A 135,768-nucleotide genomic window follows, 5' to 3' on the forward strand; every position below is an offset into this window, starting at 1 on the left:
TATCCCTCCGTGATCTGTCCCACCCCCCCTTACTACTTTATTCATTTCAAAAGTTACAGATCATGAGGTATCACTGCAGCTTGCAAATCGTTCAGCATTTTCTTTTCTTTTAATGTAAAAACCAGAAGTGAAAATGTAATTCACGTGCAGGAAAACCTGCAAATGTCTTTGCGGCCGACCCCCGTTTTTTTTTTTTTTTTTTTGCACACAGGAACACACACATTCCTGCGGGGCTACTAAACAGCACTTCCTGAGGACTCAGCATTTGCCCTCGGGTTGCTGGGACCACCCCATCCCCCAGGTGTCCCAGTATCTGGCAGATGCTCTGCTGGCCACCTATGGACTTTAAGAATCTCCTCCCTTCTTCCAGCAGTTTAGCTTCCTTCAGATTCCTTCCCCAGGATGGACTTACTGGGTCAAAAGGCTGGGGCTTAAGGCTTTACCAGACGTGGCTTTCATTTTCACTTCAACCTACCCTCTTCTGACCCCTCCTGTACATACACACAGAGTTGTTTTCTCGTCTGTACAACACTCTTTTCTATTTTTAAGATGGCAGAAGGGGAGGAACTGCAGAAACCCTTAAATCGTGATGTGGGGGGAAGGGGGAGGCTCTGACGTTAGTCTCTCCCTTCAGCCATTTGTTTTATAAACTGCCTGCTCTATTTTTATAACCAACTTGTCCTAGAGCAACCTGTCTAAAGGCTGTGGTTTAAAACAACAAAAAAACAAAAAAAAACAGAGGAAGACTAAAGGAAAACCAAAAAGTAATAAACACTTCTGGCAAGATACCATGCCTGATGTCAAAACGAAGAGCCTGGGAGAAATGTCTGTAACATGAATGATAGTCTTCAGATCCATAATAAACTACAAATAAACAACAGTCCAAGAGGAAAATAGTCCAAAGGTTTGGAGAGGCATGGAAGAAAGTGCCAGTGATCATTTGAAAAGATGCTCAACCTCACTGGTAACCACACAATAAACTTTAAAAATTCATGAGCCCATCCAGTAGTAGAGCTCTGAGCAAGCACGGGGGCTCCTAGGCTGTTGGAGGGCAAACACCAGCCCAGCCCAGGCAGAGAGCAACTGGGCCGAATCCAAACGACCCTTTAGATCCTTTCCCTGTGGCCGAGATCCACTTCCAGGTTCCTGTCCTATGAACTCATGTGAAATGGCGCAGGTACACAGGTACCCCCTTCCAGCTTCACCAGCAGTAATATCGGCCTGGGTGAGTGGAATTCCATGCAGCTGTGGACAGCAATAAAGATGCAGCCTACACAGATGCAGAAAATTCCCCAACATGCGTATAGGGTAAACTATAGAACCACATAATATGATCCTATCCAAAATGCAGAAAAATGAAAACACTTTTATTTTCTGATGCCCATGTATGTAATTTAATAGATTCACACAGGGTACATGATGGAGCCACTCACAGCAAACTGCAGAGACAGCTAGCCACCTCTGCAGAGAAGAGGTTTGGAATGGAGGGCGATCTTCACCTTCTCTGGTACATTTATGAACCACGGGGATGACTTACAGTGAGACCATAACCCTTCACTACTCGTAGAATAAAGATTTGAAAAAGCCCTTTACGGTGGGGGCAGTGAGAGGATTAACCCCTACTGACGTGCATCAGTTTCCTCACTTTTGCAAGGGGAACAGATCATTCCTGCCCTCCTGAACTGGTGGCTGGGCAAGGAGGGACAGGCAGGTAGCGAATGTCAGCGGCCGCTCCGGCCCGTGTGACGGGGGTGCTGTCAAGGTCTGCCTCCCCACCACTGGATGGCCACCCCCCTCCCTCGTCAGAAACCCAAGTGCACGCAGCCCACACCGCAGGCCTGTCTCCTCTGCCCTTGCCTCTGCTGGCCGGGCCCCGCCCTGGCCTCCCACCACACTTCGGTGGAGACGAAGGTCCCAGCACCCACATCCCTGTGCGCTGCGGGGGGCGGGCGGGGAGAGCAGCTGCCCCCGGGAGGGAGACGAGTCACGAGTCACACACAGTGAGGCCCGAGGTGTTGGCCAGAAGGCGCTTTATTGGGGGGTGGGGGCTCCGGCATCTCTCGGCAGCTACAACCTGGGGACAGAGGGGAGGCTGAGGGAGGACCAGGGGAGGGGGCCCGACATCCTGTCCACGGGCCCCCTTCTTCCAGTATGGGCCCTCCCACGTCCCCTGGGGCGCCCTCCCTGCCTGACCCTGGGGCCCGGTGGCTCTGGCGGGCTGAGCCTCTCCTGGGCTTGGCCAAGGCAGCATCACTCCACCCCCGGCCACGGCCACTGGGTCTGGGACGGGCCCCGGGACCTGCTGGAGACCCCTGGGGAGAGGGGGAGCCACTCACTGGATCTCTCGGAATGCCCGCTTCTCCACCAGTTTCACTTTGTACTTGCGCTTGAACCTGGAGGAGGAAGGAGACAGCAGTCGGCGACCAGCAGCCCACCCTACACCCAGAGGCCCGCCCCGCCGCGGCCCCGGGCCCTTACTTGGCTCGCTCCCGGGGCTCGATCATGTTCCTCCTCTGGAAGCTCTTGAACCGGTCACGGAGGATGCTGCCCTCGGGCTGCAGGACACGGAGAGGCCTCAGCAGGCAGGCGCTTGGTAGAAACCCTCGGGACCTGACCTCTCCATAGGCGCCAGCGGGGGGTCAGCCTTGCAGTCCCCCCATGAGCCAAGGCGCCCAGTCTGGCCTTGTGTACACCAGGGACTCAGCCTAGTCTTGAGCTCATGGGGTGATAGTACTGACCCGTGGACCAGCCCTGAGGAGGCGGCTGGAGAAGTGGGGACGGGCGGGGCCGGCAGCGGGGCTTGGGGGGTCAAAGGGAGAAGGGTGCAGGAAGGCAGAACCACACAGGGCCCGTGGCCATGCAAGGAGCTGGGCTTCCCCCTCCCGGGGGCACCAAGGAGCCACCACAGCTTCTGAGAGAGGGAAGAACAGGCTCTGCTCTGAGCTTTAGGGTGATCCCTCGGGGACCAAAGACACTGAGGGTGGGGCTGGGGGACCAGGAACAGCCCGGGAGGAAAGACCTGAGGGTCCCAGGCTCCAACCATCACATCACCTGGCCCGTCACCCTGGGGGACCCCGTGCCCTCAGCCCCCAGGCATTAGCCCAACCGGCCCCGCCTGGGGGTAGCCGTGATGTCGCCCACAGTCCCTGGCGGACACGGGGAGCAAGGATGGGTGTCATCACTGGGCACGGGCGTCTCCCCTTCAGCACCCTGGCCAGACAAGTACCTTCAGGGTCCGGAGCGAGTCAGAGAGCTCCGAGCTGAGCTGCACGTCGATGTCGGGGTCCTGATACCTGGAGGACACGGGGAGGGGTGTCCAGGGGGTCAGCCCAGCCTGGCACACAGGGCCTGGGGCCGCTCCCAGGAACAGCAGGCCCAGCAGTGAGGGTTCGAGAACCTGGGGCTTTGGGGAAAAGAGGGTCTCCCGGGAGGAGCACAGGCTGACCAAAGGTAGGAAGGCGCCTGCCGTGGGGTGGGGACCCCTCCTGGCCTCCCGGGGAGCCCCCGCCCGGGCCTCACCTGAGCCGCCCCAGTCGCCGGGGCTTGTCTGCCTCCGCCAGCCGCTTTGCCTGCCGCCGCTCCCGCCGCCGGGCCAGCTCCGCCAGGCGCCGCGCCACCTGTGCCTTGATCCCGCGCAGCCTGAAGAGCTCCTGGTGCCGGAGGCGGGCGGCCCGCACCGCGGCCTGCTGCGTCCTCTGCAGGGACAGCGGGGTCAGGGGCCCGGCCAGACGCCGCCCCGCCCTGGCCACCTGCTGCCAGGTCACAAGCGTGTCTCCACAGTGACTGTTTCTTGAGCCCACCTTCCTGATCCTGACCCATTTGGCTCTACGGTTCACACACCCTTCCCCAGCCTTCACCCCGAACATCAGCCCCACGGCGGCAGGAGCTTGATCTGGAATGTGCCCTGCTGTGGCCTCTGAGAGGAGATCGGGAACTAGTCCTCTGCTGACAAAGTGGCTTCAGGAATCCCAAACAGCCCTGAAAAACAGGCTGTGAGCCCAGGAGAAGCAGGCTGGACCCCGCAGCGCTCACCAGCATTCGGGCGGCCTTCTCCCGCCGCCGCTGCTGCTCCGTCTTCTTCTCCAGGGCGGCTGGGCGGCCGAGTGCGGGCGAGGCCTCCGCTCCTGCGGCCGGGTCTCCCGCCTCGAGGCCCTCGTCCTGGCCCTCGCCCGGCTCGCCCTCCCCATCCGACTCCTCCAGCAGCCCCTGGCACATCTCCCGGAAGGCAGACTCCTGGGGAGAGGAGGCGGGTCAGGCGCTGGGCAGAGGGCGGGTCAGGTGCTGGGCAGGGGGCGGGCAGGCAGGCAGGCCTGCGCTCACCTGGGTGGCGGCCTGCTCTGAGGCCGGCAAGGCCAGCTGCCGCTCCAGCTTCTCAGCCACCTTCTCCCGCTGCAGCTCCACCTCGTGGGCCGCCCAGAGCAGGTTCTGGGAGGGGGCGGGGACGCGGGTGAGGACCCAGACCTGGGAGGCCCTCCCACCTCCCACCTGCACCCCCACCCTGGTGCCCAAACCCCTACACTGGCTCCGGCCCTCCCCCTCACCCTGGCCTCCCTGCAGCAGCCAAAGGGCTTCTAATTCTTAACCTCACGCCTGCTCTGCCTGTTCTCTTCAAGGACGGTCTGCTTTTTATAAACTGCAAGGTTGCACACCCACGAAGCCCCCAGTACACGGAAATTCCTAAGACAGGACGGAGCAGGGCTGTCCAAGACCAGGGAAGACAGGGAACTGGGGGGGTGATGGCTGACCAACATGAGACTTCTTTCCAGAGTGACAAAAATGGTATAAAACGACTGTGCGACAGCTGCACAACTCTGGATATACCTTACCCCACTGAACTGTGCCCTGTAAGTGGGCAAATCACAAGGGCCTGGGAATCAGATCTCAACTACTTTTTTTGAAAAGAGAAAGACTATCTGATCTCTCTGTGAGTAACAGCCTCAGGGAGCAGCCTCATCCTCTCCGACTTCAGCATAGGTTTGCTCCGAGACCACTCCCCAGGTGAGGGTTGCGGACCCCACCCAACTGGCTAGGAATCCATCTCCCAGTAAACGACCCTGGACGGCATTCACGGAGCACCGGTGTCTGCTAGAGGCCTGCGTTTCTCTTGGGTAATCTGTGCTCCCCGAGGGCGGGGGTTTGTCCTCTTTGCTCGTGACATCTGTGCCCAAGAGACACCTATGAAACTAACAGCGACTCTCACCACCGGTTCCTCCAGTTGCTAAACTACCTCTGCCAATCCACAAGGCTCATACGGTCACATGATCTGTTGCCAACAGTTGAAGGCCTCTTGTGTTTATGTCTGAAAGGTACCACAGTCTCCCTCACCTCTGGGCCTTTGCACATGCTTTTCCCTCTCTCCGGAACACCCCATCCTCTCTTACCACAGCAAGCTGCCCCCAGTCTCAGTGTTGATGCCCCCTCCTTCAGGAAGCCCTCTCTGATTCCCAAGGCTGGATCTGATGCTCCCTCCATGCCCCCCCACCCCAGCCCTGCCCACTGTGGGACATCATGGTCCACGAACAGATCTGTCTGCCCGACAGGATTGTGAGCCCTGGGAGGACATGCTGACACACTAGCCAAGCGCCGACCAAGGAGAGGCCTGGCGGGGCGGCCGGCGTACCTGGTGGTCTTCGAAGGTTGGGTTGTACGAGGCTCCTGCAGGCGTCACCTCCACGGCAGGCGCTTGGGAGGGCTTGGTGTGCAGATGCTGCGGCCGCTGGAGGAAGACAAGACCAAGGCTGAGTGAGACCCGGGAGTCCCACGACTCAAGCTCCTGCAGGCACCAGTGTTGGAACCCTGGGCCCGGGAAGTGGCAAAGGCCTCAGCACAGCCCACGGTCTTCAAGCTGGGAGGGGCCTGTGGCATCTGAATGATGCAGAGAGGGACCGGCACCCGGGATACGGCGTCCCTAAGACAAGCAGGGGCTCTGCTCGCCTTTCCTGAGAAGAGTCCCTGTCGTCCAAGTGGTGGGGGACACTTGCAAAATCATAGGGCACAGTCATCAGGCTGCCACTAAAATCGGCAGCTGTGTTGAGTAGACGGTACGAGGTTCCCTGTCAGCAGAGGGCACAGCTGAGGAAGGGCCGACAGACCCTCAGAGCAGGACCCCTGGGAGCCTGTGGCAAAGCCATGGCTCCCGGCTCACTTGAAACCCGCCCGTGGGAACAGCACTCTTAACAGTCCCTGGGTGACCCGAGCACCAGCTCAGCTCTGAGGAGCACCTCTCCAGCCACACCCGCCACGTCCCTGCTCAGTCACCAAGCGGCCCCTCCCTACCCCCCACTGCCCACCAGGCTGGGTGCTTCTGCCTGAGGACTTCTCCTGGGTCACCCCCCATTCCTCTCCATGCCGGGGTGCCTGCCCCACCACAACCCCACCTCCACAGAGCACCCCACGACACCACCGCTCTCCTGTGCAGAAGCACTTGAGATAAAGCTCACAGCCTGAACTGGGCTCCCCGCTGCCTTCTCCTCCCCGCCAGCTAGCCCCACGGGCCTGCCCTCACCTGGAGGCTCCGTCCTTCCATCTCCAAAGGCTCCCTCACTACCCAAGGGCTCCAACCCATTTGCAGCATCTTCTTTCCCTGTGACGGTTTCCCTTGTCTCCCTAAAAAATGTCCCACCCCCGCTTCCTTCCTCGGAGGCAGGGGAATCACAGCCTGGCTCCAGCCTGTGCGTTCCCAGTCCCAGGATGCCTGGGCTCTAACATGGCATCCCAACGGCCCCATCCTCTGGGCCCTAGCTCCAAGGACGCCCTGCTGATGAACTCTCACCTTCACGCCTTTCTTCTTGGTCTGCTCCAGGAAAAACTCATCCTGGCCCTCCAAGGGCTGGTCCAGAGGGTCTGTGGAGGCAGCGAGAGGCGGCTGCTAGAACAACACCGTGGCCCCGAGGGGCTCCCTCCTACCCTTCCTCCCTTCAGAATGATGGTACTGAAGTACTGAGGCAAAGATGTTCCGATTCTCAGACCCCAAAGGGCTTCGAATACCAGGGAAGAGAGCACGTGGATGGGGTCTAGAAAGCAGAAAAGACCCAAGCCTGAGGGACAGGCATCGGCCTGTTCCGGAAAGCAGAGCAGGAACGAGAAAAGGGAGCCACTTCGAGACGCCTGACTGCGCCAAAGAGCCTCAGTGATGCCCACAGGGCGCTCCCCGAGATCACCGTACAACCCGAACGACTGGGCCTGGCGGCAGGGACACTCACTGCTTTTGGCCCAGAGGTCGTAGAAGGGCCGCTGGACGGTGTCCTGGGGCCCAGGCTTGGCTCTGGCCGCTGGGGGGTTGAGGAGCCGGGCCTGCGCCCTGCGCACCTCCCCGGGCAGCTTGCCCTGCTTTGCCAGCCTCTCCCATAGCTGCTCCTTCCGCTTGAGCTTCCTGGCGTTGGGAACCTGGTGGGCAAGGACGCTGGGTGGGGGAGAAGCGGCACGAAGCAGTGGGTGAGTCGGTCCCTCCCTCCTTGAGGCGCCTCCTCAGGCTCCTCCTATTCCTCACTCGGTCCAGCAGCTTCCGAGCCCACACCTCCCCACACCTGTCTCCCTGCTGAGCTCCAAACCGGGGGGCCCTCGCCCAGGATGTCTCCAGGGACCTCACACGGCGCTTCAAATCCAACCTCGGCCTCCCCCCGTCCCCCAACCCCATCACCCATCCAGCCCCCTCCCACCCCTTCAGGGTCAGTCACTAAGCCCTGCTTGACTCTGCTCCTGACTGGGGCCCCCGCCCAGCCCTGCCCTCGGCCCCAAAGCCCTTGGGCAGGTCTAGGCTCATCTTTGCCTGCCCCAGCCCAGCCCCAGCCCAGCCCCAGCCTCACTGCCTCCAGTCTGTCCTCCAAAGCCCCTAATCCGACCCTATCTTCCCCACCAGCACCCTTCACCTGTTACCCTCCTTCCCTAGAATTCCTTCGGGGCCAGGAAGTGAGTAGGGGCGCCACAGAAGGGCACGAGGCCAGACCTGGGGGAGTGGGGGAGGGGAGGGAGGTCTGGAGGGTCAGGGGACACTCACTCTTTGGGAGCAGGGACCTTGGAGGTGTTCTCTAGGATGAGGTCGCTCCGGAGGGGCTTCTTGAGAAGCAGTGACCTCTTCTGGCCTTTGGTCCGCTTCTTGTTCAGCTCTGAGGGTGGCAGAAAGCAGAGAGTCAACACTTCAGGCCTCCTCACTACCCAAGAGGGACTTCCTGCCCTTCTCCCCCCACCACCACCACTGGAACCATCAGACCTGCAGGCCCCAGGCTCCCACCTGAGGAAAGAGGCCCCCAAGGGCAAGGCCCAAGGAACCCGAGCTGTGACCACCCACCACACCCATTTCCTGGGCCAGCTGGAGGCAGCCCTGTGCTGGGGACCCAGACCCACAGCCCTGCAGACAAGGGGCTTCCTGAGGCAGCAGAGAAGCGGCCACAGAACCTTCAACACTAAAAAGAAAGCAAGTGACGAGGTGACATGAGGCCCAGGGAGCTGGACTTAGGATGGACCCAAGACCACTGATTCTCAGCACAGGGCAATTTCCTGCCTTTACTTCTAAAGCATAGTAAGAACTCCAGGACAAAACATACTGGGACAAAATCTGCATCCTTCTGTTTGCTACGAAACCTCATGAAAGTGACTTTGCTCCTGTGCGGCCAAAACAAGAACATTTAACACGTACCCTAGAGGTTGAGTGAAGACAGGATTACAGCTGAGCACTGAACAACATGGGTGTGAACTCATACCTGGACTTGCTTTAATACTAAGTACTACAAGAATACTCTACTAGCAATTGTTTGAACCCATAGATGTTTAATCAAGGATGGAGAGTTGATCACAAATTATACGCAATCTTCAACCACGCGGGAAGGTCAGTGCCCCGAACCCCTGTTCAAGGGTCCATTGTATTTCAAGATCCCACAGTAGTAATCACCCGTGATAGCATGCAATCACTATCATTGCTTAAAAAACAAACAACGACAGAATCTATAACTACTTCCTTGCCTGTTCACCAAGGCAACTCCCTGCCTGACCCTTCAGTTCACAGAACAAATCTCACTTCTGTAAAAGCCAACCTCTTTAACAACCCTTTCTTACCTGCTCAAAGACTCCACTCATCCACCAAAGAGGGCCCTTCATTTTCCTTAGACCAGATCCCCTGACTGATCTCATACATGCTCATAAAGGGTACCCTCCTGTAACAGCAGCCTGATGTTTTGCTTATTAAAGCTATTGGCTTTCCAATTAAAACGCGTTTCTTAGCTTTTCTATCTTCTCCTTAAAGAAGGCCGCTTACTCTTTATCTTTCTAAGTATTGAGAGTAAACCCTATCACTCACTGAAGCAAACCCTAACTTGCTTATCCTCCGTTTGTTTTAGCAGGTCCCATCCCTGTACTTTGACAAGTTAAAGCAAGCAGGCCAAGACAAGTTTCTTACCAACTCATTCGAGTTCCTTTCGTTCTCATTAAAGCACATCTTACTGACTAAAACAGGGCTGATTCCTCCAAGAAAATGAGTTATTTAGGTTAGTCCTCAGCTTGCTTTCTGCTCATTTCAGGTCCTCTTGTTTATAGCAGAGACTCTTTTCTCATGGTGTTTGCCATCCAAGCCACACCGTTTTTTGGAGGCCGAGGTGGCCTAGGTAACGACTAATCACCATACACCGCCACTGAAACCCTTCCTCACCTTTATCCTTGAAGCCAGTGTCCACGAAGAAAAGTTTCTCATCGGGGGCCTCTGATATCAAGCCACTGGGAGATGGAAATGCAGAATGTCAGCCATAGATGGGAGGGGGCTGTGGAAGGAGCAGGTTTAACCTCTCAGGGCCAGGTTTTCTTATGATGGTCATTCAACCACGCACTAACCGCCTGGAGTCCCCTCCAGGCCAGGGCCCCTCCGTCCAATTTGCAGAATTTAATACGTAAAACGCACTAAACTACGGTGGGTCATTGGACGCACTGACATCAGTAAAACTATTCGCGGTTTACCTGGGAGTCTCGCATCTGGTAACTTGATCAAGTCTCCCAGCCTCTCGCCCAGAGTCCCCGGCCCACCTGCTGGGTTTCTTCGGCTGTGCCCCAACAGGCGCTCACAGCCCGCCGTAACTACCCCCAGGCAGCACGGCCTCCCACCCCGCCTCACAGAACCTGGTCCTGCTGCCGGAAGTCCGGCCCTACGCACCCGCTCGTGCGCTCCTGCAGCCGCACGTCCTCCAAGAACTGATCGACTTCCAATCCCAGAGGCTCTTGAGCGAGCCGCCGCCAGCCTCGCTTCTTATTTCTTGGGCCTCGCCGCCGCCTCCTTAGCGCTGGATCCACCGACGTGGGCCGCAGCCCCAAGAAACCGGTATCAGCCTCGCTTTTCGAGCACTGCCCGCCACCACCACCACTACTTCCTGCCGCCATCTTGTTAAGGAAAGAACCAGGCCGCCGGCACCCGGAAATCCGGTTTAGGGCATGCGCGCGCCGAAAGCCTGCCCCTTCTCGTGACGTACTTCCGCTGAGCGCCATCTTGGTAGAGTGGCTGGAGCCACAAAGGGGCGTGAAGGCTGCCATCTTGGTAAAGGATAAATGGCTCCTCCCTCTTCTGCAGATTCAGGCTGGCCCGGGTCGTAGGTTCCGGGTTCCAGCCCTAGGCTAAATACCTTTCCCGACAGCCTAGAACTACTTTTTCAATCTGAGTATTTTCAATTTGCTGAATTTTTTTAAAAGCCTAGTTTTTTTAAAAAAGTAAAGTTAGATGGGACTTCCCTGGCTGTCCAGTGGTAAGACTCTGCGCTTCCACTGCGGGACGTAGCGGGGAACTTAAGATACCCCACATACCCTGCTGTGCAGCTAAAAAAATAAAAAAGAACCGTCAGGGAAGATTCAGCACAAGGCACATTCCAATCTCAGAACGTTTGACCTGTCAATGTTCCAATCCTAGAATCTTGGAAATTGAAGAGCTTTCAGAAGTCGAGGTTGGGAGCCCAGAACGTTATGCATGCCGTACGCCAAATGTTAGCAACATAAAATATTAGAACCCTAGAAGCGCAAGCTCAGAATACTGGTTCATCTGCCTCATAGGTTATTCTGGAGATTAAACAAGGTAATATATACAAAGCCCTTAAGGTGGAGCTAAACGTTAGCTATTGTTACTGTCTTGCCCCTTAAGATTTCATCTTATAATTAACAAATCTAGTCTGTTTACAAATAAGGAAGGAAGCTCAGAGGTCCTGGGGCCCTGGCAAGCATCCATAGGGATCCAGAGCCTCATAAACGCACAGAGAGGGAAAACGCCACCCGGGGATTCACACTGCAGAACTTGGCATGGGAGAGGTGACAGGCCCCCGGGTTGTGGCCCTGGAGACTCGCTTACTCATCATCACCTGGGACCGGGCCGGGGGTGGGGGGTTGGGAGTGAGAGAAGGGGGTGTGTGGTCACCGACTCGCCAGCCTAGCTCTCGAGCGTCCACCAGGGGGCGCCAGGAGCCGAGCCACTGGGCGCGCGTGGGCGGGGAAGGCGCGAGGACAGCGTGTCCCCGGGCGCCGTGGGTGTGGTCTGGGTTTGAGTCCGCGGAACCAGGAGCTGGGTCCGCTGCGTTGCGGAGGCCCGAGCCCCCCGGGTGTGAGCCAGCGGGTGAGCACACTTGGTGGTCCTGATGGGCAGCATCACCGCCTCTCCTCCGGGAGCCCGCTGCTGTTACGTGTCAAGAACTGTGTACCCAGGTTGTGTGGGTGGACGTTGGAGGACAGGGAGGAGGGCAGGGGCGCACACACACGCGCACACACACACACAAAACCCTACGCCCCAGGGCTTGGTTCCCAGGCTCCCGCGGCAGGAGGTAGGAGGGAGGGATGTCCCAGAGGGAGGGCCCAGAGTAATTTTTCTACGGAAAATATGTCGGTCTGGCCCCCAGCCCAGGCCTGAGTCATCAGGCTCCCGATGCATTGAGTCATGGCCTCCACCTCCGCCCCTGAGAGCTTGGGCCACCCCCCACCCCCTCCAACGCCTGCCCTGCACCGTGAGGTCCTGCCCAGGGCCCTCCTTCCCCGGGGAGTTTGGGCGGAGAGCGATCCCTGCCCTCATCCCATCCCAAGACAGCCAGACTCGCACTGGGAAAGAAGCCTTGGCTTTATTTGCACTGTGGGAACGCTGTTCCGTTCACAGTCCCCTCCGGGGCATGGGGTGAGGGGTGATGGGCGTGGAAATCCCAGCGAGCTCCCTGGAGGGGGCGTCATCCCCATCTATTTCGCTCTTCCCCCCATCTTTTCCGTGGGGTCCCCCACCAGGGTCAAGCACTAATGTGTGGTGAAGGCAGGGAAAGGTGTGTGTAGTGGGGGGTGAGAGTTCCTTTTAGGGGAGGGGAGGGAGGGCTGTAGCACCAAGAACCCCTCCCCCCCACGACGTCCCTGAAAAGGGGACTAAAATGACGTCCTGGGGCCTTCCTATCTGGCAGGGGCTCCACTTAAATATGGACGGTGGACGGAGAGGCCGCGCCCCCCGCCGTCTAAAATGCAGACCATCGGTTGTGGGGAGCCTGGGGTGCGGGAGGAGGGGGAAGTAGGCCAGGCTTTCAGTCCAAAGCAGGTGAGCCGTGGAAGACAGAAGGGCCTCAGAATGTGTGCGGGTCTGGGAGGAGCAGGCGTGGAGGGGGCTTTTTGTCCACCGAGGATCCTTAGTCAAGAAAGGGGTGTGGCCGGAACTGGGGGGAGGGGCTAAGAAGGGTCCCGCGGAGGAAGTAGGAGGTTGCATCTCCCTGCTCTGAGCCCCCGGTGGTCCCTAGGCCCGAGGACCCGATGGGGTGGAGGGGCCTTTCCCTGATGGGCAAGAGGACGTGGGGCGGTGGGGCCCCTGTGTTAGTCATTTCAACCAAGCGGCGGCTCACTTATGGGGATAGGCGAGGGGTCTTGCTCAGAACCAGGGATCAGACTGGCTGGGGCTGGGTGTGTGTCTGAGTGTGAGTGACCCTTGGGTGTGCTCTCTCCTGAGAATGTCAGCTCCATGAGAGCAGCAGATAAATGTGTCTGTTTTACTCCCCAGTGTCTAGAAGGAGCCCTGAACATAGAAGGTGCTCAATAAATACGTGAATGAATGAGGCACGGATGGGTGCTTCTGTGTGTTAGTGTTGGAATGATGTGCTAAGTGAGGGTAGAGGTGTGAAGGGTGGGCAGAGAAGCCTTGCCCCTCCCCTGGTCCCCACTGTCTGACGGTGGGGGGTGGGGGCAGAGGGACCCCCATCCTTACAGCTGGGAGAGTGGGCAGGCAGTGTGCTTGTGGGCCGGGGGTGGAGATGTGTGTGCAGCCATCCGGAGCTGGGGAGCCACAGCAAGAGGCAAGAGGGAGGGAGAACGGGCAGGCGAGGGTGGGGCGGGGGGCTGGCTCACTCGGCTGAGCCCTTGTGGCGCCGCTTGGAAGGTGGCACCAGGCGGCGGGGCAGGTTGGTGGGCAGCCCGTGGCCCTCGAGCTTGGCCTCGATGAGGTGGCTGGCCAGGGCGAACTCCTCGTCGTCCAGCATGCCGTCGCGGTCAACATCGCTCAGCTTCCAGATGCGGCCCAGCACGGAGTTGGGGAGCTTGGTACCCACCATCCAGGTCTTGGCCTTGGTGCCGCTCAGCTTGCCGTCGGCCGGCGCCAGGTTGTAGAAGATCTCATCATACTTGGACTTGTCCTTGGTCACCACCCACTCGGCGTCGTCATCCGAGCCCTCCTCGCCGTCCTCCAGGGCCTCGTCGGGCCCCCGCTCCACGAAGGGACCCATGTGGGTGCCCTCGAAAGCGCCCCCCTGCACACCCACATCCGTGCTCTCCAGCTCCTCCTGCCGGAGCAGGGGCATGAGCTTGGCGATGTCGTGGGTCAGCATCTCATCCAGGGCCTCCAGCAGCTTCGGCTTCAACGAGTGGAACTTGGTGAAGTCGTGAGCCATCAGCAGCTCCTGGTTGCGGGGGTGGGTGGGGGGGAACACATAGAAGTTAGGAAGGACCATCCCCAGGCCCTCCAGCCCCGTGCTGGCTCCAGGACACTTGGGCAGCTCTTGATGGAGACGGGCAGAAGTATCTGATTATGGGGGAACACCCCAATTCATCCGGGTACCCACCACTCAGAAGAGACTTGGCAGCAAGATCCCACCACCCCGTGACTCACTGGACGGGAGGGAGAACGGGGGCCTCTGACTCAGAGCAGCAGCCGTCCACCAGCCAGTGGAGGAGGATTTCAACATGGTGACATGAGCCCTGGCTTTACCAGAGCACAACCCTCAGCCCTGCCCACCCTCTATGGCACCCCAGCCACCCAGCCAGCACCCCCCACCATCATGCAAGTTAAGAAAATGCAATTCCTGCCACCCTGCTGGCTCTGTTATCCCACCACACAGAAAGGGCTAAGCAGCTTGCTTCCTATTTGGTGGTTAGGTTTGGGATGGACAAGTCATCAGGAGATCCTGGGACCGCCCCCACCATGCCACCACCCCCCGAATCCTGGCCCCAGGCAAGAAGTCATCTGGTGCAAGAGCTGAGCCGCTGCTGGGCGGAGTCTGTGGTCACCCTGCTTCTCACATGCACTGTTGCTAAGTCAGTGGCACCAGGAGAGTCGCTGCAAAGACTGATCCACATTCTGGCGCCACGTTAATTTCCAGAGCCAAGGCAGAGAGGCCTGCTGATTGTGACCATAAAGAGACGGGGGTGTGGGGGCTGGTGGGGCTCAGTGGTAAAGAATCTGTCTGCCAATGCCGGAGTCACGGGTTTGATCCCTGATCTGAGATGATCCCGCATGCCTTGGAGCACCTAAGCCCGAGTACCACACTATTGAGCCTGTGCTCTAGAGCCCGAGAGCTGCAACTGCTGAGCCCAAATGCAGCAAATACTGAAGCCCGTGAGCCCTAAAGCCTGTGCTCTGTAACAAGAGAAGCCACCGCAGTGAGAAGCCCACGCACCACAACCCGAGTACCCTCTGCTCGCCACAATTAGAGAAAAGCCTGAGCAGCAACGAAGACCCAGCCTAGCCAGAAAAAAAGTCATAACAACAAAAAAGTGACAGGGGTGTCATGGTTGTGAGTGAGGAGGACTCCAAGGCCAGACTGCCCAGGTTCCAGCCCAGCTGTCACTTGGGAGCTGTGCGTCCTCAGGAAAGTGACTTAACTTCTCTGGTTTCCCTGTCAGTTTTCAGATTTGTAAAACAGGTTGAGAACTAGCACTCCCCTCATTGGGAGGTGGCAAAGGCTAAATGAATTCATCTGGATCAAGTACTCAGTAAACATCAGTGTAATCTTCACGGCTGCTCTTTATCGAGTCCAGTGGCTCTCAGCCAGGGATGGTGGTATCCCCCAGGGGACAGTGGGCAGTATCTGGAGATGTTTTGGATTGTCATAATTCAGGAGTGCTACTGACATCTAGTGAGTAGAGGCCAGGGATGCTGCTAAGCACAGGGGGCTGCAATGCACAAGAGAGCCCCCTACAATGCAGAATTATCTAGTCCCAAATGTCAGTAGCTCAGAGGTTGAGAAATCTTGATCCAGCCCAACCTCGGTGCTAGATACTGTCCTAAGGAAGTCACTAACACCAGCCAATTCAGCATCCAGGGTAGATACAATCAGGTTGATGCCCATTTTCCAGTTGAAGAAACTGAGGCTCAAGAAAGGTGAGTGACTTGCACAGGTTCATGGAGCTAGTCAGTGGCCAAGAGGAATTTCACTGTACTGTAATTCCTCAGTCTTGGGGTAAGGTCACGGGCCTAAAGGTCACGGGCTTTGAGTATCACCCCAACACAGCCTCAAAGCAGTGCCTGGGCCAAGGGGCTAGTCCTCACCTCCATGCCTGAGCTTGGATCTCTGTCCCCATGTCCACTGGTTGCTCCTGCCCCGGCCCACCTCCAGTGGCTCTTCATTTACCCCAGGCTGCCGCACCCAGACCCAGTGCTTTCCGTGTCACTGGTTAATCCTAGGCCTGAACATGGGAGGAGCCTTCAGTGATTCCCCCAATATCCATCTTCCCTTCTCAGTATAGAATCCCCAAATGTTACCTGGGCACCTAGAGGGAAAACTACATTTCCCAGCTTCCCTTGCAGCACGGTGGCCATGTGACTACGTTCTGGCCAACCAGAGTCAGCACAAGTTGCGCTTGCAACTCCAGAATTAGCCTGTTCAATATAGTAGCCACATATGGTTATTTAAATTAGTTAAAACCTAAAATTTCAGGTTTAATGTGGCTAGTGCCTACTACATTGGACAGCACAGCATAGACTATTTCCATCATCATAGAAAGTAGTATTGGACAGCACTGTTCTAAAAAGTGTTCTTAGAGAGATTGTACCATTAACTCCCCCCTCCCCCACTTCTTGCTGGCTGGAATGCAGACTCAATGGCTGGAGTTTCCACAGCCATTTTGTACCATGAGGAGTTCTTGGGCCTGGAGGCCAGGCATGGAAGAGAATGGGCCAGGCATGGACAGAAGAGAACTGGGTCCCTGACTCTGTAAAGCACCAAATGAGCCCTGGACCATCTTCCAGGATATTTTATGAAGGAGAGAAATAAACATCTATCTTAATTAAGCCACTATTACTTTGGTTTTGTCTTCATTCCCTTATCCTAACTCACACAACCATACTCTCATGGAACCATTTGTGGGAGGTGCTTTCAGGAACCTGCCATCTTCTCCCTCTAGTTTTCAAGGCCCCATCCTGAGCCTACAGACGCTGACCTTCCCATCACCCCTTTCCCCTCCCTCCTGGGCGGCCTCCCACCTGCATCTTCTGGCAGTCCGGGAAGTCGCCAGGAGATATGTGATGCTCCAACTGAATCTTGGCGAAGATGACGGGCAGCTTGAGGATCAGCTGCTTCTTCTTGTTCTCCTTCCCAAACACGGAGGGCATCTCCTTCTTCAGGTAGCTGATGATGTAGGCGTGAACCTGTAGGGAGGAGAGTTCTCGCCTGAGCCTGCCTCTGTCACCTGGGGGGACTCCTTAAAAACATGGGTTGGCTGGAGTTTCCAATTCACCAGGTCCGGCATGGGGCCTGAGGGTGCGAATTTCTAACAGTTACAGGTGAGCTGCTGCTGCCGTGGGTACAGGGGCTCTCCCCTCTTCTCTAGGTCATCTCAGCCCCTCCCATGGCTTAAACATCCCTTCACGTCCACTGCCAAGTCTACATACCAGCCTTGGCCTCTCCCTGGAGCTCAACTCAGAGCCGACTGCCTTGTCAACATTCCTGGACAGCTCCATCTCGGGATGCCCGCGGTGGAATTCAGGCCCCACCCCCAGAGCCGTATCACCCTCAGCTGTGCCCATCTCTGGAGGCAAATTGCACCCGCCCTCCACCTCTGCCTGCCCAGTGGAGCCCAGAGATCTGGAAATTACTCCTGATTTGATCCTTCCTCCTCATTGGTCACATCCATTTCATCAGTCAGTCCTTTGAACTCCTAAACCTCTCTTCTACTTTTCCATTTCTCTCCACCTCACCATCTCTTGCCTGGTGGGGGACACACCTGTCACCCCACTGGACTCCTGGCTCACCCTCTGGCCCCTTCAATCCTTTCCCCATGAAGCAGCAGCTGGAGTTTTTTGTTTTTTTAGGAACAAGTGCCAGACCATGAGACACTGCTCCCAAGTCTCAATTTGTTTCTTATCCAAGTGCAAAATTCCTCCCACAGCCGCCAAGGCCTTATGGCAGCAATTCTCCAAGTGTGGTCCAGGGAGTCCCCAGGGGGTCCCCAAGACTCTTTCAGGGGTTTGCACACTCAAAACTACTTTCACAAGAATGCTGAGGTGCTATGTGTCTTTTTACCTTCATTTCCTCCTGAGTGAAGCATGGAATTTTTAAAGGCTAAAAGATACTGCAACTAACTGAATGTAGAAACAGATGTTCGAATCCAGATGTCGCCTTTGAAGCCAGACATTAAAGAGATTTGCAAACATGTAAAACAGGGCCACTGTCCTCTCTAAGTTGTTCTGGGGGGGGGATTTGGAAAACAGTTAATTTTCATAAAACATCTGTTGTGTGTTTGAGTGCTTAGTCGCTCAGTCATGTCTGACTCTGTGACCCCATGGGCTGTAGCCCACCAGGCTCCTCTGTCCACAGGATTCTCCAGGCAAGAATACTAGAGTGGGTTGCCATTTCCTTTTACAGGGGATCTTCCTGACCAAGAGATCAAACCCAGGTCTCCTGCATTGCAGGCAGACTCTTTACCATCTGAGCCACCAAGGAAGCCCAAAACATCTGTTACTTAGGTTAACAGGCAGTAGGTTTTTCTTGCTATTTTAAATGATTTGATAAGACTCTCAATATCTGTTAATATACATTGGCATGATCAATAATGTATTGATAACATTTATAATAAATTGTTATCTACTAATACGTATGTAAGTATTGTTTAGGAATTCGCCAGTGGTCCAGTGGTTAGGACTCCACACTTTCACTGCCAAGGACTCAGGTTCAATCCCTGGTCGGGGAAGTAAGATCCTACAAGCCTCATGGTGAGGCCAATATAAGTATTGTTGGTTAATTAATATTATGCGAGAAAGTGAAACGTTCTCTCAGTTTTAACTTTTTCTTTTTTGGGCTGCGCCACGAGGCTCGTGGGATCTTAGTTCCCTGACCAGGGACTGAACTCAGGCCATGGCAGTGAAAGCGCCAAGTCTTAAGCTCTGGACCACCAGGGAATTCCCTCAGTTTCCTAGTATGGTTAATACAGAAGGATCTAGTCTGTGTATATACAAACTCTTTGAGGTCTTCAATAATGTTTAAGAGTGTAACGAGGTCCCGAGATGGAAAGTTTGAGAAGCACTACTCTGCATGCCTTGCCCCCTGCCCCTATCTGCTCCAGCTTCCTCAACAGCCTTCCTTTTGTTTTTTTAAATCAGCCTGCAAAACTCTTTCCTACATCAAGGCCTTTGCACATGCTACCCTCTGCCTGGAATTCTGCCCTGGTCTCCCAACAACTGAGTCCTTCAGTTTCCTTCTTCTTTTTTTGGCCACACCAGGCTACATGTGGATCTTAGTTCTTAGTTCCCCTACCAGGGATCGAGCTTGTGCCCCCTGCACTGGAAGGCAGAGGCTTAACAGCCGGGCCACCGGGGAAATCCCACCCTTCAGCTTCCTTCTGATGTCACCTCCTCACAGAGACCATCCCGTGGGAAGCAGGTGCCCCACGCACCACCATCCAATTTCTTTCTATCTTTACTCTCATTGTTTCATTCACAGCACTTCTAGCAATTCATCATTATTTACTTATTCTGTCTCCTTCCATCAGAATGTGTGCTCCAGGAGGGCTGGGACCTTGTCTGTTTCCTCTTCCCCAGCGCTGGCACAGTGTGCAGAGAAAAGACTCAAGAAATATTTGTGAAGTAAACCAGTGCACTTGAGACCCTTTGAGCCACAATCTCGTATGTTATCAAAAAGTAAACGAGGAGAGAAAACCAGCATTCATGTCCTGTTTTTAAATGTGCTGTGCTTAGTCGCTCAGTTGTGTCTGACTCTTTGTGACCCCATGGACTGCAGCCCACCAGGCTCCTCTGTCCACGGGGATTCTCCAGGCAAGAATACTGGAGTGGGTTGCCATGCCCTCCTCCACGGGGATCTTCCCAACCCAGGGATGGAACCCAGGTCTCCCGCATTGCAGGCAGATTATTTGCCATCTGAGCCACCAGGAAAGCCCTATTTTTAAGTAGGAAGCTCAATAATTAAATGGATATGCTTAAGTAAAAATAGAATGTATCTGGAAAAAGAAGAAACTATTCTTGGGGTTGTCTGCAGGAAAGAGAACCTGAGGGCTGTTGGGGTCAGGGGTGGGAGGGGGCACCTTTGACAGTACATGAGTGCTTTCCCATGAGATGGTCTTAAATGTTCAATTAAAAACACTTGTTAAAAATTCCCTTTAGTGAGTCATTGGTTTAGAATGCTAAACATTCTGGTGGCACCTTGGCTGGCTTTGAATCCTCATATCCTTCCATCTCCACCATCCCGTCTCCTCCAGCCACCCTGGGCTCCATATTCAAGCATGTCCCGGTTTCAGGGCCTTTGCACTTGCTGTTCCCTCTGCCTGGGTACAGTTTCCCCCAGATCTCCCCTCTGTTCACCCCTTCCCCTCCTTTAGTTCTCTGCTCGGGAATCACCTCCTCCAGGAGACCCTCCTTGATGACCCCGGTCCCTTAAATAGCCCATCAGTCTCTCCTCTGCTTCATGTTTCTTCATAATCCTTATCAGTGTATTCAGTGTATAGAATTCAGTGTATTAGAGCTGAATTTATTTAATACTCACTCCCCCATTAAAAAGCAATTCTACAAGAAAAGAAACTATCTGCTTTTGTTTCCTACAGCATCCCCAGGGTTTAGAACAGTACAGGAGCACACTGTCAGGGCTCAGTCACTATTTGTGGAATGAAAGCTACTGAGCTGCCTCAGAGAGCTCTGTAGGAAGGCTCAGGGCATCCTGGCCTCTTTAGAATCAGAACCTCCCAAGACCCTGGCTTGAAGCGTCACACAGCACATGGAAATCGCCCCTTCTAACAGCAGCTGTCGTTTCAAACAAAGGGCAGAGCCAGAGGGCTCACCCACATCCTAGATCGTTGCAGATAGGGAAACTGAGGCATAGAGGAGTTGTTACCAAGAGTGAGGAGAGGACTTGTACTGTTGGGGGAAAGCATGTGGGGAGGTGAAAGGTGTGGACTGTTGTTCGATAGCTGGACCAGGTGTGGCAGAATCACACGTGAGGGATGAGCGGGTGACACAGGGCTGGGAAAGGGCACCGAGGCTTGCTCACAGTAGACCCCATATCTTGAGTGGCCCTGGGGAGCCACAGAGGAGCTGCAGGAGCAAGGGGTAGGCGTGGTCTGCAGGTCTCAGGGGGCCAATCAGGACAGGGGTGTGGCCAGGCAGGTGGGTGGGGCCTGTGAGAGCGGGCCAATAGGGAGAGGGGGCGGGGCCTAAGGGCAGCTCTTCTGGAATCCAGAAGACGGGAGGAGGGAGGGCGCTAATGGCTTTTCCAGAGAGGAAGCGGGGGAAGGTGCCAGGAAGAGATAAGGTGGGTGGGCGGGCTGAGCCGGGGCGCGGGTCCGGGGCTCCGGGGTTTGTCTGGGTTTCCGGAGACGCCTCCTGCGTGGTGGGGGCACCAGGTGTCCGGCCCCACCCCGCCTCTCGGTCCCACGGACCTTGGGGGTTCTAGCTCCTGCTGCCGTCTGCTTCCCCGAGGGCCTGCGGGACCGGGTCCGTGGGGGAAGTGGGTGACCCGGGGAGACCGAGGGAAGGAGAGGATGAAGAGAGAGGAGAGAAAGAGAAAAGAGAATGATGAGGGAAAAAAGAATAAGAGCAAAAAACAGAAAGAGGTAAGAATGAGGAGATCTAGAGAGACAGACAGACAGAAGGTCAGACAGACAGTCCAGGGCCTGGGCAGAGGAGAGAAAGGTGTTTTCTGGAGGCTTTAGGAGCTGACCACACTGGGCCTCTCCCTCCTAAGGAGGATTCCTAGGGTGGGGGCTGGGGGCTCTGACTCACCCCCTCTGCTGCTCCTTAAACCAACACCTCAGGCTCCTCCACCCCCCATAACCTTGCAGGCCTCCTTGCCTGCTCGGCTTCCTGCCCCACCTCCAGCCTGGCTGGCAGCCTCCCCTGTGAATATTCCATTCGGCTTCCAAAAAACGCTCTTAAATCAGTGCTCCCCTCTCCTTCCCAGAGGCTATGTCCTGATCCAGGCTTCTCCTTGTTCCTTGGTCCCCCAGCCTCCTCCCTAGTCTGGGAGCCCAGTCTTACTGCCCTTGAATCCACCCTCCAGAAGGCAGCGAGGGTCTGACCCTGTCCCTCCCCTCCCCTGAGTCCTTCCATGGCTTCCCAGTGCCCTTGGGACAAAGTTCAGGTTCCAGACCACAGTCCCGGGTGATCTGACTCTCACGGCCCCCCACCCCCACCCCCACCCCCAGATGCAGTTACTCCCACCATCTATACTGGTTCAACACTGGCATTTCCCCTCTTCCTTGAACTGGCCATGTTCTCATTGCCAGTCCATGCACTTGCTGGCCCCATTTTCTAGAATCCTTTCCCCTCCTCATCCTCATAATCCTCCAGTTTGCAGCTCAGATGCCCTCTCCTCCAAGAAGTTCTCCAGGATTTCCCCTGGGCTCCCGCGTTCTCAGCCCTGACCATGCTGGATGGTCACTCTGGGGATGAAACGGTCTTCTCCCCTGGCCTGCTGTGGTCAAAGCTCCCTTCCCAGTACCACCCGGCAGAGGGCCAGGCACAACAGGAGAACTTTCTCAGATTAGAGAACTAACTCATCAGAGAGCTGATGCCAGATCTGGGACCAGCAGCCAAGTAGAGGAAGATCAGAGGAAAGGCAAGAGCGGCCGCTGCCTCCCCATCCCCCATCACTGCTCACCCGCACCAGCCGGGCCCTCTTCACCAGGTCATTGAGCTTGCGCAGCGCCGCGTGGCGCGGCAGGCCCTGGATGTCACGGAAAAGGTCTTGTTCCTCCAGCTCGAAGAGGCGCCGGTTGTCGGGTACCAGCAGGGGCTGGGACCAGAAGGAGCCGATATAGACGCGCAGCACCTCAGGTGTGCCCACCACCTTGCCCAGCGCCCACATGAGCGCCCCGTAGACACGCATCAGCTGCTGCGTCTCCACCATGTCAGCCTTGTTAAGCACCACGCGGATCTTGTCCTCGTGGCCTCGCAGGGCGCCAATGGCCTCCGAGAACTCGTCCGAGATCTCCAGCTTGTGAGCATCGAAGAGCAGTATGATGAGGTCCACGCGCTCGGCAAACCAGCGCAGCACAGCCGGGAAGTCGTAGCCTGCGGGGAGGGGTGGTACAGGGGCGTGTGCCTGCGTTCTCGCTATAGTCGTGTCCGATTCTGCGACCCCATGGATTGTAGCCCAACAGGCTCCTCTGTCCATGGGATTCTCCATGCAAGAATACTGGAGTGGGTTGCCATGCTCGCCTCCAGGGAATCTTCCCCACCCAGGGATCGAACTGGCCTCTCTTGTGTCTCCTGCATTGCAGGCAGATTCTTTACCGCTGAGTCACAGGGGCTCCAGTCCCCCAAAGCAGAGGTCAGCCCCCAGCCTCCAGCCACTGGGACACATTCATTGCTTTGGGCTCAAACTGGACTGTATGGATGTTCAGGTTGTTAACCACTGAAAATTTTGTCTGTGGGAAATAGCTCTGCCCCGCCCCCCCAGCCTCCAGAATTTCCCCCATCACTCTGGCCCCAGTCCTTCTAGCCATCTGACTACAGAAGACAATCACCCCCTCCCCTTTCCATTCATTCTTTGGGCAAATATTAGCAGCTTGCATCGGTCCCCTTATTTAAAGACTGAAATGTTTCCTAATAGACTCCCTATGCTTCTATGGACCTCTGAGTCCCCCAAATGCCACCATCAACCCCAACTCCTCCCCAGGATGTGTCTGATCACCCTACCATCCAGCAACTGAAGATTTTACATGGGCCCTTGTTAAGAGTCTTGCCATAGCAAATGTTAAATATTCTAAATTTATTAAGAATAAATTACTGAGAGTCTCCTGTGTGCTGGGCCCTGTCCTGGACACTGGAGATCCCACAGGGAACCCACAAAGTCCTTGCCTTCGTAGGGCACCTATCCCACCAACAGCTGGCTCCCGGGCCCATTCATTCATTCCTTTCACCATTCATTTCTTCATTCACTCATTCATTCACGCTGTCCGCTTTTTCACTTATTCTCTCATTCATTCAGCAGTAAGCAATGCCTGGGAGAGCAGAGAGGAGCCGTTGAGACCCCCTGACTTGGCAGTCGGGAAGGCCTGGGGTTGAATCCCAACTCGGCTTCCATCAGCTAGGTGACCTTAAGCAAGCAAGTAACCTCTCTGAAGCTCTGTTTCCTCTTTGGTAAAATGAAAATCATCATAGAACCTACCTTCTAGGACTGTGTGAAGACGGAAAGAATACACATGAACTAAGCTATATGAAGAGCTTAAACAGCGCCTGTCTCTGAACAATACACTTAAAAGGAATGAGCTTTAGGCATGTAAGTTATACAATAAATCTTTTTAAAAACAAAACAGAAAAAACAAGGACTTCCCTGGTGGTCCAGTGGTTAAGAATCTACCTTGCAAAGCAGAGGACACAGGTTCAATCCATGGTGGAGGAAGTAAGATCCCACATGCTGTGGAGCAACTAAGCCCACGCACCGCAGCTACTGAGCCTGCACACTCTGGAGCCCACGTGCTACAACTAAGACCCGATGCAACCAAATGAATAAATAAACATTAAAAACAAACAAAAAACCCCCACGGAGCTAGGTGCATGGTGAGCAATCCACAAATGTTCCTCATGATGCCTGCGAGACACCATGGCGGAGTCATCCAGGGGCCGCCCTCAGAGCCCACGGGGTGGCTCAGACAGCCCCAGTTCTGTCCTTACTGGGCTCACCATCCAGAGTGGTCAGGCTGGGATGGGAAAACCCAGGGAGCCGCAGGAGCCCAGAGGAGGGTGCCTGACCGCCCAGGCTGGGTGGTCAGGGAGGGCTTCCTGGAGGAGGAAACACTGAGTGGTGATCTGAGGGGTGAGGAGTTAACTGGCGGGACAGAGAGCCGTCGCTGGCTGATTTACCAGAAGTCACCTCATGCCCTCCCCGATTCAACTCATTGAATCTTCAGAACGACTCCAGGAGACAAGCACTCTTATGACCCCCATTTTCCAAAAGGGGAGACTGAGGAGCAGAGTGGTTAAGGGATCCACTGGTTAATTTACTCCAGACACACAGCACAGAACTGCAGCCCGGGGGCCTCCATGCTCTGCTGGGGAGCCAGTACCGGCCCATCCTGCCCAAGCGGAAGCAGGTTCCTATGGCCACAGGGACTGGACGGGATGGGATGGGGTGGGGGACACTGTTTTGGGGGAAGGAAGGGCCAGGTCAACAGAGGGACCAAAGCTAGGGCCCCTCCTCCGTCCCTAATGTCTACACACACACACACACACACACACACACACGTCCAGATTTGGAAAGTGTGTCTCATGCAGGGAGGGAGAGAGGGAGGGAGGCTGAGTCAGCATGGGAATGGGAGACGTGGCAGGGAGACACCCCAGGTGCACAAGGACAGCCTCACATTCGAAAAGCGGTCATCACAGGACCTTCCATAGCACTGCCTGTGGGCCACAAACTGCTCTAAGTGCCTCACACATTTTTACTCTTTTTTTGGCCTTGCCATGTGGCATGCAGGCTACAGGATCTTAGCCCCCCAGTGGGGTTGAACCTGCACCCCTGCAATGGAAGCAGGGAGTCCTAACCACTGGACCACTGGAGAAATCAACGCAGTATGGCCTGAGACTATCATGTTCCCATTTTACAGGTGAGAAAACTAAGGCACGGAGAGGTTAAGTGGCTCGGCCAACGTCTCCAGTTTAGGAGCAGAGGCCAGATCTGAACCCCGCCAGAAGGCTCCACTCTGCTACAATCCCACACGTGTACATTCAGACATTCTACAGAGGCCACATGCTTCATCAACGCACACACAAGTGCACATACACAGTTGTGCACCCTAGAGCAAGCATACACCTGGACACCATCCGAGTCACACACCAGAAGATGCAGACCCTCACACACACCCTCGCTAGCAATCTGGAACCTACATGGATATCCAAGGTCACACAACTGTGAAGATGTTGTGAGACCCACACAACGTAACAGATAGACAGCAGCAGGCACACAACGACCCTGTGCACACCTGCACAGCCACCAAACGAGAGATGCAATCATGTATAGTTACACAAAAGATACATTCATGCACACACACACACACACACACACACACCCTCACTTGTACACACAAGGGCACAATTGTATACAGAGATGCAGTTATACCCAATCTAACAAAATCATCTCAGTCCTACAGGGCCACATACAGGTACAACCATGAGCACAGCGCTGACACCTCAAAGTCACACCCACAGTTACACAGCTGCAGTCCACCAGGCTCCGCTGTCCATGGGATTCTCCAGGCAAGACTACTGGAGTGGGTTGCCGTTTCCTCCTCCAGGGGATCTTCCCGACCCAGGGATGGAACCTGCATCTCCTGCATTGGCAGGCGGGTTCTTTACCACTGAGCCGCCTGGGAATCCCACACACCTTCCCAGACACACACTAAATGATCCACACAGTCACATAAAAGTTTCCCTGTACAACACACCAAACACACGTTTCACAATACAACTACCTACAGAGACACGGTCAGTCACAGTCACACACAATCCCACAAGCCCCTCCTTGGGGCCCTTGGAACTGCCCAAAGTCACACCTAGCCACCCACACGGGCACAGATGCTCATACACACACACACACACACACACACACACACACACACACACACGCACCTTCAAGACAGACAGACACACTCTCCTTTTCCTCTACTCTCGCTGCCACAGAAAGAGACCCCCGTTCTCTCCCCGACTTCCTTCGAGCCTCCTTCTGGCACCCCCACCATGGCTTGGAGTGGCCCTCCTCCCACTCTCCCGAGGGACCCCTGCCCCCTCATCGGGCTGGCAGCTCACCTCCCCCACTCCCGCATGTCCTCTGCAGCTGTCTGCTGCCTCTCTCCCGGGGGGACAGGCGCCTGCTGGGCAGCGGCCAGGGACACGGGTAACCCTCCGCGCCCTCGCCGAGCGAGGCCCAGCCTCCCTGCCTCCTCGCCGTCACCTCCCGGTCCCCTCTGCCCCACACTGCAGCCTCCTTTGCCCCAGTTTCTGGCCTCCGAGGCCTGGCGGGGCCGGGGTGGAAGGGGATAGAAATGCTGGGGGGAGGTGGGGGGTGCGGTGTGGAGACTGAGCCAGGCAGGGCAGGGGTGGGGGCCGGGCTCACCCGGAGGCCCGCTGGAATTCACCCCCTCCCCCCGCCGCTCTCCCTGCACAGCTGTTTATAAATTCCTGGCCTCCCTTGGCCCCTGCCCAGACTCCCCGGCCCGGGCCCTCTTCAGCCCCATCCGTGGCCCAGAGGTGGAGCCAGGAGCTGACAGGGGCCCAGGGCCTCCCGGCCAGGCTCTGCCTTCTCGCTGGGTCTCCTGTCTCTCTGGATCATCTCTCTGGATCCCGGCCTCGCCCTCTGAATCTCTGTCCACCTCTGAGTCTCCCTCTCTCTCTCTCTCTCTCTCTCTCTCTCTCTCTCTCTCTCTCTCTCTTGGTCTCTCCCCCTCCATCCTTTGGACCCGCCCAGACATGCAGCAGCAGCGGGTTCACACGTGTTCACCCACACGCCTCCCCCACTCTTCAGCGCGCGCCAGCTCGGAGGAGTCACAGCCTTCCATCAGCTCCCTTCGGCTCCCCAGCCAGCTCGGGTTCAGCTCACACAGGCCCCGGTCCTAGCAGCGACCCTGGGCCCTCCTCCCTCAGACCCAGGAGGCCAGCCTCACTCACCACGGCTCACTCTCTGCTTGGCCCCCGACAGGATGCCCGGAGTGTCGATGATGCTGATGCTCTCCAGGACCTGATTGGGGAGCTGGGCACACATGAACCTGCGGCAGAGGGAAGGTCAGGGGTCAATGCAGGGACCGACAGGAGGAGGGGACACATGAGAAGCGAACCCAGGACTTGCACGGAGGAGAATCAGGTTTGGAGAGGAAAAGAATCTTGAAAGAGAAAAGGAAGATCAGGACAAAGAATAAGGACTCTTAAAAAAAAAATCAGAGCTGATGTTAATTGAGCACTTACTTTCTGCAGGGTGCTGTTCTAAGCACTTTGTATGTTTTCATTCATTTAGTCCCCACAACAGCCCTATGGAGGAAGGACTATGGTTATCCCCATTTTCCAGATGAGGATAAGAAATAGAGAGGTTAAGTTGCTTGCCCAAAGTCATCCAGCTAGACAGGAGTCGAACTCAGGCATCACTGGCTTAACTGCTCCCCAAGAGAAGGCAAGAAGAGGAAGGCTCTAGTAGAGGGAAGGGAATTAGAACGGAAAAGGAGAGAGACACAGGCAGGGATGAGACAAAGATGGGGTCCAGTGAGAGGAAGATACCCTCCAGGCTGTTGGCTGCACACCTGTTGAGGAAGGTGTTCCCAAAGGGGTTGAGTTTACGGAAGGGCTTGTCCGGGTCAACAACGAGGGCATTGCCAGGCACAGTGCCCTCGGTGTCACCATGCATAACAGCCACGAAGCAGTCGGTGGTGGGCTCGGGCCCCACCCGGGACCCGGGCACCTCCTGCTCCAGCAGGTACTGAATGAAGCTGGTCTTGCCCGTGCTGTACTGGCCGGCTACCAGCACCATGGGCTTGCCGTCGAAGTCAGCATCCTCCAGGGCCGGAGAGTGGAAGGTTCCGAAGCGGTAGTGCTCCTCCAAAGGCAGCAGCTTTTCGCGGTACAGCTCCTTGAGGGCCGAGGTCACCGTGCGGATGGCCTCTGGCGGCTGGCCCCGAGCCCCGCCCCGCTTCAGCCAGCTGAACATGTCTGCACACTGCCCACTGAGCTCGCTGACGGAGATGCACAGCGCGAGAGCTACCTGTGGGAGGAGAGGATGTTGATGGGGGACTGCCTGGAGGAGGAGGTGGAGAAGAAAGGGAGCCAGAAGGTAGAATCAATGGAGAAGGGTGCTGGGATGGGTAAGAGGTGGGGAAGAGCTTCTGAGAGCACTGAGGGTGGATGGCAGGAGTTGACGGCTGAAGGAGGAAGAAGGTGATTATTCCAGTTAGAGGAAGAGAAAGAGTAACAGTGGCATGCTGGAAGAAGCGAGATTGGTGGTGGAAGCCCAAGAGATAAACAAGGGAAAGGATGCAGAAGCTGATCCGAAGAAAAGGACTCCTTCGTCTTTTTCTTTCTCCGTCCCCACCCCTTCCATTATTTTGCAGTTTTCACTGAAATCACACCATGGGTCAAGAGGTATGGATCCAAAAATAGACCAGAGACCAGTCCCCACACACTCAGAGCCTCCAGTGTGCAGGGCACCAGGGCACCAAGCAGTCAGCGATGCCTGGGAAAAGCTGGGTGGTGGATGTGTAGGCACGAGAGGGGGACAGGGTGAACCAATCACAGGATTAGGAAAGCTCTGGCTGGGCTGATCTTTTTTTTTTTCATGTTTATTATTTATTTGGCTGTACCAGGTCTTAGTTGTGTCCTGTGGAATCTTTTCCATACGTACTCTCCAGGCCAGACTACTGGAGTGGGTAGCTGTTCCCTTCTCCAGGAGATCTTCCCACCCCAGGGATTGAACCCAGGCCTCCTACAGTGTAGGCAGATTCTTTACCAGCTGAGCCACAGGGGAAGCCCCCTGGGCTGACTTTTGAGCTGCTCCCTGAAGAGTGACAAGGGCATTTAGGCAGAGAGGATGGTGGGTTTCAGGACCTGGAACTATAAAATGGATGGACAGAGTGGCTGAACATGTGAGCACAAGGATGAGAAATGAGTCTCAATACTGCCTGGATCCCCCCAGATCATGATGTTCTCATTCACAAGAATAATAATGTTTGTGATCACTGCATGCCAGAAACTGCTCTAACTCATTTAATCTTCACAACAGCCTTGTAAGGTAAGCCTATTATCATCCCCACTATTCTGATGAGGAAATAGAAGTTCAGGAAGATAGTATAACTTCCCTGAGATCACTTTGCTAGTAAGTGCTCAAGCTGGGACTCCAGATAACCTGACCTCAGAGCCAACACTCCTATCATAGATCTGAGGAGTTAGGGAGAGAACGAATTACCAACCCAGCAGCAACCAGCACCCCCAGCACCTAGACTGGCCTCTACATCCCCTTACTAGCCTTTCATTCACTGTAGGATCTGTAATGATGTCTCCCCTCCCCCTTTCATTCTTGATTATCCTTCATTTGTGTCTTTGCTTGCTTTTTTTTTTCCCCCTTGATCAGTCTAAGTGGATGCTTATAATTTTACTGATCTTTGCACAGAACTGACTTTTGGTCAGATTGGAGTCTCTAAATACCATTTTCCACTAAAAGAGAAACAGAGGCTTCTGGGAGAAATGGCTAATTCCAGGGCTGAGGCAGGGAAAGAACAAGTCTCGGTCAGATAGTGGGGAAGCGCTCAAACTGGGATGGGGCGTGTGACAGGGACGGAGTCCCGGCTCTACAGGACTCCCGCTGGCCAAAGATGGGACAATTTGCGCACCCAAAATAACTGCACATCGAATATGTTAAAATCCATAAAGTCGTAACCGTGCTTTAAAAAACAAGTGTGCGTGTGTGGGAGGGGGAAAATTCAGGGAGGGTGTGCCAGAAAGGTGAAGGAGAGGCTGGAGCCAAGACCTGGGTTGTTGGCAGAGGGAGGGGGCCCTGGGCGGTGTCCTACACAGGGAGGGACCTGGCGGGCATCTTAGGGAGGACGCTTTGGGGTGGTGGGACAGGCAGTGGGGTTGGTGAGGTAGGAGAGGAGCTTTTGGGGTGGGAGGAGGAACAGAATAGAGAATCCGGTGGAGGGAGACCCCAAGGACGACACGCGAAGGGAGGAAGAGAGTGGGGAACACTGTTACAGATTGAAAGGGCTGGTGGGGGGTCGGGGACAGTGAGGGAGATAGAGAGGTTTCCGGAGGGGCTGGGGAGAACTGAGAGACCCCTACGCACTGCCTGGGGTGGGGACTGAGGGTCTTTGGCGTGCACGAGAATGATCCAGAGCCAGGGCAGGCTCGAGGGCTCCGCGGGCGGAGGCTGGGAGGCGACAGCCTCGGTTGGGGGTCACTCACCGATGGGGGCGCGCAGACTGCAGGACCGGGCAGGGAGAGCTGGGCGGGGGTCCCGCGGGGATCGGAGGCGCCCGCGGAGCGGCCTGTGCTCGCGGTGCCGTCCGGAGCTGTCTGAGCCGGGTGGGGCCCAGAACGGGGAGGAGGGACGGGAGGGGCAGAGAAAGGGGGGGGCGGGACGAGGCGCCCCCCCATCCCCAAACCGGGCGCCCGGCCTCTGGCGCCCCCTGGTGGGGACAGGCAGGGTGCCTTTGCGAAATGGGTGCGCGCGCGGGTTTCCCGTCCTGCATTCAAACTCCACCCGTCTCCCTTCCTGACATGGGAACAGCAATAATAAAACAGTAACACCACCAACAATAATAATTTTAATTAAGAGTAATCATAATAATTTTTTTCAACGGAAACGAGTGCATGAAAACTCCTCTGTTCACAGCCCTCCATGGTTCGTCTTTCACTCAAAGCAGAAGCCGAAGCCCTCACTGTGGCCCACAAGACCCTGAACGATCTGCAGGCTGCCTGTGTCCTCTCCTCCCTCTCTCTCCCCCTCGATCACTCAGCTCCAGCCACACTGGCCTCTCCACTGTTCCTCAGACAACCCTCTAACTTCAGGGCCCTTTGCACTTGCTGTTCCTCCACCTGGGAAGTCCCACCAGGCCACCCCCATCCTCACTCCCTCCCTCCCTTCCTTCCCATCTCCAACCAAATGTCACCTCCTCCGAGAAGCCCTCCCCGATCTCCCTGCTTAATGCAGTACCCACCATCCATCCATTCTCCCTGCTTTATTATTCTCCGCAGCCTTTATCACCACACTTTACATTTCTCTGCTTCAGGGAGGGCCTCCCTCACAAGAACATGAGTCCTGTGAGAGCAAGGATTTCAGACCATCATCAAGAAGAATCTTTGATGTTCTCACACTGTGTTTAGAATTTCCAGTGATTGCTTACTTATCACTGATTAGACCCACTGAGAGCTAGCTTTCTCATCCTGTGCTGGTACTGCTGCTGCTGCTGCTGCTGCTAAGTCGCTTCAGTCGTGTCCTACTCTGTGCAACCCCACAGACGGCAGCCTACCAGGCTCCGCCGTCCCTGGGATTCTCGAGGCAAGAACACTGGGGCTGCCATTTCCTTCTCCATGTGCTGGTACACCAGACCCTATTACCATGTCACAGCCTTGTCGACTTTAAAAAATACTGATAACTGTATTTCAGTATAACTGGTTCCCTTGTGATCCTGAGGGTTTCATTTTGTGCATTAAAGATAATATTCTAGGAAGGGGTCAGTGGAGTGAAAAAGCTCCACGTTGATGTATTCTGCTCCATTAAATACCCTTTGAGCCCTTCATAACCCGGGTGGCAGTTGCATCTTGCTGCCTGCTGACCTTCGAATCAGGGAGTCTCTGACATCTCTCCCCAGTGTTATCCAATTTCCTTGATGCCCTTGCAGCCTCTGGAGTCCCCACTGCAAAGCACAAGCTTGGATGTTCTTTTCTCCGCACCTCGCCCCCATCTGTCAAAACTGAAAGGAGAAACTGACATATTCTACAACATGAATGAAGACGTTAGGCTGAGTAAAATAAGCCACTCACTAAAGAACAAATATTGTGATTCCACTTATACAAGATGCTTAGGGTAGTCTGATTCACAGAGACAGAAAGTGGAATGGTGGTCATGGGGGAGCTGGGTGGAGGTGGAAAGGGGACAGGAGTCATGCTTCGATTCTGCAAGATGAAATGAGTTCCTGACTTCCCCGCTGGTGGAAGACCACCAACTTGGTGGTCCAATGGCTAAGACTCTGAGATCCCATTGCAGGTGGCCCAGGTTTGAGCCCTGGTCAGGGAACTATGAACCACACGCTGCAACTAAAAAACAAAATCCTGCATGTTGCAACTAAGACCCAGCACAGCCAAATTAAAAACAAAAAAATCGATGAAATGCGTTCTGAAGATTGATGGTTGCACAATGTAAATGTCTTAATGTCGATGTGATTACAAAGGTAAATTTTACGTTATGGGTATTTTTTTCACAATTAGAAAAAAAAATGGAGAAAGCAGCCAGCAAGCTTGGTAGTTCTGTGATTCACTTCGGACAATGATCAGTCTTGGGTTCCAGTCATGCTCCATCTCCAGGTGATTTGGGCCCAGGGGTAGTCATTTCTGGCCTTTTTCTGGATGGTTCAGCTGTAGAAAGGGGCTTCCCAGGTGGCACAGTGGTAAAGAATCCACCTGCCAATACAGGAGATGCAAGGGACTCAGTTTCAATCCCTGGGTCAAGAAGATCCCCTGGAGGAGGAAAAGGCAACCCATTTCCCAGGTATTCCTGCCTGGGAAATCCCAAGGACAAAGGAGCCTGGCAGGTTATAGTCCATGGGGTCGCAAAGGGTTGGACACGACTGAGCGACTGAACAGAGACACACTCTCCAGATGCCCACTCTGCTGCATCTAGCATCTAACAGCGAGTATCCCAAAGGCTAACTGTAGAAGCTGAGGTCAGTTTTGGTCTCATATCCTGGGGCTTGGGGAGGGGGCTGTGTCTGGGTTCTGCACAGCAGACTTGCCAAGGCCTTGTTGCTGTATGCACCCCTCCCCCCAGGCTGGGTGTGCACAGGGGAAGATTGCAAGCTCCCAGCCAGACCGCCTGGCTTGCAGCCCAGTCTGCTACTTACTACATCCCTCGGGGCCTCAGTTTCCTCATCTGCAAGATGGGGTTATTAATTTCCACACGGGAGCTTCTGTGAACATCAAATAAGATATTCCAAGCAATGCCCAAGGTAAATGTTCTGGAAATGTTAGTCATCATGTTCCTCTGCTTGGGCGGCATTCAGCTACCCTTTCAACGTTAGCCAGTGGAAATGACTGGCAAACTTCTTTCCACGGCCACGACGTGAGGTCTTCCAGGAGCGTGCGGGGATCCAAGGATGTTGTGAACCGCTGTTCTCCTTTAGTGTTTTATTACGTACGCGGGGGAAGTAGGTCTAGAGCTGGGGAGGGGGGCGGTCTCTCTCCTGGAGATCCCATATATATGCTCCTCCCCTCCCAAACACCCCCAGGAGCCTGCCGAGGAACGGGGTGGATCACCCTAGTCCAGCCACAGTCACACCCACCTGACTGTGGGCGTTGCCTCCTAGCCCTGTAGTTTGCGCACATGGCCGCCAGAAGTCGCCTGGGAAAACGAAGTCAGCTCACAGCCCTCTGCTCAGAACCTGCCCGTAGCTCCTGCCTCATTCTTAAGAGTCAAAGCGAAGTTGACAGCATGGAGCTATAGGATCCTACAGGATCGGCCCCCTTTGTTCCCACTGACCTCACCTCTTGCCTGCACCCCGTTCTCCCCCAGGTTCCAGTCACAGACCCAAATGGCGGTTTGACATTCCATCCACAGTCCTGCCTCAGGGCCTTTGCGCTGGCTGTTCTTGCTGCCTTGGGTGCTCTCTTCCTGTGGTCCCCTCCCTACTTTCATGCAGTTCTCTGTTCAGATGTCACCTCCTCAAAGAAGTCTTCCCTTCCCACTTGATCCTGAGGGCCTTCATATGCGGTTGGGCAGGTTGTTCGCGGCACAAAGCACTGGCTTGATTGAAGGGGGCTGGAATCCCGGTCATGTGCTGCTCTCCAAATTCCCAGAGAAAGGGGGTGCTGTTTTCTAGTTCACACAAAGGGGTTCTAGGAATGAGCAGCTGCTGTGTCCAATTGAGCTGCGTCTCCCCAAGAGATATGCCAGTGTCCTAACCCCGAGTGAATTACCTGTGAATTTGTGATCTTCTTTGGAAATGGGGTCTTTGTAGATGTAAACAAGTTAAAACCAGCACATACTGGAGTCGAGTAGGTTCAAACCCCAATATGGCTGGTGTCCTCATAAGAGAAGACACAGATATAGAGGGGAAATGACTCAGGAGGAGAGAATGGAGGGATGCAGCTGCAAGCCAAAGACCTGGGATGACCAGAGCTTGGAAAAGGTAAGGAAGGACCCTCCTCTAGCCTCTAGGGGGACTGTGGCCCTGCCTACATTTTGATTTGGAACTTCTAGCCTCTGGAACTGAGAGAGTAAATTTCTTTTAAGCCACCCACCCAGTTGGGTGTATTTTCTTTTTTCATATAAAGTGATTTTATTAATTTATTGGCTGCACCACGTGGCATGTGGGATCTTAGTTCCGCCATCAGGGATGGAACCCACGCCCCCTGCATTGGCAGCGTGGAGTTTTAACCACTGGACCATGAGGGAAGTCCCCGGAGGTACTTTTTTTCCTATCCACGGGAAGCTAACATACCCTACTTGATTTCCCGCATATCTCTGACACTGTATACATTTAGTCAGTCCTCACTATTAGCAGGTACCCTGCTTGTGAATTCATCTACTTGTTGGAACTTTCGTCTGTTGCCAGAAACCGGCGGTACTTCCACGGACACGTGCAGAATGGCGAAAACGTTGAGTCGCCCAACAGGCACGTTTCCAACTGAGTGCTGAAAGGAAGTATCCTTTTGAGGATGTATTCACATTTTGGTGCTTTTGTAGATTTCACTGTTTTAAATGGCCCCAGGGTTCTTGAGTTCTTAAGCCCCACAAGGCTGGGATGTGCCTTACAGAGAAAACACGTGTTACAGCAGCTTCATTCAGGCACGAGTTAATGCTGCTGGCTGTGTGATCAGTGTTAATGAACCAACACTATATATTAAGTGAAGGGTCTTTAAACAGAAAACACACATAAAACAAAGTGAAGTGTTGAGGGTTTGACAAAAATGTGATCAGAGGCTGGCCGGAAGCTAGCCCTGTATTTTTCCCAGGAGGGATGGTTACATATTGACGAATTCCGTGCCCCGGGAGACCACAGAACCCCACCAGGAATGATACGAAAAACACCTGGCTGATTGAGTTTTTCACTGTCTGCCCCCTCCACTAAGAAGTTGGGCCTCCCTGAACAGGCAATTCCGTCGTATTCAGCTGCACCCTTGTGCCTAGAATAGCGCCTGGCCCCCAGAAGGGGCTCACAAATGAATGTGTAGTAAGTCTCCACAATCCCCCTCTCCACCCACCTGTCGCCCCAACCCGCAGACTCCAAACAAGTCCCCGAAAATCCCAAAGCAATGCGGGCAGGGGGGGCGTCAGTACAGTTTTAAAAAAAGGATCGTTTTTTAATTTACAAGAGTTCTAAATGTACAGAATTCTTTTAAAAAAATCGTTATACACAATAAATACAGTACAAAAAAATTTATCTTACAGTACTAGTTTTGTCTCCAAGATTTCAAAATCTGGCGCGGGTGGCTGGCGGCAGGAAGAACAGAGGGGAAGACTGGCTGGGGGACGGGGTAGAAGGAAGATCCCGGTTTTGTTTGGGAGGTGCTCGGATTTCAGTCGAGGGACTGGAGGTTTCGAAATCTTTCTCACCCGAGCACATACAGAGGGACACAGGACACGGAGCGGGACACACACACACACACACACATACACACACACACACACACACACACGGGTGCGACACGGGTGCCCGCGGGCACGCGCGGCCAGGTGGGGATTCCGGGAGGCAGGCTCACACCGCCCTTTCCCTGCGTTTCCTGTCTCGGCCTGTGGGGGGCGTTGGAGAGACGCGGACCCTGCCTGCCAGCGATGGGCGCAGGGACAGATTGAAGCCACGCGGGCAAACCGGGTACCTGGATGCGCTCGGGCGGTGGGGGCCGCCAGGGAGCCCTCCTCCCTGGCCAATTCGCATGTGTCCCCCCGCCCCGGCGGAGGGGCGGAGCGTGGCAGGAAACGGGAAGAAATAGGAAATGACACACCAGGATTACCCCCTCCTTTGGCAGGGGGGACCTTGTACATTACAGCCCCCCTCCCCGAAATCCACGACCCCCACCCAACCACCCAGCTGAAGCAGGAGGTGGGGGGGACGAGGCTTTTGTGACTCAAATAACTTAGGCAAGAAAAACTCAAGGGGTCCCCGGCTCGTGTCCCCCAGGAGGCTGAGGTCAGACGCCCGGCTGCCCCCCTCCCCCCTCCCCACTGCGTCCCTGCGGAGCGAGGGGACAGGGAAAGGAAGTCCAGCCCGGTGTTATCTGTTCAACGTCCTGGTGCCGAGGCCACCGTTGTGACTGGAGGGTGGGTAGGCCTCCGGCCTGTGCAGGGGCGTCGGGGAGGTGGGCGTGACAGCCGCCGGGGCAGCATGGGGGTACGGGGGTGCGGGCGTCCTGCCGGGGGCCTGTTGGAGGTTCAAGATGCTGTCAATGGCGCTCTGCAGGTGTTCCGTGAGCGTGTCGTCCTGTGGGCTGTCGCTGGAGAAGCTGGCCTGGTCCACGTCGGGCGACTCGGACTTGCGCCGCTTGGCTGGGGGCAGCGGGGGCGCCTCCCAGCCGGGCTCCCGGCTGCCGCTGCCCTGCCCGGTGCCCGCCGCAGGCTCGGCCGGGCCGGCCTTCAGCACCCGCTGGTACAGCTCGTCCTCCACTGCCGCCAGCTCGCGGATGAGCCCGCTGGTGGCCTCGTCCACTTTGGTGGGCAGCGGGGCTGGGCTGCCGCCCCGGGCTCTGCCCACGGCCGCCGCCGCCGCCGCCCCCTCGGTCGCCCCGACACCCGGGGCCTCCACGTTCTCGCGGTAGGTCTTGCGGAGGGGCAGGCGGGGGCAGTGCGGGGCCGGCGGCGGTGGCTTGCGGTCAGCGGCAGCCGGCGGCGGCGGCGGCGGGTGGTCCACTGTACCGTTCATCTGGCCGGGGGCCGGGGGCGGCGGCGGGGGCCGGGGCGGGGGCTCAGCCGCCTTGAGGGAGGCAGGGGGCGGCGGCGGCGTTTGGTGCACCGGGTCCAAGGCCGTGTTGTGGACAACCTTGCTGAGCCCGGCTTCCTGTTTGATCTTGAGCTTGAGCCCGATGCGGCTCCGGGCCTCGTAGGTCTTGATGGGTGGCCGGTTGCGGGAGGGCATGGGGCCGTCCTCGTCGGCATCCAGGGAGGAGGCGGCGGAGGACGAGGAGGACGAAGACAGGGAGGATGAGGAGGCCCGGGCCCAGGTCACGGAGGGCGAGCCGCCTGCGCCGCCGTGCCGGATCACCAGCTTGGTGGGCAGGTGCAGAGGGGGCTGGGCTGGGGCCCCGGACACCGAGGACGGGGACGGGCCGTGGCCGGGCAGCCGGTGTCCCTCGGAAGAAGCGGCGACGGGGAGGCCGAGAGAGCGTGAGGAAGACACGTACTCATCTGCAGAAGGGGGCCAAGAAAACCCTGGGGGTTAGCCAAGGCAGGAGGCCCCTGCAGAGCTGAGAGAAGCCGGTGTCCACTGAGTGTTGACTATCTGCCGGGCCTGGGGGTAAACCCTTCACTCACGAGGATACTGCTAGGCAAGACCCTTTCCCCAAGTCCAAGGTCCCCCTAATGTACCAGCAGCCCTCAGCACCAGACAGAGAATACCACCTTAACTTCTGCAACCCACCAACTTCTGCTGGCTTCACCCCAGTCCTGGCTCTGCTCTTCCGCTTTCCTGTGCCCCTGGGGGTGGCAGAACGTTCCCTCCCTCCAGGGCCAGGATTGAGGGGGTGAAATGGACACACGATGATGAGACAAGCAGGAAGCGGAGGTCCACTCTCAGGGCTTTCAGACTGGGCAGGAAGGCGGGACTCGGGCGCCGCCCAGTGGCGGAGTGAAGGAAAGCGCCGCACCGGGGGAGGTGGCTGGGACCCGGCTCCCTCCGCTCTCACCTGGCTTCTCCTTGGCCAGCTGCTTGTCCAAGGCCAGCGTGGTCTTTTCCTCTTGAATGAACATTCGGTCGATCATTACCATCTCCGCGGAGGGGCTCACCCTCTGGGGTCAGGGACGGGGAGAGGCGATTAGATGAGCCAGTGAAGAAGTGAGGTAGGGGAGGGGACGCGATCGCTGGGGATGGACGGGAACAGATTCCCAACTGTCCTTCCTGTGATCTGATCCACCCTCCCTCCCTCCTCCTTGCGGCAGGGAAGCGGGGGTAGCGGGGAAAGGGCAGGGTCCCCCGGGGAGAAACGTGATGGGCCACCCTACCCGGGACTCCTCCAGCAGCAGGAGGCGGTATTTATTGAGCATGGCCTGGGTACGTTTTAGCAGCTGTGTAGAGACCGTCTCAAACTCCTCGTCCACTGCGGAGGAAGAGGTCCAGAGACTCAGATGTTGGGGAAGGACCCGCAGTCAAGGGCGCCTGCACCCTCTTTGGTCCTCACCACCCGCCTCCACACCCAGGGGAGGCCTCACCTTTGTGGTAGTCGTTGGGGGAGGGGAGGGCACCCTGGTAGACATGGTAGGGCAGGAGGCGGTGCAGGGCATCCTCGAAGGATGGGAAGGCCGTCTTGTAGTCAGGGTGCAGGACGGAGCCCTGATGTTTGTGCAAATGCTCCAGGAAGCTGAGGGGTTGGGCGGAGGACCACACACACAGACAGAGCTGGTGGTGAGGCCAGGAGACAGCAGAACCCAACCCTGAGCCCCCAGGCCACAAGGCAGACAACAATGAGGGAAGGAACACTACAGAAGTATGTGTGAACGTGTGCCTGGTCTGCCTCACTGCATCTCTGAGGACAAGAAGTGCTATCATTATGCCCATTTTACAGATGAGGAAACTGAGGCCTGCAAAGGTGAAGTCACTGATCCAAAGCAGCTAGAGGCAGCGCTGGGAGTTAAGATGCCAGAGCTTGGGACTCAGCTTCCATGCAATACCATCTCCTGCCACTTGGGGTCAGCATGTCCCCGCTCTACCTGGAACCCAGCAGCAGGCTTGGGGAGGCAGGCAGAGAGGTTGGGCCCTTGGGTGGTTGGTTGATAAGATCTGTTTTCTCACTGGGCAGTAGACTATCACCTACTATGTACTGCTGTCTCTCCCACCAGACATGCTTGCTTGTCTGTACCCAGTGCTTAAGGCCAGCAGCCCTCACACAGTGGAGGCGGGACCTGGTCTGTCCAGTGTTTCCAGAGTTCAGCATAGGACTGGGCATCCGATGAGGATCTGACCAACACTCTCAGTGGACGGAGGGCAGGGGAGAGGGACAGAACGCAAGCATCCAACACTTACCTGCCCATCCACCCAAACAGCCATCCATCCAGCCACGCACCTGCCCGAGCAGCATCCATCTATCCATTCACCCTGGCCCCCATGCATCCCTCCGTCCACCTGAACGCGCAACCCCTACCCCCGGACAAGAGGCACTGCCTGCCAGCCTGGTCTGAGGTGCTCAGGGCACAGCGGTGACCAAGCCACACCAAATATCCACCCCCACTTGAAGCCAGCAGCCTAGCTGCCCCATGAATGCTCCTAACACAGCTGCGCATGGAATCCTCGTCCATTCACCCGATAATCACTACTATTCCCACCCCCCTCCCTAGAGGGGGAGGCAGAGGGGTCAATGGCACCACAGCGGGGATGGCGCTGGGAGGGGAGGCACACAAGGAACTCACCAGGCTTCTTTGCTGGGCTGAAGCGCGGGTGGTTTCTTCAATCCACCCAACTTGCTCTCATACTGCGGGGGAGAGAGAAGCCAGTGAGGGGTTTCGTGACGGAGGAGCCTTCCCTTGGCACCTGAGCCTCTCTACCCCCAGCCTGGGACAAACATGGGAGGGGCTGAGGTCACCTGAGATGGGGTCCCGGTCCTAGCTGCAGGATTCCCCACCCAGCACACTCAACCTGCGGGGAAGACTGGGGCTGGATCCGGGGCAGGGGCACGGCGAGGAGAGGGTGACAGGCAGCCTCAAGCCCTGGGCGTCCTCCGCCTGGGTCGCCTCCTCCAGCCCCTTCTCGGGCCTGGGTCTCTCAGCTTCCACCTGGTACCTCCCTCCCTGCCCATCAAAAGGCCCCCAAATCCCCCCTCATTGTCCAGCACCTGATGTGCATGGCCTCTTTCCTCCCGCCCCTGCCTAAATCTCTACCTTGACTTCCCTTGTCCTGCCTGGTCTTCCCTTTCAGGCTCTCCTGTCTCTGCCTCAGTCTCCTCCACCCTCCCTGTCTTCTACGCCCCTCTGGCCTGAGTACCACCATCCTAGCTCTCCTCCTCACCACGCCCCCCATCGCCACCTTCTCTTTTTTCTCTGGCTGCACTGCAAGGCATGTGGGATCTTAGTTCCCCGACTAGGGATTGAACCCAGGCCCCCTGCACTGAAGTGCGGAGTCTTAACGGCCAAGGCAGTCCCTCCGCCATCTCTGACTCAGTGTTTCGCTGGCCACCCTGCCCTGTCCTTCCTTTTAGGGTCTCCCCCCGCCTGTCCTGAGCTGACACAGTCCCTCCTCCTACAGCCTCCATCTCTCACCTGCTTGCGCCCCCAGTGACCGCCTGGGGTCTGTCTCAGGCCATCTCTCCTATCCTCATTCTGTCATTTTGGTGTTTGGGGGTGGATCTCCGTCCAACTGTCTTAGTCTCCCACGTGCCCTGGCCTGGACTGTCCTGGTGTCTCACCCCCCACCTGGCTGTGTCTCTGCCCATCTCTACCTGCCTGCCGGCCGGCCGGCCTCCCCTACCCCTCCAGCCCCATCCCAGTTCCCCAGCGACCTCGCCTGGGCCCTAGCCCTCCACTCCGGGTGCCCCTTACCTGCAGCCCAGAGGACTTCCCTGGCCCAGAAGGGGCGGCCTTGGCCACAGTCAGGGTCGGGAGGTTGCTGGCAAAGGCTTTGCTCTCGGCAGGAAGCAGAGGAGGCAGGCCTGGGGGTGGGGGTGCGGGCAGACAGGGCTCAGGGGTCATGGGCACAAAGGCCCCCCCAGAGACCCTGCACCCCATACTGCTCTGGTTCTTGGGCCTCGGTGGCCGTGGTGGCCCCAGAGTGAGTGCCCCTGGAGGAGGTCTGGGGAGGACAGCCCGTCCCCCTCCATCGTCCCTGTCCCTGGAGATCTGAGCGACCCTTGGGCTCCGGTGCCCACAGTTCTGGCCCACCCGTCCTCCTTGTCACCCCACCCACCTGCTTGGGGCCCCCCATGGCTCTGTTGCGGGCTCCCTCTCCCTTACCTGCGGTGGCCATGGGCGCTGGGGCGGGGGGATGGCTGGGGGTGGGGGGGGTCCCCGATGGAGCCTGCCCGCTGACCAGCACGGAGGCAGTGGGGCTGGCGAGGGGTCCCAGGCTGGCGTTGGACTGTGGGGCGGCGGGGGGCCCCACGGCCTTGCTCTGGAGAATGATCCCAGACGGCACCTGAGGAGGGGGACAGGTGGTTTTGGGGGCAGCCAGGAACCGGGACTGGGGGTGAAGAGAAAGCCAGAAAGCGGGAGGGAATCGGATGGATCAGAGGGCGGGGAAGGGCGGGGGTGCGGCTTGGGCGGTGGGCCGGCCCCTGCCTCCAATTACCTGGTGAAATCTCTCGAGAAGAGCCTTCGGCTGGGGCAGCGCCGGGAAGGGGGTGGTCACCATCTGGAAGGTCCGAGGAGGCGGTGGGGGGGGCGCTGCGGGCTCGGGGACCAGGTGGAGGGTCGGAGGGGGCGTGGGGGACTTGTGGGGCCCCTGGCTGGGCGGGTACTGCAGCTGGAAGTCGGGCGGCGTGGGGGCTGGCAGCCGGGAGGACGTCTCGGAGGAGGAGGAGGAGGCGGCCCCGACAGTGGAGGTGGAGGCCGGAGGGAGGTGGGAGGCAGGGGCCAGTGGCCCCTCCAGGGGCTGGGACGGGGGTCTCAGGGGGGGCTGGGGCGGGCCTGGGGCGGTGGGGGCCGGGGTGCCTGCAGGGGGTGCGCCGCCCAGCTGGTTCTGGATGACAAAGATGCCAGGCAGGGTGGGGGGGGCCTGGGGCGGAGGGCAAGGGTGCAGGGCGGGCTCTGAGGGGGGGTGGGACAAGCTCTGGGGCTGGGAGGGGGGGCGGGAGTGCGGGCGGGACGGGGGGCGGGACGGGGGCCGGGCCGGGTGAGGGGATGGCAGGTGGGGGCTGTCCCCCAGGGGGGCCTGGTGAGGTAGTGACGGGGAGGAGGAGGGGCCGGGGCCCTTCAGCGGAGCCGCTGCGGGGATCTGGGCAGGGGAGGGAGGGAGAGGGGAGGGGGCGGGGGTCAGAACCAACCTTGGCTCCCCTGGCCCCAAGACGCTGGGGGCCCCGGCCGCTCCTGTCCCCCTACTTGGCCACCTCTTGTCCTGATCCCCGCCATCCTTCTCACCGCTCCACCTCCGTCCCCCACTTTGCACCTGCCCCCCACCCCCTACATGCCCACCTACCTCATTCCCTCAACCTATCCCTTCTCGACCCACCCACCGTCTGTCCCCCCACCCCATACCTCTCCCTTCTGATCTCACCCCTCCCCCCATGTCCCCCCCCTCGACCCCACCCCCGGAGAAAGGCGAGCTCTGCAGGCTTTGGGGGCAGCAGCGGAGGAAGCAGCGGGGGCCGGAGCACCACACCAGCTGCCCAGCAGCGGCAGCTAGGCAGGTGGGGCCAGGGAGCAGAGCACAGCAGCAAGGGGTGGGGAGGGCGCCGGGCGGGGGCCCCACGGTCCAGCTGACTCAGGAAAACAGACACCAGCAGGGAGACCGTGGCTGCTGCAAACCAGGGGTGGAGGTGGGGGTGGGGGTGGGGGCTGATGGTTGAGGAGGGCACGGTGGGGACAGGGGAGCCGGGGATGGGTCAAGGTCAGGGTCAGGTCCCCCTGGATGCCAGCACATGAGTTACGAGTCCCCTTCTAAGTGTCCATGACCTGTGCCTGTGGGGTCATGGCTGCATGCCTACCTGGGGGTCGTGGGAGCCTGCAGGTATGGGTGTTAGTGTGTGTGTGCATATGTGAGTGTGTGTGTGTATCAGGCTTGCATATGCAATCTAAGCACTAGTCTGTAACACGTACACCGTAATCTCACCTAAAACACACCTCAGTCAGGGCGCCTTGGTCCTGTGCACCCTTCTCCCCCTAAAGGGCGCCTCTCTAAGAACCTCAAACCTCAACAGCTGCTATTGAACCACGGGCACCAGATGGGCACCCGACACTGAGCTGGCACCTCCCTGGTCTCGGTCACAGAATCCGCACCCTACCCCCGACCCCGACAGAGCCCACTGACCAGCGCAAGCGGCTGGGAACCTGTACCCACTCGTGGGCTCTCTCCATGGTCCTGAGAGCTGTGATCATATCCAAGCCACTTCACGGATAAGACATTGAGGCCAGGGAACCAAAATGACCGGTCCAAAGGATACAAATGAACTTACAAAACAGAAAGAGACTCACAGACTTAAAACCTAACCTACTGTTTCCTGGGGGCGGGGTGGGGGAGGCGATAGAGAGTTTGGGAAGGTCATGTACACACTGCTATATTCAAAACAGATAATCAACAAGGACCTACTGTCAAGTACAGGGAACTCTGCTCGATGCTCTGTGGCAGCCTGGATGGGAGGGGAGTTTGGGGGAGAATGGATGCACGTACATGTATGGCTGCTCACCTGAAACTATCACAAAACTGTTAATCGGCTATACTCCAATACAAAAGGAAAAGTTTCAAGTTTGGAAATAAATAAATAGATACTGAATGAAACAAACAAAACAGAAGAGCCTCGAGTGGACCTGGTAATCGCGCCTGCAGGAATTCGTGATGAGGAACATTCAGGCTCTTGCTCACAGGACCGGGAAAGAAAGCTGGTGGGAGCCGCAGGCGAGGAGCTGACTGAGTGAGGACCACGGAGCTGTCCCGCTTGGCACTCCCCCCTCCTAAGCACAGGCTTCCGAGGGCACGGTGAAGCGGCAACACAGGCCAGATGCTGAGTGAGAGAAGGACAGCGATCCACGACACGACTGCTGGACGGCTGACTGCACCGCATTATGGACGGTGGATGTGAGAACAGTATTGTCGCAACGCTAGATGCACTGGATTTGATGACTGCAGTGGTTGAGTGAGAGGACGCTCTTATTCTCAAGGACAGAAATAATCAGATTAAGTATGAACGGGGTGCAGAAGCATGATGTCTGCAGTTGACTTTCAAATGATTCCGGAAAAGAAAAAGGGATGCATGTTGAGAGACCCATGGCTAAAGCAAATGCGGCCAAATATTTACAGTGGTTAAATCTGGGTGCCCCCAGCGATCCCCGCCTCCCTGTTTTCAGGCTCCTCCACCAGTGCACCATCTTTGTTGTTGTTATTCTGGCTGCGCAGTGCGGCATGCGGAATCTTAGTTCCCTGACCAGGGATCCAACCCTCACCCCCTGCAGCAGAAACACAGAGCCTTAACCACTGGGCCACCAGGGAAGTCCCAGGAGTGCAGCATCTTGGAAGCAGACTGTCCAGCCTGGTCAAGCCTTCAGATGACTCAGCCCTGGCTGATACCTTGACTATAATCTCCCTAAAGATCACAAACCAGAACCTCCCAGTTAATCTGCTTCCAGATTCCTGATCCTTAGAAATCATGTGATGTAAATTAATGTTTGTGGTTTCAAGCTGCTCAGTTTTGGAAGAAAGATAATCTGTTACACAGCAACAGATAACCAAAACATCTGGTTAGAGTAAAGAAATCGCATGGGTATTATTCCCACATTCTAGTCTTACAACTTTGCTATATGTTTGAAAGGAACTAAAAATGAAAAGCTTAAAAACAACCAAAAAATTGAAAAATAATGGAAACAATTCTCATCCTGAATCAAAATACAGGGACAAATACTCATACACTCCCCCCAAACCAAGTCAAGAAGCAAATGACATACTGGGGGAAATAGTGAGAGTCCCTTGGACTGCAAGGAGATCAAATTGGTCAATCCTAAAGGAAATCAACCCTGAATATTCATTGGACGGACTGATGCTGAAGCTGAAGTTCCAATAATTAGGCCACCTGATGTGAAGAACCTATTCATTAGAAAAGACCCTGACGCTGGGAAAGACTGAAGGCAGGAGAAGGGGATGACAGAGGATGAGATGGTGGATGGCATTACCGACTTGATGGACATGGGTTTGAGCAAGCTCTGGGAGAGTGAAGGACAGGGAAGTCTGGTGTGCTGCAGTCCATGGGGTCGCAAAGAGTCAGACATGAGTTAGTGATTGAACAACAAGATAGCCTAGACAAAGCTCATCTCTCTCATATAAAAAGAGCCTCTGGAAATCACTAAGAATAACAAGCAGTGAGAAAAATGGAGGCAAAGGATATGGTCACAGTGTAGAAAAAGAAACACAAAAGGCTTAAGTATGTCAAGAGATGCTCAACCTCCCTTGTGATAAGAGAGATGCACTATGGAGCCAAGTTCAGGCGCACATTACAAATAACTCATATGTCTCATAAAGGCACTCGTACGTTGCCCATAGGGGTCTAAACTGGCACCATTTGCTACGGCCTCAGAGGAATGCAATTCAGCAGCCACTGTGCAAATTCTAAGTGCACATGTGCTTTGATCCAGCAAACAGGCTTCTGGGAAGTGACCAGAGAGATACACGTACACGAGATGACGGATGTTTACTGCAGCTCTGTGTGAAGGACCAAAGCCTAGACGGGGTCTAAGGGCATCAGGACAGCATGTCTGAGGATGAAAGCTCGTCCAGCCACATCTGCACAGAGGAATACTTCTCCACTTTAACAAAGGACCAAGGAAACGCCCCACGGGATGCCCAAGTACATGGATAACATGCTGCCTGCTGGGTAGAGAGAAATGTTAACCTATGCTTGCACAAGGTTGTATATGCACAGAGCTGGAAGAAAATACAAAAAATAAGTGCTGAGGCTATGAGGAGGGGTTGGGAATGCAGGCATGGGGTGGGATACTTCCCCCCATACTTTATAAAAATGCTTTTTGGAACTTCCCTGGCTGTCCAGTGGTTAAGACTCTGGGCTTCCAATGCAGGGGCGCAGGTTCAATTCTTGGTCAGGGAACTAAGATTCCACACCACAGACAAAAAGAAAAAAGATTAAAAAAAAAAAAAAAAGCTTTTTCATGATTGAACCATGTGAATATACTACCTAATGTCAAAAGGGACAAATGTTTGAAATGGATGGGAAGAAGAAAAGCAAGGCTAAAAGGAGACTTCATACCAAAAATGTTGCCAGCAGCTCTGCACGCTGGTATTTCGGGTGATTTGTTTTTCTTCTTGGTTTCTTTCTGTATTTTTTAAATCCTCTAGAGAAGCATGAAATTATTTTTATAATTACATTTTTTTTAAAGCTCTCACATGAGTGGACTGTTTACTGAGAGATTCCAACTTCCCGTGGGGAGATGGGAAGACGTTTAAATCAAGCAGAATTTGAGAGAAGCACAGGAGTTGGGGGCCATGCATTTTCCCACATGGCAGGCAGTGAGCGGGTCGCTGATCTGGGGTTGAAGAAGCTGATGGAGGCCTTTACTGGCACGAACCTCATGAAGGAGCAGCTGGATTGGTCCATAACATGCTTGGGCAGTGCGTACTGTCAACCATCCATACCCACAGGGGCTCACCCCATCAGATACCAAAATCCAAGGATGCTCAAGTCCTTCATACCAATGGTGCAGTGTTTGCATATAACCTACACACAACTTTTTGTATATTTTAAATCACCTCTAGATTACCTACCATACCTAATAAATGGCGCTAGTGGTAAAGAACACACCTGCCCATGCCGGAAACGTAAGAGACACGTATTCAATCCCTGGGTTGGGAAGATCCCCTGGAGGAGGGCATGGCAACCCACTCCAGTATTCTTGCCTGGAGAATCCATGGACAGAGGAGCCTGGTGGGCTACAGTCCATGGGGTCGCAAAGAGTCGGACACAACGGACTCGACTTACCACGCACGCACGCATGCGCAATGTCAATGCTATGGAAGTAGTTGTCTGCATACAGCACATTCAAATGGTGCTTTTTGGAACTTTCTGGAATATTTTTCCCCGAATATTTTCCATCCACTCGTGGTTGAATCCAACGGAGCAGAATCTGCAGATTCGGAGGGCTGACTGGATACCCTCCGATCCAGCAATTCTATTTCTAGACATTCACCCTACGGGCATTCTCATGCACGTGCAAAGCCTGGTATGAGAATATGTACGGGAGTGTTTGTTAGTGATTCTGTGGGACTGGACACCTTAAGTGTTCACCAATAGGGGACTGAATAAGTGAAGCCTTGCACATCTACGTAATAAAATAAAGATCTCAAAAGGTTTGGCAGACTAAGGCCCAGAAGCCAAATGTGGCCTGCCGCCCGCTCGGCCAACCATTTTGGACGGCCTGCAAGCTAAGAATAGTTTTTACGCTTTGAAATGGTTGAAAAGAAGTCAGAAGAAGAAGAATATTCTTTGACTCGGGACACTGATTGGAGATTCAAATTTCAGTGTGCATAAGTAAGGCTTTATGGGAGCCCACCTACACTCACTCATTTATCTAGAGCCATTTCTAGGCTATAGTGACAGTCCTGCAAAGCCTAAGGCTTTTACTACCGGCCCTTCATGGAAAATTCATCAGGCTTCTCTCTCACGCTCCACGACTTTTGACATGTCCGGCCCTGCTGAAGCACTTTATATACACTAATTCATTTATTCCTCCCAACAGCCATTGTCCTCATACTCATTTGACAGGTCAGGAAGTGAGGCCCGGCGAGGTTAAGGGGCCTGGGGGAGGTACCATCTTGGTACTGCTGGTCACCCGAGGAGCGAGACCAGACAGGCACCTGCAGGGTGTGTGACACTAAAGTGGCAGATGACGCATGTGCCTTGCCCCGGCTCTCAACCACAGCGCTTGGAAGAAGGGCTCCTACCAGCCCCGAGTTCCAGCTGAGGGTGGAAGGCTCAGAGAGGGGGACTGCCCTTGCCCCAGGGACCCAGGCTCACGTCTGACCACCCTCGAAACAGTACTTTCAACCTGAGTCTCTCACAGTGGCCCCTGGCCCCTGCCTTTCCTCCCTGTGTAGAGATGACAAGAGGAAATCTTGGCTCCATGTCCCTCTGGCCTGACCCGTGCTCGACGCCACAAACACAACAGCTACAATCATTTGTTGTTGGCGAGTCGCTAAGCCACGTCCAACTCTTTTGTGATCGCCATGGACTGAAGCCTGCCAGGTTCCTCTCTGTCCACGGGATTTCCCAGACAAGAATACTGGAGTTGGTTGCCATTTCCTTCTTCAGAGGCTCTTCCTGACCTAGGGATCGAACTTGCTTCTCCTGCACTGGTAGGCAGGTTCTTTACCACTGAGCCACCTAGGAAGTCACCAAGTAATAATAACAATGGCAAATATTTTTGGACTGCTTACTCTGTGCAAAGCACGTAGCAACTCAGTTACTTGTCCTAGTAGACATATAAAAAAAACTACTATCCCCATTTTCCAGATGAGGAAACTGAGGTTCAGCAGTTACAGGGACTTGCCCGGGGTTAGCACAAGGCCTGGCACATACTTAGTGCTCTCTTTTCCCTAAACAACAGTTGATGGAATGAAGAAGCTGGTTGCTTCCAGTCACATGGTGAGCAGCAGAGCCTGAGAGTGAAATCATGGCTACTGAAGGCCAAAGTCCAGCTGATTTCTGCCTGCTGGACCTCGCTCATCTTATTTCCTCCTCTTTCTGCCTATTCTAATCTACCTACCCATGGATCCTTTTTGAATGAGTGTAACATCTATCCCTCCAGAATAAAAGGGGCCCATCCTAACCTCTCATATGTGACAGTCTATTTCTCTAATATGTAAAGAGTTTCTACAAACCAACAAGAAAATGACCAGCAACCCAAAATTGAAAATGGCCAAGGGTATGAACAGATAATTCCACAGAAAACACAAATAACTCTAAAACTCTTAAATCTATAAAAACCTGCCCAGCCTCATTTACAATAAAAGAAATACAAATTAAAACAGAACAAGATACTGTTTTTTACCTACCCAAGTGGCCAAGTTCAATATCACTGAAGGTGGAAGCAAACAACCACAGATCATATACTGATCAACCACAGATAATCTATTAAACCAGTTTATACTCTACAGGGAGCAATTTGGCGATATCTGTCACAATTATAAATGCATATGCTCTCAGACCTAGCAATGTCCTTTTAGAATTTATCCTACAAAGAGACATATGTACAGAGTTGTATTTTGCAGCCTTGCTCATCCGACAGCTAAAGACCACAAGTGACCTAAATTCCCAACAACAATATCTGGTCAAATAAATAGCACTCCCACACAACGGAATACTATGCAATTGTGTAAAAGAATGAAGTACAGTCTCCAAGATGAACTTCTAAATGATAAAAGGTGCAGAATGCATGTAGAGTATTGCTTTCATTTTCATAAAAATGGAAGGAAAAGAACCCCATTATCATTTCGTTTGTCTCTTCATGGGAAAGGAGTGGAAGAAACCCCCGGGGAGGGAAAGCCAGGCTTGGATCTCGACCTCTTGGTGTCTTCCTCGAAATGTGAGCTACTTACCCAGACAGAAAAATTATCATTCTAGGACCTGACTATGTGTCCCTGACTAGAGTGTGGTCTCAAGCATCCACGGCCGTCAGGAGACCCTCGGGAAACATCTGGGGAGCCAAAGGGAGCACCGCTTCCCAAGCTAGCGAGACAGAGAGGCAGGCAGGGCAGCCAGAGAGCGTGTGGAGGGAGTTGGGAGGGGGGCAAGGGGCAGGGCTGGTCTGCGCTGGGACAGAGGCTGCTGGGGTTCGTCTACCTGGGGGGCCGGCGCCGGGGAGGCCTGGCTGTCGGGGGCCTGAGGGCCAAGGCCAGCTCCTTTGGCGACGGGGGTGGTCGGGGCTGGGTCTTGGGCGGGAGGCGGGGCGCTGACTATGACCGAGGCAGGCACGGAGAGGTGGGGGCCCTCTGTGGAGAGGGGCCGCTGGCTCCTCTCCTGCAACGGGCAGCCCACAGCGGGTCAGAGGCCACCCCCATGGACACGAGGCCTCCATACCCCAACTCCCCACCCGACCAATGCTCCGGAGAAGGGGGTGGTGGGAACCAGTTGGGGGGCACCCAGAGGCTAGATGCCGAGGTCAGGGGGTTGGGAGCCCCAGGTTCCGGGGCGTGACCTGGGGCAGCTCAGTCCCCTCAGTCATCTTCCGGCTCCACCCCAGCGTCCATCTCTCCCGCCCCATCTGACTGTCCATCCATGTCTCGCTGGCTCCCTCTCTCGGACCCTTCTCCAACCCTCCAGCAGGAGGGCAGCCCGTCTCTGTGTCCCTCCCCTCGTCTGTCTGTCCTGGTGTCAGTCAGCTGGGCCCTGTACCCCCGGGGCCGCCTCCTCCTCAGTGACCTGGGACAGGGGTGGCAGCTCTGGGCACCCTTCCTGACCCCTGGGCCCCTCCCTACTTGCTGCTTCAATCACATCCGGTTCCAGATCCGGGCCCCTGCCTCCACACAGCCCCCCTTCCCCTGCCCCGGCGACCCTGGTTACCTGGGGCAGAAACATCTGCAGGGAGTCCTGAGTGAGGACGGCCGTGGGGGCGGCAGAGGGCGGCTGCCCCAGGACAATCTTCTCCGGGCTGGATGCCAGGCCTGGGCTGGGCTGGGGGGTGGTGGCCTGAGCTGGGGCGGTGGCCTGTGGGGTGGGGGCTTGTGGTGGTGGTGGCTGCTGCTGCGGCTGCTGCTGGAGGCCCAGAGGCAGTGGGGTGCTGACCGCGGGGGGTGCCTGGGGCGCTGTCTGCACCGTGAGGACAGGCGCAGCCTCCCCACCGGCGGCGGGGGTGGCGGGCTGCACCAGACTGTCAGGGGTGTTGAGCATGGCCACGGCGCTGGGGGGCAGGGTGACCCCCTGGAGGACGGTGGTGGCAGCGGGCCCGGCTGCGGCTGGCTGGCTCTGGGTGGGCAGACTGCCGGCGGCCAGCGACACGGGCATCTGGAAGAGCGCCGGCTGGCCCACCTGGATGGGGGCAGCCGAGAGGATGTGGGCGGCGCTGTGGGCCCCCGAGTGGGGGGCCAGCACGGGGCCCAGGCTCAGCGGGCCCGCCAGGTTCTGGTTGGTGAGGATGGGGTTGGCGATGAGCTGTCCGCCCGCGTGGGGGGCCGCGGCCGCCAGGATCTGCCCGCCCACGTTGGCCGGCAGGGCCGAGAGAGGCTGGGGGAGCTGGACCGCCGACGTGCCGGGCAGCAGGAACTGGTTCTGGCCCGGGAGCATGTGCTGGGCAGGGATGACGATGCTGCTGCCTTGGTTCAGGAGGTGCACACTCATGGGCTTGCTCAGGGTCCCGGGGGGCTGTGGGGGGGCCGCCCCTGTGGTGGTGGCCGGAGGCGGCTTGAAGACATTGGCCTGCAAGGCCGGCGCCGGGAAGCCCGACAGCACCACGTTCTGGCCGGCCTTGCCCGCTGCCATGAAAGTCAGGTTCTGGGGGGCCTTGGGCTGCTGCGGGAGGCCCCCAGCCTCGCCCTGGATGGTGAGTGTGGCGCCCGCGGGGGCGAACGGCTTGGGGGTCAGCTGGTAGAGCTTGGGAGGCAGCACGCCGGCAGGCTTGGGCTGGATGGGCGTGGGCGTGCGGTGCAGAATGACGTTGGGCGCTTGAACCAGCGGCGACGTGCCCAGGCCGGGGGCCACCGCCAGTGGCTGTCCCGAGGGAGCCCCGCTGGCCGCCGCCGGGGCAGCTCCTGCCCCTCCGAACACCGAGTTCCCGTTGAGCGTGGTGGCCACTGCGGCGGGGAGGTTCTTTTGGAGGACCAGGCCGGCCCCCTGGGGTGAGACACCGGCCGATGCCAGGGTCACTGGCTCCGAAGGGCCAGCTGCTGAGGCCAGGTAGCCGCTGACAGGCACCTGCTTGGCCAGGAGCTGGGAGGTGGGTGGGTTGAGTGCCATGACAGGCTGGCCCACCACCTGGATGGGGGCCAGGCCGAGCGTGGCCGCTGTGGCACCCCCAGGGCTGCCGTTGGGCAGGCCCTGGAGGCCTGGGATGGGCTGCAGGGTCACATTGCCCAGGCCCACAGGCTGCAGGAAGGGCTGGACGCTCAAGGCTTTGCTGACCACATCCTGGGGCGGCACCAGGGCCTGATGGGTCAGCACGGTGGGCGGGGCCTGCAGCCCCAGCAGGTCGGCGCCCCCAGAGAAGAGCGCCTGGGGTCCCGTGGCCACGGCAGCAGCCCCTCCGGCCCCCGCTGGGCCGGCCCCGCCGTCCGCGGGCTGCAGGGTGGGCAGCTGGAAGGGGCCCAGGTCCAGCTCGGCCTCAGCCTCGAGTGTCTGCTCGGTGATGTTGGCCTCTTGGAGGCTCTGCTGGAGGATGTCGCAGGGCTGGTCGGCGCTCCCCGCACCCCCGCCGCCGCCCCCGGCCGCGGGCGAGTCCAGGATGTCATCTTCCAGGAAGTCGAGGTCCACGCTGGGGGCCGGCTGGCTGGGCTCTGGGTTCAAGTGGTTGCCAGAGGCTTCTTGCACGTGGAGCTGGAGGCCAGGGAAGGTAGGGGAGGAGAGAGCCCAGGTTAGCAAGGGGCTGGGCCCATGGCACGGCTGAAGCAAAGGGCACCTGGTGTCAAGGTGGCAGGGAGGCAGGGAGAGAAAGAACCTTCTACAAGAAGTGGCTGGACCCAGGTTCAAATCCCAGCTTCGCTAGGGCTGAGTAGTAGCTTGGGACTAGCTTAATCCGGCACCCTGGGACTAGCTTAATCTGGCTTGTTTTTTTCCCCATCTGTGCACATCAGCAGAATGTAACAAAAACCATTTTCTAAACAGCCATACAGGCCCATGATGCTTATCTGCAATTCCAAAACTCCAAAGGCTCTGAAAACCGCGAATGTTTTGAGAACTTTAGGCTGTAAAGCCCTGACCGGAATGCAACTGATGCTCAGAAGGAAAGGCATTATTCGGCCACATAACAGGACTCGCCTTCAGTGTGACCACGGAAAAGTGAGTGTGTTACAATACTCGCTGCACACATGTAGTCAGCATTGAGTTTCCAGCATCTGAAAATCCCTGAATCCCACAACAAGCCTGGCCCTGAAGGTTTTGGATCAAAGATCACGGTTCTGTTACAGGCAGGAGCAGCAGCAGCCTTACTCGGTGCCAAATGCACTGAGTCTGAGGTTTCTTAAGTGCTTTCTAGATGGTCATCCAGGTCACGAATGTACAATCAATACACGTATGCATTTTTGAGCAAATATTCCACAAGTAATGAGTACTCTAGCAGCATGGAATACCCACTGATAATAGGTCAAAACTTGTTTAAAAGATTCTGAGTTCATTCCACGTGGATGGCTCAGAGCAGCACCCGAAAAACATCATCTGTCACTGCTGCTGGCGTTACTATTACTGTCTAGGTCGTTGCTGTTAGTAACAGCCCAGGGAGGTGGGCACTGCTCCCTCCTCGCCCTCTAGACTGGGAGGGGGTCACCCTTCTGCCAAGCAGGGGGCAGTGCCTGGCCGGACAGGCTCCAGCTTAGCCCCCAAACCAAAGACCAGGGGGTTCTGAGCTCCTAACTGCTAAATGGCTATAACCAAACCTGCCTCCTAGGACGGTTGTGACATTTACTGACATCACGCATGGGAGGTGCTGAGAACTTGACCAGGGACCTTACAGGTTAAATTAAGAGAGGGTGGCATGGATAAGAGTAATGCATATTCTAACAGATCTATAAGTGTAATAACATGAACATACTATTATTTGCTGGGGTCTGGATTTAGGCAAGTATATTACGCCAGATCAATTGTTTGGAATATGTTATTACGATGGTTGTGAGGATTAAATGAAAATTACCGTAAAGGGTCTAGCCTATGGTAAGTGTTCTGTAAATGATAGTTACAATGACAAAGGAGGGGGAGGGAGGAGGAAAAAGGAGGGGGTGGGGTGGGGAGAGAAGAGGGGAGGGGAGAGGCCACAGAAGGGGAAGAGGAGGGAAGGGCCTGGCACGCAGTAGGTGTTCAATAATGTAGATACCCACTGTGTGCCCCGCTTTGGGCTTTGCTCATCATCCCTGCTCTCATTTTCCAGGCAGAGACGGAGGTCTGTACCAGGGGGTCCTCTTCCCCAGGTCACGTTCCAGCCACGGCTGAGCCGGGACAGGACCCCAAGCCCCCATTTCTCAGGAGCACACCCCCCCATAAACTCCAGAGCCAGCCTCAGCCTCCATGCCAGCGCTGTAGCAACTGACCCCCAAGGCCAGGGACCCAGGAACCGCACCTCCTTCTCTGAGGCACAGCCTGGGGGTAGGGGGGGCATCCGGCAGCCTCGGCCTCACCTCCACCCCACTCTGCTCTCAGTGCCTGTGCCCCACCCCCCCACCTCCGGGGCAAAGTGCCTCAGGGAATGAGTGTGACCCCCTCCAACCCTCCCCCAACGGCTGCTACCACAGGCCACCCGGGTGATGACAGTCGCCCACCGCCCTCCCCGAGCCCCTGCGCTCACTTACCCCAGGACCTTCATAGAAGGCACTTTGGGCCTCCCCGGGATTATCCAGGAGGTCATCACTGTCGAGCTGCAACAAGACCCGCCCCCACCCAAGGTCAAAGGTCAGCTGGGCAGTGGGCCGGCCCACGTGCTAGAACAAAAACCAATTTAGGGTTACATGGACACAAAGACAAAGACGAGGTGGGGATGCAGGGGGTGGGGGAGGTTCGAGGGGTACGGGAAACTCCACCGCCAGAAAAGAGGCCCCAAAGAAAGGGGCTTGGCTGCAAGTTTAAATCCTAAGGAGCCCCCAGCACCACGTCCGAGGCTCCCCGACACGCCTGCCTGGAACTCTCTAGAATCCTGCCTCTGCATCTTCACCCAAGCAGTGCCCCTGGCCCTTTGCCCTCTGCCTCTTTGGTAACACACTCTGCAGGGCCTGTCACATGTGCCACCTCCTCCCGACAAGTGTCTGCCTGTCCCTTCCTGTGAAAGCAGTCCTTCCTCTGCACAGCCCTGCCCCCGAGTGCCCCACTCCCCGGGCGCCGGATGTACGAGCTGTTCCCATGTCTGGGAGGGTAGGGACCAGTCTCATTCCAGGAGTTATCCTCAATGCCAAGAACAGGCCTTAAGCGCGCACTGTCTGTCCGCAGACAAGCCCCCTAGTTTCTAGCTGATCCCTTTGCAGGACCCTAGACTGGCATTGGGTTGGCCAAAAAGTTCATTTGGGTGTTCTCATAACATCTTACAGAAAAACCCAAACCAACTTTTTTTCACCAATTCAATACATCCAACAACTGCCCTCGGACTTCTGGGATCTGCCCCAAACTCCCAGCCTCAGGGAACGGTGCAACCCATCCAGCTGCTGAGGTCAAGTCAGTCTGGACACTTCTTCCCTCACCATCTAGCCAACCCTCAAGCCGAGTGATGCTGCCTCCCGGACAGACCCCAAAGTCAGCACCTGGCACCGCCTCCACCGCCTGCCTTGGGGCCCAGGCCGCCGTCCTCCCATTACACTCGCCTCTGCTCCGCAAATTATTCGCTACATCCCCTTGAGGAGAGGAGCTCTTTTCCCTCCCTGAGAGTGTGGGTGGGCCTGGTGACTCGCTTCCAGTGAATCCAGTGTGACTTCGGAGACTAGGTCATAAGAGGCACTCAGCTTCCTCCTGGCTCTCTCCCCCGGGTCACTCACTCTGGGCGAACCAGCTGCCACCTCATGAGGATGCTCAAGCCATCCCCCGGAGAGGCCCACGTGGCGAGCAGCTGAGGCCTCCAGCCAACAGCCACGGGAGTGAGTCATTGTGGAAGCAGGCCCCCCAAGCCCCAGGCAAGCCCTCAGATGACAATGGCTCCAACCAACATCCTGAATGCTACTCAGGGGAGACCCCAAGCCAGACACCCAGCTAGACTGCTCCCCCATTCCCAATCCCCAGAAACTGAGAGCTCTAACAAATGTCATTAGAAGCCACAACGTGTTGGGATAACTTGTTATGCAGCTCTAGGTAACTGATACAACCCCTCATGGCTCAACAGATGTCCACTCTTCCCTGCTTTGTTCCATTCTCTGGAGTCCAAACAGAATATGCCATGTGGCTGCTTAATAACCTGTCAGAGCTGCCTGTCACATTCAGAATAAAGTCCAAACTCCTCAGTCAAGCTCCTCTAGGCTCTGCCTGACCTGGTGATTTTTGTCCACTCCAGTCTCAGCACCTACTAGTTTCACCCTCATCCTGGCCCCACTGGCCTTCTTTCTGTTCCTGGAACGTGTCAGACTTTCCCACCCTCACACTGCTCTTCCCCTGGTCAGAGCACAGTGGGTACCTCCCTTTGATCCTTCAGGTTCACCTTCAATGTCACCTCTCTGCCCACTGCAGCTAAAGGAGCCCCTGCCCTCACCCCCCACTTCCCATTCATTTTCTTGGGAACCTCTTTTGTGGTGCAAAAGTGATGTTACTATTTTGTATGCTGCCTGGCATGGTGCTTTCCACCACCACCTTTATTAGTTACTGGTTGCTTATTTACCAAGGAAATGTATATGGTGTGAGGAAACGGATTTGCTGTCTCTTTCCCTCTTCGCCACGACCCTGGGGCCTGGTTCCTGGAAGGCAGATGCCTACTCAATGTGAGTGTGTGGGGGGTGACTCACAGCCCCCTACTGCCCTGGGGGATGCCTCGCCCTGCCCAGCACTCACCTTCTCGGATCCATGTAAGAAGTCATTGAGGGCCTGAGGGTCACTGAAAGAGAGAAGGGGAGAGACGCTTGAGGAGATGAGGGACAGGGGAGGCGAGGGAGAGCGAGGCGGGGACGGGGGGACGGGAAGCCCACTACTCACCAAATCACGTCTAGTAAGCATCTCCCATCCTCATCATCCATCGCCACTGGACGGGGCGGGGCAGGAAGAGGGCGACAGGTTAGACGGTGGCAGCGGGCCAGGACCCTCCCCGCAAGGACCGTTCCCCAGGGGCCCAGACCGCTGGGGTCTGTGGGCATGGGGGCGGGGGGGTGCGGCAGGAGCCCTCCCCACCAGCAGCTCTGACCAGAGGGACACTGCTGCCTTTTCCTCCTCCCTCTCTCCCCCCAGCATCCGGTGATGGCGACGATGACGTCAGTCCTGACTAAGTGAGCCCGAGCCCTGATCACGTGCGGGCCCCGTGCTAAGTGCTTCACACGCGCAAACACGATTAATCCCCAGGGAATCCCTCGAGGTGGGTCTTGCCGCCCCCCAGCTTCGCAGAGGAGTTAATGCAAGAGCAGAGGCTGTGCTTCTCGGCTAGCAGGGCCAGAGGTCTGGCCCCCGAGCCTGTGCTCTGCCTCCTGAGGGCAGGGCTGGCCCAGGGCGGGCGTGGAGGGGCTTGTCCTACTGACCAGGTCGGGGAGGGTGGGGGAGCGCAGCATGAAGGGGCCCAGGTTCTGGGTCCCTGTGGAAGACACAGGCAGCGCGGTTCTCACGGAGGGAAAGAGGGAGAAGGATCAGGAGGGTGGGTGCTCAGTGTCACAGCAGCCGCCGGAGCCAGGCTGAGCCTGTCAGAGTGATGAGGATGAGGACGGCTAACATTTGGCCCGTGCTTATCACGTGCCCGCCAGGCACTGTCCCAAGCGTTTCACTAATGTTAGCTTGTTCAGTGCCCATGGGGAAGGATGCTGTCTTTTACAGCGAGAAAACTGAAGTTCTCTGTGTTTGCCCATCTGCACCTCCCCGGCCCTCACCTAACCTCTCATCGCTCCAAACATCCCACCAGGCTTCCAAGCACTTATCTCACCAAACTTCCACCTCATGGTCCATCTCTCGTGTCTTCCAAACCCACCAACTGATCCATCCTTCCATCTGCCCACACATCCTTCCCTCCCAACAATGCAGACAGGACATGAGAAATCACACACAACCCCAGCACACAGCCATGGACTTCTTACCCTCTTTTTTTGGGGGGGAGGGAGAGCAGAGGTGGTCCTGAACGCACTGAGGAGGTGGTGACTGTCACGGATCTACCCTTCCCTCCACCTCAAAATGCACAAAATCTGACTTGTGCCCTCAGCTGGGTCACGATCCCTCACTCTGACAGCATACTCTGAAATTCCCAATCGCCACCCCAACCCCCAGTACCCTCAACAGCTCTGGACATAGCCTCGGGAGAAACCCTGCATCGCTAGTTCAGGATCTTCTATAAACTGTGCCTTGGAGGGTCTGATGAAAGCAAAAAGACTCTCTGGCCAGAAACACGGCCGTGTGGGCCAGAAATGTTACACGTACTTCCGCATGGGACATGCACACACGTACATGCTTCATGGTCCCTGGGTTACAAGGCCAGTCTACAACAGAAACACCCATCTTCAGGGCCTCACACGCCAATCACCCTCCCCTCTAGAGCTGGCCCTGGGCATCGACCCCAGAGAGGCCCTTCCAAGACTGGCTGCACCGAGCAGTGGTGATAACACACTCTCTCTGGCTTCATATCCCTGCCCCCACCCACGCTTCCTTCTTGCCATGTCACCAGCTTCGCAGCCAACGAGCCCCTGCCCTTCCTAACTAGCCCACAGTGCGCAAGGCCCGGCCAGGGAGCAACCGGGCAAGATCTGCAGAGCACGTGGAGAAGAGGGGGATGTGGGAGGGAGATCCTGCCTGTGGATGGCAAGGAGGCAGGGGGATGGCCTGAATGACCCCAGGGCCCCAGGTTGGAAAGGGTGGGGCTGAGGGTTGTGGGTAAGTCAAGAAGGACCATCCCTTCCAGGCAGGTGGATGGAGGAGGTGGGGGACCACAGCCCCTCCAGGAATGAGCTGACACTTGGCTGGTTACCTGTGCTACAAACGAATCATGAAGGGAAGGAGGGGGTGTCCACTCCAGGTCTACGCGGAGCCCCCAGCTGGGGACTTGGGGGGTGTCCTTTCGGGGGCCAGCTGTGGAGAGAGAGGGAGAGAGAGGCTGTGAGTAGGACCGTCAGTGAAAAAGAGAAGATGTAACCAGAGAGAGGAGAGGTCAAACCCACGTGTACAACCACAGGAAACAACGCTGTATATGATCACAGACATAGTAAGTGCAGACAACACCACCCTGTATCTACCTGCATCGTGTATGTACACGTACACACATCATGCAATAGCATACAACACCATACAGTATAATCCACCGGCACTTCTGAGCCATCGGCCCTCAGGAAATACAGGGTTAGCTTCCTGCCAGCCTCTGGCCTCATTCTCAACAACCCAGCAACACACCGCCTTGGTTTATGTGTTTCTGTTTAAAGACACCTTGTTGAATATAAATCGGTGATTCGCTCACACTGAGCTTGTGGCCGACGGCGCTATAACTCAGGTATAACTGTCCATCTCCCATATGTGCTTTCTCCATAGAGCTCACCGCAGCCTTCCTGCGCTTACGAGCACTGGGTGGCCTTTCACCTCTGTGCGGGAGGGGCTGTGTTTAACAGCAAAACCACTCACAAAAGGCACAGAAGTGCAAAGCAACAGGGCCCTTCGGAGGATGCTTGTTGCTGAACTGAGAAGGCAGAGGGTGACGGTGTTCCACCTCCGCTGGGGGGATGTGCTCTGGGAGACTCAAACACTTCACAACTCTGCACGTGACCGGGAAAGCCCCATACTGATTTGGGGGTTATTGATGTCAGTGGGTGGACTCGCAAATACGGAATCCACGAGAAATGAGAGTTGACCTGACGTGATGAGGGTGACGATAGCCACTGATTTTAAGTACTCTGCGTGTTTCGCCTGCGTCACCACCCTTCAGTCCCTATGAGGCAGGTGCTCTGCTTAGCCCCGTTCGGCAGACGAGGACGGCGAGGCTCCGAACGGTGAGCCATATGCCCCCCCAGATGCCTCCAGTGGTCAGCGCCAGGCTGGGATACGAGCCAAGGCAGGCCGACTGCAGAGTCCCCGCCCTTAACCACAGCCCCACAGTCGGCCCTCCCATCGTGCTGTTTCTCTCCAAAATGTGAAGCAAACATGGCCACAGCGTCAAGATAAGACAGAGCTGGGTGACAAGCCTTTGTTAGCATTTTGTGAATGCCTGGGATAGTTCAGATCCAAAAACGCGATAAGGGCGAGTGGACGGAAGAGAGAGGTGGGACGGGAGCTGCTGCTCCTTTTTGTGGAGAGTCCCAGACCCCCGGAAAGGTCTAGAAAGCCTCTGTCACAGGACCCTGGAACATGGAGTCCTGGCCCATCTAGGCTCCAGGGGCACTGCCCTGGCCTGGAAGTGATCCCAAGCGCCCACGGTGGCTTCGTGAGAGCCGCCAACTCCACGTGGGTACCCCCCACCCCTCCTCCCTGCCCTGAGCTTCGGGTGTGGCCCAAGTTCTGTAAACCTCGGACCAGAAGGAGAGCCAGGAGGCGGGTGTTTCCTGAATGGAGCTCTCCAAGTGGGATCTGCGGGTGAACGTCCAGCAGGAGGCACCAGGCTGTGAGACTCTGTCATCCCTGTGTTTTCATTCTGATGGTGACAGCCGTGCAATAGGTGAGGGGGGTTTTCCGGGGAGAGGACAGATCCTGCACTGCGATGGGGTGTCAGTTATATGGGGGTTTAAAAATTCACAACTCAGGGCTTCCCTGGTGGCTCAGTGGTAAAGAACCTGCTGGCCGATGGAGGAGACACGGGTTCGATCCCCGATCCAGGAAAACCCAGCATATCCCTGTGCTATGACTACTGGGCCTGGGCTCTAGAGACCGCGAGCTGCCACTACTGGAGCCTTCTCTAGAGCCCGTGCTCCGCAACAAGAGAAGCTACCGCGATGAGAAGCCCACACATCGAAACTAAAGAGTAGCCCCCTGGCAGCAACGAAGACCCAGCGAAGGAAGGAAAAGAAAGAAGGAATGGATTCTAGGTGTGTAACGATGGCATCATATTCTTTTTTTTTTTTCCTTTAGAGTCCTTACCTTTCAGAAATACATCCTAAAATATGTAGAGGTGACATGATAAAACGACTGTGATTTAACTGCAGAATAACCCAGTTGTGTGAGTTCAGAGGCATATTGTCCTATGAGGTTCAAAACAGTACCCACTTAGCCATGTGTGACTACGTACATTTGAGTTCAAGCTGATGATATGAAATCACGGCAAAGGACTGGAGCAGGTATTTGTCCCAAGACGACATACAAACGGCCATAAGCACACGAAAAGATGATCAACACCACCAATCATTAGGGCAGTGCTATCGAAACCACAGATGCTGCCTCACTCCTATTAAAAGGTGACTAGCAAAAATTCAAAAATGAACAAGTGTTGCTGAGGACCTGGAACCTGGAGAAACTGGAACCCTTATGCCCTGTTGGTGGGAATGTAAAATGATGCAGCTGCTGTGGAAAACACTTTGGTGGTTCCTCAAAAAATTAAAAATAGAATTAGCATATGACCCAGCAAGCCCACTTCTGGATATATGTATACACAAAAGAATTGAAAGTGGGGTCTGGAAGGGCATATTTATGCAGCCCTGTTCATGATTCTCAAGAGCCAAGAGGTACGACAACCCAGGTATCCGTCAACAGATGAATGGATAAGCCAATTGTGGTATCTGTTTACAACAGAATTATCATTCAGCGGGGAAAGGCTGAAGGGACGGCATGGATGACTTTGTGCCAAGTGAAGTCAGCCAGTGACAAAGACAAGGATACCATCTTATTCCACTCATGAATGGAGAGACAGGAAGTAGAATGCAGTTTGCCAGGGATTGGGGGGTGGGGTGGAGAGAAACCAGGAATTATTGTTTAGTGGGTGTCCAGTTTCAGTTCTGCAAGATGCAGCAAGTTCGAGAGAAGGATGGGGGTGATGGTTGCACCATCGTGTACATGCACTTAACGTCGCTGATTTGTACACTTAGACATGGCTGCGATGGTCAGTTTTGTTATGTGTGTTTTTACCACAATAAACAGATGGGAAAAAGAGGGGACAATCAGCAATATGAAGGTTTTCAATAAAACAGATTCACATTAAAAGTTGTAAAGGAAATTAAAATACCAAGTTCACAGTCACCCTCGCCACATTTCGTGGGCTTGACTGCTACACGTGGCTGGTGGCTACCACGTGGAATGGCACAGATCTAGAACATTCCCGTGGTGACAGGAAGCCCCCTTGGACAGGGCTGGTCTGTCAGAGTGGTGGAAAACTGAAGATTAGTAAAGCATTGGTTGATGTGGTTCAAGTTTTACTATTCTCTCTGCTTTGTGCACATTTGCAACTGTCCACAATGAAAAATTTTTACTTTGAAAATACTTGAGCATCAAAATCATACGAGTCTCTGTTTACTGTCTGTCTCCCCTATGAAAATGTCAACCCTCCAACTATAGGGATTTTTGTCTGTTTTGTTCCTTGTGGGATGCTCAGAGTCCACATAGCACACGGCACGTGGAAGGAGCTCACTAAATATTTGTGGGATGAATGAATGAATTTGCAGGGAGGGTTAAAACAAACCCATTCATTCGTTTAAAGAGCAACCTGGTGAAAAGGGCATTTATTCACTGTCCGTTCTGTTTCGGGGAGAACTGAGGATCCTGTAATGAGCAATGAGATCCTCCAGCCCTTGACCTTGGGGAAGATGATGCTTAGTGGGTCTTAACCAGGGATGACACTGGATGCCCACTGTCGCACACATACACAAAAAGCTTTTGAAAAAAAAAAAAAGACCGGGAGACTGAGGCAGGGGACACACAATTAGCATGCAAAGCTGCAACCCCAAAATATCCACACAAGAGGGTGTCTCCCGCCCCGGCAGAGCAGAAGTCTGGAAAGCCACTGCATGGTTCCACTCAACTCTCAGCACAACGTGGACACATGGACAGGGTCACAGCCAACCCTCGAAGCTTGGACACATGAGCGAGAGAGGAGCATTTTGCTGCTGTCAGCCACTGAGATCTGGGGCTCACTTGTTACTGCACATCACTCAGTTGAAGCTAACTGATACATCTTGGAAGAGCACCCCCCCTGCCCCAGTGCTTCCTCGGTATCAGGCCTTGTGCTAACTCCATATCAACTCCTCCCAGTCTCCAGGGAGACGGGAGGAATGTTTCCCATTTCATAGCGCAGGAAACTGAGGCTCACAGGGGTCAGGACACTTGCCCCAAATCACACTGTGGGACCAGACTCTGAACCCAGGCCCTGTGATTCCAAAGTACCTCATTCTCCAGCATCAGGCTATAAAAAGCATGAGAAGCCAGGCCTGCAAAACCACAACTAACTCAAGAGAACAGCCATGACGCAACAATGACAAAGTGTCCTTCCAGAAAATCGTGTGAATTCCTCCGGCATTTGGAATGCCTTCAGAGTTTTGCGTTGTCATCGAGTTGTGCTCAAGCCAGGGTGCTGAGCAGGACACAGAATTCAAAGTCCCCGTGAAGCTCCATAAACAGGCTTATTTTAATTTCCCGATAGGAATGCTACTAACCCTCAGGTTATTTGCAAGTCATAAAAAAGAAAGTCAGTGGAACCCTATCATTTGCTGATGGGAAGTGATAGGCAGAGAAGAGGATATGACAAAGTCTAGCTGTTGCTTTTTCAAACACCATTTCCCTAGCCCTCCTTGTCTTGCTCACAGAAGCCCAATCTCGGGGTAACAGTTGCCAACTCCAAGATGTAAACAAAGGCTGTTCTGAGTCAGTCTTTTTCAAACTACGGGTCACGCCTTTGAGGGTTGTGAAATCAAATTAGCAGGTTGTGATCAGGGATTTCTTTTAAGTTAAAGAGTATAGGATCAAATGGCATGGGATAGAATAGAAAATATTAAAAGGCATCACACAGGGTTTCAGTGGGCACTGGTTTCAATTATATGTGTATATGTGTGTACATATTTCCTACTGTAGGTTGTGGCCAAAACAGCTGCTATCCCTTTATCAGATATTCACTTTCCAAGGCTTCCTTGCAGCCAGAGTAGCCAGTTTTGCAAATAAGTAAAAAGCAAAGTGTATAGAATTGGGTTCTGCTCAGTGAGTCTTTCAGGGAAGACAGAGAGAATTTGAGAAAGTTTTTCTTCTAGAATATAAAGATAGAGCTTCTCTAGGGAGAAAGTCATTTCTCATTTTGAATATAGTTGAGACGACTGGAGCTGTGGCAGCCATTTTGCTGCCATGAGGCAATAAACCTGAGGCTGATAAGCCTACCTGTAGAGAATAACTGATGAGAGGAAAGAAAAAGACTAGGTTTTTAAAAACTCCTCATGGCTTGCCTGCCTCTAGACCTCTTAATCCTTACAGTTTAATCCACTATTAAGTTTCCATTGTTTGCAGTTAAACACAACCTTACACAAATCAGTTAGTACTTCCAGATATCTTTGCAACCCATCACAAGGACTCTTGCAGCCTCCCATGAGTCAAGACTGTACTCTGTGAATCCACTGAGAAGAGAGGCCCAGCAAAATGGGAGAGGGCTGATGGTAAGGGGATCTGGAAAAAAAAAAAAGACTACTGTGGTTGACTGCAAAAGTAGCCAGAAACTTTTCTCCTCCTAGTCTTGTCAGGGCCTCCTATCAAGGGATGGAGTCTATTAACCAACCCTTGAACTTGGGTTGGCCTTTTGACTTGCCTTGGCCAACAGGATGTAGCAGAAGTGATGGTGTGTGTTTCTGAGCCTATTCTTTGCCCAGCTGACATGTAAAGAAGTCCAGGTTAGCCTTCTGAAGGACAAGAGACAAATGCCATCACCACCATCATTCTAGTTCATAGGGAGCCAGGCCCTCGGAGCAGAATCACCTAGCTGACCTACAGCTGACCACAGAGAAGTAAGAGAGAAGTAACTAGAGGTGCCCAGGCCAACTTCCAACCAATAGGATCACAGTTTTGTTTTGACCTACTGTGGCATATCGTGTTTTTCAAAGATGGCTGCAGTAATGTCTCCAATCCCCCATGATCTTCCACAGTGCAACCTTGTTAGTCCCCTTGAATTAAGCAAAGTTTGTGACTACTTTAACCAGGACAGTGAAACAGAAGCGCCACTATGTGCCTTCTTAAAGCCAATTCAGTTTCTGCTGTGTCCATCAGGACATTTACCCTAGAAGCCCTAAGCCACCTTAATGGAATTCTGGCCGCTTTGAGGCCACCATGCTATGGGGAGGCCTAAGCTAGGTGCACGGAGAGACCACAAGTAGGTGCTCTGGTTGATAGTCGTATTTTGCAGTCATCCCAGCCCAGGTGCTAAGCATGTGGGTGAATGAGCCTTCAGCCCCTAGCCTTTAGGTCTTCTCAGCTAAGACCTCAGAAGTCTTGGAGCAGAGACTCACTATGTCAAATTCCTGGCCCATAAAACTCATGTGCACAATACAATTTTTCCCTTAAGCTTTGGGATAATTTGTTAAACAGCAATAACAACCTCTAAAGGTTGGGGGTTGTTTGTTACATGGCAGCAGCTAACTGATACAGCCCTCTCTAGAGACAAAGGACCAGCCATGACCTCACACCTCTGACTCACCCAAGTCTTATCCATTCCACCTCCCAAATCTCTCCACTCTATCTCCTCCTTTCCAAGACCACTATTCCTACCCAGATCTAAGTTTCATTGTCTCTCTTTTCATCTGTCCACCCAACCAGGCTGCTTTAACATGCAGGGTAACAACTGGCTGCTCTGTTTTTAAAATATTCAAGCACTTCCTTACTGGTTGGTAACTAAATGCTGCCCCAACCCCTAGAATCTCACCTTCCCACTCAGGACCACCTGAAGTACCCCCATGACCCAGCACAGCAGGGAGCCTGCAGGACCCTCCCTTGGCACCATGCTGGACACTGCCTAACTGGTATCCCTGCTGCTTGTCATGAATTTTAAACATCATTACTGCATCCAGCCATTCACCCACTGAAGGGCAAGTGTCACTCAGCACCTCCTGTATTCCTGGGTGCTGAGATACAGCTGTGGACAAACAGAGATATATCTTCACAGAGGCAAGGCCACAGGTAAAGATGCCAATGAAACTACACACAGACAACCATATAATGCCCACCTCCTACTACCAGCTAGGGTCTCACTGGCCTCTGCTCATACATGCCAGCCCCCATCTCACCGGCCATGAGCCCAAGCTGCCCAACCACAAGACCAACCCCCTGCTAAGGAAACTTGTTCAGCTGGCTGGAGTCTGGAAGTCCAGGCGTTTGAGGTGGTGCAGGTCTGTGCCCTCTGCCCTCGGCCACCACCACGTCCTGCTTTGTCGTCCTCTTCGTCACCATGACCAAGGTTTGCCCAGGGTTCACCAAGTGCCAGGTGCTGTTCTCAGTGCTTCATCTTACCTCATTTCAGTCTCAACAACAATCTTACATGGCAGGTGCCAGTATGCTCGTACCCATTTCACAGCTGAGGAAACTGAGGCTGCGAAAAGGATTAAGTAGCTTGCCCAAGGTTCACCCAGGTAGCAGGATGGCAGAGCTGGGATTCGAATCCAGGCTAACAGGCTCCTGAGATCACGGGAACTACACAGTGGTGGCTGCCTGGCTGGCTATCCCCTATCCACCCTGCCATGGGTGTACTTCCTGCAACGTCTTCATAGGCCCCCCACCTTCCTCCAGGTACCCACTCGGGTGGCTCTTCCTGGCACTTTCCTGAAATGCCACACAGAAGTCATAGCACTTTCCCAACACCTGGGTCACACACACAGACTGGGTGATTCCCCGAAGGGCATTCCACGGTGGACTCAACATACCATAATGCTGAGAAGTCATGCTCTTAGGATGCATTTTTTTTTTTTTTTTTTTTTTGACCATGCCACACAGCTTGTAAGATGTTTTAGTTCCCCGACCTGGGATGGAACCCAGGTCCTCAGCAGCGAGAGTGCAAGAGTCCTAACCACTGAACCACCAGAGAATTCCCTTAGGATGCTTTTCTAAGGCATCTGTAGTGCACTGAATGGTGGTCCCCCTAAAAAGATATGTCCATGACCCCAAATCTGTGAAGGTGGCCTTCTTGATTTGGGAAGAAAAGGCTCTTTGCTTCTGTAACTAAGTGAAGGATCTCAAGATGAGATCATCCTAAATTATCTATGAGCCCTGAATACAACAACCAAAGATTTTTTTTTTTTTGGCCACGTCATGCAGCATTCAGGATCTCAGTTCCCTAACCTGGGACCGAACCTGTGCCCCCTGCCGTGGAAGTGGAAGCACAGAGTCCTAATCACTGACCCATCAGGGAATTCCTGACCAATGACCTTTTAATAGCCAGAAGATACAAAAAGAGAATGTCACATGAAGGTGGACGTAGAGATTAGAGTGGTGCAGCCTCAAGCCCCAGACCACCTGGAGCCACCAGAAACAGGAAAAGACAAAGAAGGATTCTTTCCCAGGGCCTTCAGAAAGGGCACGACTCTGCCCTGATAGCCTTGCCAATACTTTGATTTTGAACATTTGCCCCCCAGAACTGTGAGAATAAATTTCTGTTATTCTAACTTGTTATAAGATAGATGCTTGTCATCTGTACTAGGTATGGGGTACATATATACACCAACCACCATGTACAGTTGCACAGGTTGTTCACTGCACAAAGGAATCCAGTATGGGTACAAGTGGGGCCTGAAATCCAGGTGAGGCTCTGCTCACAGCAGTGAGACTCAGAGAAGAGCTATATCCACACTTGGAGAAAGGACTCACTTTTCCTAATTCACTCAAGGGAGACTCTTAGGGACTGTGCCCTCCCAGAGGAGACCTTTTGCAATTCCATGCAAAGACCTAGTAAGAGTAAACTGGACTCCAGATATGTAGCCATTGGCATGCTGTGTCAATTTCAAAGCCAGAAAAGAAAAACAGGGAGGGGAAATGTGGATTCCTCACCTACTCCCACCCTTTTGAGGGGAGAGAAAGAAAGCTATTTGGAGAGCAATTAAAGTCGACACCAGCTTTATTTTCAGTGACCTTTAGAGTTCTCAAATCACTGAATGAGTTTAACAACATAAAAGCGTGCCCTATAAAACTTGGATTGCTCATAAAGCAACTGGTGTCTAGCTCCTAAAAGCCTCGTTTACACAGGTAGTTACACACTAGAAATGTTTTGTACATTCTTTCTTTTTCCTTTTGCTATTCACCACTGTTCTAAATGCAGCAATATAGCTGCAGGCCTGCCAAGAAAATCAGGCATCTGAAAAGGCTTTTGCTTTTTTTTTTCTTAATACTAGTGTATAAAAAACAGAGGAAACTCTGAGAAGGAATGGAACGGGCAATGGGGCAGGGGGTTTGTGAAGGGAACACAAGCAGTGATTACCTTGACCAGACACAGGGTCACCCAGGGCATCTAGCAACAAGAGAAGCCTTCAAGTTCAGGACAAACTGGAGCTAAGAGAAGTGAAGGGGAAACAAAAGCCCCTACAGCATCCACACATGCTTTAGACCACTTGTTCCTAAACATAGGCAGGCACCAGAACCATCCGGAAGGCTTTTAAAATAAAGAACGCATTTCAAAGGGGCTTCTCTGGTGGCTCAGTGGTAAAGAATCCGCCTGACAATGCAGGAGATGCAGGTTCAATCCCTGATCCAGGAAGGCCCCACATGCCTTGGAGCAATTAAGCCAGAGTTCTGCAACAAGAGAAGCTACCACAGTGAGAAGCCTGTGCACCACAACTAGAGAGTAGCCCCTGCTCTCCGCAACTAGAGGAAAACCCATGCAGAGGTGAAGACCCAGCATGGCCAAATAAATAAAATTATTTTTAAAACATGGATTTCAGAACCTGAAGGTTAGGGGCGGGGGGACTGAAAATATGCATTTCTAACAAGCTCCCATGTGATGCTGATGCTGCTGGTCTAAGGAGAACCACTGCTCTAGAAGCTTGGGTGTCTTTAGTTCTTCTTCTGGGGCTCTTGCTGTCGTATAGAACACAAGCCACCAGTTTTGGGCCAGTGTCCAGGCCCCTGACAAAGTGGCCTCACAGGGTCCTCTCCGAGGCTCAGGAGGACCCAACAGCCAGTCTCAGTCTGAAATCTTGGTAAACAGAACTTGAACTTGGTTCCACTCAGCAATGTACCTTCCTAAGAGAATGACTCACAATGAGTGCAGGTCTTTTGTCCCTTTGCCAGAAACTTCCTTTCACAGCCTCGTTTGCAGCTAAGTATGGACATGGGAAAGAGTTTTACATTTGGGTTAAAAAAAGCCTTATATTGGGAAGATTATTTGCCCCTACTCCTTCCTGCTTGAAAGGATGATGTGAAGCATGGTGATAATGGCCGGTGCTAGAGCAGCCGTTTTGCACTCCTGAGGGGGAAAGGTTGAACAAATCAGAGACAGACCCAGTGGCCAGGCAGTACTGAGCTGCCAAATATCCCTGGAAAGGGCTTCCACTAGATGTCTTGCTCCAGAAGAGAATTAAAAGCCTTGATTAACTAAGGTTAAACAAACACTTGGTCTACAACCCAGCAATTCCAGTCCGAGGCATTGACCAAGTGGATGTAAAAAGTATGTCTACAAAAACATTTGTACAAAAATTTTCCTAGCAGCCTTATTAACAAAAGCCCCAAATTGGAAACAGCACAGATGTCTGTTGACTGGTAGCTGGATAAACAAACTGTGTTATAACCACGCAACAGAATATAGCTTATTGCTGCTGCTGCTAAGTCGCTTCAGTCGTGTCCGACTCTGTGCGACCCCACCAACGGCAGCCCACCAGGCTCCCCCGTCCCTGGGATAGCTTATTAACGAAAGAGAATAAACTACTGATACAGGCAAGGTCATAGATGAATCTCAAATCCACCATGCTAAGCAAAGGAAGTCAAGGACAAAGGATGACCCACTGCGCGAGCCTCTTTAAGTCAAGTTCTAGTGAAACTGACAGGAAAAAGATCAGGGTGTAGTTGCCTCAAGGGGGTGGGATGAAAGGGAGAGGGCTAAGTACTGACCAGGAAGATCCACAAGGAAATCTTCTGGGACGACGCAAATGGTCTATAGCTAGATCTCGGTGATGGTTTCCTAGGCAGTATTTGTCAAAATTCATCAAGCAGTGCACATAAGATTTGTATATTTTATTATATCTAATTTGTATCCCAGTAAAGCACAATTAGTGTGTTAAAATAATAAAGCCTACACAATTCTTGTTTTTTGTGGTAGTTATCCATACTCTTGCCTGGAAAATCCCATGGACGGAGGAGCCTGGTAGGCTACAGTCCATGGGGTCGCTAAGAGTCGGACACGACTGAGCGACTTTACTTTCACTTTTCCCTTTCATGTGCTGGAGAAGGAAATGGCAACCCACTCCGGTATTCTTGCCTGGAGAATCCCAGGGACGGAGGAGCCTGGTGGGCTGCTGTCTATGGGGTCGCACAGAGTCGGACACGACTGACGCGACTTAGCAGCAGCAGCAGCAGCAGCATGTTCTACAGAGTTGCCAGAAACACTGAATTAGAGAACAAGGAACTATTGCTCCAGAGAGAAATACAGGTTCTCATGAGCCTCTGGTCCCAACATTTTCATCGACCAATCAACACATAACCTTGTTTTTATGAGTGTTTCTGTTTAAAGACACCTGATTTAATATATACTGCTGATTCATTCGCACTGAACTCATAACCAGCGGCACTGTAACTCGCACCTGAACGGAGCTCATCTGAAACACATCACAGACTTCTGGAGCTTCGGACCACAAGCCAAAACTTCAGCACGATGCTTGGGGCATTTCAATGAAATGAATCACCAACGAAAAGCCCCCAAATGTGAAAAACATGGCACTAAACAGACCGAGAGAAAGCCACTTGTCTGCAACGGAAGAGCTGAAACAAGAAGACAGAGTGTCGCCACGGTCTATCTCAACTGGGGACAGGCACACCAGGACAACTCAAGACTTTCATCTGCTCTGCACATGTCTGCAAATGATCAGGAAAGCATTATGAGTGCTGATTTGGGGCTTACAAAGAAATTTTAGCAGGTAGATGAATTCGCAAAAATGCCACGAGGGAACAAGAATCGACCATATAAGGAAATAATTATCAAGATTATAACACATTTACTCGACCCGGAGATGTCCCTCATGGGCCTGATCCTCTGGTAAAACCTGATGAACTACGATGGGGGACCCGCAGATGGGGACAAATGGGAGGGAGACATTCCGCTGCAAATTTTTCAGAAATAATATTTGGTTATTCAGCCAATGCCCTAATCATTCCAAAAAAGCAAATATTAAAAACTGGGTTAAGGACTTCCCTGATGGTCCAGTGGTTAAAAATTTGCCTTGCATTGGGACACAGGTTCAATCCCTGGTCAGGGAACTAAGATTCCAAATGCTGCAGAGCAACTAAGCCCACACACAGCTACAGAAGCTCGAGAGCCACTGCTAGAGAATATGGATGAAAGGTCTTGCATGACACAACCAAGACCCCACGTGCCTCAACCAGGACCCAGCGGCAGTCAAATAAATAAATAAAAAGAATGTTATAAAAATAAATTAAAAATTCGTTAAAAAAAAAAAACAAGAGGAATATTCCCACCACCGCTCATCAGATCAACTGTTACTTGCAGCTGAACACACACAAACTAAAAGCTATCCAGTGGTAACCGCAAGCGCTGGGATTTAAACCCAGATTCTGTGGAAGCCTTGGACTGCCTTCCAGGACACGGCCCTGCCCCATTTCCAGTGCCTGTGAAAACGCTGGGAATCTGGCCGTCTGCTGGCATGACCTCGCTTCCTTTCCCCAGCAGAAACTCTTTTCTCCCTGAACTTGGAGGGAGCCTTCTTAATCGTGGCCTGATTTTCCCCCACATGATGACTGAGGCAGAAATATGGGAGAGTCCTGAAAAGTGCGAGCCAGAGGCCCATGCCAGGAAGGGGCGGGGAGCTGGGTGGGCAGCTCCTGAGCCAGCCACGAGTTTACAATCCTGGCTTCAAGATGCCACACTTCGTTCTGTTTCTTAACAAATGTCTGCACCTTCCTCTGTTGCTGTTTAGTTGCTAAGTTGTGTCCGACTCTTTTCCGACCCTGTGGACTGTAGCCCAGCAGGCTCCTAAGTCCATGGGATTTCCTAGGCAAGAATACTGGAGTGATTTGCCATTTCCTCCTCCAAGGGATCTTCCCAACCTAGGGATCAAACTTGAGTCTCCTGTGTCTCCTTTATTGGCAGGCTGATTCTTTACAGCTGAGTCACCAGGGAAGACCCCACCCTCCTCTAGGGCTTACTCATAAGTAGCGTGCGTGCGTGCATGTTCTCCAGGCAAGAATACTGGAGTGGCTTGCCACGCCCTCTTTCCAGGGGATCTTCCAGACCCAGGGATCAAACCCACATCTCTTATGTCTCCTGCATTGGCAGGCAGGTTCCTTACGACTAGTGCCACCTGGGAAGCCCACTCATAGGCAGCATGGTCCCTCTAGCCCTGTCTGTGCTCACCAGCTGGAAGGCTGAAGGGGAGTTGTGAACCGGCTTCAGCTTCCTGCTTCCTGAGTCCCTTCTCAACTCAGCTCCCCACTCCAGGGCCAACAAGATGCACGCCCTGAGAGGTCACATGGTTTCCTCTTCTCAGGATGCTCTGCTACCCCTAAAAAAGCGGTGCTGGGGAGACAGTAGCAAGGACAACAGACATCCCCACTCTCCTGGCACGGCCTAGGGCAGGAGTCAGACCACGAAACAGAGACATCGTGCTGAACGGAGGAAAACAAGGATGCAGGAGAAAGGTGCTGTGGGGAGGGGGTGGGGGTAGCTGTAGGGAGGGGGTGGGGGTGGCTGGGGGGCATTTTTAGTGGTCAAGGTGTCCACACAAGTAAGGGAGTCTGAGCTGATGTGCAGAAGATAAGGAGTGAGTTAGGCGAATGGGGGAGGGCGTTCTGGGCAGAAGGCAGAGCAAATGCAAAGGTCCTATGGCAGAAATGTGCTGGGGACACTTAAGCAACTGCAAGGAGCTGAAGCGAGGTCAAGGAGGTGGGGTCAAGACAGGACAAGCCACAGAGGACTTGGGTTTTTATTCTGCGTGTGAGTCCAGGGAGGTGACTGGATCCTGCTGGCTGCTGAGTGGACAGTAGACTGCAAGAGGGGAGGATGGGAGTAGGGAGCCCAGAGAGGAGAGAATGGTGACAGGTGAAAGTGTTAGTCACTCGGAGTTGCAGTCTCTGCAGCCCCATGGACCATAGCCCGCCAGGCTCCTCTGTCCGTGGAATTCTCCAGGCAAGAATACTGGAGTGCGTTGCCATGCCCTTCTCCAAGGGATCTTCCCCACCCAGGGATTGAACCCGGGTCTCCTGCATTACAGCAGATCCTTTACCACTGAGCCACCAGGGAAGAGAACGGTGACAGGGGAGGAGGTAAGAAGTGGCTGGATTCTGGAACGACGGCAAGGCAACAGGGTCTGCAGGTGGACTGGCCAGGAGTTACGGGGGGACGAGCAGAGTAGAGGGCCCGCTGTTATCTGAGACGGATGGGAGGGTAAAGCAGCTGAAAGTAGGCAGCCGGGCAGGACGAGAAGCACTCACATGCACTCTTGTATCAGCTCTCTTGGTTGACCTAGCACTTTCCAGTTAAGGCCATTTCTCATTAAGGTATTCTGATGGTCCCAAAGCTACTAATTATCTTATTAGGAGAGGACTGACCTCCCACCGGAGGCAAAAGCACACAGGGCTGCTCAGCATCTAGACAGAGAGGAATAGCTGAGACAAGCAAGACCGCCAGATCTTCCTCAGCCAGCAGCTCTCTGTGTATCTTGTTTCAGAGTCTGGCCTTTCCCCAAAGTCTAAACTAAGATTCACAGTTTAGATCCGACTCTGAATCCTTAAACCACCTGGGGGTATATAGTGTGAGTTAGGGTGCTCAGTTGCTCGGTCCTGTCCAACTCTTTGCAACCCTGTGAACAGTAGCCCGCCAGGCTCCTCTGTCCGTGGGATTCTCCAGGCAAGAATACTGGAGTGGGGTGCCATTTCTTTCTCCAAAGGGACCCACCCCATTTCGTCTCTTTCCAAATGAGTGAGTAGCTTTTGGTCCCCAGCTTGGCTTATTAATAAGTCTCTCCTTTCCCATCAATGAGACCAGTGGCTACTCTGGCCTCACACCAGAGGTCCATACGTGGTCTGGCTCTCATCCTGGGATCTGTTCTAATCCATCGGTAGAATGTCAATTTCAATTTATTCCCTAATCTCAGAGATAAAACGTATTCAGCTGGGCAGGTAATCAATACATGGATTGACACCATATAGGATGTGAGGGACAGTCCAGATAGCAAGACCCCTTGGCAGAGTAAAGTCCCCAAAGCAGAGATTGTGATGTCCCTTTGCTGGACAATACATCCTTCAGTAAGCTGACGTATATCACACTACCAACCTTTAACAAAACTATCCCCACAAAAAGAGACAGAAGCCATAAAAAAAAGTACTCACAAAGAAACCAGGAGGTTAAAAATAATAATCCATGGACGCAAAAGGTCACATATCGTATGATTCCATTGATATGAAATGTCCAGGTAAATCCACAGAGACAGAAAGCAAATTCCAACCAGTCTATCCTAAAGGAAATCAGTCCTGAATATTCATTGGAAGGACTGATGCTGAAGCTGAAACTCCAATACTTTGGCCACCTGATGCGAAGAACCGACTCACTGAAAAAGACCCTGATGCTGGGAAAGATTGAAGGGGGGAGGAGAAGGGGATGACAGAGGATGAGATGGTTGCATGGTATTGCCGACGCAATGGGCATGAGTTTGAGTAAACTCCGGGAGTTGGTGATGGATGGGGAGGCCTGGCGTGCTGCAGTCCATGGGGCCGCAAAGAGTCGGATACAACTGAGCAACTGAATGGGCATGAGTTTGAGTAAACTCCGGGAGTTGGTGATGGATGGGGAGGCCTGGCGTGCTGCAGTCCATGGGGCCGCAAAGAGTCGGATACAACTGAGCAACTGAACTGAACTGAACTGAGGGGCTGCAGGGACGAGAAATGAGGATAAACTGCTTCATGGGCGTAGGGTTTCCTTTTGGGCAAGGGAAATTATCCTAGATAGATGGGTAGGCAGAAAACTAGATAGAGACAAAGGCTGCTTAACATTACTAGTGTAACTAAAGGCCACTGACTTGTATAGTTTTAAATGTTTTTTTTTTTTAATTGACATATAGCTGATTTACAATCTTGTTAGTTTCAGGTGTACAGCAAATTGATTCAATTTTTTATATTTACATAGATTATTTTTCTTCCCTTATAGGTTATTTCAAAATATTGAGTATTGTTCCCTGTGTTGTACAGGAGGCCCTTGCTGTTAATCTTTTATATATAGTAGTGTGTATATGTTAATCTCAAACTCCTGATTTATCTCTTCGTCCCCAAGTTGCTAACTTCATGCCATGTGAATATTAACTCAAAAAAGGAAAACAAAGTTAATGTAAGCAGTAAGTAAATATAAAGAGGACGGTTCTGTTCCTACTATAAGCTTTCTGTGTGTGGGTGTGCGTGAGTCGCTCAGTTGTATCTGACTCTTTGTGACCACATGAACTATATGTAGCACACCAGGCTCCTCTGTCCATGGAATTCTCCAGGCAAGAATACTGGAGTAGGTTGCCATTTCCTTCTCCAGAGAAATCTTCCCAACCCAGGGATTGAACCCAAGTCTCCTGCATGGCAGGCAGATTCTTCAACGTCTGAGCCACCAAGGAAGCCCCATAAGCTTTTTCTAAACCACGTTAATAATAAAATCAGTGACGTTTTTAGCAGAACTGACAAAAAGTTGACTAAAACTTTAATTATCAAGAACATTATTCAAAATACAGACTTCAGGTTTTTTTGTTCTCAGACTTCAGTTTTTATCATTAGTGATAACTACTGATAAATATAACATTACTTAAAATGCTTGATTTTTTAAAGATCTTCCTTACCTGTTTTATAATAAGCAGGTGATGCTTAAGAGCCTGGACTTTGGAACCAGACCCTCTGGGTTCAAATGCCACCTCTGCCACTTAACTGACCTGTGACCTCAGGCAAGTTACTTCAACCTCCCTGTTTTCTTTCCCTGTAAAATGAGATTAAAAGTAGTGCCTACATCAGAGGGTTGTGAGGCCTAAAATGAATGGATGAATGTAAATAGATATGCATAAGGCACATGCTTATCATTTTTACTGCCAAGAGTGTAGACTCAAAAGTTGTTGTGGCCTGGCCAGGCAATCAAGGTCAGCATCAACCTAATAAGTCAAGTTGATTGTATGTACCTTTGATGTGATAAGATGGGAAGGGCAAGGGCACTTCCTGTCTGCGGTCTTCTTCCCAAACCCCTAGGCCCTTGTGTAATCACGAGAATGTTGCTCAGGTGTGTGTGACTCTTTGTGACCCCATGGACTCCACCCCGTCAGGCTCCTCTGTCCACAAAATTCTCCAGGCAAGAATACTGGAGTAGCTTGCTGTTCCCTTCTGCAGGGGACCTTCCCTGGGTCTTCCTGCGTTGCAGGCAGATTCTTTACCAGCTGAGTCACCAGGGAAGCTCAATCACAAGAAAAAAAACATCAGACAAATCCCTAGAGAGGCGCATTCTCCAAAACCCCTGACCCACAGTCCCCCCAAATGTCAAGGTGATCAAAAGGAAGGAAAGTCTGAGGAACCGTCACAGCCAGGAGAGGGAGGTATAAGGAGACATGAAGACTCAATGTAATGGGGTGTCCTGGGTAGAGTCCTGGAACAGAAGAAGGACATCAGGGGAAAACTGAGGAAATCGGAATCAGTTCTGAAGTTGGGTTGATAGGAATGCTGCTTTCTCGACTGTGACAAACTTCAACCAGGTCCTGTGCCCTCTGTCCCCCGATTCTGCCCTGGTTCTCCTATAGTCTCACCCCCACATGGCGGCCAAAGGGACACTGTCTGCTCACGCTGTCCTCTGCTCAGAGCCCTCATGTGATGCCTGCCTCACTCGAAGTTCTTCCTGTGACCTTCTGCCCCCATCCCGCCTCCAGCCTCACCTCCCACCCTCTCTCTCCCTCCTTCAGCCCCCTCCAGCCACACCAGCCTGCTATGCATCCCTCCAAGGCATCAGGCACACGCCTGCCTCCGGACCTTTGCACCAGATCAGAGATGCTCCGCTGGATTCTGTGGAGAGCTGTGGGACCCACCCCCTCACCCAGCACTTCCACCTCCCTCTGCCCCGCTGTGCTTGTCTTCAAAGTTCTGATCACCATCTCAGTGTGACTGTGATTGATCTTATCTATCGCCTGACTATGCTGGGAGGGGTGAGCGCCAGCTGTTCTGTTCCCTCCATGTAAACAGGGGCTGAATGACAGAGGGGGACGTTCTCAGGGTCACAGCTGATGCTGAACAGAGGCAGTGTGTGACGGGGTTTGGGGGAGGGCGTGGGGGTGGGGGGAGCATACGCCACAGGCAGACCAGGGACCCGTGAGGCTGGGCTCGTGGGGCTGGGCTCGGAATGGGGGACTGGCCATGGGGATGAGAGCAAGGCCCAGGGACCCAGAGGGAACCTGCCAGTAGCAGATGGGAGGGGTGAAAGGTCATGGGTGGGGGAGGCAGGAAGTTAGGCCTCAGCACAAAAAGCTGATCAGAGAAGGGGGAACTGAGCGGAGGGGCTGATGGGGCCAGTCCTACAGAGAGCAGCTCAGAGAGAGGGGGGAGGTGGGCACATCTCTCCAGGACAGGGGTGGGTGGGGGGAATGCTCCACAGGACTTCTCCACCCACCCCTGCCCAGCACAGCAACCCAGGAGGCAAAATAATCCGGTCAGTCTATACCAGTGGCTTCTGCCCCAAATGCCAGGAGCCACCCCAATACAGAAGACAACAAAAACTCCAGACAAGTGTGCACAATGTGTGCAGACACTGCCCGGATGAACCCCGTCAAGCTGATCAGGACACCGTCCACTGGGGCTAAACTTGCAGGCAGCTCCATGGACGTCATGGACGGCTTGTTCGTGGGCACTGTGGACATTTCTCCAGTCCGCAGAGCAAAGGCTGAATGAAGAGCCACAACAGCAGCGGGGTCTGCCATGATGGGTTTCAATCCTCACCTAGGAAGGAGGATTCTAGAACATGTGATGTGGAGCACACCTCTGTCAAGGGAGGAGAGCCTACAGACAATTTCTACCTATCATCATATGAAGCCAGGGGCTACTCTTAATTCCACCCTTGTGGATAGATATAGAACATTCTAGGTATAGAACATTCTAGAATGTTCACACCACCCTCTAACTGGAAACAACCCAGATGCCCATCAATGGAAGAATGCATGAATATGCTGTGGTTCGTCCACACAATGGAATACTACACAGCAATGAAAAAGGAACAAACTACTGGTACACATAACATCTCACAAACATTATGTTGAAAGAAAACACCACTGTATGGTTTCATATACAAAGTACACCCCCATTCTAGCTATGGAGTTAGAATCAGGATGGTGGTTCCCTGGGGGCAGGAGGGGTGGATGGAGGGACCAGAAAGGGTTGGGGCATCTTTTGGGAGGCTTCCCAGGTGGCTCAGTTGTAAAGAATCTGCCTGCCAATGCAGGAGAAGCAGGTTCGACCTCTGAGTCAGGAAGATCCCCTGGAGAAAGAACTGGCAACCTACTCTAGGAAATGCCATGGACAGAGGAGCCTGGCAGGCTACAGTCTGTGGGGCTGCAGAGTCGGACATGATTTAGTGACTAAACCACCACCACACTACCATGTTCTGTTTGTTTTTTTTTTAATCTGGGAGCTGGTTACATGGGTGTGTCCAATGTGCAAAAACTCACCCAACTGGGCATTTATAATGGTGATGGCCCAGAGGCACAGGGTTTATTTTGGGGGTGATGAAAATGCTCTAAATGGATTATGGTTAGGGTTACACATCTCAGCGAATATACTATAAACCAAAGAGTTGGACATTTTAAATGGGTAAACTGGTGTGTGAATTGAAGGTCTTATCAAGTTATTTTTTAAAAAAGAGTAACCATGAGAGTGTTATCTTATCATTGCTGGGTAGAACACATGTTTTCCACTTTTCTGTATGACCCCTCTATTTCGCAATTTAAAAAGAAAAGTAGGGACTTCCCTGGCAGTCCAGTGGTTAAGACTCTGCACTTCCACTGCAGGGGCCACGGGTTCAATTCCAGGTCAGGAACTAAGATCCCACGGGTGACCATACCCAGTCACTTGATTTTCCCCATTTTACAGAATGAACACTGAGGCAACGCCCCCCCGAACAGGCCCCAGGTCACAGAGCGGGTCTGCCCGGAAGCCAGGCTTTGGGTTATTAGGGGGATGGGTCCTCTGGAGACCCTGCTTCGTTCTGGGAGGCAGAAACAGGAGAGACCAGACTGGTGGGGGAGGGTGTGGCTGGGACAGACCTTCCAGCCCTCTCCCTGTGCCTTTGCACCAGCAAAGACTGCCTGCTTGTTTGCCAAAATCATTCCTTCATTCAACTCAAAATCAGTGGATAGTCCCCAAACCCACATTATGCCTGAATTTCTTCAGTAGCCTCCTCACCAGTCTCCCTGCCCCCACCCCCAGTTCAGGGACCTGGTTTGAACCCAAATCACCTCCTCTACCTGCTCTACTCAGAATCCAAGCAGAGTTCTGGTCTCATTCGTCAAAGTCAAGTCCTCTCTGTGACCCACCAGGCCCCTCAGGATCTTCCCCTGCTCCCTTTGCCCACATCCCCTGCCCCCTCTGCCCACATCCCCTGCCCTCTCTCCTGTGTCCACTCAGCTCCGGCAACACAGGCCTCCTCAACCTCAGGTCTCTCCATTCATATGTCACCTCCGTGGTGACCTCACCTGCTCTGACCCCTGCCTTGAAGTGCAGCCCCAATCTTCTGCACCCTGATCCCTCCTTCTCCTGCTTTATCTTTGTTAGGAAACTTACTGACACCTGACATAGTAAATCTTTTACTGACTTACTTGTTTATTGTCTGTCTCTGAAATAAACACTTGGGAAATACTGGCTAAACCTTGGCTAACCATGTACAGCTGTGTAGGTTGTACACTGCACAACCCTGGCCAGGGAGGGTGGGGCATTCCTATTTTAGGACACTGTAGATTCATGTATATATATAAGGACAATTTTCTGACAAACGGCAGAAAAGCGTCATAAGAAAGGGTGTCTGTTTTTAGTTCCACATAGGCTGGCGGGCTTGCATGGGGTTGCAAAGAGTCGGACACGGCTGAGTGACTAAGCACACACACAGGCTTGTAGTGGCCATAGTTAAAGAAACAGGTGAGCTGTTTCTTCAGATGTGCCCAGACTGCCCAGGTTCAGATCCCACTCTGATTCTAAGCACCGGTGTGACCTTGGCCAAGTCATTTTTTCTGTGCCCCAGTTTCCACTTCTGAAGGGAACCATAACACCTCCATGGTGTTGTACGAGCATTAAATGAATGAATATGTGTAGAGTACAAGACTGGGGTGCCGAGGCTGTCCTAGAGGAGTATGCATTATCATCAGGAGTAACTACTATTCCCAAATCCCCAGGCTCAGGTTTCAAAAAATAGAACACAGGGACTTCCCTGGCAATCTAGTGGTTAAGAATCTGTGCTTCCACTGCAGAGGGCGCAGGTTCGATCCCTGGTCCAGGAACCAAGATTCTTCATGCTACGGAGCAACTAAGCCTGTGAGCCACAACTACTGAAGCCTACATGCTCCAGAGCCCATGCTCCACAACAAGAGAAGCCACTGCAATGATATCGCAACTAGAGATGAGCCCCTCACCGCCCCCCACAACTAGAGAAAGCCCGCACAGAGCAGGGAAGGCCCAGCACAGCCAAAAACAAAATGCATTTTTTTAAAAATGGGAATGATATTGGGGGGAGGGGTGGAAATGGGTATTGTTCCTTGTAGTTGGTCCTGAAGTCATGTGTGAATAAAGACCCCCTCCCCTCAAATAAATAAATAAATAAATAAAAATGGGAATGATAATGTTTCCCCTGTTCTCAAAGTCATAAGATTAAAAACATGAAAACACTTTAAAACCGTGAAGTGTGATGCTACCAGCCTCAAACATGTTCGGCTTTGGGTGTAGAGCACTCGTGAGGAGCCCTGGAGATCTAGGGGCAGTTCCAGCAGGGACCCAACGCTGCCTGCTCACCTCGAGGACACAGCCTCTGAGCCTCTCCCCTGGGAACAGCTCAGGGGGCACTAACTCCCAGTGCGCACACCCCACCCATGAGACACACACTTGGCCAGCTCCCCAAACACCCCTGCACTGAGTTTGACCTCCTGATATTTGCTCTTGTCTTCAGCTCTCAAAATATGTCACTCTTGTCAACTGTGCAAGAATGACTGTCCCAAGGGCAAGAGGAAAAGCAAATTGATGGGGAGGAAGGATGCCAAAATGTTAATAAGGCTTTTCTGCCCCGGGAGACAGAACAACAAGTCCATTTTGAGTTCTCGGTGTTTCTGGAACTCTGTATATTCCAATTTCTTCCCCCTTCCTGCCTTCCCTCTTTTATTTCTTCTAATGATCTTGCATTACTTGCTGCATGTTAAGAGACTGTGTTTTCCTTTAACTTTTTATTGACATCACACATCTCCCCAGATGCTCATATTAGAAGCGTAATGGATCGTCAAAAAACGAACACGCCAGCCGCTGGAAGCAGAACAAGATGACCGGCCCAGCAGAGTGCTCCTTGGAAGGAAGAACTCCAGCTGGTCAAGAGAGTGGGTTCGGACTTCCCTGGTGGTCCAGTGGTTAAGACTGCACTTCCAAAGCAGGGAATATGGGTTTGATCCCTGGTCAGGGAACTAAGATCTCACATGCTGCATGGAATGCCCCCTCCAAGAAAAGTGTGGCCAGATCTTGATCTATGGAACCTGGGAATAAGTAACAGAGAGCTTGTTATACTGTTCTTTCTAATTTTGTGTACATTTGGAAATTTTCATTAATAACATTTTTTTGTTTTTTTTTTACTGCACACATCCTTTGTCCAGCAATTCCACCTATGGGATTTTAACTTACACTCTACTCACATTGATGGCTCAGCTGATAAAAGAATCCGCCTGCAATGCTGGAGACCTGGCTTCGATTCCTGGGTTGGGAAGATCCCCTGGAGGAGGCATGGCAACCCACTCCAGTCTTTTGCCTGGAGAATCCCATGGACACGGGAGTCCATGGGGTCACAGAGTTGGACACAACTGAACGACTAAGTGTATACACACACACACACTCACATTGATACAAATCAACAGTTGTACACATAGTGCCTCACTGTAGCCTTGTTTGTCATAGCCTGGAACTAACCTAAGTGTCCAGCAGAGGGGGACTAGTTTCAGTAAGTTAGGGCCCCCCAGTGGAATAAATGCTATGCAGCTGAGAAAGATATAGAACTTGACAAGTTAGGACCTCCAGGATATATTATTAAAAGTTAAAAGCAAAGGGCAGAACAGTGTTAGAATAACTTGCCATTAGTACCTTGAAAAATGGGGTGGTGGGTGAAGAGAAAGAGGGGCGGAGAGAGAGATGCTTACACAGGCAGAATGTCTGTTTAGAAAGAGGCTCCCAAACTATAACCATTTACCTCTGGGAAGAGGACGTGGGTACAGGTGGTTGGGAGACAGTGGGAGGCTGGCGGGGCGGGGGGGTAGGGAAGGCTTTTCACTAAAAATCTTTTATGTTATTTGAGTTTTACATTTGGGTATATTGTTTCCTATTTTTTATTTAATTTGTTTAATGTTTTTAAGCCCCAAAGAAAATTGGTTTCCTAAGCATGCTCCTGTCACCACACATCTGCTCTGAGACTGGAGTAGAAGGATCAGGTTGTCCCCTCTGATGGGGGGGGGGGGCGGCGAGTGGCCGGTAGGGGGGACAGGCAGGGCTGAGGCTTAGCAAGGAGAGCAGAGCCGCCCTGTGGGGCTGCCCAGGGCTCCCTGGAAATGATTTCCAGATTTGGGAGCCCTTGGCTGAGGCTGGGGGAGGGGGAGATACAACTCAGGAAGAACTGGAGGAGGAACGGGAGGAGGGGGAGGGGGAGGCCTGTGTACCTGTAAGAACACACAGGAAGAGCAGGCCTGGGCAGGGGGTGGCCGGAAACGCCATCTCCCACCTTGGCTGAAGGAAACAGCCACCAAGTAGCTTCATTCGTAATTGACAAAAAGCAGAAACAACCCAAATGTCCATCAATGGACAGATGGATTAAGCGGATGCAGTACGTGCACACAATGGAATACTACTTGGCCAGAAAAAGGGAGGAAGCACTGATCCATGCTATGATGTGGGTGAACCTTGAAAACAGTATACAAAGAGGGAGAGGACAGACACAAATGACCACATCTTGCATGATTCTGTTTGTTCGAATGTTTAGAAAAGGCAAAGCCCCAGAGGCAGAAAGTGGGGCTTTGTGCCAGGGGCTGGGGGAGGATAGGTACAGAGTTTCTTTTTGGGTAATGAAATTGTTCTAGAACTAGAGTGTGGTGACGGTTGCACAATTCTGTGAATGTACTAAAACCCACTGAATGACATGCTCTAAAGGGGAGAAATGAATGGTATGCAAGTATCTCAGTGTTGAAAAAGAAAAAGGAACGAAGCTCTGAGACATGCTTCAATAGGGGTGAACCTTGAAAACACACTGAGCGGAAGTCAGACCCCAAAGGCCGCATAGTGGCGGGTTCTATTTATATAAAATGTCCAGAAGAGGCAAACCCGTAAGAGACAGAGAGCAGATTAGGGGTTCCCAGGGGCTGGAGGGCCGGGGAAATGGGGAGCAACTAAGGGAATTGGGGTTTCTATCAGGGAGGATGAAAACATCCTGTAACTAGATTGGAGAAGGCTGCACAACTCCGTCAACATACGAAACACCAATGAATCATACTCCTTAAATGAGGGGATTTTGTGGTATGTGAACTATATCTCAATTCAGCTGTTTACAATTTGAAGCAAGGGGGGAACTTCCCCTGTGGTCCAGTGATTAAGACTCTGCCTTCCAATGCAGGGGGCAGGGGAACCAAGATCCCACATGCTGCGAGGTGCGGGAGAAATAAAATAAATAAGCAAGGGAAAGAAGAAAGGAAAAAGGAAAAAAAAGAAATTTTAAGCAAGTTAAAAAATAAAAGAAGAAACTAGTCACACAGCCCACCGCCACCCCCACCCGGACCCTGACTCCCAACCTGCACTTCCCAGGCCACACATCCTCCCAGGGCATGTCCCCTCAACATGACACCCCCCACCCTATCAAATACACAGGGAGCACCTGGACCCCGGCTTCCAGTCCTGGCTGTACTTCCTGGGTGCCCTACAGGATCCGGGTGGGAACCCCATCGCCAAGGTGGGTCCCTGGGTCACCTCCCTCTGGCCCCCACGAGGGCCGAATATGAAGCTTTAACTTCTCATTCCACCCACCCCACCCCAACACCACCAAAGCCAAAGATGGGCAAGAAAACACAGAAACCACAAAGGCCTGTGAAATGCGCTGGGTTTGTAGAATTTCTTAAGTGTGTAAAGTGTTGATCTCAGAGACATAAATGCCTTTAGACTTCAAAGACAGAAAACCCAGCACATGGAGGAACCTTCCTGCTTCAACAAAAACGGAAATCACATCCACACAGAGCAAGTCGGGCCCAAGGGGCTGGAGGCAAAGGACCTGAGGGAGCCCCTACCCCACCCCCCATCCCGCCTTTGCAGTGCCTCGGGAGGTGAAGCTGGTTAAGAGGTGAGATTTAGGACTGTTACTTCCGCAGGAGGGGACAGGAAAACATGTGTGCTTCCTTCAATGATCCTTTGATGAAATAATAATCTATAGACTAAGTTCTTGCTTCAAGCAGCTTGCTTCAATCTATTGATTCCATAGCATTCCTGGGAATCCCTTTCTCAGCTCACCTCTCTGCCACCCACCCAATCCCTTCCCTGCCCCTCTGGTACAACCCTGAGGACAACCTACCTTTCCAAAATGCTGATCAAAAACAAAACCAAAAACATTACATTCACTCCCTCAACGAGCATGCAGTGAGCACCAACTATGCCCCAGGCCCTGGTAGACCCCTCATGGAAGAAACAAATCCTAAGTTGGTAAACAAAGTCACCTACAAGGTGATACTGGCCAGTAGTCATTGTTCAGTCATGTCCAACTCTTTGCAACCCCATAGACTGTAGTCCACCAGGCTCCTCTGTCCATGGGATTTCCCATGTAAGAATACCGGAGCGGGATGCCATTTCCTCCTCCAGGGGATCTTCCAGACCCAGGGATCGAACCTAAGTCTCCTGCATTGCAGGCGGATTCTTTACCACTCACTGAGCCACCTGGGAAGCCTGAAGTGAGGAGGGATCCTTGCAAATAGGTGGGTGGAGCATCCCAGACAGAGGGAACAGTGAGTGCAAGGGCCCTGGGGGAGGAATGTGCCTGACTGGCACCAAGAACAATTAGATCATTGTGAAGTGGGTGGAGGTATTAGAAAGGATGGGGGAGGGGGGTGGACAGGTAAGCAGGGGAAGAGAGGGGATTTGGTTCTGAGTGTTCTAACCTTCCAGAAGCGCCTCAATGCCTCCAACATGCTTCTGGGTCTGAGCCTGGGATATATAAGGGGACCGAGGCGGGACTCTCTCGGGAGTCTAGAAGTTGCCAACGGTTCAAATTTTCTCACATTTCTACTTTCATTTTTTCATTGTTTTTCAAATTGTGGGTTGCAAAATTTGAGCAGTGATGCAATCGGTGTAGAGGGTCTCAACCATCACTGAAACAATGAAGGAAAAACAATTGAATAAAATCGGAAAAACGGATTGCTGAAGGACTCAAAGGTGGTTAGGCTAAGTGTTCCACAAAACTTTGTTTCCGGGGCATATGTGTGTATCTCTCCTGGATCACGGTGTGAAATATGTCTCATCAGAGACTACAGGTTCCAAAGTGAGGAGAACAGCTAATCCAGATATCCCCTCCCACAGATCTGAGGCCTTCCCACTCATTCGACTGGCCACACGGGCAACTACAAATACACACCCAATATGGTAAAGACTGTTGTAGGTCCCCCCACCCCGCCCCCGCCAACCATTTTCTTTTCCTGGACTACATTTCCCAGCACCCCTTGTAGCTGGGTGTAGTCACGTGACTGAATTCTGGCCAACAGAAGGTAGGTAGAAATGACGCTGGTGTTTTCCAGGCCTGGCACAAAAGACATCCCTCCATGCTTCTTCATCTACAGTGGACTCCACAGACTAAGGGGAGGGCAGAGCCACATGAGGGAAGGAGCCTGGTTCTCTGGATGGATGCACATGAGGCCACCCCAACAGAAACACCCTCCTTGGTCTATAAGATGTGGGAGAAAAATACTTTTAAGCTGCTTAATACACTTAAGCCACTGGAGAATAAAGGGCTTATTTGTTAACAGAGGCTAGCATGACTTGTGCTAACTTATAAAGGCACCCCCCCCCCCCCCCCCGCCAAATGAAAGCTGGTTAACTCAGCAGCCTGCCAGATGAAGAACCTTTTTGCTGAAGTTCCAGAAAGAGAGGGAATGGAAGGAAACTGAGTCTCTGCCCGTCCCAGAGTACACTAGGTGTGCACGGCTGAGAAGAGCCTATTGCGAAGCATCAGGGTCACGTTCAAGGACAGAGATGTAGCATCCACAAAATGCGTTCTAAGCCACAACAGGTTCTTAGTGTGAAAAGAAACACAAACTCCATGATGAAGAACAAGTTGCACTCCAGCCCAAGACCACATCAAAATTAAGAGCGCCCATTTAGAAACCACCATTGCCGGAAATGATCTATAGTTGATGTACAAGGTCATGTTAGTTTCAGGTGTACAGCACAGTGATTCAGGCTTTCATGACAACCTCGCATCCTTACTTTACCAATGAGGAAAGCTGAAGCCAACAGCCAACCTGACAACAGGAACTGAGGTTTACCACAGGCCATTACAGCGCTCAATTTAATTCCACATGACCCCGGAAGTGGGAGCCTAGGCCAGGTCAAACGAGGCTGAAGATGCCACCTACTAGGCTTTCCTGGTGGCTCAGTGGTAAAGAACTCACCTGTCAACTCAGAGACACAAGAGACACGGGTTCGATCCCTGGGTCGGGAAGATCCCCTGGAGAAGGAAATGGCAACCCACTCCGGTATTCCTGCCTGGGAAATCCCATGGACAGAGGAGCCTGGTGGGCTACAGTTCATGGGTTCTCAAAAGAGTCAGACACAGCTTGGTGACCAAACAGCAACAACAAACGCCGCCTACTTTATCTACTACAATGCCTGGCACATGGCAGGAAAGCAGGAAATATCTGTTGAATACATGAACAAACAGCTCCTCTTCTCCCTTTTTACAGATGATGCCGTAAGGCCCAGAGAGGGCAAGTCACTGACTCAAGGTTACTCAGTAAATGAGGGAACCACAGTTCAGATAAAGTTCAGACACCCCCTCCCCGGCATTCACCCTGTCTCCTCTGCCAGCCTGCTCCCTAGCATCTCTGACACCCATTCGGGGCCTTTTTTCTGCTCTTCCCAACTTCCTCTTCTCTCCCTGCTCAATACACTTTCTTACAGCTAATTCATATCCTCTTGAGTTCCTCATCCACTAAATATTCACCTATTCCGCAATTAAAGCTTGGGACATATGCTGCATGCCAAGCTCTGTTCTAGAAGCTGGAGGGACGGCTGTGAACAAAACAAAGATCCCTGTTCACTTGGAGCTTACGTTCTGGAGGAGCGTTAAGTATGGAGACAAAAAAAGAACAATATAGCATATTCAACTAAGTATTTACAAATATTTAATTTATATATATTTAGTTCCTATTTATTGAATAAACATTAATAGATATTTGAATTTATGTTATATATAGAATTATTTATCAATAGAGAATCTGCCTGCCAAAGCAGGAGATGTCAGAGATGTGGGTTTGATCCCTGGAGAAGGAAATGGCAACCCACTGCAGTATTCTTGCCAGCGAAATCCCAGAGACAGAGGAGCCTGCTGGGCTACCTGCCATGGGGTCGCAAAAGAGTCAGGCGTGACTTAGGGACTAAACAACAACCATGTGATATAAACAAATATGATCATTTCAACGTGTCATCAATATAAAAATAGTATTAATGGGGGATTGACTCTTTCTGCCTTTCCTTCCAAGTCTTTGAAATCTAACGTGTTTCTCTTCTTGAACACGCACAGCTCATCCAGTGGGTAGTAAGTACGCTGGCGAGCAGAGTTCTTGGGTTTTTACTGATTGGCGGGAGCCCCGAGAGGGCTCTGAGCAGAAGAGATGTGAGCTGACTCAGGTTATAACAGGGTCCCTTTGGCTGAGTGAGGGAAAAAGCCTGTAGGGGGCAGGGGAGGAAGGGAGCCCCGGGGGGAGGAGGAGACTGATCTCAGGCGGGAAGTGATGGTGGCTGGATGGGGCTGGGGGGCTGCGGAGAAGGTGGGGAGAGGGGACAGAAGACAGGCATCGACACAACGATGTGAACAGCAGAGGCGTGAGGTGGTCACTTTCGCGTCATGTGTTGCTTATACCACAGTAAGAAAATTAAAATGGGGAGTTCCCTGGTGGTCCAGTGGTTAGGACTCGGTGCTTTCACTGCCAGGGCCCAAGTCTGAATCCCTGGTCAGGGAACTAAGACCCCCAAAAGCTGAGCAGCATGGCAAAAAGAAAAAAAAAAGAAAAATTAGAGAGAAAGAAGAGTCAAGGATGACGCCAAAGTACCTGACCCAGGTCAGTGAGAGGATGGATGGACTGAGATGGTGACAAACTGGAGAGACGCAGGCTTTGCTTTTTTGGCAGCTGTTTATTTGGGGGGGGGGGAGGCAGTGGGGAGCTAGGTGTCAGATGTGTTTGGGGTGAGGTGCCTATGAAACAATCCAGGGGAGCGTTCAGCAGAGCAAGATGTGCGTGTGTGGTAAATCGCTCAGTCATGTCCGACTCTTTGCGACCCCATGGGCTGTAGGCTCCTCTGTCCATGAGGATTCTCCAGGCAAGAATATTGGAGCAGGTTGCCATTCCCTTCTCCAGGGGAATCTTCCCGACCCAGGGATCGAACCCAAGTTTCCTGCGTCGGCAGGCAGGTTCTTTACCACTAGCGCCACCTGGGAAGCCCAAGAGCTGGAAGGGCCGGAGACAAAAGTGAATAACCTCTGCTCCCTCGCCCGCTTGCCCTTAATTCTTCTCATGACCATTTCCACTGCGTGGCCTCCCTGGACACTGTGTCTATCGGCACAAGGATATCGCATCACAAAGGCTGGCCCTGCATCACACTCCCCCTTCCTCCTTCACCACCAGTCACAGCCCAACACAGACTCCAGACTCCCAGCTTTCAGGGTACAGGCTTCCTGAAGCCTCTCTACCCATTCCTGCCACCCACCCGGCGTCCTTGCCCTTGGAACCCACCAAGGCTCGACCTGGCTGCTCAATTTGCACAGTCTACAGAGAAGTGCAGAATCTGAATAGTAAACACCACCCAGTACTACTATACGAGCAATATGCACCCTGCGGGGTGGGCCAGCAGGTGACAGAATCCACGTGCTTAGAGGTCCCCGAGGCTTTGTTCAAAACCCTGGAGGGGAGATGCTTTTTGAGCAGCAGATTCTTCTACAGACTTGGCCAGGTGCTGTGATGAGCACATGTCTAGGATGGAACACCCACAACCGGCTGTGGGACACCACCGGGAATCAAACGCTAATATTTCTGCAGCCAAATGTATGAATATTCACAGAGCACAGAGACAACTATAAATAGCCTGGCTTCAGGTCAGGTGCCTGACGAGTCACCGCAGGTGAGCTCCTGTTATCGCCACTGATGGAGGTGGTGTTACCCTGAGAGTGTGTCTTGCTCTGTGTGCTGCTGGAAGAAGGCAAGGGTCTTTATGCTAAGCATGAGGCTTCCCCAAAGTCCAGCAGCGGGGAGCCCCTGAGCCCAGGTGAGACAAGCCTGGCTTCAGATCCCTGCTCCGCAGTTTTACTGATCCCAAGCCACCGACCTCTTTTCTCTGGGGTCTCAGTCCTGAGGGGTCTGGAAGGAGCTGGCTGTTGCCTATAAGCCTTAAATTAATAATGATGACAGCAGCAATAATAGTAACAGCAGCTAACCTTTATGGAAGGGCTTCCCTGGTGGCTCAGTGGTAAAGAATCCACCTGCTAATGAAGGAGTTACAGGTTCAATCCCCGGGTCAAGAAGATCCCCTGGAGGCGGAAATGACAACCCACTCCAGTATTCTTGCCTAGAGGATCCCCATGAACAGAAGAGCCACCAGGTGGACTACAGTCCATGGGGTTGCAAAGAGCTGGACACGACCGAGTGCCTAAACAACAACCTTTATAGAGCCTGACTGGTACACGGGGCCCCGAGCACCACGTGGCCTCAGACCCTTCTCATTGACTGGACCCTTACCACCCTCCAAGGAGCGGCATCTGTTTTTTCATCCTCTTTTAACAGAGGCCTGGCGCAGTTGGCCCAAGGAAGGAGACAGCTGGGGCTCCAAGTCCAAGTGTATCTGCAACAGGCCCTAAACACATCCAGAGCACCAGCCCCTAGGTCAGGCCGCCCAGTTCCTGATGCTGATCCCCTCCCAGTGGGGATAAATTAGTCAAACAACGACCCATGTGCTGTCTGCCTCCCACTGAATCCTCCCAAACAAGCCCCGAGGTAGAGGTACCATTATTTTACTCCTTAACTGTACCCTGACATGTCCCACATGGAGGGAGAACCCCCACACACGGTCTCCAGACCAACAGAGTCCGCCTCCGGATCCAGCCAGCACTCACGCCACCAGGGCTGGGCCAAGCCTCCTTCCACCACCTAGAACGGCCTCTGGCCTCTCCTTTTTTGGTTCCTCTGAAAGCTTTGCCTTCCTCTGAGCTCAGAGGCCGCTCCAGAGGCTGCCCCACATCTCCAGGACAAGAGTTATCTAAGCAGCAGGACCTGGATTGATTCTCAACAGCAACTCCAGGGTCTGGCACATGCCTGGCACTGAGGAGTTACTCAGTAAATTCTGGCTGCTGTCTGCCAGGGCTGAGAACGGTGAGGCCTTTCTGGAATGCCACTTGGCACTGCCTCCCCAAACCTCAGTGCATGCTTCCCTTTGCCTTGGCAAGTCCTCTTCCAGGAAATCTGGCCAGTAGAAACCCTCTTGCACAAGCCACTGCAGGTGCAGATACAAAAATGTCAGGTCGGGTCACTCCCCAGCTCAAAAGCCTGCTGTGGCTCCCATCTCCCTCCGAATGGGAGCACAAGTCCTGGTCAAAGATGCAGAATGGAAACGCTAGGGCAGCAGAGAGACAGAGTGAATCAGCTCCTAGTGGAGATAAGACGGAACGCCAAACTGCTCAAACTAAGGGAGTCAGGAAACGAGAGAAAAACGACACTGGAGATAAACTGAAAACTAACAGCAAGATGGGAGATTTCAGCACAGCCACGTCAGTAATGAGGGCAAACACGAACGGTCTAACCTTGCACCGTCCACTCGGAGCAGTCTCTTGTGACCTCCCAGCCCCGGAAACAGAGCTGGTCCAACAAGATGTTCTGAGTGGAAAATACACACTGGATTTCAAACACTTAAGCGTGGGGTGGGGTGGGGGAAAGACCGTACAACACCTGTTGGCAAGGATGTGAAGAAAATGGAACGCTTGTGCACTGTTGGTGGGAATGTGAAAGGGTGCAGCTACCGTGGACAACAGTGGTTCCTCAGAAGGTTAAAAAGAGAATTACCAGATGACCCAGCGATTTCATTCCCAGGTATATATCCGAAAACACTGAAGGCAGCACTCAGATACTGGTGAGGAAGCTCAACAAGTTCAGGAGACCGTGCCACCTAACACCCTTTTTGTTTAGTTGCTCAGTCGTGTCTGACTCTTTGCGACCCCATAGGCTGTAGCCCGCCAGGCTCCTCTGTCCATGGGATTCCCCAGGCAAGATTACTGGAACGGGTTGCCATTTCCTCCTCTAGGGGATCTTCCTGACCCAGGGATGGAACCCATTGTCTCCTGCATCTCCTGCACTAGCAGGCAGATTCTGTACCACTGAACCACCCAGGAAGCCCAAAGATACATACAGGCTCACAGTAAAACCTGGTAGTCAAAACAAAACAAATCTATTGAGTAGAGGTTAAATAAATTATGGAATATTCCTCTTTTAGTTTGCTAACAGAAAGAGGTCTAGGGGGGCAGGGGAGAGGGAAGGATTGGGAGTTTGGGATTAGCAGATACAAACTATTATATACAGAATGGATAAACACCAAGGTCCTACCATATAGCACAGGGAACTATACTAAATAGCCTGTATAAACCATAATGGAAAAGAATATGAAAAAGAATATGTGTATATACGTATATATATAAACTGAATCACTTTATTATACACCAGAAACTAACACGTTATAAATCAACTATACTTCAATTAAAAAGGACAAAAAAAAAAAAAAGAGGGACTTTCCTGGTGGTCCAGTGACCAAGACTCTGAGTTCCCAATGCAGGGGGCCCTTATTTGATCCCAGTTAGGAAACTAGATCCCACATGGTGCAACTAAGACCGGGCATAGCCAAGTAAATAAATATTAAAATGAATACATAAATAGGAAAAAAAAAAAAAGAATGGAGTCCTAGATTGCTGTTATGGAAATAATTCTAAGATGTTTGTTCAAGTTAAAAAAGCCGGGTGTAAAATAATTCATACGATACATGCGATCAAGAGGGGAGAAAAACTTACTCATAGAATACAGGGGCAGCATCATCTCACCAGTTCTCTGGGCAATAGGTAGCAGACAGGCCCACTGGGCCAAAGAGAAGGCCATTTCAGAATACAGATGGTTGGGATCAACAACCCCTCCTGGGTGAGAAGCATCACACCAAGCTCATCACTTAGTCTTACTAAGGGAATAGGAAGCAGTGGGGAAGAGAACACATTAAAATCCCACTGGACATCAGTGATGAGCTTGTAAGGTCAAGAAACCAAGGAATATAACAAGAGAACCCCGGAAATGATGGTCTTCTGGGACACTTGCTGTTTCATACTTTGATTACCAAGAGGCCTGATGGACGCAAAACGCTTACCAAGCAACTTCTGGATTTGCAAAAATCAACTTCCTGCTCGTACTCTGCTAAGGGGACATTTCACCATCAACAAAAGGTAGTTCAATTATTTTTTCCATTTGGGGTAGGAAGAAGCAGAGAGAGTGAGAAACAATCAGGATGTAACCTCACAGAGTTTTCAATGATTTCCTAAAGTTATTTTTATTTTGCATAGTTTATGATTAAAGAAAATATGTATTTGCCCTTAATTTGTCTAACAAGGAAATAAATCCAGTGGAGAAGGAAAAAAAAAAAAGAGAATACAAGGGCAGAATGAATGCATCCCAAACTCCTCACAGAAGGCCCTCTGGAGGGGGCAGGATAAGGGGACAGTGAAAAGACTTTCACGGTGCTATATATGACTTTTTTTCCCCTGTATAATAATTCATACAGATCTGCCTTCAAATTGGTAAGCCCCAAAGAGTGGTGGCTCAGATGGTAAAAAGCATCCGCGTGCAATGCAGGAGACTTAGGTTCAATCCCTGGGTCTGGAAGATACCCTGGAGAAGAAAATGGCAACCCACTCCAGTATTCTTGCCTGGAAAAATCCCACGGGCAGAGGAGTCTGGCAGGCTACAGTCCACAGGGTCGCAGAGAGTCGGACATGACTGAGTGACTAACATTTTCACTTTTAATTTCAAAGAGTTAAATCCTAAAGGAAATCAAACCAGTCAATCCTAAAGGAAATCAACCCTGACTACTCAGTGGAAGGACTGATGCTGAAGCTGAAGCTCCAATACTTGGGCCACCTGAGGTGAGAGTCGACTCACTGCAAAAGATCCTGATGCTGGGAAAGACTGAAGGCAGCAGAAGGGGACAACAGAGGATGAGATGGTTAGATGGCATCACCGACTCAACGGACATGAGTTTGAGCAAACTCTGGGAGATGGTGAGAAACAGGGAAGCCTGGTGTGCTGCAGTCCATGGGGTCGCAAAGACTGAACAACCGAACAGTTAAATCTGACTTTAGCTTCCCTGGTGGCTCAGATGGTAAGAATCTGCCTGCAGTGCAGGAGACCTGGGTTCGATCCCTGGATGGGGGAGATCCCCTGGAGAAGGGAATGGCTACCCACTACAGGAATCCTGCCTGGAGAATCCCATGGACATAGGAGCCTGGTGGGCTACAGTCTGTGGGGTCACAAAGAGTTGGATACCACTGAGCGACTAATTCACACTTTCACTTTAGCCTCAGTATCCAGTGCAGAACCCTGGAAGCAACTCAGAAATCATCTGGAAACCACTCTATCCCCTGCTACTCAAATGTGTGGCCCCAGACCAAGAGCAGCCTCGGTGTCCCCTGGGAGCAGGCCGGAAATGCAGAGTCTGAGGGCTGCCACAGACCCTGCACTTGAACAGGCTCCCCAAGGGATTCGTGCTCAAGACGGAGAAACTGTTGATCTGCAACACAGCCCAACCGGTCCGCGCCAGCAGGTACAGACTAAAGGCTGGTTAGTGATAATAACAGCAACCAACACTTACAACGGCCTTATTGAGTGTCAGGCCCTGGATGGTACCTTATCTCAATGAAACTCCACAGACATCCCAACAGGTAGATCGTTTCTGTCTACAACCCCATTTCTGCAATTCCGACCTCAAAAATCTCTAAAAACCAACTCCTTTTTTCCCCCTCTTTACTGAGCGCCAAAGAATTGATGCTTTTGAACTGTGGTGTTGGACAAGACTCTTGAGAGTCCCTTGGACTGCAAGGAGATCCAACCAGTCCATCCTAAAGGAGATCAGTCCTGGGTGTCCATTGGAAGGACTGATGTTGAAGCTGAAACTCCAATACTTTGGCCACCTCATGCGAAGAGTTGACTCATTGGAAAAGACCCTAATGCTGGGAAGGATTGAGGGCAGGAGGAGAAGGGGATGACAGAGGATGAGATGGCTGGATGGCATCACCGACTTGATGGACATGGGTTTGGGTAAACTCCAGGAGTTGGTGATGGACAGGGAGGCCTGGCGTGCTGCGATTCATGGGGTCGCAAAGGGTCAGACACGACTAAGCGACTGAACTGAACTGAACTTATTCTCATTGAGGAGTAGGGGGAGGCAAAAGCTGACCTGCCATGACCACCCTTCCACATCCTGCTAGTAGAAAACGGTCACAGATATATTGGGTGCAGTTCCTTCAGGTTTTTCCATAAGCTGTTCTGGAAAAACCCGAACGAACTTTCTGGGCCCATCCAATATTAGCAGCAGAAATAGTATTTGCTGCAAAAATCTTTAGCCTCTTTGAGGAAGGAGAGGTGCCCTGCCTGGTTGGGAGCTGTTCTACCTCATCTAGCCTGCTCTCGGCTCTGAAACATTCTGAATGTTGAAACACCACTGAAGCTGGTTACCGCCATAAATTTACAGCACTTCTGCTGACATGTGATGTCATCCATGAAACCTCTGCGAGGCAGGCATCAGGCCCCTCTTGCTCATGGGGAAACGGAGGCTGAGAGGGTGGAGGAGCCCCTGCCCCAATCAGATCTGCCTTCCCCAGCCAGATCTGCCTTCCGGTGCCCTGACCCCTTAGGGCAGGCCTCACTGACTCACACTCAGTCACCCACCCAGCTCCATCACAAACTTACAAATACATCCTTTGCCTGGAGGAAGCGCAAGGTTATGTTAATGAAGACACCAAGGAGGGGAGAGAGGGAAAGAGGAGGGAAGGAAGCCTCCTGCTGAGCCCTGGGCCTCTACTGGCTGAGCTGAGACCCAACCGAGCCAGATCCCAGGGCAATAGTGGGAAGGCGGAAGGGCAGCTTCTGGATTGTGGGCTTTGGACCTGGCCCCTGTAACAGGCAAGCAGTGAAGCTTTATGGCTAAAAGCCTGGGCTCTGGGGCCAGACTGGGCAGTTTGGGAGGCAGAGTTGGGGGAGAGGGGTGGGTAGGAATCCCTACTCTACTCTTCAGCAGCTGTGTGACCCTGGGCAAGTCACTTAACCTCCCTGGACCTCAGTCTCCTCATCTGTACAACTTGTAACTGTTGTTCAGTTGCTCTTTGCGACCCTATGGACTGCAGCACGCTAGGGTTCCCTGTCCATCACTATCTCCCGAAGCTTGCTCAAACTCATGTCCATACAGTCGGTGACGCCATCCAACCATCTCATCCTGTTGCCCGAATCTTCTCCCGCCCTCAACCTTTCTGTACAATGGGGGCTGCCCACTGCACCTACCTCCTAAGTCTCCATGTGCGTGCGTAACTGAGTCAGGACTTGTGAAGGCCCTAGACCAGTGCCCAGCACCGTGTGCTGCTGCTGCTAAGTCGCTTCAGTCATGTCCGACTCTGTGCGACCCCAGAGATGGCAGCCCATCAGGCTCCCTCGTCCTTGGGATTCTTCAGGCAAGAACACTGGAGTGGGTTGCCATTTCCTTCTCCAACGCATGAAAGTGAAAAGTGAAAGTGAAAGTCGCTGAGTCGTGTCTGACTCTTAGCGACCCCATGGACTGCAGCCTACCAGGCTCCTCTGTCCATGGGATTTTCCAGGCAAGAGTACTGGAGTGGGGTGCCATTGCCTTCTCTGCCCTCCCTCCTAGCAGCTGGCAATACCACCAGCTTCCCCTCAACCTTCTCCTCCCATCTCCAAGCAGGTCCGCGCTGGCCTCCTGAACTCCTTCCCAACTACACAAACACCCTTCTTCTGCCTTCACTCCCCTCTCCTTCTCATCTCCTGACCTGTGAGGAAACTTCACTCTTGAGCCCAACCAGCACCACCCACTCCTGCCTCTTCTAGAATCTTCCTTGTCTCCTTTCTTTTTTTCTAAGCCTGCTCCAATCCTAGGAATCTCTGTCTCTAAGCCTGTCCCCTCTTTCATGCAGTAAATACTGAGTCTGGACTTATTCCCAGTCAGGTCCAAGGGACGAATTCTGACAAGGAAATAAAGCAAGTGACATGGAAGAAGTTGGACAGGGTCATCAAGGAAGGCTTCCTGGAGGAGAAGGTATTTAAACTGAGGCCTGCAGGACAGGACGAGGAGCCCAGAGACAGGAAGGAGTGGGAGAAGATGATGAGGGCAAGGAGAGACAAGAGCAAAGGTGGGAGGGGGCAGGAACCAGCTGGGTGCCTGAAGAAAGCAAGGTGAAAGGGCAGGAGATGAGGTCAGGGAGATAAGCCCCACCCCTGGGGCTTGAGTGATCCCTCTGGGTCATCCTCTCTCACTCACGAGGCCTCTAGTTCACTCATTCCTCCCGTCTGGCCCTTTCCACCAGCCAAGAGGGTGCTGGAGTTTTCTTCTCTGGGGTTTGTGCTCCCCAAACCACAGACACCGCTACAGCGTCCCACAAAAGGGTACCTGCATCCACTCAGTCGCTCAAGCCAATGACCTTGGATCATCCTGGAAACCCTCTTTCTCTTACGTCCCATCAACAAAATCAAAGCACCCCAGATCTCAGTGCCAATGTACTGGGCCCTCTTTCCCTGGAAGTTTTATGCAAAGCATCCCAGGGTCCTCTGCTAGAAATGGCCTGCAGCTCAAAGTCCCTTCCCAACCCTCCATCCCTGAAGCCCCCTCCTTCAGGAAGCCTGCCCTGATGCATCAACATACCCCAGCAGCCATGCCTCCTCCTGGCCAGCCCAGGTGACACTCCCAAGATACAGATCTCACCTAGCTGGGAGGATGGGTGTGTGTGGGGCTTACTCCCCTCCCAGTCCCTGGGGGTAGAGCTCTGAGACCAGGGACAGGAGAGGCCTGCTGTGCAGGTCTGAATTAACTAGCAGGATGCGCCTGGATTCAAATCCTTGCTCCACTAGCAGGTAGCAGTGTTGACCTTGGACGAGACATTTCACCTCAGATAACCACACCCGACGGAGTCCCACAGCTGGAAGAAGCAGGAGCCGAGATGGACTAGTGGGAATATGGGTGCTGGGCGAAAAAGATACAGAAGAAATACAGCAGGAGCCTCTGGAGAAAGCAAAAATCCATCACACAGAGCGCACAGTTTGCCAGGGCACTGAACAATCTGCCAGGGCAGAGGGCCAGGGAAGTGAATGGGAATAAAAGGGGATTTTATACAGACTTATAAATCTATACTTGCAGATATCTGTATATAACATATACATTTTTTATATGCTCATAGTGCTAAATTTACATTTACTATTAAACTATTATACAAAGTACAATGATATGGAACATATGCAAATGTATATATATATATATTATATATATTTTACTGTCTGTTTGCTTAAAGCAGGCTTATGTTAGGAACTCCCTTAAGTAAATCTCCCTCTTCTTCTACAGGGCCTTCCCAGGTGGCTCAGTGGTAAAGAACTCACCTGCTAATGCAGCAGACTCAGGTTTGATCCCTGGGTTGTGAAGATCCCCTGGAGAAGGAAATGGCAACCCGCTCCATTATTCTTGCCTGGGAAACCCCATGGACAGAGGAGCCTGGCGGGCTACAGTCCATGGGGTCGCAAAGAGTTGGACACAACTTCATAAACAACAACAATTCCTGTTACAGAGTTTGACCCAGAAATGGGCTCGGTGTCCCTGTGACAAATGGAGGAACAGTGCTCTGCTCCTTAATGATCTCAAAAAAAAAAGCAGGACTGTGGAAGAGGGGCGGGGAGGGAAAAGAGTTGGGCAGAGGTCGGAATTCTGCTTGTCCGGCTAAGGAGACAGAAATCTGACAAAGAGAAACAACGCTTCATGAAGTAGTTTTGAGACGGAGGGGGCAAACCATAGGCATTCAGAAAAGCGAAAGCGTGAGTCACTCAGACATGTCTGACTCTTTGCGATCCCATGGACTGCAGCCCACCAGGCTCCTCTGTCCGAGAAATTCTCCAGGCAAGAATACTGGAATGGGTAGACATTCCCTTCTCCAGGGGATCTTGCTGACCCAGAGATGGAACCGGGGTCTCCTTCATTATAGGCAGGAGACCATCTGAGCCACTAGGGCAACCTGAAGGGTTGCAGAAACCCGAAGGCCAGAATGGAGGAGAGATTTTCCCAAAACTGTTACCAACTTTGAGACCTGAGTCTGTATCCGTCTATAAAAGGAGATGCAACTTACAAGCAACAGCTAAGATTTGACAGAACACAGAATGGCTGGTTTCCGGTCTGTGACTAAACTGGGGGGGACAGCACTTGAGCACCCCACCACCACCCCACATCTCAGTCTTTCCATTGAGCAAGGGCTAGGCTCCCGTCCTAACCTGCCCCACGGGCCCTGATTCACTCCCTCCCTGTAGATAGTTAGGGAGCGCCTACTGGGCACCAGGAAGACATCCAGGGCAGGATGCGACAGCACCTATGGAGCACGGGTCACGAGCAGCTGGGAGACCAGTGGCTGCCTGTCCGGAGCCCCGCAGCTTTGAGGGCTGGGCATCCTGAGCCAAGGAAGGGGCACTCAGGGGTAGGGCATGATAAAAGTGCTAAGGGTATGGGTCCAGGGCAGTGATGAAGGTGGCTGAGCTGGCCCGGGCCCCACCCACCAGGACTCTCGGGAGATACGTTCCAAGTGGGAGCCTGGGATTGACACTGTTAACAAACGCCGCTGGTGCTTTGGAAGCAAATGGGTCACACTTTTTATGAAACAGAATGGTGACTCCAAACACAGGCTCTCTGCTCCGCTTTCTTCACCCCTGTGACTTGTCCATCCTTCAGTCAGTCAGTCAGTTGGTCAGTCAACAAACATCTCCAAAAATTCCTACTGCACGCCAGGAGCTGGGAACACGGGCACGTTGTTTCTCTCCTTCCATAGTCAAGTGAGAAAGCCAGGCCTGAAGGGACGCTCACAGGACATCTACATCCCAACAGAGCTACGAGGGGTGGTGTAGTGAGCAGAGACAGCATCCCCAGACTGGGGGCTGAGGCTGGGGAAGGCACCAGGCAAGGGGCTCTTGAATGATGAGATTTCCCAGGGGTAAGGAGCAGGAAGATCTCTCTCTCCGAGAGAAAGGAGGTAAAACCTTCCCAAGGACTCCTGCTCGGTGAAAACCAGGCAGGCCGTCCTGAGACCACAACTACACAGCCGAATCTCAAGACAGGGATGCTGAGATGCTCAACCCAAAGGACCAGGCGAGTCTGTGAGTCTGTAGGATTCGAGAAGAGGCAAGGCAGATCTGCAAGACAGGACATGAGGGAGCAGCAGGCCAGTGGCTCTGATGCTCCGGGAGGGGGTGTTGACTAGGAAGGGGCACAAGGGAACTTTCTGGCTGCGATGCAAATGCTCTGGGTCTTGACGGGGTGTGGATTACATAGGCGGCTACCATTTGACAAGACTCCGGTAGAAGCATCCGTAATCTCTGTTGTGCCTTTCGTTGTGTATGTCAGTTACATCCGGTGAAAGGATAGAGGGAAATATACGCCTTTCTGTGAAAGGGTACACACGTCCACAGAACCAGGAGGTCACTGGGCAGGTTCTGGGGAGAAGAATGAAGCCTGTGTGGCAAGAGCTTGCCAGGACGAGGGGAACCCGGCCCAACTGGGTAAAGAGCTGAGAACTCTTCCAGGGATTCCCCCACCTCGCCCGGGGGGCTGGATGTCTGAGGATGGGTGAGGCACCTCCTTGAAGGACAGGAGGGAGGTTATATAGTCCAGCCACCTGTCACAAGTGTCCCAGGAGGTCGGTACTGTGGGCATCAGCCTGCCCAGCACCACACGGTGAATGAGAGGCAGGACAGCATGGCTCCTCTGGAAAAAGGGGACCTAGGGACCCTCGATCTGCAGGTGTCCTGGGGGAACAGGTTGCAGAGGCCACCGGGGCTCCCTTCAGGGCCCCAGGGGTCATTAACAAGGGTCCCACAGCCACAGACAGACATTCTTCCTTCACTCTGCTCCCAAGGCTGCCAGGCTGGGACACAAGGGGTGGGGGTGGGGGGGTCATCCATCTAGAAGTCAGCAACCCTTTCGCCCCCGCAAGGACAAGAAACACTTCGAAGGAGAATTATAGAGAGATGGAGTGAGCAAGAGGAGGGGAGAAAGGCAACTGGGCCTGGCTGGGGACTCCAGAGACGTGGACCCTTTCTCTGACCTCTGAACCCTGGAAGGAGCCTTTGGTTACAGTCCCCTTGGGGCACACCTGGAATTAATCACGACAGTGACAATGGTGACCTGCCAAGCGCTTACTTGGAGCCAGGCACTTGCAAAACACTTTTCCACGCGGGACCTTATTTAACAAATGCAAAAGCTCTCAAAAGAAGCATCAGTTATTATTCCTGTACTTCTGGCTCTCTGGTTCTCTGGAATGAGAGAAGGATAATAACTTGTCTCCAAGTCACAAAGTCAGGAGCAGCAAAAAGAGAACTCAAAGCCCTCACTGTCATCTATCCATCCCCCTGCCAACGGCCCACCTTCTCTGTGATTTCTGCACAGAATATCAGAACCCCCAACCCACACAATACACATCCAGGCATAAATCCCCGAGCCTGTGTGATGTGAAACAGCTACCAGCGTGCAAAGCCTGGGGTGGCCAAGACAGGATGGGAATGCAGATCAAGGACAACCTGACCACAGCTTACTGCCTGCAGCCTTGATTGTCCCCACCTGTGAAATGGGCTTAATGTCTCTTCCCTCACAGGATAGGACAGATCCCAGAGGTGATGAAGTGGATTCTGGATGTCCAAAATAATAATACCATTAATAACGTTAATGTTACAGTTGAACTGATACAATGTTTGGAATTTGCTTAAACATACTTTAGCAGAAAAGGGAAAGGAAAGGGCAGAAATGGGGAGGAAGATCAGGAGAAAATTGGTGAAGCTGGAGATGGATACACGGGAGTTGATTATTCTATTCTCTCAACTCTTGGTGGGTGCTGTAAAATTTCCATGATAAAACGTTAAAATAACAACAAGCAAAACGAACCTTCCCTGTGCACTCCTGCAAGCCAGGGTCTGTCTTAAAAGCTCTCCTACGTCTTCACTCATTTAAGCCTCACAGTGACCCCATGAGTTTTGTCAGAGATGAGGAAACTGAGGCCCAGAGAGATATTTGATTCCCTTGGATTCTTCTTTTCAATTAAAATGGCCAACATTGACTGCCTAGGGTTTTAGGGGAAGGAGGCAAGGACTTGGTATCTAATTCCATGGGAGACTTTGGTACTTCTCTCCACCACTATCAACATCATCATCACCATCACCACCACGATCACCACTATTACCATCATCATCACCATCACAACCACAAACGTTTTCTGAGCACTTGCGATATGCCAGGCACCATGTGAAGCACTGAACAACCATAAGCGCAAAGGTGGGTCTCCCGTCACAGCCACTCTTCCAGGTAAGGAAACTAAGGCCCAGAGCAGGGCAGCCCCGTCTGTCCCCAGGGCCACGCAGCCTTGCCTCATACCAGAGCAGCCTGCCCTGTGCCCTCTGCAGCCGAGCAGTATAGAACGCCAACAATGTTCCCTATGTGCCTTTTGGGAAGACAATGGAAAGCTTTCAGAGAAGGGAAGTCAGAGTGGGGCCCATAGGAGAAGAGTAATCATAGCAAAAATAACAGCAACATCAGATGCTGATTCCCGAACACCAACTGCCCGCCCGGCTGGGGAGGGCACTGCCTTCTTCTGCCCTCATAGCCCACCTGCCGGGGAGATGTCATGGGCCCATTTCACAGACAAGGAAACCAAGACCCAAGGAAGGATCACTTGCCCAAGGTCACAGGGCAGGTAAGTCCAAAAGTCACCTCCCCTGCCTGTCAGTAAGAGGGTTCACAGCCCAGGATTAAGGGGTTCCTGCCTCCAGGTGATAGGACTGCCACAAAATGACAGATGACACTGCCAAGGACAGCCTAGACTAGGCTACCTATGAGCTTGGTAGATATTATTTCATCCTCGTAATAAAGTTTCCAAAGATAGGTGCTGAAACCGACCCATTTAACAGAAGGGAAAACTGAGGCCCAGAGTCAGCAAGCCCCCAGCCTGCAGCCATTCAACCAGCAAGTGGCAGAACCTGGATGTGAACCAACAGTGCCCACATCCTTGACCTCCACACCATGCACGCCCACCTGGGTTGGGTGCAGGTTACAGGCAGGAAGGAGGGGGCAAGGAGGTCATGAGAAGCAAAGACAATGGGGCGGACTGGCGGGATGACTTGAACAGCAGGGGGAATGACTTCCTTCAAGATTCAGCTGCACAGGTGCCTCCTCCGTGTGACCCAATGACAAATCGCAGGCTCTTGACCCATCAATCCTGCCTCCAGTATATCCTGCCAGCATACCCATTTCCTGATACGCCAAGAGGATGCCTGTCCTCCTGCTCAGCGGGTAGAAACATCAGGAAACACCTCTATATCCCTGCTGAGTCATGGAGGACGTGCCCACACCAAGGAATACAACGCTGTCGAGAAAAACCTGGAGGAAACCCTCTGGGTACTGTGTACATCTCCCAGGGAGATGAAGCGAAACAAGCAACGTGCAGGACAATGGGCAGAGAGTGCTAGCATGTGTAAAATACATATTTTTTAAGACATACACATGTACACAAATGTATGTGAACAGAACATCAGGATTGAGGAGTCGCCTCTGGGGAGATGAGCTGAGAGACTGGGGATGTCCCAGAGGAGGAAAGGGGAGACTTGCTATGTTTGGCATCTTGAATTTTCCTGGGTATCACTCAGGAGAAAAAAAAGAGAGAGAAAGAAGGTGTTTCCTCCCTGGAGCCTTTGCAAACCACCCAGACAGAATAGATCAAGTCCTCCAGCAGCCTTGAAAACAGCTCCTCTCTCTGCCCTCCTCCTGAACTGGGTCCCCATATCATAACTGGGCCCTGGGGCCCAGGCACACAGAAGACCCTCAGGAAGTTTGATCAGGAACAATTAGAGACACAAAGGTCTTGTCTCCAGCTTCTCCTGCTAACAGATCCCCAGCATCAGTGAATATCCATAAACTCAGGACACAACACTCATTGTTGCCAAGCCAGAGATGTCTTAGAAAACCCTCTCTTTCCCGCTAGGGGATCCTGCATGTTGCTGAGACACAAAGGCTTCAGTGGATGGGGACAGAACTCTAATGGTGGTACCCTAGGCAGGGGAGAAGTCTAGGGAAGGAAGGAGGAGGGAATCCTCGGGGACCAGTTAACCAAACATTTCCCACGTGTCTCGAGAGTGACACATCCTACACTGGAGAGCCAACTCAGACAGGCCCTCCGCCCTCAGAGCGCAGGGGACAAACATGGATATGAACCAGTGAATGGGGGGAAGGGGGGAAGTGGCGCTGCCCAAGTGATTGTGATTGGCGGGGAGGAGTGTTTCATACCATGGATGTAAAACAGGCAACTTCCTGTTTCCAGTAAAAGTCAAGGAGCCTGCTGAGGGAGAGACCCCAAAGAGATCAAGGCAAGATAACCATGCCCACCACCCCTCTCCCCTGCAGGGTGGGAGAGGCAGAAAGGCAACCCTTCACTGCTTTCCAAGCCCAGGCCGTCTAGAAAGGAATGCCATGTTTTCCTGTTTCCAATTAACTTCCCCCCACCAGCAGCCCTCTACATTCTTGAGACCAGGAGTCAAGACAGCCACGGGGGAGAGCTGGGGAGGGCGAACTCTGGTGGTGGCTGGGCCTGGAGTGAAAAGGTGACCCCCCCCCCAGGACCCTCACACACACCCAGGACCCCTCCAGCCAGGCTCTCAGGGCTTGGCGCTGACCCCTGGGCCCTTTCTGAGGGGAGAGGGGGAAGACCCCCACATCCCCAGGGAAAGTTGGGTAAGGCCCCAGAGGCCTCTGGGAAGGAAGTTGGCAAATAAGGGGGCGGGGCATAGGCCTGTCAGTCTTGGGCCTTACTCATGCTTCCCCCACTTCCCTCCCAACCCCCCAAAATCAGGAAGCACTCACTGCAGAGAGGCCCACAGCCCCACCACTCCTGCCCCCACCCCACAGGATTATGACTTATTATGCCTGTCACCTCAGGAAGGTATCTGCAAGGGGTCCCTGAAAGTGTTCACCCTTCTCCAATGGCACTCCCCAGCCCCTCCACCCCACAGTCTGGGTTGGAATCCCCTCTCAGCCACAGACCGCAGTTTCCTCATCTGTAAAATGGCGAGATCACCCCTACAGCCCCCCTCCTGGGGTAGGCGGGGGGCCCCCCATAGCCCTTCTCCCTCATGCCACACACCTACCCGCCCAGGGGTTTATTTGGCACCGGTAAGTGCTGAAGGGGAAGGGTCCCAGAAAGCTGGAGGAAGGGGGTCATCAAAGTGAAACTATTTACGATGTGGTGGCGCTCATCCGCCACAGGGAATTCCTCCAGGGTGGATGCCTTTTGCTGGTCACCCTCAAATACCCAGCCCCTCAACATTCCTCCCCACCCCTACAGGCCAGCCATATTCCCACAGAGTGAGGGGGAAACAGAAATAACACACGTGGATAAAACTTTCAGCCACTGCGAGGTCAGTTAAAGAAGCTCTAATGGTCCCCTCCCCATCTGCCGATGAGGAGACTGAGGGCAAGTGAGTTGAATCTAGAGCCTGAGGTCACAGGGTGGGACAAGGAGCCTGCCACCCGGCCACGGGGAGAATAGGCAGGGACTTCTCTGCCAGCTGTGTCACGGCACCACGCAGGATCACCGGGCAGAGCGACAACGAAGGCCCCGTGTCGTTCAGCGTCCCTACCAGCAAGGCTGAGGAGCAGCGGGCTGGGCCAAGAGCCAGTTCAGGTGCAGGAAGAGGATGACAGAGGAGCCAACCACCAAGTGCCCACCCCCCCTCAAGCCCCACGCAGCAAGGCCTGGGGCCCCCCTTCTCCCGACCCCCACATCTTCAACCGTCAGCTCCGGCAGGGCCACAGGTGAAAGCTGTGCTTGGGCCACAGGTGAAAGCACCCTGCCCTCAGCCCAGCTGACCCCTTCCCCTTACCGGTACTCGATGGGGGGAAAAAAAATTGGCGACTCCTTCCCGGCCTCATCTACATTTGAGACCCAACTGAAGTCAAAGGGATGAAAATGCCAAAGGCAGGTACAGGCAGACCTAACAGTTTTGAGCTGAGCTGGGAAAACTTGAGACGGTTACAGATTGGGGCCGTGTGACCCTGGGCGAGTCACTCAACTGCTGTGAGCCTCCATTAGCCTGTCTGCAAAATGGAAATCATGTAACTGACCCCCGACTTCTTCCTTGGGTTGTGGCCAGTGTGTAGCTCCCCTAACAGCAGCTAATCTCTAGTGCTCTCAGGGTAGGGAGATGGTATTTCTGGCTTCTAGGAGTGGGGGAGCTCCGAGGGAGGGGCGGGGGGCGGTGTAGGTAAGCATACCCCTTAAGGCTCGCTGGACACTGGCACAGGGGCAGGGGTGGCCCCTGATCTGCCCACCTCCCCGGTTCTCCCATCACCCCAGGTCAGAGATGACGCCCCCCCCCCAACTCCCACCCCAAGTCGGGGGAGAGGTTGAAAGCACAGATCGCATATCAAAAATCTCAGACCGTGAAGTCTGGGGTGTTCCCAAAAACTGTTTCCTAGACGAGCAGCCGGCAAAAGAAGGTGTGAGGGGAAAGCAGGCACATCCCCCCAGATGATTACACTATCAGCGGGCTGTGACAAAAGGGGCCGTCTGGCCGGCAGAAGTCCGGGCACAGGCAGCAGCACTCCCGGCCCGGGCACATCAGAGCGCTGGGACCTGTCACCCCGGCCTCTCGGGGAGCGCTGACACAGCGGCCTCTGACCCCACCTCCCGGGAAGTTCAGCTGCTCAGAACCACAAAGCAAAACAAAGGGGTGCAGAGAGGAAGGAGCCGCCGAGGCTCCAATCACCGCTGCCTCCCCAGCCCGCCCGCGGCTCCTCGCCCCGCTCGCCGCTGGCCGCCGACCAAGGCCTGGGCAGCTCCCCGGTCCCTTGTCTCCCCGGGGGCCGCCCGTGACAGGAGCCGGAGAAGCCGCCGAGGGGCAACCAGGGATGGGAAAACCAGATGGCTCCGGCCCTCCTCCCGCCTCCTCCATCCCTCCCTCCGGGTGCCCGCGGCCTGGCCGCCCTCCGCAGGGGCCCGGGGAGGCCTCGGGCCCGGCTCGGCCGGGCTCACCCCAGGGAAAAGGTTGCCTTTGTCTAAAGGTCACCACCCGAGCGCGGTGCCCGGGCTGGGCCTGGTGCCTCCCATTCCCCGGCCGAGGGGGTGGAGATGGGGGGCCGCCCCAAATCTCGGGAGGTGACAGGGGTAAGGCTCACTTCCCTCCTCCCCCACCCCCCTCCCCGTAACGGCCCCCTCCAGGACCCGCCAGCTAGCGGGGGAGGGGGTCACCTCCTTTCACTGCTGGGGGGTGGGGGACCAAATCAACTCCTTTCATTGTTTAGGGACGGTGGGGAGGGGGAGACCCAGTGGCCTCCTTCGGCATCCATCCCCCTCCTCAGCTTGCCAGAGGCCCCGTTTCTCCCCGGCACCCCCGGGAGTGATTTGAGGAGGGGACGCAGGGCACGGGGCGAAGAGGGGGGGAGATGAAGGCTCGCCGGCTCCGGCCGGGAAACCACCATCCGCTCCCCTATGGCCCTCTTCGTCTCCGAAAGGCGGGGAGCGGAGCGAGGGGAGGGGGCCCCCGGGCCGGGGGAGGGGGTCTCCCCGCCCCTCCCCCCGTGGAACGTTAGGTCTCGTTTTTCCGCCGCTCCATTGTATCCCCGGCAGCCGGCGGGAGGGCCGGGGAGGCACCGGGCGCCGTGTTTGGGCAGAGGAGCCTGGGGTGGGTGGGTGGGGGGGTCCCCGCAGGATCAGGGCGGCGGTGATGGTGGGAGAAACGCGGGGGGTGGGGGGAAGCTGTCGGGGGTGGTGGGCGCGGAGCAGAAAAAGAGGCAGCGGGCGCTGCGCCCCGGTTGGGGGGCTGAGTGTGTGAGTGTCGGGGGGGTGGGTTCGGCCCCGGCTCCGGCTCCCCCCACACACACCCTCGCCGCCAGCCCCCACTCCCCCCTCGCTTTTGCGCCCTGTCACAGCCCCGACTCGCAGGTAGAGAGAGTTAAGAGATTTAAAGAGAAATTGCTACATTGTGAGAAACTCACCCTGATGTTTGAGCAGCCGTCGGCGCGGGGTCTCCGAGACGGCCCCGCACGGGCTGCAAAGGGAGGACCCAGAAGGGGCCGACCGGCCGGGCCGGTCAGCGCACTGCCTGATCGCATGGCGGCCGCCCGGCGGCGTCCGCCAGGCCCCTGCCGCCGCCCCGCGCCGCGGCCCGGGCGCCCCGGACCCGCGCTCGCTCCGGGCGGGACCCCTCGGGTTTGCAAAAAAAAAAAAAAAATTTTTTTTTAATTAAATGCAAAAGGAAAAAAAAAAACCTTGCAGGTTTTGTGTTCCGCCCCCCCTTCCTCCTCCTCCCTCCGCCCTCACCGGGGGACGGGCTTGGGGGAGGCCCCGCCCCGCGACTCGGCGAACCAGCTCGGGCTCTGGTCGCGGAGCGGCGGGTCCGCGAGCGAATGGGAGGCTGCGGACGCCTGGGAGGGTGACCTCCGCACCGGCGCCGCCCCCTCCCCAGCCGGAGTCCCGGGGGTTCGGGGGCGCGCTTTCCCAGGCTCCGGTGGAGTCGACCGACGGCATCGAGCGATGCTCCGCATTAGAAGGAAAGGCTAAAGGGATTGGCGCTCCCGGACCTCGGGCTCGGCTGGGGAGGGGGCGCCGTGCACCTTGGGCGCGCCCCGACTCGGGGGACGGTCGCCAGGCGGGAGGACGCGAGCAAGGGCAACGCCGAAGGTTCGAAAAGGTAGCGGGAGTGGAGGATGGAGGATATGGGAGGCCCCGTAGGTGGAACCGTGAAGGAGCCGGGAGTCGGAGTTAAAAGGGTGGAAGGCGCGGGGGCGGAGGGTGTTCTGGGGCTCCTCGCCGGGACCCCGAACGCGGCTTGCTCACTCACCTCAGTCGGCCTTTTGAGCTGCTACGGCCCTGGGGAGGGCGCCGGGGACGCGGGTCCGACCTGTCTTACCGCCTCCTCGAGGCCTCTCGGGCCGCGCAGATGGGATTCCCAGAAGCCCCGGGACGCCTCGGTGGTGGGTCTGTTTCCGCCTCGCCGGGCCGTGTACGCCTTGCGGGCGTGACACTTCGATTCGCGCGTTCCTTCAGGGAACGCTTGCTGAGCGCCTGCTGTGTGCCCTGCGCCGTGCCCGGGGCCCATTGAGCACCCAGACAGCTCGGAGCTACCCTCCCGGGGCGCACAGGCCAACGGCACCTACGCTCCGGTCTGTTACCTTCTGCTTCCCCGGTGCCCTGGAAAAGCCACGTGCGTACCGAAGCGACTCAGTAATAATGTGTGTTTAATAAACGAGTGATTGTTTTAAGCTTTAGAATTGCTCCTGGGATCTTGGTGGCACTATGCATATTATTGAAGAGACCACGGAGGTCCAGGGCCCTGACTCCCAACTAGTGAGCCCTTGGTTCATATCCTCCCACTTCCTTTGCTGTGTGACCTTGGGCAAACTACTTCACCTCTCCGTGCCTCCATTTCTAAGGGGATATCAATAACAGGCCTCATTTCATAGGGTCATTAGGAGAGAATGTTCTCACGGAGAGCAGCACCTGACAGGAAGTGCAGATAAGTGCTGTTATTATTATAGCAAAAAGGAAATTTTATCCGTTCCAGATGTGAGCACATGTATTGCCCCAAACATAAGACTGTAGCCAATCTATAAGTTATATAGTGGTCATCCACAGTCCGTGGAGGTATGTGACCGTTCCAGGAACAGCAGTATACACGGACATTATTTTTGTGCAGTTGGCCTTTCATCTGCCAACATTGAGCCTCAGGGGCTACACCTTGAGTATTCATGTATGTGCTATTTTTCCAGTCTTCACCAGAGAAGAGACCTCCAGGGACCCCCATCTGGAGGTCTTTAGTGATTCCCACCTTACTGTTCAGTCTGGAAGCTGTGTCTGACTCTTTCTGACCCCATGAAGTGCAGCACACCAGGCCTCCCCCCTTGCAGTGTAGAAAACTAAATTGGCTCAGAGAGGGGAAGTGTTTTGCCCAGGGTCACACAGCCAGCAAGCAGGACCTGATCTGAGCTGGGCAGCACTGATGTCTCAGAGATGCCAATCCTGGGGGACTTGGGAATTGACTGGGCTTCAGAGTTAGCAGACAGGAGGCATTGCAGGGGTGACTATCCAAGTTTATTCATTCATACAGGAAGTATTGTTTATGAGTATCTAGTCTGCCAGGAATATAGTTGTGACCAAGAGCACCCTGGTTCCTGCCCCAGTACGCAGTCTGATGATGAGCAAATAAGTCGCTTTGCCTCAGGTTCCAGGCTTCTTTGGTGCACTGTGGTACTCCCCCCCCCAACACACACACCCCAGTATAGTACCTGGCACTTAGTAAGTGCTCCAGAAAGATCTATGAAACCAAGAGATGCCCACCCTTCCACAGGCATTCTCTTAGAACCAGGTGGCCAGGAATAGGCATGGGTGTGAGAGAAGCCCCCAGTCTAGCCATGGCTGGCAAAGCCCTGGGATGTCAAACGTCCAGGGCCAGAGGAGGGTCAACATGGGCCCAAATGGAAAAAGACATGCTATCCTTTGGGCGGGAGTGACACACACCTTCACTTTGCAGGTCAGATGCAAGTTGGGAGTTCCAAATTCAGAATGGAGTTGGCAGTGAGACCCAGAGAGGTTCAGCAACTTGGCCCAGGGATGCTCAGCCAGGGGAAGGACTTATTCAGTGCACCTGGATGTTCTGTTTGTCTCTGAGTCACCAGATGAACCTGGGGCAAGTCATTTCTGAGCTCCTCCATGTTCTCATGTGTACAATGGGACCGTAGAGTCAGAAACCAGAATTCATCTCCCCCAACATTTTCTTATGAACATTTTCAAACATGGAAAAGTGGAAGAAATAGGACAGCGAATACCAAGATACCCACCATGAGCGCATTCAACCATCAGCATGTTCCTCTCCTTGCTGTGTCACACATCTGTGCCTCTATCCGTTCATCAAATCATCTCATTTTTTGGATGCATTGCACATATCTGTGTATCTCTCCCAAACACATGGTTAACACCACTGTAATACCAAGCCCCTGAGCCAGAGAATTAAACCTTAATTCTCATTCTTTGTGTGTGAATGAGAAACCAGTTCAGAGAGGGTAAGAAACCGGATCGAGGTCACAGAGCTGGGGATTCAAACCCAGCTGTCTGTTCCCAGAATCTAGACTTTATGAAGATCACCCCGAGGATGAAATGGATACAAGACATGGAGAAGCTCTTATGGGACAGGGACAAAACAGCATTAAGGTGTAAGAAATTAGGACTGGAGAAGATGCACCCAACTTTTCTCAGTGAGCAAATAATGCTACATCCCTGTGGCCAACGAGAGCTTGGGCTTCCGGGCTCCCCATCTCGTTTAAAGGCTGTTTTAATTATAATCGTGCAGCAGAGAAGAACAGCCGGAAACCGCCTCCCCCACTCCACCCCCGCCCCCCCAAACACTCATTTGCCATGGAAAAGTCCAGGACATTGGAGAACTAATTTGCCCTCTCCAAGTGGCCAGGATGCCTAGTTCCACTTTTAGTCCACCGGCTCCAAGTCCCGAAGGCTCTCCCAACACTCCAGCCCAGAAGGCTCCCCTCCCCCACCCTTAGTACCGGCGCATTTCTGTCCCACCCCCTCACATTTCTTGTCCTCCACCCCACCCTCTCAACCAGATCCTAATCCCGTTTATCTCTTAACTGCCTAGACCTCCTCCTACCCGTCCCACAGCCCAGCTCCTACCCAGCGGGAGCCTGACCAGAGTCTGGCCTGATTACAATCTCTCTACAGAGAGGCGTGGTTTTCCTTTTTCTTTCTCTTTTTTTAAACAAGCGGTTTGTGCCTCAGAAAATCAAAACAACGCCCATCGCGGCTCCTCCCTCGCACCCGCAGCTGCGAAGTTTAAAACTTAGTCAACTCAAGTTGCTTTTTGATCTGGGAGGATGTTTCCACGGGTGTTTTTCGTTCTCAGCTGAGCAGCACGCTCAGGATTTGTGCACTTTTCTGGAGGCGTATAAACGATTCCATAACAAGAAGGGACAAAACAAAAAACCTTGCCCCGAACACCCCCGCGGACCCTTCACGTCTCGGTCAATCCAATGTCAGGGATCCGAATTCTCGCCGCCAGGTGGGGGAAAAATAGGAGGGCTCAGAGGGCACTGACTCCGGATCGACCTTCGCCCTCTGACCGCGCCCTTTAAACGTGCCGCGTACAGCGAGAAAGTCCTGCCCTAGCTCCCAGAGGCGCTGGCTCGCCGGCAGCGCCAAGACCGCCAGCGGCCGCGAATCAGGCAGATACAAGCCCAGCCCGACCTCGGGTCCTCAAAGCGGCAAGTGCTAGGGGCGGGGCCCAGCCGCCCATTGGCCCGCGCTGGGGGCGGGGTCACGCCTTCGTCCCGCCCCCATTCTCCGCCAAGTTAAATAGGTTTCGCGCCGGCAGGGGGAATTATTCACCGTGGGGCGGGGTCGGGGTTTGTTTACACACTGCCATTGGCTGGATTTGAATCGGCCCGACTGCCGGCTGCGGGGCGGGGCTCCAGAGGGCCCCTGCAGGCGCCTGACAGCTTCAGCGAGGTAGAACCCGCGCCGGACGCGCAACAGAAGCATGGGTACCCTGAAGACTAGAGTACTCTGGGCGGGTGCGGGCAGCGGGGGCCGACAGGTTTGAGCCTTCCGCCGGGTTCTGGATAAGTGTTAACCAAGGACGTAGGGAGCATTGTTTTTGTTTTCATAAAAATGCATAAGGGAAAACAAACCCGGAAACAACCTAGCTGCGCATGGATAGGGGACTCAAATAAGCTGTGGTCTGGCCCGTAGTGGGCTTCCCAGGTGGCACTAGTGGTGAAGAACCCGCCCCTCAATGCCAGACACCTAAGAGGCTCGGGTTCGATCCCTAGGTGGGGAAGATCCCCTCGAGAAGGAAATGACAACGCACTCAAGTATTCTCGCCTGGAGAATCCCATGGACCGAGGAGCCTGGTGGGCTACAGTCCATGGGGTCACAAAGAGTCGGACACTACTGAAGCGACTTAGCACGCACGGCGTGGCCCATAGTGGGACATAAAATAAACATTAAATGAGGAAGTAATACATGAACTGACACGAAATGAGCTATGAATTCAGTTAAGGGGGAAAGGCAATAAAGCAAGCAGAGTGTATAATAATTTAAGGTGGGTGAGAAAATAGAAGCTTCTGCTTGTGAAACACAGAATATCTTCGAAAGCAGAAACAAACTACTAACTGCAGATGTCTGTGGAGAGAGAGCGAGGTGCGTGGAAGGCAGATAGATCACGTTGGACCTTTGTAAAGTTAGCAACTTGTAGCACCTGTTCAAAGACAGTGTAAACAAAAATATTAAATTCTGAGAACTCTCCCCATGTATCTCGCATCTCTAAGCAACTGCTCTTAGGAAAACTCTTTATTTGGCTCTAGAGGCCATGGACCCCCAATCTGCGCTCCCTGCATCCCACAATGGTATTGGGGAGTGGGAACGCGTTAAGAAAGAGCTGCTTCACGTACTCAATGACCAAGAGATACCCGGATCCAATGAAGGGTGGCTTTATTTATTAGTAATCTCTGCGGGATTTAACATCCCGAATGGGAGGGAGGGGCCGCTTCCTGAGAGATGCTAAGTGGAGGATGTGGGGAAGGCCCTCTTAGGAAAGAGAAGTCAAAACTAGGAGAGGCCCCTTTAAGAAGGAAAGCCAGCCTCCTCCGGTAAACGACGCGAGGCTGACGGAACTGACCGGCAGAAGGGCGAGTTGTCCGGATTTTGACGTTTGTTATTCCTCTCTGTTCCCGGAGATCTGGAGGCGAGGATGAGAACGGTTTCCTGCAGCTGAGTTTTGACCTGTTATGGATCTTACTTGTAAAGACTTCCTTTGTATAAGTTCGCTAAAGGATTTGTGAAACATTGTTTACATGGCTGGGAAAGTCACCCAGGCCCGTAGTGAAAACTTGCCGGGCTTGTAGTTCTCAGGAACGCGCTTTTCCGAGCTGGCGCTGCCGGCCCAGGTACATAGATAAACTCGGTGAATGCCCCAAAGATCCTAGCAGGTTCTAACAGCAACCCTTTTTACGGATATGGAAACCGAGTCACAGGGAGGTTATATAACTCGCCACGTCTGGCGTCACAGCTATTTGGATCCTGGCATCTCTGCTCCAAAGTTCATACTTTTAACGAATATTTTACACTTGGCCCTAAAAACTGCTTTGTCTTTTGATGCATTGTTTTAAAAGCCATAAAAAGCTTAATGCAGGTTCTTAATGACAGTGAACCATTTTCTATGCTTTCTGTTGTGAAGGAGTTTTGTGATTTTATTATTATTATTGAAGTTTTTATTATTATTGAAGTATAGCTGATTTACAGTTCGTGTAAGTTTCATGTGTACAGCAAAGTGACTTGATATATATTTTTCTTCTTTTTCAGATTCTGTTCCCTTAAAGATTGTTATAAAATACTGAGTATAGTTCCCTGTACAACACAGTAGGTCCCTGTTGGGATATATAAATACATATACATATATAAATACAATGTATGTTGTATTTATATATATAAATATATATATATTTACATGTATATATACATTTGTATATAATATGAAAGTGAAGTCGCTCAGTCGTGTCTGACTCTTTGCGACCCCATAGACTGTAGCCTACCAGGCTCCTCCATCCATGGGATTTTCCCGGCAAGGGTACTGGAGTGGGTTGCCATTTCCTTCTCCAGGGGATCTTCCCAACCCAGGAATTGAACCCGGGTCTCCCACATGGCAGGCAGATGTTTTACCCTCTGAGCCACCAGGGAATATACGTATATAAATACAAATACATATATAAATAAATATACAATATATAAAAATGGTTATCTATTTTATATATTGTAGCGTGTATATGTTAATCCCAAACTCCTAGTTTATCCCTACCCCCCCTTCCCTTTGATAACTACAAGTTTGTCTCTTTCTGTTTTGTCAATAAGTTCATTTGTTTGGGGTTTTGTTTGTTTTCTTTTTGATTCCACATATAAGCGATATCATATGACATTGTCCTTGGCTTACTGCACTTAGTATGATCCTCTCTAGGTCCATCCATGTTGCTGTAAATAGCGTTATTGCATTCTTTTTTTATGGTTGAGTAATATTCTAGTGGATTTTTTTGAAATAAAATAATTTCTGATGTTTTTTTCCCCTAAGATTCTATATCAGGGCAAGCCTTTTAATTTAATTTAATTTAATTTTTTCTTCCTCAATCTTTTTTATTTTTTAAAGTACCTTTCACAAGGAAACATTTTGCCCTCAGCCCTCCTACTCCTCTCTCACCACTAAATACTTCCCTAATGATTAGTGTGTGCCAGGCACACTTCTAACTCACTGAATTGTTACAACAACCCTGAGGTCAAAATGGTTAGCGGTCTCACTTCACAGAGGAAGAAACTGAGGCACAGAGAAGTTACGTAACTGACCCAAGGTCACACATCTCTCTCCAGAAAAAGAAGAGGAAGACCAGGAATGGGTAGATCATGGCAGGAGAGAGAAGAAGGTATGTAAAGTTGCTAAGAGACAGAAAAAATGGGAGTTAAGCCTGTGTGGCTCAGCAACAAGTTCCCACTATATAGCACAGGAAATTATATTCAATGAAGTGAAGTGAAGTGAAAGTCATTCAGTCGTGTCCGACTCTTTGTGACTCCATGGACTACACAGTCCATGGAATTTTCCAGGCCAGAATACTGGAGGGGGTAGCCTTTCCCTTCTCCAGGGGATCTTCCCAATCCAAGGATCGAACCCAGATCTCCCGAACTGCAGGCAAATTCTTTACCAGCTGAGCCACAAGGGAAGCCTAGTTATATTCAGTATCATGTAATAAACCATAAACATTTTTTTTAAAAGTTAAAACCAAGGGACTTACCTGGCAGTCCACAGGTTCGATTCCATGGTTGGAGAACTGAGATCCCATATGCCATGGGTGGTGCAGCCAAAAAAATTAAGAAAAAAAAGGTGGGGGGAAAAGGTGGGGCCCTTTAACAGAGAGAGAGATAAGCCAGTGGACTGGTGAATACAGGGAAAATGGCTTTAGAGGGGTGGTAGGAGCTGAGGTCAGTTTGCAAAAGATGATGACCAAGAAGCACACAGAAAGATACTCAAAGTTATTAGTCATTGTGTGTGTGCTCAGTCATGTCCGACTCTTTGTGGCCCCGTGGGCTATAGCCCGCCAGGCTCCTCTGTCCATGGAATTTTCTAGGCAAGAACACTGGAGTGGGTTGCCATTTCCTACTCCAGGGGATCTTCCCAACTTAGGGATCAAACCCATGTCTCTTGCGTCTCCTGCATTGGCAGGCGGGTTCTTTACCACTGCGTCATCTGGGAAGCTATTAGTCATTAGGGAAATGCAAGTCAAAACCACAGTGAGGTGCCTCTTCACCGTCATTAGAATGGCTATAATCCAGAAAACGGACAATACCAAATGATAGGAAGGATGTGGCGGAATGAGAATCCTCATACAGTGCTGGTGAGTAAAATGGGGCTGCCAGTATGGACAACAGTTTGCTGTTTCCTCCATCAGCTGCACGTGGAATTACTACAGGGTCATGCCTGTGTGTATACTCAGAATAGTTGAAAACAGGCATTCAAACCATAATTTGTACATGAATGTTCTCAGCAGCTGTAGTCACTGCTGTTTTCACAGAGGTGAAAACAACCCAAATGTCCATCAACGGATGAAGGAATCAACAAAATGTGGTATACCCAATGGAAAATTATTCAGCCCCATAAAAGAGAATGGGTCCATGCTACAACATGGAACCTTGAAAACAATGCTAAGTGGAAGAAGCTAGATCTGAAAGATCACATATTGGATGAGTCCATTTTTATGAACTCTCCAGAAAAGGCAAATCCATAGAGACAGAAAACAGATGAGCAGTGGTCAGGGGATGTAGGGAGGGGGGAATGGTGAGTGATGGCTACATGGGCACAGAGTTTCCTTTTGGAGTGAGGGGGTACTTCTCTGGTAGTCCAGTGGTTAAGACTCCACACTTCCAATGCAGGGGATCTGGGTTCGATCCAGGAACTAGATCCCACGTGTTGCAACTTAAGACCCAGCAGAGCCAAAAAAAAAGTGGTGATGGTACAACATTGTGAATGTACTGAATGCCACTGAATTATGCATTTTAAATGGTGACAACAATCAATTTCATAGTATACAAATTTTAAAATTTTTAAATGATGAGATTTAAAAACTAATACACATGAGGGGTTCTCTGGTGGCTCAGTGGTAAGAAATCTACCTGCCAATTCAGGAGACATGGGTTCGATCCCTGATCCAGGAAGATCCCGCATGCCCCGGAGCAGCTAAGCCCCTGCGCCGCAACTACTGAGCCTGTGCTCTGGAGCCCGGGAGCCACAACTGCTGAGCTCTCGAGCCTAGAGCCCATGCACAGCAACAAGAGAAGCCACCCCAATGAGAAACCCATGCACAACTAGAGCGTAACCTCTGCTCTCCCCAACTAGAGAAAAACTTGTAGCAATGAAGACTCAGCACAGCCAAAGATAAATAATTTTTAAAAAAACATAAAAATATTCTGTAATACCTTATATGCACGCTCAGTGGCTCCAGTCGTGTCCAACTCTTTGCGACCCCATGGACTGTAGCCCACCAGGCTCCTCTGTCCATTGGATTTCCCAGGCAAGAATACTGGAGTGGGTGACCATTTCCTTCTCCAGGGCATCTTCCCGACCCAGGGATCTGGACCCCCATCTCTTATGTCTCCTGATGGGCAGGCAGCTTGTTTACCACTTGCGCCACCTGGGAAACCCAACCTAAAGCATCTGAAAATGGAGGGATGTATGTATATGTGTAACTGAACCACTTTGCAGTACACCTGAAATGAACACAACATTGTAAATCAGCTACATCCCAATAAAAAGTAAAAATTAAATTAAAAAATACACATGGCAATGTCCAAAACCAGTTAGGGAGGGACTGGTGAAGAGAAAGACTGGAGGGAGATCTGGGGAGATGGTAGTGGAGTGAGACCCAGTCAAGGTCCCTGCTCTGAGGAGGTTCCTGAGAGCCTAGGGTGGACCTCGTGGAGATCTCACAGGTCTCTGGAGGATACAGACCCACCCCCAGGGCAGACAGCTGGGATGGGAGAAGCCCAGAGCAGGCACTCCACACAGCCTGCAGTTCAGGAAAGCTTCCTGGGGGAGGAGAAGGATAAAGAGGGGTCTGATAGAAGAGGTTGGATGGGGAGGGGTGTGGGTCTAGAGTAGAAAGGGAACCTAGAGTTTCTTTCTTCTTTTTAAGTATTTATTTATTTGACTGTACCAGATCTTAGTTGGGACACGTGGGAGCTAGTTCCCTAACCAGGAATCAAACCTGGGTCCCTGCATAGCGAGCTGGGAGTCCTAGCCAGTGGACCACCAGGGAAGTCCCAGGAGCCTGGAATTCCTAAAGCACAGATCAACCTTGACACTCCCCTGATGGAAACCCTCCCAGGGCTCCTCAGTGCCCTTGGATGAAAGTCCACACTCCGGAATTACCTGGCCTGAGTTCATTCAGTGCACCCTCTCTGAGCACCTACCCCGAGCCCCGCCCTGCACCGGTAATGCTGGGATACAGTGGGGAGGAGACAGGCCCCGCCCTGCCTTCATGGCACTCACACTGCAGCAGGGGAGACAGGTGTGAAACAAACCATCTCCCAGCGTGACAGGTGTTAGTCTGATGGCTGCTATGGGAGGCCAGGTGGAGTGAGCCCAGCCCCCAGGGGGTTCCCCACTTTGATTATTCCCAAGGGTCTGTTTCATAGTTTTTGCAGAGTACTACCTCTGTTGTTTGTATCTTAAAGATCTGTTCTCTTATAAACAAAGTTCTCCTGTATAGCACAGGGAAGTATATGCAATATCCTATGACAAAGCATAATGGAAATTTATGTGAAAAAGAACTTGAAAAAGAATGTCTAGGAGCTTCCCTGGGGTTGTGAAGAGTCCACCTGCCAATGCAGAAGTCACAGGTTTCATCCCTGATCTGGGAGGATCCCGCATACCTCAGGGCAGCTGGGCCCGTGTGCCAGAGCTATTGAGCCTATGTTCTAGAGCCAGAGAACCACAATTACTGAAGTCCACGCGCCCTGGAGCCTGCGCACTGCAACTGGAGAGTAGCCCCTGCTCTCCGTAACCAGAGAAAAGCCCTGGCAGCAACCACAACCCAGTACAGCCAAAAATAAAGAAATAAAATTATTTTTAAAAATCATTTAAAAACTCTTACAAAAAGAATGTATATATATGTATCACTGAATCACTTTGCTGTACAGTAGAAATGAGTATTGCTAAACCAAGTCTACTTCACTAAAATAAGTTGTTAAAAATTTGTCCTTTCAACCAAGTTTTTTTCTTCCTTTGATGGGTTCCCCTGGGACTACCTTAGGCTCACACCAAGCTACAAAATTCACGAAGTCCAGTTACATTTTCCCCAACATGCATTAAAATAAATCACCTGGAAGTCATCCCTAATGCTGCTTTGGGAACCCGGAGGCCTGCACTCTGGGGATTAAGGGACACCTTCCTGAAGGGAGCCCGTTGTAAGCTAAGACTTGCAAGATAAATGGAGTTAGACAAGGGTGGAGGGCAGCAACAGGTGCAAAGGCCCAGAGGTGGCAGAGACAGGGAAAGAAGGCTGGTCAGGCTGCCGGCGTCTTAAGAGCTCAGCTGTGCGAGGCTGAGGGACTGGGTGACCTTACACCAGGGGTTTCAAGTTTGATCTCAAAGGTCATACACAGTCATTGACAGGTTTGTTGTCATTGTCACTATTACTTGTAATTGCTATGCAATTCACATACCATAAAACTCACTTGTTTAAAGTGTTCCATTCCAAGGTTTTGGGGTTTTTTTTTTTATAAGAACTTTAAAAAATTATTTATTTATGTTTGGCTGCGCCGGGTCTTCGTTGCTTCAAGGGCTTTTCCCTTGCAGCAAGTGGGGGTTACTCTCTAGCTGCAGTGCTCGGCTTATCATTGCAGCAGCTTCTTTACTTTCGGAGCGCAGGCTCTAGGGCACATGGGCTCCAGAGTGCAGGCTCAGTGGTTGTGGCACAAGCGCTTTGCTGCCCTGAGACATGTGCGATCTTCCCTGACAAGGGATGGAACCGATGTCTCCTGCTTTGCAAGGCAGATTCTTAACCACTGGACCACCAGGGAAGCTGCTCCATGGTTTATTATATATTCATTCACAGGGTTGTGCTACCATCACCACTATCTAGTTCCAGAAGATTTCCATCATTCCAACAAGAAACCCTGTGTCATTAGCAGTCCCTTCCTATCCCCTGCCCTCCCCACCAACCCTAGGCAACCACTAATCTGTTTTCTGTCTCTACCAATTTGTCCATTCTGGACCTCTCGTATAAATGAAATCCTACCATATATGGCCTCTGTGTCTGGCTTCTTTCACTTTGCATGCATAATGTTTTCTTTTTATTTTTTAGCTCCGCCTCATGGCTTATGAGAACTTAGTTCCCTGACCAGGAGTTGAACCCGGAACCCCGGCAGTCAGCGTACAGAGTCCTAACTACTGGAACACCAGGGAATTCCCAGCATAATGTTTTCAAAGTTTACCTATGCTGCAGCGTGAATCAGAATTTCATTCTTTTCTATGGCTGAATAATATTTCACTGTAGGTTCTCCCAAGGTAATAGAAATAAAACCAAAAATAAACAAATGGGACCTAATCAAACTTACAAGCTTTTGCACAACAAAGGAAACCATAAACAAAATAAAAAGACAACCTATGGACTGGGTGGAGAAGGAAATTGCAACCTACTTCAGTATTCTTGCCTGGAAAATCTTATGGACAGAGGAGCCTAGTGAGCTATTATGGTCCATGGGGTCGAAAAAGAGCTGGACATGACTTAGCAACTAAACAACAACAACATGGATTGGAAGAAAATATTCGTAAATGATGCAACTGACAAGGGCTTAATTTCCAAAATATACGAACAGCTCATACAACTTGAAAACAAAAAAACAAACCTATCAAAAAATGGACAGAAGACCTACATAGCATTTCCCCAAAGAAGATACAGATGGCCAACAAGCACATGAAAAGACGCTCAACATCGCTAAAAATTATCAGAGAAATGTAAATCAAACCTACATGGAGGTATCACCTCACACCGGTTAGAATGGCCATCATTAAAAGTCTACCAATAATAAATGCTGGAGAGGGTGTGGAGAAAAAGGAACCCCCTCACAGACACACTGTTGGTGGGAATATAAATTCGTGCAGCTACTATGGAGAATAGTATGCAGGTTCTTCAAAAAACTAAAAAAAAAAAAAACTAAACTAAAAATAGTGTTACCTTATGATCCAGCCGTCCCACCCCTGGGCCCATATCTGGACAAAACTCTAATTTGAAAAGATATATGTACCCTCTATGTTCATAGCATCACTATTGACAGTAGCCGAGACATGGAAGCAACCTAAGTGTCCATCCAGAGATGAACGGATAAAGAAGATGTAGTACATATACACAATGAAATAGTGTGTGCCTGCTCAGTCGCTCAGTTGTGTCTGACTCTGCAACTTCATGGACTATAGCCAGCCAGGCTTCTCTGTCTGTGGGACTTCCCAGGCAAGAATACTGGAGTGGGTTGCCATTTCCTTCTCCAGGGGATCTTCCTGACCCAGGAATTGAACCCATGTTTCCTGTGTCTCCTGCATCAGCAGGCAGAATCTTTACTACTGAGCCACCTGGGAAGCCCACAGTGGAATAGTATTTAGCTATAAAAAGTATTAAATAATGACATTTGCAGCAACATAGATGGACCTAGAGATTATTATACTAAGTGGAGTGAGTCAGACAGAGACAAATATCATATGACATCACTTATATGTGGAGTGTAAAGTATATGATACAAAGGACCTTATTTACAAAACAGATTCACAGAGATAGAAAACAAACTCATCACTCCCCAAAGGGAAAAGACAGGGAGGGATAAATTAGGAGTTTGGGATTAGCAGATACAAACTACTATGTATAAAATAGATAAACAACAAGGGCCTACTGTGTGGCCCGGGGAACTATATTAAATATCTTAGAATAAACTATAATGGAAAGAATATATATATATACACACACACACACACACACGACCGTGTGTGCTCAGTCACTTCAGTCACGTCCAACTCTTTGCAACCCTATGGACTGTAGCCCACCAGGCTCCTCTGTCCATGGGATTCTCCCTGCAAGAGTACTAGAGTGGGTTGCCATGCCCTCCTCCAGGGGATCTTCCGGACCCAGGGATCGAATCTGTGTCTCTTATGTCTCCTGCAATGGCAGGCGGGTTCTTTACCACTAGCACCACTTGGGAAGCCCATATATATACATATATAACTAAATCACTGCTGCATACCTGAAACTAACACAACGTTGTAAATCAACTTTATTTCAAAAAAAAAAAAAATTCCACTATTGGCATATACCACCTTTGGTTTAGGGCTTCCCTGTTAGCTCAGCTGGTAAAGAATCCACCTGTAATACAGGAGACCCTGGTTTGATTTCTGGGTCAGAAAGATCTGCTGGAGAAGAGATAGGCTACCCACTCCAGTATTCTTGGGCTTCCCTGGTGGCTCAGCTGGTAAAGAATCTGCCTGCAATGTGGGAGGATCTGGGTTTGATCCCTGGGTCCGAAAGATCCGCTGGAGAAGGGAAAGACTATTTACTCCAGTATTCTGGCCTGGAGAATTCCATGGACTGTGTAGTCCATGGGGTCACAAAGAGTTGGACACCACTTTCACTTCACCTTTGGTTTATCCATTCATCAGTACACAGATATTTAGGTTGTTTCTGCTTTTCGGCTGCTGTGAATAATTCTGCTTTGAACCTTGGTGTATAGGGTTTGTGTGGACATAGATTTTCCTTTCTCTTGGGTATCTACTGGGAGCGAGATGAATGGTTTGTCTTGCTGATTTGTTTCTCACCCGATAGAAGATCAAACAACGGAAGACAAAGAGAGTGAAAAGAACTCCTCTTTCCTAGATTTATCAGTCAATAATATTTTGTCACATGTGTTTTATCTCTTTTCTGAATATTTGAGAGTCAGCGGCAGACATCCTGTCCCTTGGTCCCTATAAATACTTCAGCATGGAGCTACAGAACAAAGACATTCTCTTCAAAAGCCCCAGGACAGTCATCAACATTAGGAAATGTAACACTGATACAACAGTACGATTGTTTAATCCACAAATTCAAATCTCTCACCCCACTTCAATAACGTCCTTTATAGCCATGTTTTCCTCCAGTACAGGGTCCCTTCCTGGATTGTGCAATGGACTGAGTCATGTCACCAAAAAATCTTAGGAAAGAAGGCATTTGATCAGCTTTACCCCTTCCTTCTAAGGGATTCCTGCCCACAGTAGTAGATATAATGGTCATCTGAGTTAAATTCACCCATTCCACTCCATCTTAGTTCACTGATTCCTAGAATGTCAGTGTTCACTCTTGTCATCTCCTGTTTGACCACTTCCAATTTGCCTTGATTCATGGACCTAACATTCCAGATTCCTATGCAATATTGCTCTTTACAGCATTGAACCTTGCTTCTATCACCAGTCACATCCACAACTGGGTGTTGTTTTTGCTTTGGCTCCATCCCATCATTCTTTCTGTAGTTATTTCTCCACTGTTCTCCAGTAGCATATTGGGCACCTACCGACCTGGGGAGTTCATCTTTCAGTGTCCTATCTTTTTGCCTTTTCATACTGTTCATGGGGTTCTCAAAGCAAGAATACTGAAGTGGTTTGCCATTCCCTTCTCCAATGGACCACATTCTGTCAGACCTCTCCACCATGACCCATCTGTCTTGGCATGGCTTAGTTTCATTGAGTTAGACAAGGCTGTGGTCCGTGTGATCAGATTGGCTAGTTGTCTGTGATTGTGGTTTCAGTCTATCTGCCCCCTGATGCCCTCTCTCAGTGTCTCTTACTCAGGTTTCTCTTACCTTGGATGTGGGGTATCTCTTCACGGCTGCTCCAGCAAAGCGCAGTCACTGCTCCTCACCTTGGACGTGGGGTAGCTCCTCTCAGCCACGCCTCTGCACCATCTCGCAGCCGCCATGCTTCTGCAAAATCACTGCAGATGGTGATTGCAGCCATGAAATTAAAAGATGCTTACTCCTTGGAAGGAAAGTTATGACCAACCTAGATAGCATATTGAAAAGCAGAGACATTACTTTGTTAACAAAGGTCCGTCTGGTCAAGGCGATGGTTTTTCCAGTGGTCGTATATGGATGTGAGAGTTGGACTATAAAGAAAGCTGAGCACTGAAGAACTAGTGCTTTTGAACTGTGGTGTTGGAGAAGACTTTTGAGAGTCCCTTGGACTGCACAGAGATCTAACCAGTCCATCCTAAAGGAGATCAGTCCTGGGTGTTCATTGGTAGGACTGATACTCCAATACTGAAACTCCAATACTTTGGCCACCTGATGTGAAGAGCTGACTCATTTGAAAAGACCCTGATGCTGGGAAAGATTGAGGGCAGGAGGAGAAGGGGATGACAGAGGATGAGATAGTTGGATGGCATCACCGACTCAATGGACATGGGTTTGGGTGGACTCCGGGAGTTGGTGATGGACAGGGAGGCCTGGTGTGCTGCAGTTCATGGGGTCGCAAAGAGTTGGACACAACTGAACAACTGAACTGAACTGAACTGAACCCCTTCCTTGCCTCCTGTTGGCTGACTGGGGAGCAGAGATGGAGGGGTCAGTGGGGAATCGGGGGACCAGGGAGAAGCTGGTGCTCACAGTCAGAGACAGAAACTCAGGAATCAGATGGATCTCAGTTCAAATCTTTGTCAGTCATTCCGTAACCGTGACCTTGGACAACTGTGACCCTGGAGACCGTCTGAGCCTCAGTTGTCTCACGGGGAAAATGGAACTAAGCCCTAGGCTCCCTGGAGGGGCTGGTGATGTACCAAGCACAGACCTAGCATATCAGGTGGAGTCAGTCCCCCACCCCCATCTTGTCATCACCATTCAGCCCTGTCAATTTCCAGAACCAGGGCAATGCCAAGTGCTTCAGTTCTTCAGACTAGGGTGCTTTTCAGATCCTTACAACAAACACCCGTAGAAGCAGATACTTTTATCACTAATCTATAGAAGTGAGTCTTTTTTTTTTTCCGGTCACGCTGCATGCAGGATCTTATTTCCTAGATCAGGGATCAAACCTGCGCCCCCTGTGGCGGCAGCAAGGAGTTTTTTTTAACCACTAGGATCACCAGGAAAGTCACCGAAGTGAACAAGGTATTATAGAAGAGGTGTCTTAGTCTGTCTAGGATAATGTAACAGAAGACCATAGACCAGGTAGCTTATAAACAACAGACACTTATTTTCTTACAGTTTTGGAGGGAAATCCAAGATCAAGTTACTGGCTGATTCAGTGGCTGGTGAAGTCCTGCTCCCTGGTTCACTAACAACCATCTTCCTGCCACATGCTCACATGGCAGAAGGAGTGAGGGCACCCTCTGGGGTCTCTTTTCTAAGGGAATTGATTTTATTCATGAGAACCCCCACTGTCATGACGTAATCACTTCCCAAAGGCCCTATCTCCATATAACATCACACTGGAGGTTAGGTTTCAAAATATAGATTTGTGGGACGAAGGGGGAAGGTAAACATTCAGTCTACAGCAGAAGGAAACTGAAGCACAGAGAGGTTAAAGTCAGTCCCCTTAGGTCACCCAGCTAGTTTACAGAAGAACCAGGATTAATGCCCAGACACTACTTACTGCTCACCGTGCTGCCTAAGTCTCTTTAGTCATGTCCGACCCTTTGTGACCCCGTGGACTGTGGTCCACCAAGCTCCTCTGTCCATGGGATTCTCCAGGCAAAAAGACTACAGTGGTTTGCCATGCCCTCCTCCAGGGATCTTCCCAACCCAGGGATCGAAACTGCATCTTCCGTGACTCTTGCATTGCAGGTGGATTCTTTACCACCTGCACCAGGGTTCGAACCCTGGGTTGGGAAGATCCCCTGGAGGAGGAAATGGCAACCCACTCCAGTACTCTTGCCTGGAAAATCCCGTGGACGAGGAGCATGGTAGGCTATAGTCCAGGGGGTTGAAAAGAGTCGGACTCAACTGAGCAACTTCACTTCACTTTCACTTTCTTTACCAATGAGCCACGGGGGAAGCCCAACCACTCACCACCCCCATACATATGATCGTTGTGAGTCTAAGGCAAGAGATAATGGTGACACCTGGGCCAGGGTGGAGGCTTCTAGAGACAGGAGGACTGACCCACAGGGAGGTAGAAGGGTGACCACCTGGGAGGTAGGCTGAGAAAGTGGGAGGGGTGGACTCCTGGAGAAGAAACACTTCCTCACAGGAGATGGAAGAAATAAACAAGAGGCAGGGAAGCAGGAATCAGCCTGATCCTAAAGTAAGAGGGGCGTCATCAGTGACGATGGGTGGAGGTGGGGTTGGGGACTTGAGATAAAGCAGCCCTGAAAGAGATCACAGGGACCCACAGAAAGAAGTGAAGATTAAAATCAGAGAACAGGAACATGGGGCATATGAAGCAACTGGACAATGGGAATCAGACTTTCGCTGACTCGTGGGAAAAGAAGCAGAAATAGGAAGGGACCGCTCTTCTTTGGTGCTGGGAAAGACTGAAGGCAAAAGAAGGGGTGGCAGAGGATGAGATGGCATCCTGAGATGAGATGATGAGGTGGCATCACCGACTCAACGTGAATTTGAAACTCCAGGGGATAGTGAAGCACGACAGGGAAGCCTGGCGTGCTGGCATCCATGGGGTCACAAAGAGGTGTGAGAGTTGGACCGTAAAGAAGGCTGAGCACTGAAGAATCGATGCTTTCAAACTGTGGTGCTGGAGAAGACTCTTGAGAGTCCCTTGGACAGCAAGGAGATCAAACCAGTCAATCCTCAAGGAAATCAGTCCTGAATGTTCATTGGAAGGACTGATGCTGAAACTCCAATACTTTGGCCACTTGATGCATAGAGCTGACTCATTGGAAAAGACCACGATGCTGGGAAAGATTGAGGGCAGGAGGAGAAGAAGGTGACAGAGGATGAGATGATTGGATGGCATCACTGACTCAATGGACATCACTGACTCAATGGACATGAGTTTAAGCAAAGTATAGTGAAGGATGGGAAAGCCTGGCGTGCTGCAGTCCATGGGGTCGCAAAGAGTCAGACATGACTGAGTGACTGAACAGTAACAACAAACTCTTCTCTGCTTTGAGGCTGCCCTTCTTCATCCCTCCTGTATCCAGGCCCTTTGCTGTGTGCTTTTGCAGCTCCTCCCATCAAGAGACAGAGTCTTTTCCCCCATCCCCTGAACTGAAACATACAACTTGTTTTCATCAGCAGATTGCAGATTAAGCCTTAAGAGGCTCTGAGTATTTCTCTTCTCTCTCCTCGCTGTGAGAACATGCCTAGGCTAGCTTGCTGGAGGGATGTGAGGGAAAGGTAAAGAAGTGAGTCATCCTAGCTGAAGTCATTTGAAACCAGCCAGCCTCTGGTTAACCTGCCAGAAGACGATGGCAGATTCATGAATGAGCCCAGTCAAGGTCACTGGATCCTGGCCCAGATTAGCAGAACTGTCCAGATGACCCAGATACACATAAGAAAAAAAAAAAGGTTGTTGTTTTAGGCCACTAAATTTCAAGATGATTTCTTACACGGCTGCAGCTAGCTGATACAGAGAGGCTGAACACTAGGATAAACATGTGGGCATTCTCGATGAATATTCTAGTATTCATCGAAAGACAAAGGAAATCCAATATTCTCTCTTATCTTTCCTTCAACAATTCCTCTTGAAACTTATTTCAAATCCAGCTCACAGCTTGCTACTAATAATAACAAAACATGCCTTTTCCAGGGATACTATGTTAACATTTTAAGAAGGAAAGAATGACATGGCCAAAGAATAACAGCTTTGGAACTGGGGCCACCTATTAGCTGAGAACTACTTTTATCACTGAAGTTAAGAACAATGGCCTGAATTTCAGAGGGACTATGATCTTATTCAATCTCGGAAAATGAGGTGAGAAGTTCTAGTAGAAATGAGAGAAGAAGCCACCCGTGTCACCTGTGCAAAGATGGCAAATTATTTTTTGTGTGTCCTTTCTTCTTTTCTGGACTCCACTCAGAGAAACTGCAAGGACTTAGGTAAGGAAGGGATGGTATTTGTGAGCCTGGATTTTCCTGTTAGGAAAAATGGATGCCTGGGTGGCTTCAGACATAGGACACACTTGGATTTTGTTTCCTTCATGGAAAGAGCTGCACTTTGGAATCCTGGAGCCTTGTGTCTCAAACGGATGTGGCAAGACAGAGCATGGACCCACCTGCCAGGCTGGGCTGGCGCTACTTGTACTCAGAAAACCCATCTTGTGAAGGCTGGACACTTCTCGTGTTTGAAAGAAAAAAAAATAACAAGACAAAAATCCACCCCTAAAGAATTTTAAGTAGAGGGAACTGAGATGACCTGGAACACATTCCTAAATCCCCTACACTCCTTCCTGCCCACGTCCCCCACCACCCTGAAGTCTTAACTCTGAAGTCTTAACTCATTCAATAGATTTTAACAGCAGCTTCTTTTTTTTTTTTTAGGAGAATATCATTACAGTCTTAAAGGATTTCTTCTTTTTACTGACGAGTAAGTTGATTCACAATGTTAGTTTCTGCTATACAGCAAAATGGTTCTGTCATTTATACACTCTTTTTATATTGTTTTTTCATTATGAGTTATCTCAAGATATTGGCTATATCTCCCTGTGCTATAGTAGGACCTTGTTGTTTATCCATCCTATATATAATAGTTTGCATCTGCTAACCCCAAACTCCCAGTCCTTCCCTCTCCCACTCCCCTCCCCATTGGCAACCATAAGTCTTTCTCTATGTCCATGAGTCTCTTCTGTTCCATAGATAGGTTCACAGGTTCATTGCGTCATATTTTAGATTCCACATGTAAGTGATATCATATGGTATTCGTCTTTGTTTGACTTACTTCACTTTTTTATATGATATTCTCTAGATCCATCCATGGTGCTGCAAATGGCATTATTTTGTTCTTTTTTTATGGCCGAGTAATATCTCATTACACAGAATACACAGAAGAACTGTACAAAAAAGATCTTCACGACCCAGATAATCGCAATGGTGTGATCACTCACCTAGAGCCAGACATCCTGGAATGTGAAGTTAAGTGGGCCTTAGAAAGCATCACTACGAACAAAGCTAGTGGAGGTGATGGAATTCCAGTTGAGCTATTTCAAACCCTGAAAGATGTTGCTGTGAAAGTGCTGCACTCGATATGCCAGCAAATTTGGAAAACTCAGCAGTGGCCACAGGACTGGAAAAGGTCAGTTTTCATTCCAATCCCAAAGAAAGGCAATGCCAAAGAATGCTCAAACTACTGCACAATTGCACTCATCTCACATGCTAGTAAAGTAATGCTCAAAATTCTCCAAGCCAGGCTTCAGCAATACGTGAACTGTGAACTTCCAGATGTTCAAGCTGGTTTTAGAAAACGCAGAGGAACCAGAGATCAAATTGCCAATATCCGCTGGATCATCGAAAAAGCAAGAGAGTTCCAGAAAAACATCTATTTCTGCTTTATTGACTATGCCAAAGCCTTTGACTGTGTGGATCACAATAAACTGTGGAAAATTCTGAAAGAGATGGGAATACCAGACCACCTGACCTGTCTCTTGAGAAACCTGTATGCAGGTCAGGAAGCAACAGTTAGAACTGGATATGGAACAACAGACTGGTTCCAAATAGGAAAAGGAGTACATCAAGGCTGTATATTGTCATCCTGCTTGTTTAACTTATATGCAGAGTACATCATGAGAAACGCTGGGCTGGAAGAAACACAAGCTGGAATCAAGATTGCCAGGAGAAATATCAATAACTTCAGATATGCAGATGACACCACCCTTATGGCAGAAAGTGAAGAACTAAAGAGCCTCTTGATGAAAGTGAAAGAGGAGAGTATAAAAGTTGGCTTAAAGCTCAACGTTCAGAAAACTAAGATCATGGCATCTGGTCCCATCACTTCATGGGAAATAGATGGGGAAACAGTAGAAACAGTGTCAGACTTTATTTTGGGGGGCTCCAAAATCACTGCTGATGGTGATTGCAGCCATGAAATTAAAAGACGCTTACTCCTTGGAAGGAAGGTTATGGCCAACCTAGATAGCATATTTAAAAGCAGAGACGTTACTTTGCCAACAAAAGTCCGTCTTGTCAAGGCTATGGTTTTTCCAGTGGTCATGTATGGATGTGAGAGTTGGACGGTGAAGAAAGCTGAGCACCGCAGAATTGATGCTTTTGAACTGTGGTGTTGGAGAGGACTCTCGAGAGTCCCTTGGACTGCAAGGAGATCCAATCAGTCCATCCTAAAGGAGATCAGTCCTGGGTGTTCATTGGAAGGACTGATGTTGAAGCTGAAACTCCAATACTTTGGCCACCTCATGTGAAGAGTTAACTCATTGGAAAAGACCCTAATGCTGGGTAGGATTGAGGGCAGGAGGAGAAGGGGACGACAGAAGATGAGATGGTTGGATGGCATCACTGACTCGATGGACATGGGTTTGGGTAAACTCCGGGAGTTGGTGATGGACAGGGAGGCCTGGCGTGCTGCCATTCATGGGGTCGCAAAGAGTCGGACACGACTGAGCGACTGAACTGAACTGAACTGAATATCTCATTGTGTATATTTACCCCATCTTCTTTATCCATTCATTTGTCAATGGACATTTAGATTGCTTACATGTCTTAGCTATTGTAACAGTGGTGCTATGAACATTAGGGTGCACTTTTTGAATTATGGGTTTCTCCAAATATATGCCCAGGACAGGTCATATGGCAATTCTAGCTTTAGTTTTTTGAGGAACCTCCATACTGTTTTCCACCATAGTGGCACTGCAGCTTCTTTCTGAAGTCAGAGAGCATGATATTGAAGAGAGTAGGCTCTGGAATGAGGCCTCCAGGTTCATACCCCAGCTCTGCCACCGACTGCCTCTGCGTTCTGAGCAAGTTAGTCTCCTCTCTGTCCCTCAGAGAACAGTGGGCATAGCAGCAAATCCTCGATCAACTAGGGGAGTGAATGTGAAGGGCCTAGTACACTGGTGAGAAAAAAAGAAAATGAAAGTCTGTTATTAAGTCGTGTCCGACTGCTTGCTACCCCATGGACTGTAGCCCGCCAGGCTCCTCTGTCCATGGAATTTGCCAGGCCAGAATACTGGAGTGGGTTGCCATTTCCTTCTCTAGGGAATCTTCCTGACTCAGGGATAGAACTTGTGTCCCCTGCTTGGCAGGTGGATTCTTTACCACTGAGCCACCAGGGAAGCCCTGGCGCCTTTATATTATTATGAGAAGTTTCTGTTAGGTACTGAAGACTCAGTGACCAAAATCAGCATGGCCCCCATCCTCACAGAATGAACAGAGGAGACACTTCCTTAGTCATTAGTTACACAGTGAGGGATTTTATTACAATTAAAGTCAGAGTCATCATTTTTCACCATCTCCATACCGACCACTTGAGTCCAGACTGCTGTCATCTGTGACATGGTCAACTGCTGGGAAACATTTTTCCAAGAGAAGGGCAGAATCAGACATCAACATCCCTGGGGGAAGGCTGGTGGGAAACAGGATGCTCACATGGTCTCAAAGCATCACCTCTCAGACTGCTGGCTGCAAAGAAGTTGCCTTCACTACAGAGGGAGCTAACAGTCACCAGCTAAACACCTTTAGGCAAGAGAGTAGTAGCTAAATCTGTCCGCAATATTATGACTCCTCTTCCCACCAAGGGTGGAGGGTTCCCATTTTCCTTTTAGAAAGGATTGCAGCAGCTGGTGTGGGACGAGATTGTGCAGGAAGAGGGGAGAAGGAGGGGGAGAAGAATTAGAAGGAGGAGAAGTAGAAGTAACATAGGAGGAAATGGTGAAGGAAGAAGGTAAAAAAGAAAAAAGAATGGAAATAACCTCAATCTTTGAGAAACAGGATGGAACCCAGGGGTTGGGGGACTGATAATGAATGGGAAGTTGCAGGGCTTGTACTCTGGTACTGGGCAATGAAGGGGTTCCCAAATAATGGCTTCAGTCTGCACAGGAAGCGAGGGACATGGCCATCAGCTGGATGGGAGAGCTGGGTGGGTGGGAGGCCTGGAAGGGAACAGGTCAAACTGCGGAGGGACCGAAAGCCAGCTTGCCAGAGACACAAAGAGAACGCCCTGCGCCCCCTTGAGGTCTGTGATTTCTCTGGTTCGGGTTAACCCTGCCAGGCTGGCTGGGCAGTTTCCTCCTGCTACGTTCAGCTGGCTTGGAGAAGGCAGATGGCTGGAGTTTGGCCAAGTGCATTCTTCAGAGGATGAGAGGGGCAAGGGCTTCGAGAATGCTCAAAGGAACTGAACTCAAGGGATGAACGTGAGGACAGGAAAGTGAGGAAGGCAGAAAGGAGAGACACGTGGCCAGGGTGGACCTCTCACACCTTCTGGAGAACATCTTGTTTTTTGTTTTTTAATATTTATTTATTTGGCTGCGCCGGGTCTTACAGCATGTGGGGTCTTCCATCTTCCTTGCAACATGTAGGATCTTTAGTTGCAGCATCTAGTTCCCTGACTAGGGATCAAACCCGCCCCCCCTGTATTGGGAGCAAGGAATCTTAGCCACTGGACCACCACGGCAGTCCTCGGAAAGCGTCTTTTCCCTTCACTTCACTGGGGCTTGATTTTTCATGGTTTTCCTTCCACTTCTCTGGTTCCTCTTTTTTCAGCATCCTCACTGATTAACTTCTCCTCAAATGCCTGCAATTTTCTGAGTGCAAATCTAGGCACCTCCTCCCCACCTTGACTCTCCTTTTCTGCCCAGGCTTCCTAAGCTTCTTCACGCCTTCCAGAGGTCCAGTGACCAGCTAACATTTCTGATCCCAGTGTCAGAAGCACTGTTGAGAAATGTTGAAAGGATCAGGTCGGTGGTCTTCATGCAAGTCAGGCAGTGGTGGGAGATGGAGAGGACCACGGAAGCAGCTTTATCTATCAATGTCCAAGGAAGAACGTGGTGAGGACTTGACTTCTTTTTAAAAAAACGTCTTTATTTACTGTATATATTTGGCTGCCCTGGGTCTTAGTTGTAGCACGCAGAATCTGTAGTTGTGGCACATGAACTTTTAGATCCTTCATGTGGGATCTAGTTCCCTGACCGGCCATCGAACCTGGGCCCCCTGCATTGGGAACATGGAATCTCAGTCACGGGACTACCAGGGAAGTTCCAGAATTTGACTTCTGAGATGGGCAGGTTTTCCTACAGTCACAGTAGTGATTCCCAAACTTGGCTGCATACTATGATTACCTGGGGAAGTTTTAAAACCAAACAATGACTGGATCACGGGCTTGTCAATTAATTCATAATCTCCGGGCATGAGATAGTGCACTTACCATGATGCCATTCTGTTTGGGACTGGTTGTGTAAAATTGGGTCACACCAAGGGGAGAAACAATTGGAAGACGCTGTTTGCCACCCCTAACAGGTTTATTCTTTGCAATTATGTGTGATCAACCTTGTTAGTCACTCAGTTGTGTCTGACTCTTTGCAACTCATGGACTATAGCCCACCAGGCTCCTCTGTCCATGGAATTTTCCAGGCAAGAATACTGGAGTGGGTAGCTGTTCCCTTCTCCAGGGAATCTTCCTGACCCAGGGATCGAACCTGGGTCTGCTGCATTGCAGGAAGATTCTTTATCATCTGAGCCACCGGGAAAGCCCTTAGGACAACCTTAGGACAGCTCTAATTGTTACTTGGAATATTATTCATATCAATATTGTTAAGGTGATACATTTGAAGGATGATTGGAAAATCTGAATATGGACTATATACTAGATTAAAATTGATAAACAAATCAATGTTTTGTGGATTTCTCTTCTAGCCAAGCCTAATCCAGAACCATATATGGAAGGGAATTCTGAGAAATGTGGCTCCAGGTTAGCAAAATTGTCACAATATGAAGCCACTGCAGGCCCAGAGTGACATTTTTGTAAATGTCCATCGGGTTGTGTCTCTCCCTGGATATAACACTGCAGTGGATTTTAACCATTTCACATAATATCCAAACTTCTTCCTAGAGCCCACCAGGCTCTGGTTGGAACTCATCTGCTTCTTTAACCTCATCAATACCCCTGAGTTGCTTGCTGTGGCCACACTAGTCCTCTCTGACAGTTTCTTTTTTGACTGAGTTTTGCTGCATATGGGATCTTAGTTCCCAGACTGGGGATGGAACCAGTGCCCCCTGCAGTGGAAGTGCCGAGTCTTAACCACTGGACTGCCAGGGAAGTCCTCTAGTCCTTTCTGAGCTCCTCAGACCTCTACTTGGTATCATGACCTTTGCACCTGACATTCCCTTTGCCTGGAAGTTTTGCTCTAGACCTCTGCTTGACCATCTGACTCCTAACTTTCAGGTCTCAATTCAAATGCCACCTCCTCCTAGAAGTCTTCCTGGATCATGCTGTCTAAGGCAGTGCTTCTCAAAATTCAAGGTGTACATGAATCCCATGGGAATTTTGCTATAAAATGCAAGACCTCCTGCCTTAGGAGGACTGGAATAGGGCCTGACCTTCTGCATTTCTAACAGACTGGTGGTGCTGCTGGTCTGGGGACCGTGCTTTGAAAATCCAGCTTCTCAAGCACCCAGATCCTCTCCATCACATCATTGTGTTCATTTCTCTCACAGCTCTCATCTCCCTTTGGAGTTAACTTGTTACTTCTTTCTTAACCCATCTCTTCCCTTTTTTGGTACCTCTTTCAAAGCACAGCACCCAAAAGACTGTCAAGGATTGAGAGGAAATAAAAGGAATTACTTGAATTGTTCCAGAGCCCAAAATCTTGCTTCCACAGCTGCACCCCAAAATCTAAAAAAAAATGTTAAGCTACAAATGTTTAAACATTTTAATATAGTTAAAAAATCAAATATATCTATATCATAAAGAATAAAATGAGTGGGCCTACCATAAGTAAAAAAAAATCCATTTCCTCTGCATTTCCCTTATGGGCCCTTCTCCAACTCAATTCTATTTCCCTCACCCCTCAGGAGTAACTACTCTGCTAAAATTTGTGTTTCTCTTTCCTTTGCTTTTAAAAAGCCCAATTCACTTTGTGTCCCTAAACTGTATATTGTGTATTTTGGCCTATGTTTTGAAACTTTATAAGTAAATGGAAGCACATCTGTACAGTAGTAATTGAAACTGATTGTCACTGCTATAAAATATTCCATTGAATAACTATACTATACCACAAGTTATTCAGAAGAACATTTTTTCTTTTTCCCAAACTTTTGGTTTTGGAGTAATTTTAGATTTAAAAGATTTTTAGATTTACAAAAAAGTTGGAAAGACATACACCTCCATAGATGCCTCACCCAGATTTCTCTAATGTCAGCTTCTGACGTTACCAGAGTACATTTGTCAGAAACATGAAATCAACACTGATCCACTACTATTAACTGAATTTCAGTTTTTGAGATTTCACTAGCTTTTCCATTAATGTCCTTTTTCTGTTCCAGAAATCATCCAATCCAAGTTGATTTTTTTGTTTTTTGGTTATTACAGACATTACTGCTTATGACTATTCTTACGTCCATCTCTTAATGCATATGAACAAGAGTTTCTCTACCATCAATCCCTGCATTGCTGGGGCATGGGACACATTACATCTGTAACATTTTTTTGGCTGTGTTGGGTCTTCGTTACTGCACGTGGGCTTTCTATAGTTGGGGTGAGTGGGGACTGCTCTCTAGTTGTGGTGCATGGACTTCTCATTGCAGTGGCTTCTCTTGTTGCAGAGCACTGGCTTTAGGCATTAGGGCTTCAGTAGTTGCAGTGCATAGGCTCAGTTACCCTGCAGCATGTGGGAGCTTCCCAGACCAAGAATCAAACCTGTGTCCCCTGCATTGCAAGGATAGATTCTTAACCACTGGAGCACAAGGGAAGCCCTATGTTTTTAATTTCATTCAGTATCTCCAATTTGTT

At 52.2% G+C, this 135,768-nt stretch overlaps 3 protein-coding genes, 3 long non-coding RNA genes and 1 other non-coding gene across 12 annotated transcripts; 3 read left to right on the forward strand and 4 right to left on the reverse strand.

Moving 5' to 3' along the window:
* Window positions 1-2,013: 2,013 nt before the first annotated feature.
* On the reverse strand, window positions 2,014-10,369 carry NOP53 (NOP53 ribosome biogenesis factor). 3 transcript variants are annotated; one of them, XM_081515432.1, is made up of 13 exons: window positions 10,136-10,369; window positions 9,641-9,705; window positions 7,997-8,105; window positions 7,203-7,402; window positions 6,773-6,843; window positions 5,621-5,716; window positions 4,321-4,425; window positions 4,033-4,233; window positions 3,520-3,695; window positions 3,227-3,293; window positions 2,479-2,555; window positions 2,337-2,393; window positions 2,014-2,074 (listed from the first exon to the last, which is right to left on the reverse strand). In XM_081515432.1, the coding sequence occupies exons 1-13, from the start codon at window positions 10,357-10,359 to the stop codon at window positions 2,068-2,070; spliced, it is 1,455 nt and encodes a 484-aa protein (XP_081371558.1). In that variant the 5' UTR covers window positions 10,360-10,369; the 3' UTR covers window positions 2,014-2,067. The 3 variants fall into 3 exon arrangements, with proteins under 3 accessions (XP_081371558.1, XP_081371559.1, XP_081371557.1); XM_081515433.1 differs by having other exon boundaries at window positions 2,014-2,194; window positions 2,300-2,393; XM_081515431.1 differs by having other exon boundaries at window positions 4,321-4,471; window positions 5,589-5,716.
* Window positions 3,078-3,188, reverse strand: LOC145516006 (small nucleolar RNA SNORD23). The gene has a single exon (XR_014061191.1). It is a non-coding gene; the product is annotated as a small nucleolar RNA SNORD23 (small nucleolar RNA).
* A 1,680-nt stretch (window positions 10,370-12,049) lies between the features above and the next one.
* Window positions 12,050-30,678, reverse strand: EHD2 (EH domain containing 2). The gene is made up of 6 exons (XM_081515430.1): window positions 30,566-30,678; window positions 27,916-28,373; window positions 27,293-27,390; window positions 22,290-22,702; window positions 16,670-16,834; window positions 12,050-13,868 (listed from the first exon to the last, which is right to left on the reverse strand). The coding sequence occupies exons 2-6, from the start codon at window positions 28,317-28,319 to the stop codon at window positions 13,317-13,319; spliced, it is 1,632 nt and encodes a 543-aa protein (XP_081371556.1). The 5' UTR covers window positions 28,320-28,373; window positions 30,566-30,678; the 3' UTR covers window positions 12,050-13,316.
* A 5,660-nt stretch (window positions 30,679-36,338) lies between these two features.
* BICRA (BRD4 interacting chromatin remodeling complex associated protein) lies at window positions 36,339-108,039 on the reverse strand. Of its 3 annotated transcripts, XM_081515434.1 has the most exons (15): window positions 107,804-108,039; window positions 58,926-59,026; window positions 56,966-57,011; window positions 56,825-56,867; window positions 54,655-54,720; window positions 50,729-52,693; window positions 50,009-50,185; window positions 41,803-42,447; window positions 41,469-41,649; window positions 41,058-41,167; window positions 39,933-39,994; window positions 38,739-38,887; window positions 38,532-38,626; window positions 38,216-38,318; window positions 36,339-37,718 (listed from the first exon to the last, which is right to left on the reverse strand). In XM_081515434.1, exons 3-15 carry the CDS (start codon window positions 57,004-57,006, stop codon window positions 36,592-36,594), a joined length of 4,764 nt encoding a protein of 1,587 aa, XP_081371560.1. In that variant the 5' UTR covers window positions 57,007-57,011; window positions 58,926-59,026; window positions 107,804-108,039; the 3' UTR covers window positions 36,339-36,591. The 3 variants fall into 3 exon arrangements, with proteins under 3 accessions (XP_081371560.1, XP_081371562.1, XP_081371561.1); XM_081515436.1 differs by lacking the exon at window positions 50,009-50,185; XM_081515435.1 differs by lacking the exons at window positions 56,825-56,867; window positions 56,966-57,011; window positions 58,926-59,026; window positions 107,804-108,039 and adding an exon at window positions 55,594-55,753.
* On the forward strand, window positions 55,821-63,868 carry LOC145515331 (uncharacterized). Its single transcript, XR_014060842.1, has 4 exons — window positions 55,821-55,923; window positions 56,659-56,754; window positions 57,215-57,338; window positions 59,480-63,868. It is a non-coding gene; the product is annotated as an uncharacterized LOC145515331 (long non-coding RNA).
* Window positions 89,129-97,918, forward strand: LOC145515332 (uncharacterized). Of its 2 annotated transcripts, none has more exons than XR_014060844.1 (3): window positions 89,129-89,626; window positions 96,751-96,844; window positions 97,654-97,918. It is a non-coding gene; the product is annotated as an uncharacterized LOC145515332 (long non-coding RNA). The 2 variants fall into 2 exon arrangements; XR_014060843.1 differs by having other exon boundaries at window positions 97,657-97,918.
* A 268-nt stretch (window positions 108,040-108,307) lies between the features above and the next one.
* LOC145515330 (uncharacterized) lies at window positions 108,308-111,542 on the forward strand. Its single transcript, XR_014060841.1, has 2 exons — window positions 108,308-108,498; window positions 110,338-111,542. It is a non-coding gene; the product is annotated as an uncharacterized LOC145515330 (long non-coding RNA).
* The last annotated feature ends 24,226 nt before the right edge of the window (window positions 111,543-135,768 follow it).

The sequence above is a fragment of the Giraffa tippelskirchi genome, chromosome 7, assembly GCF_054371585.1.
Source record: "Giraffa tippelskirchi isolate mGirTip1 chromosome 7, T2T-mGirTip1v1.2.pri, whole genome shotgun sequence".
Lineage (NCBI taxonomy): Eukaryota > Metazoa > Chordata > Mammalia > Artiodactyla > Giraffidae > Giraffa > Giraffa tippelskirchi.

Excerpts from the sequence above, each read along its gene's own strand:
- NOP53 (XM_081515431.1), bottom strand. The coding sequence starts at position 10,359 with ATGGCGGCAGGAAGTAGTGGTGGTGGTGGCGGGCAGTGCTCGAAAAGC. Across the intron at positions 9,706-10,135 it reads CTGCAGGAGCGCACGAGCGG|TGGCTTGATATCAGAGGCCC; the intron begins GTGCGTAGGGCC and ends TCCATCTCCCAG. Across the intron at positions 8,106-9,640 it reads CACTGGCTTCAAGGATAAAG|AGCTGAACAAGAAGCGGACC; the intron begins GTGAGGAAGGGT and ends TGCCACCCTCAG.
- BICRA (XM_081515434.1), bottom strand. The coding sequence starts at position 57,006 with ATGGATGATGAGGATGGGAGATGCTTACTAGACGTGATTTG. Across the intron at positions 41,650-41,802 it reads TTCTCGAGAGATTTCACCAG|GTGCCGTCTGGGATCATTCT; the intron begins GTAATTGGAGGC and ends CCCCCTCCTCAG. Across the intron at positions 38,627-38,738 it reads CCCCAACGACTACCACAAAG|TGGACGAGGAGTTTGAGACG; the intron begins GTGAGGCCTCCC and ends CTTCCTCCGCAG.
- EHD2 (XM_081515430.1), bottom strand. The coding sequence starts at position 28,319 with ATGTTCAGCTGGCTGAAGCGGGGCGGGGCTCGGGGCCAGCCGCCAGAG. Across the intron at positions 27,391-27,915 it reads GGGAACACCTTCCTCAACAG|GTTCATGTGTGCCCAGCTCC; the intron begins GTGTGCAGCCAA and ends CCTCTGCCGCAG. Across the intron at positions 16,835-22,289 it reads AGAGGGCCCGGCTGGTGCGG|GTTCACGCCTACATCATCAG; the intron begins GTGAGCAGTGAT and ends TCCTCCCTACAG.